This window comes from Peromyscus californicus, unplaced genomic scaffold, assembly GCF_007827085.1.
Source record: "Peromyscus californicus insignis strain IS unplaced genomic scaffold, ASM782708v3 Scaffold_11__1_contigs__length_118956290, whole genome shotgun sequence".
NCBI classification, from domain to species: domain Eukaryota; kingdom Metazoa; phylum Chordata; class Mammalia; order Rodentia; family Cricetidae; genus Peromyscus; species Peromyscus californicus.
In genome coordinates, this window is record NW_026294402.1 from 105578672 (window position 1) to 105722850 (window position 144179).

The 144179-nt window shown below is 43.9% G+C and overlaps 3 protein-coding genes across 7 annotated transcripts in view; 2 read left to right on the forward strand and 1 right to left on the reverse strand.

Moving 5' to 3' along the window:
- Epm2aip1 (EPM2A interacting protein 1) overlaps positions 1–11527 on the forward strand; it is a 16881-nt gene extending 5354 nt beyond the window's left edge. The window contains exons 2-5 of one of the 4 annotated variants that reach the window (XM_052722322.1): positions 2070–2470; positions 8341–8460; positions 9916–10005; positions 11275–11527. The gene's annotated coding sequence lies outside the window, so the exon portion shown is untranslated. Of the gene's footprint in view, positions 1–228; positions 1993–2069; positions 2471–8340; positions 8461–9915; positions 10006–11274 lie in introns of those variants that run through there. The other 3 variants (XM_052722343.1, XM_052722333.1, XM_052722312.1) reach the window with 3 other exon arrangements.
- Positions 11528–29753: 18226 nt separating this feature from the next.
- Trank1 (tetratricopeptide repeat and ankyrin repeat containing 1) lies at positions 29754–118057 on the forward strand. 2 transcript variants are annotated; one of them, XM_052722364.1, is made up of 22 exons: positions 29754–29972; positions 59939–60065; positions 63316–63466; positions 64277–64395; positions 68535–68618; positions 68846–68984; positions 70414–70545; positions 73333–73503; positions 83985–84239; positions 85723–85899; positions 86491–89367; positions 93143–93342; positions 93630–93767; positions 97987–98130; positions 99227–99383; positions 103587–103675; positions 106917–107020; positions 107123–107255; positions 110394–110539; positions 111753–114802; positions 115575–115673; positions 116610–118057. In XM_052722364.1, exons 1-22 carry the CDS (start codon positions 29878–29880, stop codon positions 116708–116710), a joined length of 8688 nt encoding a protein of 2895 aa, XP_052578324.1. In that variant the 5' UTR covers positions 29754–29877; the 3' UTR covers positions 116711–118057. The 2 variants fall into 2 exon arrangements, with proteins under 2 accessions (XP_052578324.1, XP_052578321.1); XM_052722361.1 differs by lacking the exon at positions 29754–29972 and adding an exon at positions 29994–30458.
- LOC128100331 (ribosome biogenesis protein NSA2 homolog) lies at positions 43781–44808 on the reverse strand. The gene has a single exon (XM_052722374.1). It carries the CDS (start codon positions 44704–44706, stop codon positions 43924–43926), a length of 783 nt encoding a protein of 260 aa, XP_052578334.1. The 5' UTR covers positions 44707–44808; the 3' UTR covers positions 43781–43923.
- Positions 118058–144179: the final 26122 nt, after the last annotated feature.

Sequence of the window (144179 nt, forward strand, 5' to 3'; positions counted from 1 at the left end):
ACGTCAAGAGTCAAACCTCGGTGTACTCACAGATCTACTCTGTAGTGTTAAATACATCCATAATATAGTCTTTTTTTTTTTTTTTTTGATTTCCAAAGGAACCTATATACAGAAGGAAAATATGGGTAATTGCTTAGATTGAACTGAGTTCAGTAATCTAAAAATTACCTTCAGTATTGGAGAAAGAAAATGCCACATAAGAGTTAACATCCATTTTTCTTTTTGTAGGCATCAACCCTAGGAGAAAATGTCATGCTATTTAGTAGTTACTTTCCTTTACAAATGATTTCTGGCTCTTCTGGAATTTCAAAGTAAGTAAACTTGTTTATGAGAAGGTTGTCTTAGCCCTTCTGGCTACTAGATCCTCAGCTCATTAATTTTCTTACATGTGGAATGCCCACACCATCTTCCCAAGGGGAAAAGCCCCAGATGAGGTCCAGTTAACATGCTTTTCGATTTGCTGTATTTCTTTGCTCTCTTGTTTCATGCCTCTGTGAACTTCATTTCTAAGTAACTGGGACTTTTCAGTCTTAAGTCAGAAAACCAGACCCCGAGTCTCTTTCATGAAGCCATTTTGCCCAATTTAAAAGATGAACTAGCGTCATTCTCTTAATTGAACTTACAGTTTTAGGAAGTCACATAAATTAATTCACTCTGAGGTCTTGGTAGTAGGAATGACAGTTATCCAGAGATTTGATCCTTGTTGTAAAACTAGGTTTTCATCAATCTTAGGGTTAGATTTTCTCATTTTTATCTCATATTTGAATAATTGCCTCATCCTACTCTGTAAGTACTTTATAATCTTTAATTTATGCTTGAAACTGACCAAGTACTGAGTTCATGTCCTATACATTTTGTCAAATGCAGCCAACAGCCACCACAAGATAATTTTTTCTTCTTTAATACAGGGTAGATGTTCTGTCTCCCAGTGCATCTCAAGGGGCACTTTTGCCTCTCCATAATATAAACTGCCCCTTTGTAATTCTTCTTTTTCTATCTTCCAGTTGCAATCTTCCTGAATGCCTCCCAACTAATCACTAAGCAACATGTTTAGTATTTTAGTTCTGCATCAGGATTGGTAAGGTTGTTATGAGGTGAATAACTGCAGTTTAATATCTCCACAAGTTTCTGTAGCAAGCTGTCTAGGACTTCGTGTAGGTGAGGGGCTTGCAGACTACAGCCTGCAGGCCAAGGCTGTCCTGGTTCATCCTCTGAAGGAAGTGTGGGGGTATAGCCATGTCTGTCTAGGAACTGTCATGGCTGCCTCCCTCTGCAGTTGCAGAATTGAGTAGTTCTGACACAGTGTGTGTGCAACACAAGCTAAAATACGTTATGGAAAAGTTGACTAATTCCTGCTTAAAATGCCCCTAGCTTGGGGCTCAGTAGCTACTCACTAGGAGTTGGCTGCTCACTTTGGAGAATGAGAAGAGAAAGTGTGGCAGATAACAGAGGCTCCAAAGCCACAGCCACACCAGAGTTCAAGAAGTGTAATCCCTCCATACAGCTGGAGGAAAACGAACTATCTGGAAGATAACACTACTGATTATTGTGGTTCTGTTCCCCTAGTTAACATCATTTTAAGTATGTCTGTTTTCATTGAGATAAAAGTTTACAAATATTAAGTGTCCACCTCAGTGGATTTTTATATTCACCTGTAAATGCACCACCAGATCAAGGTAGAAAATAGTTCTGTTATTCCAGTAGGTGCCCTTTGCCTTTTGCACAGACAGATAGTTGCTGGTCTGACCTTCCTTGCCTGTCAGTTTTGCCTGTTTGAAAACTATACCAAGTGTAATTATATACACTGTTTTGTATCTTCTGTTCTTTCTGTGTCTGCTCTAGTAATCCATGTTGTGGATTGTAACAGTTCATTTTTCACCTCTGTGTCATAGTCGGTTCATTGTACCAGTTTATCCATTCAGTGTTGAATATTTGGATTGTTTCCAGTTTGTGGTCAGTATAAATAAAATTGCTATTAAAGCCTTGTGTCTATCTTTTAGTGAACGTGTGTTACTTCTACTGTGGGTGTATTCCTTGGCAGATAACCTTGCTTCTGTTACTTTTTACAGGTTATTTTCTACAAAGCAGAGTGATCCTTACTTTCAAATCTATCAGATAACGCCACTTTTCTACTCAGAAACCTCTAATGGCTTGGTATCACAGAATGGAAGCTGAAGTCAGACAGTTCCTACATGATCTGTAGCCACACGTACCTTCTCCTTGCTGTCTCTTCTCTTCTAACATTTTGTCTTTACTCCCCTCTCCCCCTCCTTACTCTACTCTGGACTGAAGGCTGTGCTTATGAATTGGAGAGGGAGGTCAGTGTTTTGTAGTCTGAGTAGCTGTTTGTTGTTTTGCGGGTTTGAGCTTGCCGTTGGTTTTGTTTTTAGGCTGAGGATGGAATCCAGGGCCTTAAGCATGTGAAGCATATGCTCTTCCAGGACACGAATTCCACTGGCTTTGACAGAAGGTATAACACTGCCTTATGATGTGTTAAGTATTCCACTGAGCACTGTGCCTAACTCTTAAAAGGTATTTAGATACTAAAACACAAAACCAGATTTCAGAAATGTGTTATGATTAGAGTTTGTCAATGTAATGATGTTACTGTTAATAGTTCATGTCCCTGGGGGCTAAGTGGGTCCTCGGAGCTAGGGTCGAGGAGTTAGGAAGGCAGTGGGATAAAGAAGTATTTGTATTAAGTCTAAAATAGCACAGCTGTAAGGGACTTCTTTAGGTGTGCCATTGATGGTACGTTCTTAGTGGTTATAAAATAAGAGTTTAGATCCTGGGGCTGGACAAGGCCCAGCAGGAAAGAGCTCCTACTGCTCCTTCAGAGGACCATAGTTTGGTTCCTGGGTCCCAGCAAACACGTCAGGTGTTTCACATGTACCTGGAACTCAGCTCCAAGAGATCTGATGTTCTCTTCTGTCCTCCATGGTCATCATACACGTAACATGTACATTTTAAAAAAGGATTTTTAAGCTACACATCTTTTTATAACTATTGTACAATTGAAGTGTTAGAAACTTGACATATTTAAAGAATTAAATTTAGATTTGACCAACATCAGGCCATGAGACCATGAAAAAGTAAGAAACATTCTTAAAAGTTTACTTAGTGTCAGCTAATAAGGGGAAAATAAGGACGTGTTGAAAGGCAACGTCACAGTTCAGACTTACAACTAATTACCATTGACTGGGGTCTTAAGTAACGTTTGTTGTAGCTCTGAAAACTCAAAAGTTCAAGAAGGTCTTCAGATCCACTCTGGTGACAAGCTTCTGCTGAGTTATGAGCTATCTTGTGTCCTCATAGAGTGGAGAGCCTTTCCTTGTCTGTACCAACCACGTTCTCACAACATACCTCCAACTCTTGCAGTACTGTCACATTTCAGCATAAGAGTTTAGTGGGTTGGGGGCTGGTAAAGTGTGTAGATGCTTACACATTAAAAAGAAAAAAAGGCAGGTGGTGGTGGCACACACTTTTATTTATTTATTTATTTATTTTTGGTTTTTCGAGACAGGGTTTCTCTGTGTAGCTTTGCGCCTTTCCTGGGACTCACTTGGTAGCCCAGGCTGGCCTCGAACTCACAGAGATCCGCCTGGCTCTGCCTCCCGAGTGCTGGAATTAAAGGCGTGCGCCACCACCGCCTGGCGGCACACACTTTTAATACCAGCACTTGGGAACCAGAGGCAGGTAGACCTCTAAGTTTGAAATCAGCCTGGTCTACAGAATGAGTTCCAGGACAGCCAAGGCCATGCAGAAACTCTGTCTCGAAAAACCAAAATAATATAATAAATAATAAATATAAAAACTACCCTTTGTGTGATAAACTATGGTGAGGGTTATTTTCTGGCCCAAACACTGTGGCCTTTCTCTGCTGCTCCTTTAAGGTGAGTGTGTAACTCTTGTCCCCTCCCCTGAACATGAGCAGGAGGACTGGCCATCTTTCATCCAGCCTAGACAGCCCATAGAATACTTCCAAAACACCGTTCTTAGTGGCAGTTTGAATAGCTAGCTCTTCATCCCTGCTCTTAGTTACTACAGAGGAGGCACACCCTTCTCTGCCTGCTACCCAGAGTATTAATTGTTACAGTTTGAGGGTGAGCACCTGAGAGTCATCTCTTGGGCACCTTTGGAAAGAGATTTTTCTTTTTTAAAATGAATTAAGGGACTGGAGGGATGATTTAGGGATTAAGAGGACTGGATTTGCTTCCCCACCCCCATATTGGGCAGCTCACAACCTTCTGTAACTATAGCTCCTGGGGATCCAGTGTCGTCATCTGGCCTCTGAGGGTACACAAATACACATGTGGCAGACACCCCCCCCACACACAAATACACATGTGGCAGACACCCCCCCACACACAAATACACATGTGGCAGACACTGCACACACACACATACACACACACACACACACAAACACACGTGGCAGACAACTTCCCCACACACAAATACACATGTGGCAGACACCAAAGAGAGAGAATCAAAATCTTTTTAAAAATGAATCAAGATTATACCAAGTAGGATAGATGCTGTTTTTAAAAATGAGGGCTGGGGAGATGGCTCAGTGAGTAAAAGCCTAGATGGGTACGATTGAGTTTGGATCCCCAGTGTACGTGTAAAGCTGTTCACGAACGCTGAGGTATAAGATTTATTAACTGGCTGCTGTTCATGTCTCATGAGCATGTTTGTCACAAACGGGAACGAGCAGATCACTGCTGACCAGTGCGACCTTCAGCCAGTGTCACGGGAAACGCCTTACGCTTCCTACGGCTTGACAGCATCACACAGGAGGGAGAGCGAGATTGGAAAGGTTGCCTGGTGAACAGCAGGTCTTAGTGTTACCTTTGGTATCAGATCTGGTTTCCCTGGCAACTGAGGTCCACTTAATGAGTAGCTCCAGGCAGCAGACACGAACTTATCCATAGCAACAGCACATAAGGAAGTCCTTAGCAAATAGTATTTCATTTTGGTCTGTGTAAACAAGTCTCTGGGTGAATTTTTTTTTAGAAAATATCAGAGTGCTGAAAGAGATAATAAAAGGCCTGGGTGTCCTTATGCCTGCTTCAATGTGCCCTAATAAAAACCACTCAGTATTTTCTTACATTAACATTTTTTTGGCTTCACATGTATATCTGTATATTGTGAATTATGTTTTAAATTAAAAAAATAGGTTTGGTTGTGTTTTTTAACATTTACTAGGGTTATTTACTGTGTGTGGATGCACATGTAGGGAGGGTCAGAGGACAACTTGTGGAAGTCGTTTCTCTTCTTCCATCATGTGGGTGCCAGCGATCAAACTCAGTTTGTTAGGCTCAGCAGCAAGCGCCTTTAGCCCCTAAGCCATCTGGCCAGCCTGCCGAGTCTTAGTTTATCAGTCCTATGCCCAGTTGCCTGTTCTGATCATTCAGTATCCATCTCTTCCTTCTTCTTACAGACTCGTTTTCGTAGTCATGTCATTGAGTTTTCTTCCTATTAGTCACTTTACAGATTTAGATTTTATTCTGAAATGACTTAATTTTTTATTCTATCAATTTTCATCAGTGTGTCTTGGGTTTCCTCATATCCTTGCCTCCTCCATCTCTCCTTCCACATCTGCTTTTTAGTTTCTGTGAACTCTGATTTAAATTATTTATTTATTCTTGTGGATATGGGTATTTTGCCTACAGATAAGTCTGGGCACCCTGTGTGTCTGGTGCTCACAGAGGCCAAGAGAGGGCATCAGATCCCCTGGAACTGTGGTTACAGATAGTTACGAGCCACCATGTTGGTGCTGGGAATAAAATCTGGGTCCTTTGGAAGAGCAGCCAGTGTTTTTTAACTGCTGAGCCATCTCTTCAGCCCTTTCTTTTTGTTTTCTAACTTTATTTTTTGAAACAAGTTCTCACAATGTAACTTTGACTGGCCTGAAACTTGATATGTAGAGCAGGCTAGCCTTGAACTCACAACATTCCACCTGCCTCTACCTCCTGAGGGGTAGGTAGAGGTATTCACCACCACACCGACATGGCTCTCCTGTATTCCTAATGCCTTGGCTCTGGACTGCTCAGGGTGCAGTGCAGAGAACTGAAAAGCGTGGCTTGTGGGGTGGGTCAGTGGGTAAGGGTGCTTGCTGCAAAGGCTGAAGACCCGAGTTCAATCCCTGGGACCCACACAGTGGAAGAAGAGAATGGACTTTGACAAATTGTTCTCTGACCTCCACATGTCACATACCTGCCCCTACACATGAAATAAAGAACTACAAAGAGTTATCTAAATAAATCCACAACTACTGGAAAATGGTTTTTATTTCCCCGTGCTACCACCACAGCTCAGATCCAGCCACAAATACTGCACGCTGGCATTCCAGTTTCTTTCCCATGATTAACAGGGCTGGTTCTGCTACCTCTTTGATGTTTAGTTAATGGATTCTGTTGTGTGCTATTTTGTTTGTGTTCTGACAAATAAAGCTTGCCTGGAGAGCAGAGGGTGGAGCTAGCCACTAGTTAGCCATAGAGGCTGGGTGGTGGAGGCTCACACCTTTAATCCCAGCACAGTCAGGAGGTGGAGGCGGAAATATAAGGCGAGTGGAGACAGGATCCCGGCCTGCTTTTGGTCTGAGGATACAGAGAGGTAAGAAGTGACTGTGGCTACTTCTTTGCTTCTCTGATCTTTCAGCTTTACCCCGATATCCGATTCCTGGTTTTTATTGATAAGATTAATTAGGATCACATTTCAGGGTTCACTAATTTTGGTTTCAAGCCATACTTATTGTCAGCACACTATCTCTGCATCTTAAGTTTCATCTCCTTTGCTTGGTAGCAGGCCACTCTTGTGTAAACTAGAGATGGTCCTGCCACTGCTTCCTGAGAGCTGGAATTGAAGGCATGCCCCACCACACTCAGCCTACATTTTAAAGTTATATTGATTTGTTTGTGTGTGGGGGCACATTTGTGTCATGGTATGTGGTATGTCATGGCAGGAGGTCAGAGAACAACCTCCCCGGAGTCAGTTCTCTCCTTCTACCACATGACTTCTGGGGATCCAGCTGCGGTCCTCCAACTTTGGCAACAAGCACCTGTAGCTGCAGAGTCATCTTGCTAGCCCTTAATTTTTTGTTTAATTTTTTTTCCTTTGGCCATCTCTGTCTCCTTAGAAGTTATTTTGTTAATGGTCCTTTGTCATTCACATACATGCTTTTCACAAATTTTGGGGTCTCTTTAATTGGTCTGATAGTGAGGAAGGTTGACTGAGATGGTGCTGTACGTGAGAGGCTAATTGACTGGGCTTAATCGGCAGAGATGGGGAAGGAACTAAATGTCATAAAGAGAAACTTGGCTCTAGGTTCCTGAAATCTTTCTAGCAGGTATATTGTCCCTAGGACAGGACAACTTCCTGCACCATCTCCGAACCTTCCCGCAGGTCTCCATTCAAGCTAATTTGATTTGGCTTCTCTGTTATAGAAAGCCAAAAGCACTCTCAATGGAATTGGTTAGGTAACCCCGCCCCGCCCTGCCCCCCCTTCTTTCCATATTGTTATCAGGGCCAGCAATTCCACATGGCTAATGGCCCATGGAGAACACGAAGGAGTCTACTTCTTTTGACTTGTTTGCTCATTCACAATAGTGACGGGCTGAGAGTGAGTGAGAGAATTACAGGTAACATATTTTCACTCTCATCTTTTTTTTTTAATGGGACAATGCCTGGGTGGTGGTGCACACCTTTAATCCCAGCACTCAGGAAGCAGATAACCCCAGCAATCAGGAGGCCAGGGTCAGGAGTATCTCTGTGAGTTTGAGGCCAGCCTGGTCTACAGAGCAAGTTTCAGGACAGCCAAGGCTGCACAAAGACTCGAAAAACCGAAAAAAAGAAAAAAGACAATGTTTTGGGAGGGCTAAGATTTTTTTTTAATAGATGTCATTTTCATATAAATCCAAGATGTGGAGACATTTAGGTTAAGCAACTGTCATGTACAAGGTCCTGGGATGTGTGTGTGTGTGTGTGTGTGTGTGTGTGTGTGTGTGTGTGTGTGTGGTGTGTTCTTGAATGAGGCTTGCCAGACATGGCGATTTATAAAGTAGTAAGTGTGATGGCTAGCTTTATATCAAGCTTGTGTTATCTGAAAGGAGAGAACCTCAATTGAGAAAAATGCCTCTGCTGTAGGGCATTTTCTTAAGTAGTGATGGATAGGGGAGGGCCCAGACCACTGTGGGTGGTGCCATCCCTGGGCAGGTGGTCCTGGGTTCTATAAGAAAGCAGGCTGAACACAGGTTCCTGCTCTGCATAAGTTCCTGTTCTGACTTCTTTGGTGATGAACTGTGATGTGGAAGCTGAAATAAACCCTTTCCTCCCCAGGCTGCTTTGGTCGTGGTGTTTCAGCGCAGCAATAGTAACCCTAACTTGGACAGTAAGGAAGAAACAGACAACGAACAAGCAGAAGAGAGGGATCCTGGTTGGCTGAAATGAGTGCTAGAGGTCTTTCGCTTGATCACGGCTCATGTAAAAAGAACTCTGGATAATACTTAAATGACATCACAGGTCTACGCCTGTTGGGAGTTTAAGCCTTTTGCGCCCTCTGGTGGTAAAGCTGTCCACCGGTTCCATGCAGTACGCGTTCCCGCCGCACAGGGGCGGCAGACTACACACCGGCCCTCTGGGCCTCAGGAGCTCCTGAAACACCTGGTGAACACAAAACTTTCTTAGACGAGGCAGCCCGGGATAACATATTGCAAAGCACCAGCAGCATGTTCTTATTCTCATCTCCCCACGCTCCAGTCACCCCTACAGCAGGGCACGCGTGCATACACACCCCCCTTCCCCACTGCTCTTTGCACCACTGCCTTTCACTTGCAAGCCCACCTTCAGCCCACCCACTCTCCCAGAGCTACCTCAGGCTTTCTGTCCTTGGACACTTGACACCATTAGTCCTCACTTCCCCCAGGAGAATCAGTTTCTCAGTTTAATGTAAGTTCCTTTCATGTAGTATTCCCGCTGAATATTATTTTGCCCCACTCTTGATTCCCAGGGTGATGATGCTTGTTGTCATGCATACTAACTTAAAATTACAGCTAGCAGTTTTGTGATATTCATCTCATTACTAATGCACACTATTTTTTATTCATCCTTCGAGCATTGTGCCAGCTAAGTGCCAGGGATCTGGGAACACAAATAACCTGAGGGTTTGGGGAGCTACCTTGCACATCACCGTCTTAAAGCAACCTGCCAAAGGTTGCCAGTACAACAGTGTGAACAAGAAGTAGCAGAAATGGAGAGGCTGGCCAGGACATTGAGATTTACCGTGGAGACAGGGACACTGGGAATTTGCAAGGCTGAAGAGGATAGGAAGGCCTTACAAGTTTGCAGAAGCATCAGCACAGGGGCCGAAGAGATGACTCAGCGGTGAAGAGCACTGGCTGCTTTTGCAGAGGACCTGGGTTCAATTCCCATAACCTACATGGCAACTCAGCATCTGTATCTCCAGTAGTAGGGGATCTAAGGCCCTCTTCTGACCCCATGAACATGCACGTGGTACATATACATTCATGTAGGCAAAGCATTCATGCCACATAAAAATAAATACATCTGAAAGATAAATAACAGTACCCCCCCCCCCCCATTCCTCTAGCTGCAGAGGGGAAACAGTGAGATCAGGACAGACTAAATGGAGGGAATCCCCAACGTTGTCTCAGCTTACCCAGTAGGTCTGGTGTAGGTGTTTAGTTTTATTAATGGTAATCAACTCGTTGACCTACCTGACTGGTCTGTGGCTAGCTCTCACTTGGTGGACACTGCATCAACATTTTGAATTAGTTTAATGGGAATTTCTGGACAATACGATGTTTTCTAGAACTCTATCAAAAAACATCAAAAGCTTTGTTTGTTTGTTTCCATCAAGCCTACAATTGCTCCATTTTTTTTTTTTTTTTGTAGACTTCACCCCTCCCTGGGATGTTCTACTCACTTAGGAAACTCGCCTGACTGCTGTGGGCACTTGGATCTCTGACTTAGGTGTTGACACAGGTGAGGACTCCAGTTACAGGAATTGGCTGATCTGTAAGAAACTAGAGGCTGAGGGCATGGCTCAGTTGGTAAAGTGCCTACCACAGGAGGATGAGGGCCTGTTAGGGTCACCACTGCGGTGATAAAACACTGACCAAAGCAGCTAAGCTTAGGAAGAAAGGCTCTGTTTGGCTTACTCACTGAGTAAGAAACTGCTGTACAGGCTCACCCACAGCCCAATCTTATGGAGGCGTTTTCTTAACTGAGGTTCCCTCCTCTCAGATGACTTTAGCTTGTGTCAAGTTAACAGAAAGCTATTTAGCATAGGACCTAGTTCCAGATTCCCAGCACTCACATTAAAGCTGGGCGAGTGGTCCACGTCTATAACCCAGTGCAGAGGATGGGGATAGGATGCAGTGATTACAGATTCCAGAAACTCACAGGCCAGCTAGCCTACCAAATTGGTGATCTCAAGGTTTGGTGAGAGACTCTGTCTCAACAAATAAGGTGGAAAAGTGATTAAAGAAGACACCTGATATAGAACATCTGGCTTCTATATGTGCATGTGCAACACACACACACACACACACACACACACACACACACACACACACACCCTACAGGTCTTCCTGATGGTGTGGATGGGAAAGGAAGGTCAGGAATCTGGAGCTGATGCAGCTGCTGAGGGCCAGTGAGATAGAACACACCTGGAGGACACACTAGAGAAGTAAGGCTGCTGAGTGATGCACAAACGTGTCCAGGGCATCCTCCTTGGGCATTAATCCTGGCCCGTGAGAGTGGACACAGGGCCCTCTGTAAGGCAAGCATGCAATGGTGATCCAGACTCAGAAACCATAGCTGTACCCTGTGTCATCCTGTCCCCACTCCTGCCTCATAGACTGAAAAATGAGGGTGTGCTGACACTCCAGCTCCAGTTCAAGTTCTATCCACAGCTCCCAAGGCCCTTAGACACCCTTTGAGCCAATGGTATCACATTGATGCCTTGTCTGTTTTCAGGAGGACAGACTTGAGATCCCAAGGTGGGCAAACTCTTACAGGAATCTTAGAGTCATGAAAAAACAAAAACAAACAAACAAACGAAAAACAACTATGAGGTTCTTAGTACACAGATAATGGTCTAGAGTGGTTCTCAACCTTCCTAACACTGGGACCCTTTAATATAGTTTCCTCATGCTGTGGTGACCCCCAACCTTAAAATTATTTTGCTGCTACTTCATAACCGTAATCTTGCTATTGTTATGAATCATAATGTAAATATCTGATCTGCAGGTTAAGAACCGCTGGTCTAGAAGGAGAGTGGAGACTTCGACTCTGGGTGCCATAGCCCCATGGCCCAGTGGATGCCTCACCTTCCAGGAGGAGGCATAGTCAGAAGAGAGTCAGAGTCCTGGAATCGCACATGTCCAGGGCCAGAGAGGAGGTGTTGGCAGACACAGGAACACAAGCGAGTGACTGCAATCCAGGGTGTCGGACTTAATTTGCTAGGTCTGCTGCACTGAAAGAATAAAAACCCATGGCTTCACGGAGCAGAAACTTATTTCCTCACGACTCTAGAGGCTAGGAAGTCAAAAACAAGATGCCGGTCAGTTTAGTGCCTCACAGGGGCTCTGTCCCGAGCCTTGGTGCTAGCTCCTGCTAAGGCTCTTAGTCTGATGCTTCTGTCTTCACATAGCATTCTCCTCACATGTCTGTGTCTTCAGACAGGCCATATTAAATTAGGACCCTACACTCCTACGGCGGGATTCATCCTATTTTTTTTTTCTGTAGTAACAACACAATTGTAAATGCATAACAATATACTTGATAATGGACCATACATATACGATGTTGGTCCCTGAAGATTATGGAGTGGCTGGTGAGACGGCTCAGCGGATAGAGGGGCTTGCTGCCGAGGCTGACCACCTGAATTGCCTTCCTGGAACCTCCATGGTGAAAGGAGAGCACTGCCTCCCACAAGCTGTCCTCTGACCTCCACACAGGAACTGTGGTGCATGTGCACCCATGCACCTCCACAAGCACAACATAAATACATGTAAAATTACACAGGGTTGCTAAGAAACCCAAAACCAAAAAAATTATAATGGAACTGAAAATTCTAATCCGTGACATTACCCATAATGCAATGGTGTGGCTTAGTAGATTAAAGGGCTGGCCACCGGCCTGATGGCCTGAGTTCAGTCTCTGGAACCCACGCGGTGGAGCTCCCTTGCCCTCCACAGGTGTGACACAGCACACAAGCACACTAAAGAAATCAGTAAAGAGACGGCTGGGTGTGGTGGTGTGTATCTTTAATCCAGGAACTGGGGAGGCAGAAGGCAGAGGCAGGCAGATTTCTAGGAGTTCTAAGGCCAGCCTGGTATACATAGCATGTTTCAGGCCAACCAGGGCTACATAGTGAGACCTTGTCTAAAAAAACCCAAAAACCAGTCAAACCAACCAAACAACCAAACAACCAAACAAGCAAACATAACACAACTGTAAAAGCATATGATGTCATACGTTTGCTCAATGCTGGTGTAAACAGTTCTGCTCTGTCTGTAGTGTGAAAGTATAGTGCTCACAATTTTCTACAGTACACGATGCTTGATAATGATAAGTGAATCTGTGGCAGCTCATCTACACTTTTCAACACTAATTTAGAATATAATTCTACTTTTTAGAACAGGTTGTAGCTGAGTGTGGATGGTACACACCTTCAATCCCAGCACTCAGGAGGCAGAGGCAGGAGGGTCTCTGTGAGTTCAAGGCCAACCTGGTCTACAGAGTGAGTTCCAGGACAGCCAGGGCTACATAGTAAGATCCTGTGTCAAAACAAACAAACAAACAAACAAAGACAAAAAAGCAAACAAAAAAAGAAGTCATTACTGTGAAACAGCATGCCATATTATCCTGGCCGTGGCCTCATACATCTTGTGTTTTTGGCATCTCTTGCTTATATTATCATATAGACATACCATATATGTACATACACACATTGTAATCATATATGCCATATATATACACACATGTGTCATATTTTAGGTATGTAGTAGGCTGTACCATCTAGGCCTTTGTAAGTATTCACTATGATGTTTAAACACAATGGGAATTGCCAAATAGCACATTTTTTTGTAATCTGTCCCCAACATTGGGTAACTCATTGCTATGTTTCCAAACACGGTCATATTCTGAGGTGCTGGGATAAGGACTTAACAATTCTTCACTGAAGGACATACTTGAACCTGATAGGGGACAGGAAGGACAGATAGGGACGCTATCATGTTCTTATTACAAGGATACATTTGTAGTCCGTATAGTAGAAGGAATCATCAGGAACACAGTTAATCATTTGTTTCTGAGTTAACACCCCCAACCCCTCAGTCCAGATGTCCCTAGAGGAGGACAAGGTTGATACCAGCAGAAATGAACTTGATTCAGAGTTTCTGGGTGTGCCCGAATCCCAAACATCCAAAGAACAAGGAGTGATTATAAAAGAGCTACAGACATCATAAATCCCCAAAAGCGACGGAACACCTAACAGAGGCTGACTGCCTTTGTGTGCCCCGACCCGTAGAATCTGCTCATTGGCCATAAGACAGGTCTCTAGGACATCAGTCTGCTGTCTTTTCTGATTGCTGCTGTCTGAGTAATGCACAGGTTCAAGACTCAGTTCCTGGGCTGGAGAGATGGGCTCAGTGGTTAAGGGTGCATATTGTTGTCAGAGGGGTCCACTTCAATTCCTAGTGTAAGCGCTGGGTGTGGCTCCCAACCATGTGGAACTCCAGCTTCAGGGATCCAACACCTCTGGCCTCCAGAACACTCTCATGCACACGCGCGCGTGCACGCACACACACACACACACACACACACACACACACACACACACAGAGAAGAGAGAGAGAGAATAAATCTTTAAATTATTTTTTATTTTTTGTTTCTGTTTTTCAATACAGGGTTTCTCTGTGTAGCCCTGGCTGTTCTGAGAACTCACTCTATAGACCAGGCTGGTCTCGAACTCAGAGAGGTCCTCCTATCTCTGCCTCCTGAGTGCTGGGATTAAAGGTATGTACCACCACTGCCCAGCTATAAATCTTTAAATTAAAAAATGAGAAAAGGCTGGAGAGAGGGCTCCACTGTCAAGATCACTTACTGTTCTTGCAGAGGATCCGGGTCTGGTTCCCAGTATTCACAGGGTAATTTATAGCCATCTGTAAATCCAGTTCCAGGGGATCCAACACCCTTTTCTGGCCTACACAGGCAGCAGGCATGCATGTGGTGCACTTACATACATATAGGCAAAACACTCATACACATAAAAGTAAATAAATAAAAGTAAATAAATCTTTAAACACTATGTTAAAAAAAAAAAGAATAGTTGGCCAGGCGGTGGTGGCGCACGCCTTTAATCCCAGCACTCGGGAGGCAGAGCCAGGCGGATCTCTGTGAGTTCAAGGCCAGCCTGGGCTACCAAGTGAGTTCCAGGAAAGGCGCAAAGCTACACAGAGAAACCCTGTCTCGAAAAAAAAAAAAAAAAAAAAAAAGAATAGTTGAGTCTTGCCTCTGTTTATTGGTTTCTGTGACAGGTAACATGAACTAAATTTCAGTTTCATAGTCTTTCTTTCTTTCTCTTTTTTGAGACATTGTCTTGCTCTGTAGCACTGGCTAGCCTAGAACTTACTCTACAGACCAGGCTGCCCTTGAACTCACAGAGATACACCTTCCTCTACCTCCAAAACGCTGGGATTAAAGGTGTGCACCACCAGCTAGTTTCATATTCTTGACAACTGCTCTGGATAGCTCCGGGTTCCTTCAGTAAGTTAACGATGTGATCAGGAGAATCCAAAGGCTGTCTAACACTCCACTGGCCTTCCGGGTCCCTTCAGTAAGTTAACGATGTGATCAGGAGATTCCAAAGGCTGTCTAACACTCCAGTGGTCTTCCGGGTCCCTTCAGTAAGTTAACGATGTGATCAGGAGAATCCAAAGGCTGTCTAACACTCCAGTGGCCTTCCGGGTCCCTTCAGTAAGTTAACGATGTGATCAGGAGAATCCAAAGGCTGTCTAACACTCCACTGGCCTTCCGTGGGGGAGAAACTCCCAAGCAGCCACCACCGGGTGATTCCCCTTGGGGGGCTTTCCATCCCCCTGCTTCAGCACTTCACAAACTGTATAATCTCTGCTCTTTAAGGCTGGGTTCCTGGGTCAAGGCTTGCCTGGCCTCTGATTTAAAGGCACTTTCTTTTTTTTTTAATTTTTTTAAAATTTATTTATTTATTATGTATTCAGTATTCTGCCTGCATGTGTCCCTGCAGGCCAGAAGAGGGCACCAGATCTCGTTATAGGTGGTTGTGAGCCACCATGTGGTTGCTGGCAATTGAACTTAGGACCTCTAGGAGAGCAGTCAGTGCTCTTAACCGCTAAGCCATCTCTCCAGCCCTAAAGGCACTGCTTTCTGCTTCCCATGTCATGACCTCTTTGCCCTCTGAGTTAAAGGATGTGTCTGCTCTTTGCTGTCTGCTTTATTTCAGAGCTCTGTCTTCAGAATGGGTGACACAGCCCCTCTTCCCAGTGACAGCCTCACGAAGCATGGTCTGTCAGAATGGCGGATTATGCTTGCAACCCCATGAAAAAGAAGCAGTTGTTGGTGTGCGCTCTTTTTATGTCTCTTTCTCTGTCTGTCTGTCTGTGTCTCTACAGTCTAGTTCTCAGGGGAGCAAATGGCTTTCATGTCCCAACTGCAACTACAGAGTTAACATATAAAGATTTCTGGCTATCTGTATATTTTTTCTCTCCTCTGCTTTCTTGCTCATACAGTTATTTGCTGACCAAGTCATTGAAAGCCTTGTTGTCCTGGCCAGCTCTTGCTGGACCATATAATGTAATTCTCAGACTTTTGTGACACAGAGAAAAAAATATATGAAAAAAAATCTTTAAAAACCAACCCCATCCTTTAATCCTAGCACTCAGGAGGCAGAGGCAGGCAGATCTCTGTGAGTTCGAGGCCTGCCTGAGCTACAGAGCGAGATCCAGGAAAGGTGCAAAGCTACACAGAGAAACCTTGTCTCGAAAAATCAAGCCAAACCAAACCAAACCAACCAACCAAACAAACAAAAAACCCAAAAAACCAAAAAACAAAACAACAAAAAAAAACCCTCCAACCCCATATATATGTGTGTATAGATGACTTATATGCAGCTCTTCTGTTTAGTAATGCTAATTGTACTGGGTCGTTCATTTGTATTCATGCTTTTTTTTTTTTTTTTGGTTTTTTTTCGAGACAGGGTTTCTCTGTGTAGCTTTGCGCCTTTCCTGGAACTCGCTTTGGAGACCAGGCTGGCCTCGAACTCACAGAGATCCGCCTGGCTCTGCCTCCCGAGTGCTGGGATTAAAGGCGTGCGCCACCACCGCCCGGCCTTGTATTCATGCTTTTAATGTTACAGAAGTTTTAAAAAATACAGTATTGAGGAAATATGTTACCATGCCGTTGCCTTCCAAACCAGAGTGGCTAACCTTCCCCAGGCCTCTGTTAACATGCTACTAATAGTATTACAACCATTCTCTCTAAGCAAAAACAAATAAACATACCCTGAACCTGCACTCCAAGCAATCCGTCTTAATAGACACGAGGCACCAGAGACTCCACCTCAGGGAGACTTCCATGTCCATCTGGAGAGGACTACTTCCTTTTGACATGAATTTGTTCCTGTTAGTTATGTTCTGTGTTCTCCCTCTAGAGCTGCATGGGTGCTGTTTGCTGACATTCCGCAGAGGTACAGCTTCTGACAGAGAAAGGTGTGCAATGCTATCTATCTATCTATCTATCTATCTATCTATCTATCTATCTATCTTTCTATTTATCTGGAGATGTTGGAACATGACTTACAGGACACAAAAATGAAAAATAAAATAGATTCTGGTTATGTCTGACCTAAGATCCATTCCTTCTATACTGTTTAGCTGCTTAAAACTGGCCATAATTCCTTGGCATTAGTTATTCATAGCCCCCACCTACATACACACACACACACACACACACACACACACACACACACACACACACACAATGTGGAATCAAATGAGACCAGCTAGGACAGATCTCATCCTGGCCCTGGCAATGAGGGATAATTAGGATCAAACACCAGATGGTTAATTGGCAATATCACCAAAGAACGTTGTTTGGAGGCATATTGTCAGGCTTGGAGTAAACCCCTCTGGATATGACCAAGCCTGCCTGTAATCCCAGCACGTGGGACGCTACAGCGAGAGGATCATGTACTTGAGGCCAGCCTGGTCTTTGTAACAAGACTCTGTCTCACAGTCAGCAACAAGAATGGAGTCATTTGTGCCAGCCCTTCCAGAAGTCACTAAAGCAGAGCGGTTTACCTGGCTCTTGGCTAACGTTACTAACCTTGGTTCGTACTTTCATGCTGTTTATGATGTTTGTTTCTAACACACGACATAATTTGGGTATTTTCTGACGTGCTCTGATGTGCATATCTATGTGCAGGATGATTCCCTCAGTGGTAAAATGTCATGATGACAATCCACCAGGTGCCTGGTGACAGGATCTCACCCTTCACAGGACATACATCGTTTAAGAATATAGTGCAGAGCCGGGCGGTGGTGGCGCACGCCTTTAATCCCAGCACTCGGGAGGCAGAGGCAGGCGGATCTCTGTGAGTTCGAGGCCAGCCTGGGCTACAGCGCGAGATCCAGGAAAGGCGCAAAGCTACACAGAGAAACCCTGTCTCGAAAAACAAAACAAAACAAAACAAAAAAAGAATATAGTGCAGAATGAAAGGGGTCAGGAACACACTCATATTTCTGCATTATAAAGACACATTTGTACTCCACATTGTGAAACATTATCAGCAAGGACACAGTGTCATTGACTAGCCTAGCTCAGCACGTACAGTCTGTTAACGGTTTGTTTGTTCTGAGTTAACCTCCTTCTGAGGTTAGATGTCCCTGGAAGAGTACAAGGGAGATACCGAGGGAACTAACTTGATTCAATGTTTCAAGATGTGCCAGAGTCCAAACATCCACAGGATAAGTGAAGAATGCAATGGATGATGAGATAAACACAGATATCCATGGCTCAAAAACATGGCTGACCACTGGACCACAGGGGCAAACTGAAGTCCAGAATGATTGGCTGCCTTTGTAGCCCCCCATTCTCGTGGTATCATTTGCTGGCTGGAAAAGCAATGTAGGACAGGGTATGAAGTCACTCTCTTCTCAGATTTCCAGCTCTCTGGATAAAGTGCAGTTTTAAGATTCAATTCCAGGACTAGGAAGATGGCTCCTTCGGTAAAGTCCTTGTTGCACAAACACGAGGTGTTGAGTTCAGATTCCTCGCATCCACACACAAAAGCTGGTACGGGGGTGTGCCTGAAATCCCAGTACTGAGGAGGCAGAAGCAGGAGGATTCCTGGGGTTTTCTGCCAACCTTTCTGAATAGGTGAATTCCAGATTTACAGAGAGACCCTGTCTCAAAAATAAGAGTAAGAGAAGGTAACACTTAATACCAAATTCTGGTCTCCGTATGTCCATATGCATTCAATTCTGTCTCTGCTTATTGGCTTCTGTAGGTGACTGACAGTATGAACCGAATTCTGGTTTCAAGCCTACAGCAGGGTCTGTATTAGGTCACAAGGGAGGGAGATTCACAGGCATACCGTTCCACCCAGGCCTTCTCCAGACTGGAAACAAAGGAGGTTTCCCCAGAGTAACCTGGTCCTCACCGACTCATGCTAACAGCCGAGAGTCCACTGGCCATCTCCACCACCCTGCTCCTTTTCCAGACACCAGCCTCAACTCCGTGGGCTCTTCCTCTGCCTGGGGGCTTCAGCTCAGCTAACTCTGACTGCAATGGCCCCTGTAGCTGTCCTCTCTCTTTGTTTTTCTTTCTGCTTCCCTGGCTCTTTATTCTAATGCCCTGTTCAGATCCCTGAGAGGTGGTTTGGTTCAGCAAATCTCTACAGACTCTGCTGGGACAGCTTGCAGCTTAGTGTGACTCAGGGAAGGAACTGGCTAGTCTGTATGTCGGCCGCCCTGAGGTAAGTGTCTGCCCATCCTAGCATATGTAGTTGTGTCCAGGCTTGGCTTCTCACGACACAAATCAAACCTAGTTATCTTGGAAGACACACCTCCATGTAGTTTATTGGCAGGTAGCTAATGAAAGGATAATCTTTCCTAATCTTGGCACCACTGACATTTTTGAGCTGGGTAATTGCTGGCTGTGGGAGACTGACCTGAGTCAGGATGTTTAACAGCCACACTGGCCTCTTCCAAAGCAGGTACTGGTAGCAGCCATCTACTCTCCTGCAAAACCAAGGCAATAAACCGTGTCTCCAGGCTTTGCCAAATGTCCACTGTTGTAAGGACATGGGAGGCCTGGACTTTATCCCATTCTAGCGCATGTAGTAAGTAGCAGGAGAGGGGGGAATGACAGGTACTGGTCTCTGTCAGGGATGGCTCAAAGGCTTGCTATGCTTTGGACGTGAGGTGTAGAGTCTATCACTGAGAGATGATTGGATGAGAAGGCGTTTGGCCTCATCATTGAATTCATCTGTTGATGGGTGCATTATCTGGTGGTATTATTGGGAGGTGGGCTGGTTGAATCAAGCGGACCACTAGCGCGTGCTCTAGGACGATGTACCCTGTCTCAGGAGCCTTCTTGGCTAACTCTCAGCTTCCTGGCTTCCATGAGGGGAACAACTTGTCCTCCCTGCCCTTCGGTGTTGATGTTTTGCCTCGCTCTTTCCTGGAAACAGAGGAGGCAGCTGAATGCAGCCGGAGACACCTTCAACGTGAGAGTGAGACTAAACCTTTGTCCTGTAAGTTATTCCTCTCAGGTGGCAAAAAAGTCAGACTGAAACAGAGGGGAAGTTCTACTATAGGCAGTGGTTGGATAGACGTATCCATGGGTTTGGTGCAGGTAACCGTAATTACTTAACATGAGGAACTTGGGACAGTAATATCCTCTCTGCGTGTCATGTGTGGGTGTTTCCTGCAATCGTCGATTCATTGGTTATTCCGTGTACGCGTTTGAGAACATGGAATTCTCAGTGTGGTTATAGATACATTTCTAAAAAGCCAGTCCCGAAGTGTTGAGAACCAGCTGCCAAGGGAGAACGGTGTGGAGACTGGTGACCGAAGCCGATGGAGGCTTTAATGAGCACAGGGCAGCAAGACAGGAAGGTCTGGGCACCCTGAAAGGGAGGAAGGGCCAGCTTAGGCGGCAGGAGCCTGTGGCCAACAAGAACGTACTGTTACCACGGGGCTGGAGAGATGACTCCGTGGTTAAGAGTACTGGCAGCTCTACTAGAGGACTTGGGTTCAATTCCCAGAACCCACATTATGGCTCACAACTACCATTAAATTCCAGTTTCGCAGGATCCAGTGACCTCTTCTGGCCTCCACAGCCAATCAGACATGCATGTTGTGCACAGACATACATGCAGGCAAAACATTCATATTCATGTAATAAAGTAAATGAATCTTTTTTAAAAAGAATATATATATATATATATATATATATATATATATATATATATATATATATATATATATACCCTGTTTACAAGTTGGACACCAGTTAAGTTATGGTCTATGCATCAGTGGCCAGCACCACATGCTTGGCTGGCTATCTTAAATGACATTCCTGCTTTACAGAGTTTGGGATGTGTTACAGGACACCTGGAAGGCAAGATGGCTGTAGTCATGTTAAGCTGGAGTCCTACAGTGTGTGTGAGGCACATATAGTTATGTGCCTTGAGGCTGGATTAAGTAATCTCCCTTTCTTTTCCTGTGCCATCGAGGTAGGTGAGTCCCACCACTGGCACAGTTAGAATTTTCGGAATGTTACACATGATGAGAAACAGCTCTACTGAAGTCGAAACAAAAAACAAAATTTTGTGCTCAATTCAGCAGCACAAATACTAAAACTAGGATGGAAACCAGAATTCATATTAGTGGTTTTTGTTTTTACTGTTGCACAGACCCATCCATCTCTAGGCGTATGAAATATACAATGCCCACGACAATCTCCTGTAAAATTGTTCACTAGTGTCAGAATCCAGGGCAGTCTGAGTTCAGAGTGCAAGAAACACAGCTAAGGCCATTCCTGATCCCAGCTCTGACCAACTGGCTACAGTGAATTACTCAACCTTCCATTTCTCTAGTTTTCTTTCTTTCTTTCTTTCTTTCTTTCTTTCTTTCTTTCTTTCTTTCTTTCTTTCTTTTTCTTTCTTTCTTTCTTTTTTTTTTTTTTTTTGATTTTTCAAGACAGGATTTTTCTGCATAGCCCTGGCTGTCCTGGAACTTAACCTGTATGTAGACCAGGCTGGCCTCAAACTTACAGAGATCCACCTGCCTCTGCCTCCCGAGTGCTGGGATTAAAGGCATGCACCACCACCACCCAGCTTAGTTTTCTTTTCTATAAAGTGAAGCTAATTTGTACCCTTGGTTGAGGGTTGGTATGAAAACAACTTGGATTATCATAGGGACTTAAAATATCATAATGATGACATGAATGTGAGTAAAAATTAAATCACTTCCTCCTTACATGGCATCATGAAAGCTCTTCATTTTAAACGCAGTCAGCTGACTTTATGTATGTACATTCCTGCATCGCCTAACAGCAGGGCATATTCTAAGAAATACATTATTGGGTAATTTTGACATTGTGCCAACATCACAGAATGGGTTTATATCCACCTAGGTGGTACAGGTCAGCTGCTTCACATGGTCTCTTGACATGTTCAAGAGACACACTTGTCGTGAGATGTGTGAGGTGCTGCCTTTACCACAGAGCATGCTTTTCTATAGTAAACAGTTTCTTTCTTTGAGAAAGGAGAATGTTATGAAATATGATAGAATATGTAAATATACCACACTCTAATAACATTTATTAAACATCAAGTTTTATATATATGTATACAAAATACATAACCATATTGCTGTACTTTGACTTGATTGACAGTATGGGTTTGTTTACATAATTATCACCAACATGTGAACAATGACTAACTCCACAAGAGATATGTTGTCACTGGGTAATTAGAACTTTGTGGCACCATTATAAACGGATGGAACCATTACTGCATTGCAGAGTGCCATTGACTGAAATCACTCCATGGTGTCTGACAAGGCATACTCCATGATCCCGATCATGTACTTAAGTTGTTTTCCTTTTACTTGATGAGCTACCTGGGAATGTAGGTTCGGGTCTGTGTTCTTTGCTTGGAATAGTAGCCGTCATGGCATAGCTCAATAATTACTTGTTTTCATTGTTTCTTGTAGCTAGAGTTTTCCATGTTATTTTTTGTGTGTTTCTGTGGTGGTGGGGTACATGGGTGTGGGTTACATATGTGTATGTGTTTGTGTGTGTATGTGTGTTCAAGGGAATGCATGAATGTATGTGCCCCTGGAGACCAGAGGTTGACATTGGTGTCTTCCTCTTTCTCTCTCCACCTTATTTTTTGAGACAGCGACTCTCACCGAACCTGGAGCTCACCAATTTGGGTAGGCTGGGTGGCCAGTGAGTTCCAGTGACCTGCCTATCTCTGCTTCCTCAGCACTGGGATTTATAAGTGTACCTAGCCACATGCAACTGGGGATTCAAACTCAGGTCATCATATCTTACCAACTGAGCTATCTCCAAAGACTCCAAATACATGTCTTCCAGCCTGTTTAGTCTGTCTGTGATGAACAATAAGAGCAATGCCTGAGCACAGCCAGAGAGGAATAACAGCATCTCTTCTGTGGTTTAGAGAATTTTCCTCGGACATAATTCACATGCTCTGCTCTGCCTCTGCTCAGTGCGAGCAGAGCCCTTTACCTAACAGGACCCTCTGTTCTTGAGAAGAAGTGGACAACCGTCTGTCCTTCAGAGTTCTGTCCCTGTCCTCCCAGTCAAACACCTTCTCCAATCCTCGATAAAACTCCTGCAGTGTGATAGCTAGAGCTACCTCCATCTTGTCAGCTTTCCAGTAAGGTTTCATGCCTCCCAGGGGTGTAAGTAACACAGACAGTGGCCCTGATGAGTCAACCCTCTGCAATCTGAGGCCGAAAGAGAGATGTGTGATGTCATAGTGCAGAAGCTTAGCTGTGCTCAGGCGTAGGTGTTTGTGGTGGGCAGGAGCGACAGGATGATGTGATGGATGTAGCACATTTCAGCAAAGGCAGATCTTCCAAACACTGAAAAAGAAATAGGAACACAATAGTGGAGTGAATATGTATGTTTGCACTTTTCCCTCTTCATGCCCCACTGGAACTATACAAAGGCTGTGTGTGTGTGTGTGTGTGTGTGTGTGTGTGTGTGTGTGTGTGTGTGTACATTTCATGCATATGTGAGTGCACAAGAATGGGTGCGGAGACCAGAGGTCAACCTTGGATATGGCCTCCTCAGGAGCGTCTCATCCTGCTTTTTGAGTCACAGAGTCTTACTAGGACCTGGGGCTCATGATGAGGCCAGGCTGGATGGCCAGTCAGCCTCAGGAGTCCACCTGTCTGAATTATAAATGTGTGCCACCATGCTGGGCTTTTTATGTAGGTGCCGGGGCTTTTATGTAGGTCCTCATGCTTGTGGAGCAAGGGCTTTATCAACTCAGATATCTCCCGGCACCCATTTTTTTTTTTTTTTTTTTGAGACAGGGTCTCAGAGAGCCAGGCTGATCTCAAACTCACTTAAATCCTTTATCTTCCTGCCTCTGCCTCCTAAATGCTGCAATTGCAGGTGTGCACCAACCCTCCTGGTTAGAACTTTTTTCATGTGTGGGGGCATGCATGTGTTTGTGTGCATGTGCAAGCGTGTTTGCATGTTCATGTGGAGAACAGATGTTTGATGTCTCCTCAGTTGCTCTGCACCTTGTACATTGAAGTAGTCCCTCACTGAGTCTGGAACTCATGGATTAAACTAGTCTCGAAAGCAGGGATTATAGGTAGGCTACCACATTTGCTCAGCATCCATGTGGATGCTGGGGATCTGCACTCCAGTCCTTACTCTTGCACAGTGAGTGTGTCTCCCCTGACCCCCCAGCTATTTTTTTCAGCCCCACGTAAAAGAATGAGTAAAGAATACCCAGAGAGGGAGACCAGCAGAGATGGTAATAGCAACGAAGTCTTGGGGGTTCGGAAGCCACTACAGGAATGGAAATGTCAACTGGTCAGCAGACAGTGGGAGGCTTGAAGGTTAGGGCTAACTCATTTACACAGTGGAATCAGGCTGAAGAATTGCTGGCACCAGATATTTCTGATGGCCAATTACCTTTAATCCACTATTAAAAAACCACAAATGTATCTCTTCTTTTGTGTTCACACACGTGTGTGTGTGGTGAGTGTGCATGTGGAGGTCTTGGGTGTTGGAATGCTTTTCTTCATGTATTAGGTCAGTGAGCCTCAGGTCTCTATCTGCCTCTCCCCAGCACTGGGATTCTAAGTGTGCACAGCCAAACTGGGCCTTTTAAACATGGGTTCTGGGGACTGAACCCAGATCTTGTGCTCACACAGCAAGCACTCTGCAGACAGAAAGCTTTCATTAGTAGTTTCATTATGGAAAAATTAACAGAAGTATCAAGAAATGAACAGTGATGTTTCACGACCCTCAGCAGAATGTCTGAAACCACAGGTATTACTGAAACACACGGGCACAGATTTAATGTGTTTTCCATCTCAGCTCCTGCACTTGTTTATCATACATGGTGGGCGGCTGTAACACTAGTGGTTTGAGATGTGACAATAACAATGGCATAAATTCTTTTCCTTCTTCACAACTGCAACCACGGAAAATCATCCTGCCAATCTTAACAACTCTGACATCTCTCTCTCTCTCTCTCTCTCTCTCTCTCTCTCTCTCTCTCTCTCTTGTCTTAGGTGAAGAATTTATATACCTTTTCATTTAAAGGGAGTGTTTTATGGCTTTGCTTTGACATATCGCAATCACTGGCATCGCTTTCCTTGTGCCTTGGGGCTGTGATAAAGGTAATAAGGGCTACTTGAGTCCAAGCACTGAGGGCCTTGAGTATCTGTCTGATAACCAAGAAGGATACTAAGTGCCTGAAGGACGGACGGGTAGTGAGTACAATGTGGACAAAGAGATGATTCATGCTCCAGGCTGGATGGAACAGAACGGACCAAGATTTCATCATGCTGAACGGTGCCCAATTTAAAACTCACCAAGTTTAGCTCAGGAATTTTCCATCTAACATTTTTGTGGTTGGTTGTAGGTGACTGAATTAGTAGAAAGCTAAATAGTGGATAAGGAGAAGGTGTCTATTAGATTATGAACACCCACAGCCCTATTGTTACTCAGCTTCAAAACTTATCTATAGATCCTGTTTCATCTATTCTGATTAAGTGTTTTAATTTAAACATTTGCTCACGAGGTGGAGCACATGTGGTTATCAGAGGACAACTTTCTGAGTTGGTTCTCTCATTCCACCATGTGGGTTGGGGACAGAATTCATGTTGTCTGGTTTGTGAGCAGGTGCCTTCAGCTGCTGAACCACTTAAGTTACTGGCCCACTTAAGGATTTTAAATCAAATACTCAACACAGTATAATTACCATTTCATTGCTTTTAAGAAAAAGGCATATTTCTGGCAGAAAAAACTTGTTTAAAATATCACCAGAGGCAGGAGAGGTGGTGGTTCAGTGGTTACGGGCACACTTGTTAAGAGGCTCACAACCAGGCGTGACTCCAGCTCTAGGGGGATCTAATGCATCCAGCCTCCATGGGTACCTGAACACACACACACACACACACACACACACACACACACGCACGCACGCACGCACGCACGCACGCACGCACACACACACACACACACACACACACACACACAGAGAGAGAGAGAGGACTTAAAAATAATGAAAAATAGTTATTAAATTTTAATTAAAAAACACCATAATGCTATTACTATATATAACCCAACTAACAATAATTCCTCAATATATAGAAAGAAACTCACCCTGTGTTCAGTGTCCTTGACTGTCTTTAAATCTATTTTTACAATTAGTTTGTAAGAATCAGGACTCAAGGTTAATGTGAAGCATTTTATTGATATGTACGTCATTTAACTCTCTTATATTCATTAGTTACCCCTTCATCCTCTGTCTTTCTTTTCTTGCCAAATCTGTCTCCCTCTTTCCTTGTGGGAATCAGTTCCCTCCTTTACCAGGGATTGAACTCAGGTCATCAGGTTTGGCTGCAAGCACCTTTACCCATTAGCCATCTCACTGGCCTCTTGGTTGGTTATTCTTTTAACATGAGAGAGAGAGAGAGAGAGAGAGAGAGAGAGAGAGAGAGAGAGAGAGAGGGAGGGAGGGAGGGAGGGAGGGAGGGAGGGAGGGAGGGAGGGAGGGAGGGAGGGAGGGAGAAATAAAAAGCATGGGTCCCTATTCTTTTATGTTTCATAGACTTTTTAGCAGTGTGATAGACCCTTGCTGAGGATAATATTGTTCAACATATAAAATAAAATGTTGAGGTTACAGAAGTAATTACTGAGTTATAATCCTCAAAGCACTAAAAAAATTTTGTAATGTAACAATTGCCTTCTTTTAGATTTCATTTTATTTTTGAATTGAGGTCTATTTGACCAGGCTAGTCTTCACCCTGTCAGCTCACATGATCCTCATGCCTCAGCCTCTCAGGAGCTTGTGTTTATCAGTACTTTAAGGAACAGGAGACTGTCATGCTGTTATGACACCTATTTGACAAACAGTTAAGTTCGCTTATCTCTGTTGGTTTCCAATGTTTAGAGATACTTCTAGAACTCAAATATAATTTTTAATCATGTTAAAGGCTTGCATGGATCCAAAGTTCAAAGTCTATTGCTTGCCTTGTTCCTTGCTGCTCCACTGCTCTTTAAAAGTTCTGTCATTGTCATTTAAATATACGTATGTAAATATACACACACATATATATTTAAATATAAATACCCAGATCTTTATCTTGCTCCGAAAGTAGCATACTGGGGCTGCTGAGATGGCTTAGTGGTTAAGAGTGTGTACTGCTCTTGTAGAGGACCAGAGTTTGGCTCCAAGCACCCATGTTGGTCAGCTTACAACCCATCTATCTGCTTGTAACTCCAGCTCCAGGGGATCTGATGCTCTCTTCTGGCTTCTGTGAGCACTTACACTCAAGTCCCCAGAGTGCACATACCCACCCCCAACACACATAATTAAAAATACATTAACAAATGATACCATTCAAAAGCAGCACATTGTACACAGTTCTACATAGATTTTTGCCACTTAATATTTCCTGACTGCCAACCTATAGAGTTGCATGGAGATGCCTTGCATTCCTGAGTATAGCTTCATAGCTCCCCAAGGTACAAACATAGCACAGTTTATTCTCTCTGTTCTCTACCAATGGACATCCTTCTCCCTAGTCTTCATCATAGGCAACAGATGTGGGTACAGAGGCCATCAGAAGCAAGCAATGAAAGAAAGCATGTGTGGTGATATATTGTGCACCCCAATAAAACTTATCTGGGAATCAGAGGACACAGCCAGCCGCTAGATTAGACACAGAGGCCAGACAGAGATGGCACACACCCTTAATCCTAGCACTCAGGAGACAGAGATCTGGATCCGTCTGGATCTCTGTGAGTTCAAGACGACACTGGGAACAGAGCCAGGCGTGGTGGCGCACACCTTTAATCCCAACACTTGAGATCTCATGCCTTTGCTTGGGAAGCACACACGCCCTTAAGCTCAGGAAGTAAGACGGCAGGGCAGAAAAAAAGTATATAAGTATATAAGGCGTGAGGAAACAGGAACTCACTGTCTTGAGGCTGAGGATTTTATAGAGGTAAGAATGTGGCTGGCTTGTTCTGTTTCTCTGATCCTTCAGCTTTCACCCCAATATCTGGCTCTGGGTTTTTCTATTATTAAGACGGTTTAGCAATTCGTGTTATAAAGCATGTCCATATAAAGGAGTTCCTGAGGAATAGAGTACACAGGAGAAGAAAGAATGGCCATTAGTTTGTAGAGGGAGATAAGGAAAAGCTATGCAATCATGAAAAGAAAATGGCATACCAACAAAGTAATGCTCACAGTATAAACAGTTCTTGGAAAAAAAGTTTGATATAAAAATCGTCATTGAGATGAATTGGAAAATAAAGTCGAGGACACTGCTTATATGCTACAGTATTACCAGCAGTGGGGAGACAGAGACAGGCAGTTCTTTGTGAGTTCAAGGCCAGCCTGGTCTACAGAGTGAGTGCTAGGCTAGCCAAGGCTATACAGTGAGACCCTGTCTTGAAAAAACAAGCAAACAAACCGAGAAGAAAAACAACAAAAATGTCATCCAGGACAATGGTGATTTGAAAATGCAGGTACAGAGTCACAGGTGCAGTTCTGGAAGTCCAATATCGGAGTGATAGGGCCATCCAAGAAGAGAAACTATTGAAAATGGAGAAGAAATAATCAACAAGTTAATTCAGGAGCTTGAATGCTAAGAATGAAATAATACCCCCAGTAGCCAGTGGTATGGACAAATGAGCCCAAATCTCTGCAAAGCACTGTGTAACGTCAAAACACTCAAGAGGAAAAGAAACAATAAGAGGTCAGTAATAGAATGCTTTCAGCATTTTCAGTAATTCTGGAAGCTAGAAGTCACTGGAGTAAAATGATTTACTAGTCAGAATTTTATACCCAGACAAACTAGAATACCAAGGATGAAGGTTTTTCGATAAGCACTCTCAAAATATTTACCAGACAGGGTTGGCATATAAAACTGGGAAGAAAAATCCCAACAAGTAGTAATCAAGCACCGCAGTTAAATAAGCATCAACTAAAAGACTTAAAGGTGACTGCTTCAGGGGTGAGTTAGGTAGGAAGGCCACATACATTTTTATCTCACTTTGATAAAAATTAAAAAAAAAATTAAAAAGCAAGATCTTCTTATGTGACGAGTTTGAAGAGTGGAACAAAAAATACTAGAGGGGAAAGTGTGACAGGAGTTAGAGAAGCTATGGAAATGGATGCAGAAGCACAGAGGCACATTTTAACCTTGTACTGGCTCAGCAATCTCTTACTCTGATGTAGGAAACCCACGGGGCTTTTTGGAAATGGAGATTATGAGACTGAATAAAGTGTGTGTGTGTGTGTGTGTGTGTGTGTGTGTACCAAAACAAGTTAGAGCTAGGAAGGACTTATAACATCTCTTTAAAATGAAAGGACTAGCAATATCTGGAAACAGCAAGCTTCTCAAAAATTTTACTTCATGCTATAATCACCGGGAGGGCTCTAACAATTGGACTCTCGAGATATACCATACCAGTTAAACTGGATAAAAGGCAGGCACCAGTATCTTAAAAATGCCACGGAATTTGGGGATTACTGGAGTACAGTGTTTGTGTAAGGGATGTGCCTGGGACCATCGGCTGAAAATGAGGATTCTAATGGTCCAACTCTAGGCGATGGGGTGCCGCGGAAGGAGTGTAAGGAGGGAAGGAATGATGCCACAGTTTGGGGGCCTTGAACTGGGAGAAGACTAGAAGGAGGCGGCGGCAAGTTAGGACTGCCTGCTTCTGACCCTCCTCTTGACGTGTGCTGGGAAGGACCGAGGTGTTCCGGGCCCCTCCGCCTCCCCCGGGCTCCTGTCTTCCGCCCCTCGAGGCGCCCCGGGAGCTGGCCCAGGAGACCCATGAGCCACCAGGCGGCAGCGTGCCACCGCCGCGCCCTCTGATTGGGCCGGGGGCCCCCTGGAGGGTGGGAACGTGCCGCGGGTCCCCTCAGTCTCCAGGACCACCCGGTGGGGGGCGAGTGCGCATCCTGGTTCCCGAGAGCTTCGGAGCCACCTCACCGCGCCGCCACGACCGACTTCGCGGCCCTCCTGCCAGGCGCCTGGACGGCTCCCGCCCGCGTGACAGGAATTCGGCATGGCCGAGGCGACGAGCGTCGCGCCGCAGCTCGGGGCTTCGCTGCCCCGTCCGCTCCCGACCTCCGGGGCCGGCGCGGGCGCGTCGGGCGCGCGGTGAGTGCGACGTCGGCGTCTGAGGGGACGACGCGGGAGGCCCGAGGGAAGCGCGCCGCCGCGTGCGTGCGGAGCGATGGCTTCCATGACCGCGGGCCGCCGCTGGCCTCCGAGGAGACGCAGCTCGCGACGGGGCCCCACGCCGCGGCCCCGCACTTCTGGCCCGAAGCTCACGACCCCGGAGGCCGGGCCTCCACGCCGCGGACCTCTCCCGCGCGCTGGTGCGGGACGAGACACGCTCCTCGGAGCAAAGGCGACACCGTCCCCTCCCGCCGCGCGGCGACACGTGACGGCCCTCGGGCCCCCGCAGCCGCGTGGGAGCGCGGACTCGGCCTGCGCTGCGCTCCCCCCGCCGGTCCCGCACGAACCGCGGGAAGCAGCCTCCCGCCTGGCCCCGGGCCCGGAACGCGGGGCCTCCGTGTCACCTGCGCGCGTCCCGAGGCGGCGGCGACGACCCCCGGCCATGTGGGACCCGCGCATGGCGAGGTGCGTAGCTGGTGTGTGTGTGTGTGTGTGTGTGGGGGGGGTCGGCTGGGGCTTTGCGGGCCGCAGGTCCCTGAGGGCCCCCGCGGGGTCGTCCGCCCCCGGACCGCGGCCTGGCGCGGGGAGGGCGTCCTCGCGCTCGCGCTCGCGCGGCGACCCGGGCCCGGGGCGGTGCGGCCCCGCGGAGCTTTCCCGGCGGGGACACCCCCCCCCCGGGGGGGGGGGCCTCCGTGCCACACTGCGGGCGGACGCGCCTCGCGCTCCGGCCGGGCTCGAGGTGCGCGGAGCCGCGCGGGGATCGGCGGGGGAGCGCGGGGAGCGCGGGGCGCGGGCTGCCCCCTGACCGGGAGGAGGCCTCTGTCCTCCATCCCTGCGGCCTCCGCGGCCCACCCGAGTCGCGGGCCGGTTTGCGCAGAAGCGCGGGCTCAGCCTGCGGCTGGCCCAGGCTTGGCCTGGCTCCTCCTCGGCCTCTGGCCGCACTCTTGCCCTCGGGGCCTCTGCGCTCACTTGGAACCCGCCCGCAGCCGTGGACTCCTTGGCCCGCTGCCTGTGCTCCCTGCTGGGGGCGTTTCTCAGAGGCAGGCCAGCTCGGGTGCTGCTGCTTCCAGACAGTTCTTAGGGAGATGTGTAACTTGAAAAACAGTCAGTAAAAAGATGTAAGAAGGAAGAGAGGGCTGTGAGATCTGCAGGCTGGGACCTGCTTCCTCAGCTCAGTTGTCACTGTCCCAATCACTGCTTCTTTAGCTGGAGAGGGTGAGCAAAAGAGGCCAGGCGCCCCGCACGCCAGTATTTATCTCCAGCTGCCCAGTGTTGAGCTTTTCCCGTGCCAGGCATCGTTTTGATTCTGAGGAAAGGCTATTACCCTGTTGGCCCGGTCTTTTGTTGAATAGCCTGTTTGGTGCTTTCTAGAAAGTACCTTGTAGAGGGATCAGAAATTTGTTTTAATTGTTTTTCTATCAGGCTTTTTTTTTTTTTTTAAAGACAGACCTACTGTTTTGTAGGATTGCAGGATGAATTCCTTTTTTGTGTCTTTTAAAAAATTGTACAAAAATCTGTACAAAAATAATGAGTTTCATGATGACATGAGTATTACCACTGTACTCTACCCCTACTTGGCTCCCCCTTGATTGTCTCTGCTCCCCTCAAATTGCCCCCGTTGTTTCACATCATTCATATATATATATTTAGATTCTCCATATGAGGAAATATACAAGCCTTGTCTTTTTTTTCATTTAACATACAATAGTTTATTTCAGTATTTCGTGAATTTTTTAGTGTACACAGTGGGTTTAAGAATTTTCATACATATGTCATTGTGTTTTGCTTATATTCACTTCCCACCAGTCACCTTCCACTTGCTAAAATAGTCCCTTTCTGCGCTCTCTCTCTCTCTCTCTCTCTCTCTGTCTCTCTCTCTGTGTGTGTGTGTGTGTGTGTGTGTGTGTGTGTGTGTGTGTGTGTTTTAAATTTAGATTGTACATGTGAGAGAAAACAAGATTTGCCTTTCTGAGTCTGGCTAATTTTGTTTTACTTGATGATCCCAAGTTCAATTCGTTTTCATGCGAATGACGTCATTGGATTCTGCATGGATGAGTAAAACTCAATGGTGTATGTGTACCATTTTCTTTATCCACATCTCTTGATGAGTGTCTAGGCTGGTTCTGTTATCTTGGGCATTGTGAATACTGCAGAAATAAGCATGAATGTGCAAGTATCTGTGGTTTGCTGACTTCAGTTCCGTCGGGTAGATACCATTGAGTATCCGGGTAATATGGTAACTCTCTTTTTAGTCTTCTGAGAAGCTTCCATGTAGATTTCTGCAATGGCTACACACTACCAGTTTACACTCACACCAGTGTGTTAAGGGTTCCTCTAACCCCACGCACATCCTTACCAGTTTTTGCTGTCAAGAATTTTCCTGATGATACACATCCTGACTGGAGTGAAATGGAATATCAATGTTGTTTTAACTTGCATTTTCCTGATGGTTAAGCATGTTGAATGCATTCAATATATTTATTGGCCCCTTCTGTAGTTCTTCCGGTTTCAGGGCTTCTGATGCCCTCTTCTGGCCTCCTTGGGCACTGGCCATACAGCAGTGCACATTCGTGTATGTATGTATGTAGACAAAACACTGATACACAAAAAATGAAAATAATTAAGTTTTCAATTTTGGAGTTCTTTACTGATTTCTAGATATTAATTCCTTATCATATTTGTGTATTTGATGAAGATTTCCTCCCGTTTTTTTCACTCTGCTGTTTCCTTTGCTGTGCAGATGCATTTTAATTTCAGGCAGTCCTATTTGTCAATTAATGCAATTATTTTCTCAGTTATTGGCGCTCTTTTCAGAAAGTTCCTGCCTTTCAGAGTGTCAAGGCTTATATTAACCTGTTAGTGATCTAGTTTCATGTGTCTACATGTGAATATATAGTTTTCCCAGCACCATTTGTGGAACCTTTGTTTCCAATGTACATTTTGACATGTACATTGCCAAAATTGGGTGGCTGTAACTGTGTATGTTGATTTATGAGCCCCCCATTCTAATCAGTTGGTCTGTTTTTGTTACATTGGTTCTGTAATGTAATTTGAGCTCAGGTATTATGATAATACTTAATCATTGTGTTCATTCTACTAACGATTGCTCTGACTATCCAGGGTCTTTTGTGCTTCTATATAAACCTTTGAATTTTTTAAAATTTTTGTCAAGTATGTTAGGATTTTGATGGGGATTGCATTGACTCTGTAGATTGCTTTCAGTAATATAGCAACATTCACTCCTCTTCTGTGATCCTGGGCGATCTTTCCATCTTCTAGTATTTTCTTCAGTGCTTCAAAATTTTCATTATAAAGGTCTTTACCTCCTTGGTTAGGTTTCTTCTTAGGTATTTTATTTTTTATTTTTGAAGCATTGCGAATGGGTTCCCCCTTTCTGGTATCTTTTTTTGTGAGTTCACTATTGTTATGTATAAAAGCTACTGAGTTTTGAGTGTTGGTTTTGTGTTCTACTTTGCTGAATTTATTAGTTATCAGTTTTTCAAGTATAAGATGATGTTGTTTATAAATAGGAATACTATGATTCTTCCTTTCCCATTTGTAACTTTTTTCTTTCTTTTTTTCATATCACTCTAGTTAAGACTTTGAGTACCATGTTGAATGAGAGCAGAAAGAATGGATATCCCTTTCACATTTCAGATTTTAGAGAAATTATTGTCAACATCCCCTCACTTAGTATAATGTTATAGTAGCTTTTAATATATGTTCTGTCTATTCTTATTCCTTAGGGCTTTTTATCATAAATGGATATTGAACTTTATCTGAAGTGTTTTCTGCATTGGTTGAGACCATCGTATGTTTCTGGTCTTAGGTTTATTTATGTGCTGTATTACACTTACTGGTTTGTGTATGTTGAACTATCCTTGCATTTCTGGGATGAAACCAACACGGTAATTTTCTTAAAGTTTTGATCCAGTTTGCAAACATTTTATTGAGAAAGTACGCATCTATGTTTGTCATGAATTTGGTCCATAGTTTTCTTTGTGTCTTTATCTAGTTTTGGAATTCAAGTAATTCCAGCTTCATAGAATGAGTTTGGGAGTGTTCCTTCCCTTCCCATTTTATGGAGCAGTTTGAGGAGCATTGGTATATTAGCCTTTTAAAGGTTTGTGAAAATTCAGTAGTAAATATGTCCAGTCTTGGATTTTTCTTTGTTGGGGGACTCTTTATTACTTTTTGAATCTCACTGATTGCTATGGATATTTTACAGTTGCTTATAGTATCTTAATTTTTATCTTGATAAGTCATCTGTATATCTCCAGGAATTTATCCATTTCATGTACATTTTCAAGTCTTTTGGAGTTGAAAAATTTAAAGCCTTTCCTAATGATCCTTTGGATTTCATTGGTATCTCCTATAATATGTCCCTTTCATCTCTAATTTTATTATTTTGAGTTCTTATCTCTCTTATGTCTGTTGGTATTTGTCTCATGAAATTGGAAGGCCAGTGTTTGGGACTCACTCTATTTACAATTATTCTGTCATCTTGATGAATTGTTTCCTCTTTATGTCTTCTTTATCAAATTTTGTCTTGCAGTCTACTTTATGTGATATCAGAATATTCACACTAGCTTGCTTGTGGCTTCCATTGACTCGGTATATTGAATGTGCTGTGAGTTCTTGGACACTGTGGTCATGCTTATGTATTTTTCCCTTCTCTTTCTATCTGAATACTGCATTACCCAGACCTTGTCTTCCGTCCCTGATATTCTTCCATCTGTCTCCACTAGTCTGTTGGTGACTCTTTCTACCTAAAACAAAATTGGCTGAAATTTAATTTTTAACATCTCCTTTTTTTAGACTTAGTTTTATTTATTTTAATCTTATGTCTATGACTGTTTTTTCTGCATGTATGTATCATATGTGTGCCTGATGCCAATGAAGGTCAGAAGAGGACATCAGATCCCCTTGAACACGGATGGTTATGATCCACTGTGTAGGTGCTGGGAATAGAACTTGGGCCCTCTGCAAGAATCGCAAGTGTTCCTAACCACGGAGCCATATCCAGACCCACATTTTTAATATTTCTATTTTTTCTCAAAAATCTCAATTTCATTGCTAGGTTCTCCCTGCTTGTTGCTTTCTCTCCCATGGTACTGATTTTCTCACGTATGAACTGGGTCTGTCCTGTAGGTAGAACTGCCAATCTTGTGGCATCAGTGTTGCGTGGCTCCCTTTTCAGATAAACCCTTTGTTCTGTTTTCTGTAGGGCACCATGCAGCTGGAGCCCTGTGAGGCCTGTCTCCTTCTACTGTGTTGCTCTCTGTATATCCACACCTGTCAGATGTCTTATCTCTACCTTTGTGATTTCCGATGCTTTTCTCCCATCTTTGGAGTGTGATACTTTCTGTGTTAACCCAGATTCTCATGTACCATGTCATGTGAGTCAGTTTCTAATCTTCCACCTTATCTTCAGGTTTCCAGGTTGGGTTCTTGAGTCTAGGTATATTTTGTAGTTGTTTAAATCCTCTAGAAGAGATAGAGATGGGGGTGAATATATGTGACATGCCCACTCAGAACTGGATCTCACTACCACAGGCCTATGGGATTCTAAGTCTATTTTTTTAAACCAAGGCCTATTGCACAGAGCCATTTCCACAAACCTACATGCTTAGATGAGCCTGAAATAGAACCAAGAACTTCAGTATAGTAATTTTTTTTACAATGATACTTATATTTGACTTTTTAGATGACCTTTTTCAAAAGCTAGTCATAATTCACTAACAGGATCACAATCGTTGTATAATAAAGGCATTGATAACTAGTTATGGGTGCATCTGGATTAAACACCTGTTCTCTTAACTTCCCAACCCACAACAAACAGGCTTTATTCCTGTGGAATTCTTAAACTTCTTTTTGCTGGTTGCTCCTCATTTCCTGTGGTTACTATCAAAGACCATTTCTATGGTCTATGCTCTCTTGTTATTTTATCTTTGCTCCTTGGGATGAAATTCCTCTTAGCTGTGAAAATAGAGCCTGCGGGTGTTCTATTTGAGGGCAGTAGAGAGATTCTGAGGACACTTAAGAACTGAAGTGGAGCTTGAAGGTTGGCTTCTGGCACTGGTTATTATTTTTTTCTCTTTTCCCAATGTTTATTTGATAATTTTGAAATGTGCATTTGAACATAATTTTCTAATACAATGCTGTACTATGTGTAATGAGCTATATCATACATAAAACTTATTTTTATAGCATATATGTGTATATGCATTTTTATACAATATATGTTTAAATTATTTTTATTTTTTCTACTGGCCATTGTTTTTAGTAAAAGTGAGGAACAAGATCCCCTTTGCTTTTTCAGATGGGGAAGTGGAGCTGAAAAGCCAGTGCTTAGCTGGGTGGTGGTGGTGCACACCTTTAATCCCAGCACTCGGGAGGCAGGGCCAGGCAGATCTCTGAGTTCCAGGCCAGCCTGGTCTACAGAGCGAGATCCAGGAAAGGCACCAGAACTACACAGTGAAACCCTGTCTCGAAAAACAAAACAACAACAACAACAAAAAAAAAGGCCAGTGCTGTAGCCTCAGAAAGACCACTTTTCCAACAGGTTTCCTTAAGAGTGCAGAATATTACAAGAAATCTTTACATGCAAGAATGGCAAACGCGCGCGCGCGCGCGCGCGCGCGCACACACACACACACACACACACACACACACACACACACCCACCACACAGCAAAGATAATACTTTTAAGTTACAACCAGAGATCAGCAGTGGAGGCAGAGCTGGGAAAAGTGTTGGAAAAAAAAAAAGAGCATTGCATTAGATAAACAGCTACTTCTGTAATTGAGAAATGAAAGGGTAAATGACCTTTACCTATGATATCCTGGGCCCAGTTTGCTTGAATTAGCTCCATCCTTTGCCTAAATGTTGCCTACTCTGCACTCACCATAGCATGCTTAACTAAACTCCATGAACCTGGTAAGCTGGTGGTACTGTGTGTCTTCTGTGCTCAAGGCAATTCTGAGTTTATCAGTTTCAGCCTTTGAAGGTCAAGTACCACTTATGTAGACTCTTGATTTGCTCAGCACTGGGTCTTCTTGTCCTTGAGGGCAGTACTGAAAATGGCAGGATTTCTAGCCTGAGAAACAAGGAGGATAGCTGGGAGGAAACAAGACTAAGGATGCACAATACAGCAAACACGGGATTCATTGATAAGAATGTTCAGCAGCTTGTATATAATCAGGGGTGAGCAAGGGTAGGTTCCTTCTTCATGGTCCAGGGTGCTTCCAGGGCCCTCTCCTTTGTAACTGGCCTATACCACTCATCACATAAGCAAAAACCAGGAATCAAATTTTTATACATAAAGGTATATATATATATATATGTTACATATAAAGGTATATATATGTATATATACACTATGCATAAAGGTATATATAATATATATAAATAAATATATATTTATATAGATAGATAATGTGAGTATGTGTGTAGTACACATGTACCATAGCATGTGAGTGACGGTCAGAGAATAACTCCCTGGAGTTAGTTTTCTCTTTTCACCATGTGGGTGGGTCTTGAGGATTAAACTCAGGTGTCAGGCTTGGTGGCAAGTGTCTTTACCCATTGAGCCCATCTCACTGACCCCAGGAAGTGATCTTTAAATTGCACTTTGTTCAGAAAGCCAGCAGTCTGAGAAAACAGTGGGTCACCATCCCAAAGATTTGTCTTCCACCTCATCTTTAGCCAGATTATTGTGAGAAGGGAAACAAAGGCTTCCAATCACACCAAAGTTTAGTTGTACCCCTCTGATCGGGCCTTTGGCCATGTTTCTGTGGCTTTGTGTTCCCTCATTATCCGTTCTCTATATTGGGGGAGGATTTGCATGAATGACATCTAGATTAAAAGTTAATTCAGAACAAACCATTAGCAGTGTGTGCATGTGTGTGTGCTGGGCTACATGTGGTTTCTTTCCCACAGAATGTAGTGCAAACATGGTATTATAATACACTGTGAAGTGAGCCTGTAACTTTGGTCAGCCTTGGACCAGATCCTTCTCTGTCCATCAGGGCCCACCCTACCTGGGGGGCACACACATTGCTAATTTAAGACTTAGCACGCTGATCAGTACTAAGTGTGTCTTCTGAATTTTCTCTCTGATATATCATTTTTACTTGTTTTAAACTTATGTTTGACTTTTTTTGTTTTGAGTCAATTTTGGTCCTCAGAGATACCTGATGACTCTGGTTTGAGGGTATAAATTAATAAGCTTTGCTAATGGGGAGAGAACACATTTCATGCTGGGTAGATCTTTGAGAATAGATGAGTGGAGATGTTAGTAAGCACTCACGTTGTAGCTCAGTCCTCCCAGGAAGAAAAATTGGAAGTCGGTTTTAAGCTGTATCTAGATAGAGGAAGAGGAATTCAGGTAGGCAGGATGAGAGGCATTAGGAAGGAGAGAGGAAGATTCTAGATTATAAGGCCAGCTGTTTATTAAGGGTATTAGTCAACATATTATTGGTCAATGTGTTATTGATGTTTATACCAGAAACATCAATAATAATAGTTTATCCTATACCAGCCTGAGTATAAACTATGGGCTCTGGAAATCAGCATTGTGTGTTTGTGGGAGTGTGGATAAACATACCATGTAGTCTGGCCCATGCCCACTTTCTTGTTTGTCTTGAAATAGGTATGGATGCACATTTTTTGTTTCTTTGGGTTGATTTTTTGAGGTTTTGCATTCAACTTTGAAATTCATCCTTTATGTTTTTCTAGTCACTGTCACTCTTTGTATTCCTTGTCTTGCTGAGGGATCATGAGCACAGATTTTGGTTTCAGACTTGAGCTTGTACCTTTCTTTCAAGGAGGCTCCTTGCTATGTAAGCCTGTTTCCTGATCTGTCAAATTGGAATAACTATATGTCTCCTATATTAACCTTTTTCATTCATATTTCCTGGAAAATGGCTGAGAATGGTTTAGCACAGATTTGTTGGGTAGGAAGTATGCAGCACATTTTTCCTCTTGTTCTGCAGCTGCTTTGGATTACTCTCATAAAAGTAGTGAGCAGGAAAAAAAAATGCCAGCCTGGGGCACATTCAGAGGCTTTGTGGGCTGTAGCAGTTGGATTCCAACCATCATTAAGAGATGAAGTCCAATCATTATTAAGCCTTTTCTGTGATTCAGTGGATATATTTAGCAAGGTGGCACATTCACTTCCTAAAGCAACAGGAACGAGTTACCACAAACGGAGGGACGGAACAGAAGCTTAACCTCTCACAGTCCAGGAACACTCTCCCCATTGCTAGATCTCCTTCATGAAGACCGCTCCTTTGATTATTTTATTTTATTTTTAATTATGTATGTGTGTGTGTATGTGCACATTAGTGCAGTGCCTGTGGAAATCGGAAGAGTGTCAGATCTCTTGGAGCTGGACTTGAAGGCAGTTGTGAACTTCCCAATATGGGTGATGGGAAATGGACTCAGAGCCTTTGGAAGAGCAGTATGAACACTTAACCATGGATCAGTCTCTCCAGCCCCATTTTATTATTTCTTAAATGTCCTTGTACACACACACACACACACACACACACACACACACACACACCCCCTTAAAGTTCTCTCACTTGTTCTCCAAGTTGCCAAGTTGCTCTACAAATTGCCCTCCAATTTGCTTTATTCACTTTAATGGCATATTTTGACAGTTTTTACACTTTATATAGATGTACCTCTTATTTTAAATATCTTAGTATTGTTCTGCTCTAAGATGTCCCACATTTTACATAAATTTATCTGTTTAATTTTGCATTTGAATGGTTTTTGCTTTTACAGGGACTCATACAGTGAATAAAGCATATTTGAAGAACAAATTCCTAACAACTGAAAGCTATGCTCCAGGTTTGAACATTGAATGTTTCTGTTGCCCGATGCTTTGTCTGGCCACCAGTGTAGGTGAGAATGACTGCCATACTCTTGCTGACCTTCGTGCTGTCTGCGACTTCCTGGTCCCTTGATGGACTCATGTCTGTCACTTTCCTTAGGGTTTCTGCTTTTAGTATCATTAGAGTCCCCTTCTCAAATGTGAGGAAAGACATTTTTTTTTTTCTTCACTAAAATGATTTTGAATTTTGGTAATTTAGAAATCTGTAAAATATAAAATGGTTATGAAGATAAAGCTCCTTCCTCTACTCTTTTCCCTGTCTCCAGTAAGGTTAAGTAATTTTACTTCTGATGGGTCCTTCGAGATATTAAAAGTATTTGAATTAATCAGTTAATACTGTGTTATGTGTCCATGGAGCCTGGAGTGGACATTGGGTGTCTTCCTTGATCACTGTCTTGTTGAACCTGTCGCTCACTATTCAGCTGGACTTTCTTTTTTTTTAAATTTATTTTATTAAATTTTCTATTCCTTTTACATACCAACCACAGATCCCCCTCTCCTCCCTCTTCCCACCCCCCAGCCTTCTCCCCCTAACCTACACCCTCATTCCCACCTCCTCCAAGGCAAGGTCTCCCATTGGGAGTCAGCAGAGCCTGGTACATTCAGTTGAGGCAGGTCCAAGCCCCTCCTCCCTGCACCAAGACTGCACAAGGTGTCCCACCATAGGCACTGGGCTCCAAAAAGCCGGCTCATGCACCAGGGATGGATCCTGATTCCACTGCCTGGGGGCCTCCTAAACAGTTCAAGCTTAACAACTGTCTTGCCTATCCAGAGGTCCTAGACCAGTACCAGGGGGGCTCCTTAGCTATTGGTCCACAGTTCAGGCATTTCCACTAGTTTGGCTGGCCATCTCTGTATGTTTTCCTGTCATGATCTCAGTGTCCCTTGCTCATAGAATCCCTCCTCTCTCTTATCGATTGGATTCCTGGAGCTCGGCCTGGCATCCAGCCATAGATCTCTGCATCTGCTTCCATCAGTCACTGGATGGAAGTTAGGGTATTCACCTATCTGATCCAGAGTAGGCCAGTTCAGGCACCCTCTTGACTATTGCCAGTAGTTTAAGGTGGGGTAATCCTTGTGGATTCCTGGGAACTTCCCTAGCACTCTGTTTCTCCCTATTCCCATGATGTCTTCATTTATCATGGTATCTCTTTCCTTGCTCTCCCACTCTGTCCCTGTTCCAGCTCAAAATTCACGGTCCCCTATGATCGCATCCCCCATCCCTTGTCCTCTATTACCCATCCCCCATCCCTTGTCCTCTATTACCCCACACCCCACCCCTAGTTTGCTCATGTAGATCTCATCTATTTCTCCTTTGCTGGGTGATCCATGCATCCCTCCTAGGGTCCTCCTTGCTGGCTAGTCTCTCTAGAGCTGTGGGTTGCAGTCTGGTTATTCTTTGCTTTACATCTAGTATCCACTTATGAGTGAGTACATACCATGTTTGTCCTTCTGAGTCTGGGTTACCTCACTCAGAATGATATTTTCTAGTTCCATCCATTTGCCTGCAAATTTCATGATATCATTGTTTTTTACTGCTGAGTAAAACTCCATTGTGTAAATGTACCTTATTTTCCTTATCCATTCTTTGGTTGAGGGGCATCTAGGTTGTTTCCAGGTTCTGGCTATTACAAATAATTCAGCTGGACTTTCTAACCAGTGAGCTCCAGGGATCTGCCTGTCTCCAGCTCCCAATGCTAGGGTTTTGGACACTGGTGCTGTTTCCAGCTCTTTTATGGAGGTGTTGGAATCTGAACTTAATTTGTCATGCTTGTGTTGCAAGCACTCTACTGACTGAGCCAGAATTTATGTATATATAAACAAATGCATATTTATATTCTTAGTCAACAATTGTCTACTTATTATTTATGTATTATTTATTTTATCAGAAAATGGAGCATAATACACACAGTATTCTGCACCTGCTTTCTTCAAATATATTTTGAAAATGGTTCCATATCAGCACATAGAGATCATCTAAAGTATTTTTGTAAAAAATATTGTATAGTATATTTTTTGTGAGGGTGCTCTGATGGCTAATGTTATTTGTCAACTTGACAGAATCTGGGAGATGGGAGATGGGCTTCTGGGCATGCCTGTGGTGGATTATCTTGTTGCTTTAATTGAGGGTGGAAGACCTGTCCACTGTGGGTGGCACTATTCCCCAGGTGAGATCCTGGACTGTGTTAATGGGGAAAGGGAACTGAACAGCAGCATGCATTCATCCCCATCTATTTCCTTATTGTGCCATGTGACCAGTGTGATCAGCTGCCTCAAGTTCCTGGTGCCTTGAGTTCCCTGCCATGATGGACTATATAATGTGAGCTGTGAGCTAAAAGAAACCAGTTCTCCTGTAGGTGGCTTTTGTCAGGGACTGCTCTTTAGTTTGTTAAACAAGCTCCTGGTTGGGTGTTGAGGTAGGTAGGTCCCAGATTGAAGCTGTCTGTATGCACCATCTAGATATGAACAGATTTCTCCCTAGAACATGGAAGATGATCTAAAATTTGTGCTTATGTATTCTCAATGCTTCATTGAAGATGGGACAACTGATGTAGTAAAAGGCACTGACTGAATGACCTTAGGCAGATATGTACACCTGTGTGGTCTAGACAGCTTACTCAGTTACTTGGTTGGCAGGATCTATTTGTTCCTTGTGGCCATCGACCTAAACTTCCATGCTCTATCACCTAGGAGCCTATTTCTTTACTCTATTAAAAACATTATGAGTATGAGTGTTGGTCTGTAGGCATGTCCATGTTTAGAGCTATGGAGTCCAAAACAGGGCACCAGGTTTCCCTGGAATCTGGAGTTACAGATGGTTGTGAGATACCATGTGGGTTCCGGGAACTGAATGTGGGTCCTCTGCAAGAGCAGACAGTGCTCTTAACCACTGAGCCGTCTCTCCAGCCCCTGGGAACCTATTTCCTGTGATCCTTATCTTCAAGGCCTGTAGTAGGAGCAGCCTTTCAGGCTTGAAGCTGTGGATCTTTCTTGTCTTCTGGTATCTCTACTACTGCAGCTACGGAGTTCCCTGCTTTTATAGATCTTGTGACTAGACAAGGCTCATCCACATATGCAGGGGAATATTCCTGTCTTAAGGTACACAAAAATAAATCTGTAAAGTTTCTTTGGCTGTGTGATGTATTCACAGGTGCTGGTCTGGTGACTAGGGTGTGGATAGCTTTGAAGCATCCATTATTTGGCCTACTACAGAGTATGAAGGGGAAATTTCTTTTCCAGGTTCTACCAAGTCATGAGTCATTCCTTTCAGTTTATTTAAAAGCTACCTTTATTCACAGGGAATTATTTGATGTCATATATTTATTTCTGGATATTCTGTGCTGTTCCATTCACATGCTTATTATTTTATATGTTAGCACCACTTCAAACAATGTAGGTAAGTTTCTACAAAATACATTAAAAATGCTAAAGAATATTTTACCTTAATATTTTTCTTATTAAAAATACCTTGGCTACTCTGGCTTATTTAATCTCTTAGATGAACTTGAGATATATTTCATTAATTTCTTTATACATCTTTGTAAAAGTTAAAAGATCAAATTGGGGCTGGTGAGATGACTCAGCAGGTAAGGGCAGTGTCAGGCTCTTGACCTGACTGTGATCCTTGGAAGCACATGCTGAAAGGAGAGAACCAACTCTTACAAGTTGTCCTCTGACTTCCATGCATGTGCCAAAGCACAGCCCCCATAGATAAATAAATGTAATTAAATTTTAAATCAAATTTTGTTGAAGTATAATCATTAATAAAGGAAGATCTGACATTTTATAGTCATGAATTTCCCCAGACAGAAATGCAGGGTATTTGTAAAAGTTGAGACTGTGATAGGTGAGTAAAATTTATTTTTTTATTTTTTTTTTTAACTGTAAAACTGAGCAGTTTTTATTTTTCTTCCCAATGTAATAAATACCCCTTCATGACTGCAGAGGGTGGACAGCTTGGTAGGAGTCCCAAAAACCACAGTGACGGTGTTTTGCTAAAGGTGGGTAGTCTTCAGTAGAAATCACTATCAAACCAGCAAGACTGCATTTATGCACCCATCGTTTTCAGGATTGTTGGTAACCTGGGCATACTTTCCCCAAATAACCTTGCCTCCTTGTGTCACAAGGCCAAGCTCGCTCACGTTCACTTCAATAACTGTACCTTTGGTGATCACACCCAGAGTTGTATATAATGGGGATGATGGATTCTTTTTCACACCAAGTATTGGCAGGCAAAATGTAGCTTTCAGCTCAGGATGTGTGACATGGGCTTTTTTGAAATGCAGGCCCATTGGCCTAATGAATCTTTCATATTTAGGAGGTTTTCTTGTAAAACCATCACCAACAAAGCAGACTTTAGTAACCATCCTCTTCCATGCCTTCTTTTTTCTTTTTCCTGTTCGAATAACTTTCAATACTTCTGTTTCTCCTTGGGCACGAACTTTGGGTAGAGGGACTTCCCATTTTCCCGCCTTCTCTTTCCGTTTCTGCTTAATCATGTTGGAAAGTACTTTTGTTCTAGACTGCCCCTCTCTGTCCAGCAGATAGGCAGGTACTGCTCCCTGTGGAGTCTTTTCATCATCCTTTTGTTTGGTGTTTCTCTTTTCATGCATCTTAATAGTCTTTTTCATTTGTATTTTCTCGGCATGGCCCTGTTTGTGGTAGAGCTTAGCCTTCAGTCCAATCATTTTTTTTGCCTTCTTTGAACGTTCATGGGCCTCCCGACTTTCTTTCTTTCTCTTTTTCTCATGGTAATCCAAACGATATCCATAGCGTTTACGGTGTAATTCAATATATTCGTTTTGTGGCATGATGACAGCCGCGGAGCAGCCGTCCGCGACCTCCCGGGTGACAAAAACCTTCTGGGTCTCGCTGGTGCACGAGCCCACTTGGCGCAAGGCGGAACAGGAAAGGGCAACCCTCGAGTAAAATTTATTTTACTTTTCCTATAAATCAGTCTTGCAAAATTAAGGGTGTTCATAGATATTTAATAAAGATTCTCTTTAAAAGTTCCTATAGGAATTACATGTATATGTTTACTAAATTTAGTATATTGTTATTCTAGTTTTCTTTCAAAATTTCTTTCCTCAGGTTGGACAGATACAAGTTATTTTAGTCCTGTGTTAATTTCAGCTTGTAAATGCCAAGTCATACAGCAGTGTCAAGTTAATTAACCTCCCTAGGAGTCCTGCTTTTGCTTTTCTCACAGGGTGAGCTGTTCCATTTGTAATCTGAAATTTAATGAAAAACATATTTTGAAGTACTGCTTAGCCAAGGGACAAGAGTGAGTCAGTCTGAGTTGAGTCAAGTCCTAGTCTGAGTGTCAGGGGACATTTATGATCTAAAAATTGACTGTATTGAAAATCTGCACAGCAACAAGCTAAGTCTGGAACAAACCAGTAAAATGTTAGGCCTTTCCCCATCCTGCTCTCAAACAACAAATAAACAAACAAATAAATTATCTGATGAAATCATGTCAGAACATTTCCTTCATGTTTGCTTTGCGTTGTCAGCAGTGGTTTTTTTGGATTGTACTTTGGTTTTGCTAGTCATTGCTTATCTTTGGATTTGGGTAGAAAAGACACTTAGTAGTTTGGAGAAGCAACACATTTCTAGTTGCCATGCTCTAGGTACAGAGAGGGCATGCTCTAGGAGATGTGGGTTAAGTTTGCTTAGCACAACCGAATACCCCCACATTTTAGTCTAAACTGTGCTTCAAGGAGTTGTTCCAAGAGAACTTAGCCCATGATCACAGGTATTACTTGTTCTACATTAAGGGATGGTCAGAATGGAAAGAAGTGTGATGCTCAAGATGGCAACAGGATAGTTCAGAGAGCACAGAAATATCCAGCCCTGGATATTCATACATTGGTTGTACAGGGGGTGGAGACTAAATTTTCCACTTAGTAAAATAATATTTTGACATTTCACCTGGGTGACAGTTCTACCCAGAACTGTACTCCCCAGTAGGACTTTTTGCTATGGTGGAAATAGTTTAGAACCACTCTTTTAAAAGAACAGTAGTAGCTACTGGCCACATTGGAGATGTGGTTCGAGTGATTGGAGAATGGGAACTTTATGCTGGAGAGATGGCCCAGATATTAAGAGTGCTTGTTGCTCTAGCAGAGGACCTGGGTTGAATTCCTAGCATCCACACCACAGCTCATATCCACTTATAATTCCAGTTCTAGGGAATCTGATACGTTTTTCTGATCTTGGTCACCAGGCTCATATGTGCATGCAGTCAAACACTCATCACATATAAAAATACATATTAAAAGATAATGGGTGCTTTAATTGTATTTTATCCAATTTGAAGTGTTAGTATCTATATTTGGCTAGTGGTACCATATTGGACAAGCTATTCTTAGAACAGCATAGTAGCTAGATAGAATGGCAGTAGCCAGAGCAAAGCTACTGTGCTGTTAACTCTTAAGAAATAGGTAGGCGCCGGGCGGTGGTGGCGCACGCCTTTAATCCCAGCACTTGGGAGGCAGAGCCAGGCGGATCTCTGTGAGTTCGAGGCCAGCCTGGGCTACCAAGTGAGTTCCAGGAAAGGCGCAAAGCTACACAGAGAAACCCTGTCTCGAAAAACCAAAAAAAAAAAAAAAGAAATAGGTAGGCAATAAGGACACTGGCTCATTTGGAGACACCTTGCTGTTGGAAACCCTACAGCTCCTGTCAATCTTCTCTTTGAATAGCTACCATTACAGAGCCAGATACTGACCTCCTCCTTCCCTCTACTCCCCTTTCTCTCTCACCAGTGGGACTCAGGAGGTCTACTTGAGGGGCTTGGGAAAAGTTTTACTCACTTACAAGCATTGAGTGGTGACAGGAGCCAGGTAGCTCTTCTCTTCCCCCTCTTCTTGCCTTTACGATAATGCCTAGAGTTTCTTCATCCTCGAAAGGACAAGCCTGATGGCATACACAAAGCCAGATGATGTCACAGAAAGATGAGGAGGTGTGCTCTTCCTGTCTAGCTTCTGTTTTTGTGAGAAAATTACCCCTCTTGGTTCAAACACTGTCATATATTCTGAGAACCAAAAGCATTCCTAACTGGTGCACGCTCATAAATATAAGTCCAGAACTTCTACATTCCTCAGATTAATGTCTCCCACCAACTGTCCTGTGATTCTCTGGGCTCTGTCCTCTTCCTTCAAGGTTTGGCTTTCTGCTTAGTGCAGAAGGACATTTAGGGCCACATGTCTACACATCTCAAGGTACTTAGGTTCATAGCCTTCTTTCCATATTGCCCGAAGTAGCAGATAGCTGCTCTCTGGAAACTTAGAAAAGTGATTTTTAAAAAAGATCCTGGTGCCGAGCTGGGAAGATGACTTTGTGAAGTAGTTCTCAACCTGTGGGTCGCAACTCCTGGACCAACTGACTGTTTCACAGGGGTTGCATATCAGATATCCTGCATATCAGATATTTATATTATGATACATAATAGTAGCAAAATTACAGTTATGAAGTAGCAATAATTTTATGATTGGGGGTCACTACAACATGAGGAGTTGCATTAAAGGGTCACAGCATTAGGAAGACTGAGAGGTTGAGATTGAGAGGTAGCCTTAGGAGATGCAATGCTTGTATTCGGAAGGTTTCTCTGATCCTGCCCAGCCTGCCCCCTCCACCGCCCTCCCCCCAGCAGTTCAGACAAATCTCTCTCACTTGCAGTCCCACAGCTACTTGGACCCAAGTAAACGCATGGATGCTTATATTATTTACAAACTATATGGTCTATGGCAGGTTTCTTGCTAGCTAGCTCTTATAATTTAACCCATTTCTATTTATCTATAAGTTGCCACGTGGCCGTGGCTTACTGGTACTTTCATATCTTGCTTCTTCTGGCGGTGCTGACATCTCCTCACTCCACCTTTCCTCTTCCTAGTATTCTCCTAGTCTGCTTACCCCCCTATACTTCCTGCCTGGCTACTGGCCAATCATCGTTTTATTAAACCAGTGTACAAGAGCTTTATCCCACAGCCAATGCTTGCACTGTAGGCATTAGACCTGGGGCCCATCCCCAGAACCTATGTAAAAAATCCAGACCCAGTGCTACATCTTGTAATCCTAGCCCTTAAAGAGGCAGAGATGAATGGATCCATGCAGCTTGCTGGCCAGCCAGTCTAGCTAAATTTGTAAGACCCAGGCCACTAAGAGATCATGTCTTAAAAAAAAATAAACAAGGTGGACAGTGTCTAAGGAACAACACCCATGATTTTCCCTTGACACACACATGCATGGATACCCACTCCTGTGCATATGAACATGCATACCCCCCCACAAGAAAAAGTATCCCCTACTGTCTCAGAGTCCTTCAAAAAGTATCTCTTTAGTCCTTCAGAAAAATCTACACTCAGTACTGAACCAGTCTCTGGCATGGAGATACAGTTTGCTCATCAAACCCTTGGCAACTAGAGTCGAGCCAGCTTCTCTTAATGCCAAGGGAATTGGCACTGGAAGTGGATAACAGAAGCAAAATTGGGCTCAGTTAAGCAGGAGTAGCTACTTTAAAGGGCATGAGAATGGCTCATTTCAGCCAGATGGAGAGCGTGTCAGCTTCCCAAGTTCCAAACATCATTGTTGTTAAGTGTCAACTGTCACATTTCTGCCATAAAAGTTTAATCTATTTTTAGTTTTTAATTACAAAACTATACACTGGCACCATGCTATCTATCAAAACATAATGTAATGAGATCTCCTAAGTCACTTACTAGTAATAGGTGTCTTTAGAAAATTTATTTCCTGAGCTGCTTATGGCTTGTATGAATAACAGGTGTCAAGTCCCTGTCCAGACCCCACTTCTCTCTCAGCTGTCTAGTAGTGATACTGTTTGCTGACAAAATTAATTAACACAGGTCTGATAGACTGTTAGCTAGTAATTAGTTATTAAAAACAACACAACCAAAGGCATGTTATTATTTAAAAATCTAACAACAGCAACACAAACCCAACATGGCCCTATGATTGGGTCAGTTAGGAACTTCAAACGGTGAGATTCCTATAGCCAATATACTCAGGAAAAGACTCACAGTATCAGTCATTAGGAAAATACTGTTTAAAACCACAAGATACCACCTTAGGTTAAATTAAAAAGACTGATAATACTTAGCATCAAAAAAGTGTTGTTGATTGATTTATGTTTCTAATATTCTCCTGTTGAGAGCATAGACTGAACTAACTTGAAAACAGGTAGTATTTACTGAAACTAAACAATTCATTCTCCCCCCAAGACCCAGTGATTCTATTCCCTGGAATGCACTCACAAATGCAGACTTATCTATTGAAAGACACGTATAAAAACAGTTATAAAAACTTCATAATTATCTAATAATTGTTGATAGTATTATCTGGTGATAATATACACTTACTAATAACACAGCATATAATGTGCTCATTTTCTTGATTACTGGAGGTACATGTTGGGTGCTGTAAGCCTAGCATGTGATGCCTGCTACAGGATAGGTTTTAGCTGCAGTCATGTCAGTGGGGCAGGACCCCAGCATGGCTCAGAAACAATTAGTGTCTTCCTGCCCTTTCTTTCCTGAGGTGCATGTCATTCAGCACTATCAGAGATGGGGAGGCTTACTATCCTGTCAGCTTCTGGGTATCTTGGCATAGCTTAGTGTACATGAGGAAATAAATACTTTTTAAGTAGAAATACAAGTCAAGAAAATACTCTTTTACACTGTACTAGTGTTTTCTCTGAACCTCTGTTTTATTATTTTTATTTAAAAAAACAAAAACTAAATGCAAAACAGATGGGGTATGGCGGCCCATTCTATAATCCCAGCATTCAGAAGATGGAGGCTAGTGGCATCCACAGTTGAAGGACCTAAGTTAGAAAGCAAGACCCTGTCTCAGAATACCAAGGGCTGGAGCTGCAAGCTCAGTCAGTGGTAGAGTGCTTAACCGGTTCAGTGACCTGATTTGATCACTAGCACTGCCAAACACACACACACACACACACACACACACACACACACACACACACACACACACACGTGCACAAGAGCCACGTAGTTTACCATCTTACCTTTTGATTTTGAGACAGGATCTCAGTCATTTCATCTTGTCCAGCTGATCTAGGGAGTGTTTTCACTTATAAAATAACCTCCACGTCCCTAACAACTCTCCCTTTCTCTTTTTCCCCACTCCAGGCAACCTCTCTCTCTCTCTTTTTTTTTTTTTTTTTTGGTTTCTCGAGACAGGGTTTCTCTGTGTAGCTTTGCGCCTTTCCTGGAACTCGCTTTGTAGACCAGGCTGGCCTCGAACTCACAGAGATCTGCCTGGCTCTGCCTCCCAAGTGCTGGGATTAAAGGCATGCACCACCACCGCCTGGCTTTGCTTTTTGTGTCTATGAATTTGACTACAGTGGTACCCCAGAGAAGTAGAATTATACATTGTATGTCTCTTTGTATCTGGCTTATTTCATCAACATATTGCCTTAAAGGTTCATCCATGGTATAGACTGTGTCAGAATTTCTTTTTTAAAGGCTGACATTACATTGCACATATCTTACACAGTTGTTCATCTGTTTATCAGTAGATTAAAAAGTTGTTTACTTTAAAAAAGATTTATTTTTTTATTTTATGTATACGAGTGTTTTGTCTGCATGTATGTCTGTACACTGTGTGTTCAGTGCCTGTGGAGAACAGGAGAGGGCATTGGATCTCCTGGAATTACAATTACAGCTGGTGGTAGCTAGAGTTTTCCTGTCTGGCCCACAGTCAGGACAAATCTGTCACCCGCCAGTCCCACAGCCGCTCAGACCCAACCAAGTAAACACAGAGACTTATATTGCTTACAAACTGTATGGCCGTGGCAGGCTTCTTGCTAACTGTTCCTATATCTTAAATTAATCCATTTCTATAAATCTATACCTTGCCACGTGGCTTGTGGCTTACTGGCATCTTCACATGCTGCTTGTCATGGCGGGGGCTGGCAGTATCTCCCTCTGCCTTCCTGTTTTCTCTGTTCTCCTCTCTGTTAGTCCTGCCTATACTTCCTGCCTGGCCACTGGCCAATCAGTGTTTTATTTATTGACCAATCAGAGCAATTTGACATACAGACCATCCCACAGCAGATGGTTGTGTTGTGAGCCATCATGTGAGTGCTAGGCATTAAACTCAAGTCGTCTGGAAGAGCAAACAGTGCTCTTAACCATTGAGGCATCTCTGTAGCCTCTCTAGCACATTTTCTTTATCCATTCATCTCTTGGTCGTTACTTAGGCAGATTCTGTGACATGACTATTTTGAACTGTCATGGTAAACACAGTATGCAGGTTTCTCTATTGTAAGCTGACCTTACTGAGTATCAACTTTCAGTTAAATTAAATTGACCATAGAGATTAAAAAAAAACTAACCTTCAAAAATATCTCATTATTGGGGGGCTGGAGAGATGACTTAGTGGTTAAGAGCACTGGCTGCTCTACCAGAGGACCTGAGTTTAATTCCTAGCACCCACATAGCAGCTCACAACCATCTGTAACTCCAGTTCCAGGGGATCTGATAATTTCTTCTGACCTCTGTGGGCCCTATGCACACATAGTATATGGCATAAATGCAGACAAAGCACTCATCTACATAAAAACAAGAAATTAAAAAACGCCCCAACAAATAAGCAACCCTTGTCAGGCTTTAAATGAGATGGACAGCAAATATTTTTAGCCTTTTCCTCTCCTGAGAATCATCAAGGTTTTCATTATGAAAGTTTCTTAAGTGAGACTGGGAATTTTATGTCTTAAGATTGGAGAGAAATTGTATGCTTTTACCAAGAAGTTTTGGGAAACATGCGTGCAGATTAAATAAAAACTAGTAAAATGTTTCTTCTTTTTGTCTTTTAGAGCAGGACAGTATCATTTTTAGTGCCCTGATATATTAATCTATTTCTATTTTTTATTTTTAAAGTATCCACAGGCATTCTTGCCTCTGCCCAAGTGTCCGGTGTCCTGACTTGTCGGTGGTTTATGTAGAGGACTAGAGGTATGCATAGCCATGCAGTTACAGTCAGGGTGTGAACACACCCTTCACTAACCAGTCATTGGTTTGGCTCTTCTCTCTTGCTGCCAGGTGGTGTGATATTGTCAGAAGTGTGTGCAGTTTCTTTCACAGAGGCAAGTTCCCTATCTGGCTGGCACCAGGCTTCAGCCTTTTCCTTCTCCTAGGGAGAGACTCCTTGGGGAAATTCTAATTTCTTGGAGACCATTGTTTCAGTAGTCTTATAACCAAAGGAAGGGACTTGTGTAACTCTTTAGAATATCATCATCCCTGCCAGGCCTCTTATATTCTGAGATCAATAGACAGATTTCATATAGTTTTTAGAGGATAGTTTGTAAGACAGATTCAGTCACTTTTAATTCTCTTCACATCTTGTGCTATAGCGTGAGTGATAGTGAGGGTCTGAGCTTTCTAACCAGTTGTATTGCATTTTTCCATAATGTGGAGTGATTTGTAGCCAAGATGAAAATTAATTTTTTTCTCTTTGCCAGATTTGGATTTCATTGGCTTGTCTTTGAAATGTATTAAATAATTTGCTGACTTCTTTTTGGATATATAGCTCTGTTTCAGCTCTGGAGAAAAAAGTGAACAAAAGTTGATGTAGTGCTCTAAATATTAACCAAAGTTTTAAACCAAAGGCATATCCAAGCAGATGGCTCAAACTCCAAGCCACACACAAAACCAAAACAGACAAGAAACTGGGTTTCTACAACTGGAGCAGGAGTGCAGCCTCTGCTAGCTGAAACGTGCTTGCAACACAGAGTTTGGTCCAGCCATATTCTGGGGCTCTAGCCCTTCAACGGCCTGTATGCAAAGGCCAGGTAACCCGTGTTTCTCCTTAGAGGTGACAGGTCAGAAAGAGCTGCTAAGAGCAAATTAGCTTGGTGGCGGTGGCGGCGGCGGCGGTGGCGGCGGTGGCGGCGCAAACCTTTAATCCCAGCACCCTAGAGGCAGTGACAGGCAGATTTCTGGGAGTTCAAGGCCAGCCTGGTCTACAGAGTGAGTTCCAGAACAGCCAGAGCTATACAGAAATCCTCTTAAAACAACAAACCCAAACCCAAACCCAAACCCAAACCCAAACCAAACCAAACCAAAAGATGAGCAAATCAGAAGCTGTCAGTGGAAGAGGAAAGTGTTAGAATGGGTGTGCCGAATTTAGGAGTCCTATGAACAGTTCAGAACAATTTTAACCTTTTTTCTTCTGGACTAAGAGGAATTTACTAAGAAAGGAATGTAGGATGATTTTTAGAAGTACAACTGAAAGATACAAGATTTGACTAAGAAGAGCTGAAGGGCTTCCCTTTCTTTCTCCACCTCTCCTTCCCCCTTTATCCTTAAATTCATATGGCAGGGCATAGCAGAGCTTCAAACATTTGGCCATGCTGGCCAAAGTTCATTGAGAGCTTTTCAGTAGCATGAAACATTTTTGTGTTGGGACAGGCATAATGAAATGCAAAGAGAATTGTAGGTCAGGGTATAGGAATCAAAACCAAAGCTAAACAGGTTAATCGTCATAAACAGGCTGTCAGCAGGCAGTGAAGTTATAGCTGGGTCAGAGAACCAGAGGTGTTCTTGAAGTTGTAGAAGCTGTGGCAGCTACCATCCCAAACTTACTCTCAGAGACAGACTAGGAGAGTCTAGGTAAGGACCATTGGTGCCACAGGTGTTGCCACAGGTGGTTAAAGTTAGGTGCAAATGTCTTTGCCCACACATGGGAACAGGAGATACCTTGAACTACAGAGCCACTAATCTGTGACACCTGGCAAGTGATTCTGAGCTGAGGGTTTCCCAGCACTAACCAGGCTAACAAAAGTCAGGGCATAGACATTCCTTCTGGAGTGGAGTCTCTTATTTAAGACAATCTCCTGAGAGCAGAATTCTGCTTAATATCTTTGGGATCCTGAATTCCCAGCTTTTTGGCTGGTTGAGAAGACATAGGCTAACACTTCTGTCTTTATGGCAGAGAATTGAGACTAGGTAGTTTTCAGTCACAAAGCCAAACTTGTATGGCATAAGACCAGGTGAGAAGGTAGCCTCATCCAGTTTTCATTGCTGTTGTTTCAGGGATCCACAATAAAGTTCTGTTTAAATAGACACTGGCTTGATGGGAACCACAGCTCCCAGTCTGCATGGATAGCTGCAATAGGCTAGTTCAGACATACCCTATGTTCTTTCCTATGGATTCACTCTGTGACAAATAAGACACAAAGACAAAAGAATTCAAAGACTGTCTCAGAGGAAAAAGATCAAATCAGATTCACACTTCTCACAGCCAAAATATTGCTTTTGTCTAAAGAACTAGTTGACAAAATGTTTAAAAATGATTTAGTTATTTTTATGTGTATGGGTGTTTTGCTTTTATGTATGTCTGCACATACTGTGTGTGCAGTGCCAGAGGAGGTCAGAAGAAGGTGTTAGATCCTTTGAGACTGGAATTACAGAGAGTTGTGAGCTGCCATGTGGGCATTGGCTCTTAATCCTGAGCCATCTTTCCAGCCCCACAAAATTTTGTATTATCAATTTATTATTATTATTTTCTTAATAAGGAGCCAAAGAGTCCTATCATCCTGACCTTGGAGGTCAGTCCCATAGCAGAGATTCAGGAAGTTGCCTAGTAAGAAACCTTTTGAGAAATTTTTGTCTGAGATTGCAGTCTCTGCTGTAGTCAGCCTCTTTCCTTTTGACGTGATACATGGAGGTAATGTAGAATGTGGCACGGAACTGTCTTCAGCATTTGCCCATGCAGCACCTATCTGGAGCTCTCTGTAGGTTTCTGTGAAAGCATTCTGAAATGACAAATGTCATTGTACTTCTAAATATCTGAGAAACTTTTGTGTTAGGATTCAGCTAAACTCTTTTTTTTTTTTTTTTGAGACAGGGTTTCTCTGTAGCTTTGGAGCCCGTCCTGGACTAGCTCTGTAGACCAGGCTGGCCTCGAACTCACAGAGATCCACCTGCCTCTGCCTCCCGAGTGCTGGGATTAAAGGCATGCGCCACCACCGCCCGGCTCAGCTAAACTCTTACACTCTCATTTTGATAACATTTATGGTCTGATTATCAAGGTCATGCATTGTAAAGTGTTGAAAATTCAGGAAAAACTATGAGGAAAACCCAAACCCTACTTAAGTCTCAGTGGTGTGGCTGCTGCCATTTTGTCATATTTTCAATACATTATCTACTGAAAATTTCATTTAGGATTGTATGACTTTGTGTAGCCCATATTTTTCCTAACTAACTTACTCTGTCATTAAATGTCTGTTTCATGATTTTTAAAATAGATGATGTATCGTGTTCTATTGCATGGATAATCTATAATTGACTTAAATCTGTTATTAATGATGAAACATTTAGGATTATTTCCAATTTTCACTATGGTAAACATCCATGAGGCTATTTCCTCTGTAAACAAATTTGAATTAAATTCCTCAAATTTGAAATAATTTTTGTCTCATTGTGTAATAAAGACTTGGCCTCAAACTCATTATCCTGCATTAGCATCTAGAATGCTGGCATTATAACAAACCACCACAGCTGCCTGGTTGGACTTTTCTAGCAATAGAAAGGTATTTTTAAAGGACAAGTATTAGCCCTTTATCATTTGTGGGGATTTTCATGTTCTAGCTCTCTGGTAACAGCTGGTTTGATAAATATTTGTTGGGCAAATGGCTGGCAGTATTTGGAAGAGAAACATACCGCTTTGTTACCATTTAAATCAGTTCTTGACATTTTCTCACATCCCCTTAGTAATTTCTTAATAAATGCAAATCATGTAATTTGGAGATCACAGAATAAGTGTGGGTGGAGTTTTGTGTTCTGACTTGTATTGGAGTCATGGGCTTCATTTTCATAAAGTTCTACCTAAGGAATGCAGAAAGGTTCAGAAATGTCCTTCCCAGCCAGCTCATGTGTGTCTAAACTAAGCCATCATCATATCTGCTTAGTTCTGGTCCTTCCTCCAACTCCTTGACAAGACTTGAAATGGTAAAAGCAATGAGAATTATTACAGAACCAAGAACTTATTTGGCCAACAAGACACTCAACAGACTTTATGACCCCATAGGTTCATGGCATACATGGATGCTGGTATTGTCATTATTTAATACTCTCCCCACCACTTTGCCTTCATTACTACCATACTGGAAGGGGTACCTCTTTTGAACCCCTCCCTACTTTTTCCCCTGTATCCTTGGTAGTCGCTTCTTAAGGCTTTCTCAGGCTTCTCTGCTCCTGCCTTTGTTCAACATATTTAGAGTCCCCACCATGTAGCCAGGGCTATCAGACCCTTTTCCCCAACCTTTGAGACAAAGGTGAGGTGGTCATTTGTACCCTTTCCATGTCTGACATTCAAATGGTTCTAGCAGTTATTTAAGTGCCTTGGATGCTAGGTCACAGAGCTGTAACAGAAGAGGCTACGGCTGGAAAGAGGAAGGACTTTTTGGAGGGTATAAGCAACTTCTGGGTCAAATGTTCCCAGGCTTGTGTTAGAGTTTTAAGAAGGAAGGAGCTGGAGAAGCGGTGGCATATTACCTAACCATGTACAGATGAGGTCTCCAGAGCCACAGTGCATTTCTGTGTCAGTGTGTTATAAGCAAAAGAAGGACTGTCAACTGAATTTTACTTGTCCTAACATGCATAGGATCTAGGTCAGAAACTTGGAATTGATCAGATCTGGGGTAAAAAAATGAACAGTGTCACCTGCAGATCCGTAGGCAAGTGACTTGAACCTCCTTGAGCTTGTTTTCACACATGAACAGTGAGAACTAGATCTCCTCATGGGCTGTGGTGACAAGTAAATGTGACTGTCTTAGTGCTCAGCACCTTCTAGGGTTGTATTGTCCTGTGTTTGGAAGCAGCTCCTAGCAGGCCATTGAGTAAATGGAATCTTCTTGCCACGAGGAAACTGAGAAAGAAAAGGTCTTCTCAGACATCATATCATGCCTTGGCAGGAGATGTGGGTAGGGTGTGCCTTCTCAAGGTGGGTGGGGTTAGAATGAATTGCTTCTGTGGACTCCACAAAACAGGCTTGAAGGTGACTGTACTCCACATGGGCCTGGTAGCAAGCAGGGTGGCCAGCCTTCCACTTTCTACAGGGTGGACCTAGTTGTTTATGTTCATCTATTGAAAGAATCTGGCACCCAGGTTCTTAAACATATGATGAAGCCATCCAGATTCTTTGGCAGTTATACAGTGTGGGTGAGTGTTCAGTTTTTCTAGCCTTTGTTTCCTTTTGACTAAAGAAGGGCTTTGTTGTTAATGGTTTCTCCACGTGCCTTGTCACCTAGTTTCTGGTTCCTTGATCATAGCACTTCCCATTTGTCCACTGTTCCTCGTTAGTACAGGAGGTCAAGAGATGCTGTTAGGACAGGGAAACGGAGTCTGCTAGGAAACCCAACAGAACTTCTTCCCTCCCGTGGGATACGGGTTATAGTTTTGGGGTGACTGGTCCCCCAAGCTTCTTCATTGTCATCGCTTTTGTCTTGTCGGTTTTCTCTGCATTTCCCCCTGGCCACAGGGCCACACTACAGGCTCTAAGGCTCACTGGGCCTTCCTCACTCTTCAGCTTTAGGAAACCTGTTCTCAAACATAGTAATACTATGTGACAGGCTTAGAAATGACCAAGAATGCCAGAGAGTCTTTATTTCTATAGGCTATAACTGTCAATATAGTCTGGATTAGAACTCAAAACTGAGAAAATAGTTATTGATGTATAAAATATTGGAGGACTATCTAGGTGAAGGAAGGAACCTAGCCAGGGTAGGCTGTGGATACAGGGAGGGCAGTGAGAAGCAGGAGAACAAAGAACAGCGGCACACACATGAACAGTAGGATGAAACCTATAGCTTGCTAAGCTCATCTGAAATAGTAATTACAAAAGTTCATTTCACATAGAAATAAAAATTAAAATAGCAACAATAGATGCATAGAGATATGTTTTTATGAATAATATATTTCTCAAAAGAAACAGTATAATAAGAAATTTGCTTTTGTAAATCTTGCCTGCTTCTGTATCTAGTTTGTTATGATGCCATTTCTGGAAAGTTCTCTGTATGCATGAAAAAGCACATGGTGCCTCAGCATTATTGTTCTATTAGTTTCCTGTTGCTGCAGGGACAAATTACCACACACTTACTGGCTTAAGACTATAGATTTGTTTTCTTATGGTTCTGGAGGCCAGAAGTCTGGGGTTAGCAGGGTTTCTGCTTTGCTGGTGGGGGCGGGGAGGGAGCACAGAGAGGAGCTCTGAGAGGAAGCACTGTGTCTCTCCTACAGGTGGGTGCCACCTGTGTAGTCGGGGCTCTCTCATCCAAAGCCGCTTCGGTTTTGCGAGAGATTTCCCATGTTTGTCTTTTATTCCTTTCTTCTTTGCTTATTATCTGCTGCTCCCCCACTGCCTCCTGTGTGTCTCTGGGGTTACAGCCCTTCACTTGGAAGGGCAGTTGGGAGTTAATGAAGGCAGACATGCAGAAGGTTGAGAATGGAGACAGTAACAGAGATAATTTTTGCAGTGTTTTATTTTTGTCCACAATATGTAGATAATTCTTTTGCATAGTGACTTGTTATTTTTACACTTATAAAATGAAAAGGAAGTCCTGGAGTGATATATTGTGTACCCTAATAACCTTTGCCTGAAGATCAGAGGACAGAACAAGCCACTAGATTAAACATAGAGGCCAGACAGTGGTGGCGCACACCTTTATTTATTTATTTATTTATTTATTTATTTATTTATTTATTTATTTATTTTGGTTTCTCGAGACAGGGTTTCTCTGTGTAGCTTTGCGCCTTTTCCTGGAACTCACTTGGTAGCCCAGGCTGGCCTCAAACTCACAGAGATCCGCCTGACTCTGCCTCCCGAGTGCTGGGATTAAAGGCGTGCGCCACCACCGCCCGGCTGGCGCACACCTTTAATCCCAGCACTTGAGATCTCATGCCTTTGCTTGAGAAGTCACATGCCTTTAATCTTAGCACTAAAAAGGAAGTGATATGGTGGACAGAGAAAGGTATATAAGGCGTGAGGAGACAGGAACTAAAGCCTTTTAGGCAGAGGAAGCTCTTTCCACTGAAGCCCTTTCAGGCTGAGGAGCTGGTGAAGTAAGAGGTGGTGGCTGTGGCCTGCTTTGCTTCTTTGATCTTTCAGCTTTCACCCCAATATCAGGCTCTGGATTTTTTATTAGAAGACCTTTAGCAATTCGTGTTACAAAGTTCAGATTTGTCTTCTCCCTCTGAGTGCCTAACATCCCAGTGGCACTTGGGCCCCCCTGACACTGGTGCATTTGGAACCTTCTTTGTTCTTCCAGCCTGCTTCCAGCATTAACCTTGCTGCTCTGTATGCCCTGGGTGCAGGCATGGTGGCCCTTGCTCTCTGACCCCCCGCCCCCAGTGCTTCAGAGGGCTCCTCTTTGGCTGTCTTCCAACTATGTCCCTCCTTACAAGCAGGAGTTAGGAGCTTGTGCCTCATTCACCCAAAACCCTTGTCTTCCTTTTAATCCACATAATGGGTACAAGTACTCTGGAATTCCCTGCCCATAGAGGCTGCCTTCAAGCCTGCAGAGGCCACTTGTCTATAGCCTATTCTCAGGGTTGGCAATGGAGATTTTGTAATCATGTGTTCTGTGAGGTTCTTCCTATGATATAGTGTGCATTGCCACATCTGCACTCTTTAAAGTCTTGGTAGGAATGCCTTCCCATCCCCATCTATATGGCATCATCATTTTTATATTTTTACCAACGTTCTCTACAAATAAAGACATTTGTAGACATCAGTCTGGGGATGGAATTAAGATATTGAAAGCATTTATAATTCAAAGTATGAACAAAGTATTTTGGAGCAGGGAAACACAGGTTTGTACATTGTAAATGCTCCAGCCTTTTTAGGGGCTACAAAAGACAGATATTATATGCATTACAGGTATTTCCAGCTAAAACCCTCTGCCTGGTTTTAGCCAGCAGCCAGCTCCAGAGTGGTGGCCTTTGAGGACTGTGCCCTAATTTTGCAGAATGATGGCTTTGCTGATTTCTGGTTTGTTCTTGCTCACAGGGCTCCCCCTCGGGAATTGGCTGTGATATTGTGCAACAAATCCAATGCATTTTACAGCCTTGGGAAATGGAACGAGGCTTTTCTTACTGCCAAGGAGTGTCTCCAATGGGACCCTACCTATGTGAAGGTATGGTAGCAGTGACAGCTTCCCTCCTCTTACTTTGCTTGTTTTTCTTCCTTCTTGTCAAAGTGGATGTTCTAGGAATGCTTCTCCTTGAATGCACTTGCTCTTCAGACAGAGGTCCATGGGATGGGGGAGCCTTGCCTCAAGAGGAGTAGGTACAGGGATGGTGAGTGTTGAGACATGCTGCCTGGGAGAGTGGAACCCTACTCCCTGGTAGATGGAGTTCAGTGAGAGGCTGGAGAGCTCCTTAGACCTGATGGAGTTAGACGAAGATGCTTGAGCCTCATTATAGCAAAGCTCCACTTCAGATGGCAGGTCAGTAGAAAGCAGACCCTTTGAGGGGATCAGGTAAGTTTGAGAGGCTAGTGAGACCCTTTAAGGCTATAACAAAGGTCAGTAGGTGGTGGTGGTGGTGGTGGTGTGTGCATTTCTTTCTTTTTTTTTTTTTTTAGACAGGATCTTACTATGCAGCCCTGGCTAGCCTGGAACTCACTATAGAGACCAGATTAGCCTTGAATTCAAAGAGATCTGCCTGTCTCTGCCTCCTGGGTGCTGAGATTAAAGGCATGCACCACTATGCCCAGTCTGGTAAGCACTAATTTGAGGCTTTTCCAGTTGAAATGTCCCAAGTGCTGACCCTGTAATGCAATTTCAAGACACACAAAAGGAAGGAGAGACATAATGTCAGACCCTGAGTAATTCATACCCAGACTGAAGAGAAGAATAGCCTGGAAGTAAAATATGAGGCTTTAAGTTAAACAGTAGTCTGTAGCTATCTGAGGCAACAGACTATGAAGTGTTAAATTAGTGGTCTGAGTAGTTGAGAAAGGCTCCTCCATAAACTGGGAATAGCACCAAACATTAGCCTTTCTGTGACATGCTGTGATGTGCACGAGAGATTCTAGCTATAAACTCAGGTTCCTCAACTGTAAAATGAGATGATGCCTAGAGCAGCAAGAATTAAGGAGATACTAAACAAAATAGTTGTCAACAGAACACAATGGGAAGATGTGGGGAGCTTGGAGCCACAAATGACTCAAGTATTAAGAGAGAGGCTTGAATATTTTGCATTATAAGTAGGCATTTACCCATAGTACATGCTAGGAAAGCACTCCTCTACTGAGCTACATCCCCAGTGTGGGGAATGGATACTTTAGAAGTTATTGAGCTTGAAAATGGAAGCACATTTCTGAGAATGCTTCTCAGAGGCATGTTAGGGTGGGGAGTAGTTGGGCCTGGCATGCATTCCCACAGTTCTGGCTGTGACCTGAGAAAGTTCTGAATGATATTCCCAGATTAGTTTTATCTGTTGCTGTGTTTTTAATGGGGATTCCCTAGAAGATTCTAATGAAGGAGACAAGATGGAAAGTTGATGCTATTTTTAACAAGAGTGAAAAGACAAGGGACCCTAGGTGTAGGGGCTGCAACCTGTGAGGGAAACAGATGGAAAGTAAGGGCTGTTTTCGGAAGCAGGTTTGTGAGCAGACACCTCAGGGCTGATGGTTGGTGTGTAGGGAGAGGGATACCCCAGGAAGGCTTTACTCGGCCTCTTTTGAATCACAAATGCCTACATCTTAAAATAATCTTTATGTCAAAGCAACATGTTTGGGGATAGAATATTTCCATTCTCTGCACCCCTACAGAATAAAAAATGAAGTTTTAGATCTGAGGAAACAAATAAATGGAAACTTCTGTGCTAGCTCACATGGTTGGGGAAAAAAAATCAAAACCCAAAAAAAACCCAACACAGTACAGATATAGTTTTCCCTTTGTTTCAAGTTGTTACCCGAGCTCTTTAGACATTCAAAGAAAAGTTAATTCAGATCAATAAATACTGAGAGATCCAAGGTTAAGTGGAATTTCTAAATGCTTGCTTTTGCATGAACCCAGGTTGTGAACGCTTTCTGTTAATTCTGACAGTAGTCTTGGTGGGTCCTTGCCACTGCAGGTGACAGGACGGGGGAGGCAGTGTCCTTTCACTCTTATGTGGAGCCTTGCACTTGTGTGTTTGCAAAATCAGACCATTCTCCCTCCATGTAGTTTTGGAGCCTGTCCTGGATCTCGCTCTGTAGCCTGGGCTGGCCTCGAACTCACAGAGATCCACCTACCTCTGCCTCTGAGTGCTTGGATTAAAGGTGTGCACCACTGCAGCCTGGCCCATTCTCCCTCTTAAATGTTATATAAATATATATATTTGCGTGCGCGTGCGCACGCGCGTTTGTGTGTGTGTGTGTGTGTGTGTGTGTGTGTGTGTGTGTGTGTAGTCAGAGGACAACTTGAAGTTGGTTTTGCCTGTCCATGTGGGTCTTGGACTTGAATTCAGGTCATCGGGCCTGTCAGTAAGTAACTTCACTCACTGAGCCATGTTTTTGGACTCTTCCCACTTTTAGTTGTGATTTTCTTCTTTTTTACAGAAAAAAATGTTTTTGCCTCTTGTTCCTATTGCTCATAATACAGAGCTGAGTAACTCTCAGTGCTTTCATTGCAGTTTTTTCTTGCACACAGTGAAAATTGTGTTTACTTTGAGTAAAAGGAACAGCTTCACAACTTCTGTGTTTACACAGAAGTCTCACTCTTTCCTGAACACCAACCACAGGACACTTTTCATTCTCCTGCCCAGACTGTGATCAGCAGTGTGAACAATAAGCCATACTCATGCCTGGAAGCAGCCTGCTTTCTTCCCTCTCTGTCGCGTTTGATATTACAGAGGTGATAGAGTTGGGCACGGTCACATATTTTCCTAACAGCTAAGGTGTATCAGAAAGACACAACACAGAGTACAGTGTGGGAAGCCTGTGCCTGCTGCTTCTCAGAAGTCCTTCTTGGGCCTGGGGGATGACTCGGGGGTGGGGGAGGTACTTGCTGTGCAGGCATGAGGACCTCAGTTTGGAACGCAGTACCCACATACCTGTAACCTCAGCACTAGTTGGAGAGGGAGACAGGTGGATCCTGGGGGCTGGCTGGCCAGCTGGTCAGTCTCACAGAAATGGTCAGTGAGAGCTCTTGTTAAAAAAATAAGGTGGAGAGCAATAGGGGAAGACACCTGAAGTTGACCTCTGGTTTCCACACAAAGGCCCCCCCCCCCCCCCCCCACACACACACACAGACAGAGAGTGAGTGTGAGAGAGAGGGGAGAGCTTCTTTGCACACAGTGAGGCTTCTGGAGTTGATATCCCCACACTGCAGTGTTGTTTTCTTTCCAGCAGCAGGTCAGAGGCTGTAGGAACACCAGCTTTACTTTGTCCTTTTCCAGGGTTACTACCGAGCTGGTTACTCCTTGCTGCACTTGCTCCAGCCTTACGAAGCTGCTCGAATGTTTTTTGAGGGTCTTCGACTTTTGCAGAGAAGCCAAGACCAAGTGCAGGTTCCTGATTTCCTTGTTGGGATCTTCACAACTATGAGCAGTAAGTCAGACTGGGAGAAAGTATTTTCAGTTTTTGTTACTTACCCAGAATGCCTCATGGGAAAATGACTCCCAAGTGTTCATTTGGGGCTAATATATTCAGTTGGAAAGAAACTGGTCTTACCCGAAAGCATTTTGGAAGCTTCAGTGACTTGTGCCTTTGTAAAAACAGGGAAGTCTGATTACACTAATGACTTAAAACTTTTGGAGTCTTGTTTTATAGCCTGAAGTGTGCTTTGTTGCTGGTTAGAGATTTCCTGCTTATACTATTTGTGTTACATGATTTTGTTCTTTCCCATGACTTTCAAGTATTTTTCTCTGATTTGCTAAAAGTTATTTTTTTAAATAATGTTATTAATCTTCTTTCTTAAGTTTTCAGACTGTAGCAAGCCTTCTTGTGCTGCGCCATTTCATTGACCCCTTGTTTGTTATGAAAATAACCTAGAGGGCCGATGGAGGGTCCTGTGACAGCTCACAATGTGTGTTTGGCATCACAGCTATAGCACTCCTTGCCCAAGGATCAGAGGCCTTACTACTCCTTCCAGGAGGGCTCAGAGAGACCTTATGTATTACATCCCTTGCCAGAGATGATGCAGTCTACTGCCCTAGTTATAGTATCCATGGCCCTGGCTAAACTTAAAATGTTTGTCACCCCATTCAGTCATAATGGACTTTACATTTTGAAATGAGTTTTCCTCCTGAGATCTTTTACTTACATTTGACTTTATGTGGTCTTCATTGGGGAAGCATTTCCTCAAGGCTCTAGACTTCCCTCACTTGAAAGTTTCTGAACTATGCAATTTTCTTTCAGGTGACTCCATTGTTTTGCAGAGTTTCTTGCCCTGCTTTGATCATATTTTCACTGCTGGATTTTCAACCGAAGTGTGGCAATCTGTAATAGAGAAGTTGGCAAAGAAAGGATTATGGCACGTGAGTACAGGAGGCTCCCTTACTAGGAAAACACACTCTATTAAATACAATCTTCTCTTGATACCAAGGGAATGTAATGTATTATGTGTTTATCTTGATATCAGAATAACTTCTTTTTTTTTTTTTCTTTTTTTTTTTTTTTATGTATTTATTTATTATGTATACAATTTCCTGTCTGCATGTATTCCTGCAGGCCAGGAGAGGGTGCCAGATCTCATTACAGATGGTTGTGAGCCACCATGTGGTTGCTGGGAATTGAACTCAGGACCTCTGGCAGAGCAGTCAGTGCTCTTAACCTCTGAGCCATCTCTCCAGCCCCCAGAATAACTTCTTAAAAACATTTATTTATTCTCTATGTGGATGTATATAGATGTAACTGTCTTATTAAATAAGAAACACAGAGCCAAATGCAGAGTTAAAAGCCCAAGAGGTCAGAGCAGTAGCTGAGAGCTGAGACTTAAAACCTCCTTCTTACCCTTCCTGCCGCTGCTGTCCTTCTCCTCAGCAAGAGACCTACTTCTTGTGTATCTGTCTTTTTATTGACTTTCTCTTCTGCCTTCTCATTGGTTGTAAACCCAACCACATGACCTCCTCGTCACTGCCTGTCTATACAGGTCTCCAGGTCTCTATGGTTGGTATTGAGATTAAAGGCGTGTGTCTCCATGCTGGCTGTATCCTCGAAAACACAGAGATCTGCCTGTCCTGTGATTAAAGGTGTATGCCACCACCACCTGGCTTCTGCTCTAGCTTGCTACCAGCTCTGACCCCCAGGCAACTTTATTTATTAACATACAAATAAAATCACATTTCAGTACAAATAAAATATTACCATAGATGTGCCTCTGTTATGTATATTGTATGTGGTGTGCACTTCTTTGTGTGTGCATATGTGCATGCAGATGTGTGTGCACATGTGTGTGCTTGTGTGTGGAGGCATGAGGTTGATGTTGAGTGTCTTCCTCGATCACTCTCTACCTTATTTGTTGAACAGGATCTGTCACTGAACCTAGAGCTCATTATTCAGCTAGGCTGGTTGGCCAGTGAGATTCAGGGATTGACTTGTCTTCTCTTGCTTCCACTGGAGTTATAGATGTCTGTTTCTGTGCCTGGCTTTTTAAGTGGATGCCAGGAACCTGAACTCAGATTCCTGTACTTACATAACATGCACTTTTCCAAGGGAGCCATTCTCACAACTCAAGGTTTCTGTGTAGTTTTAAGAAATTGCTGATTGGTGAATAACAGCTAAAAGAGGCTGGGGGTATCCTTGGCCTTAGTCCTCCATTTACTACTTGGACTAATAATTTCTCCTTTGAATCGCAGATTTTCATTTGTAAGTTGCAGCATACAAAATCACTTTACTTATTTTTCTTAGGGTTTGGCTGAGAATTTAAAAAGAATGGTTAAGAGCACCTAGTAATAATAGTCTGTTACTGTGTGTTGAAGTCTTACAATGTGATAAGCACTGGGCTAACAAGTTTTTTTCTTTCTAAATGTGTGTAGCTAAAGAGTTTTCTCTCCGGGTCCCGCGAAGCCACGGCAGTCCGACAGCCCACTTATAAAATAAACACACAGACGCTTATATTATTTAAACTGTTTGGCCTAATGGCTCAGGCTTCTTGTTAACTGTTCTTATATCTTAAATTAACCCATTTCTATTAATCTATACTTTGCCATGTGGCTCGTGGCTTACTGGTACCTTACATCTTCCTTGTCATGGTGGCGGCTGGCAGTGTCTCTCTCTCTGCCTTCCTGTTGTCTCAATTCTCCTCTGTTAGTCCCGTCTATACTTCCTGCCCGGCTACTGGCCAATCAGTGTTTTTATTATTAACCAATCAGAGCAACGTGGTGGCAAGAGTTTCCACCTAAAGACTGAGAAAAAAGATTCTAAAACGGAGCTAAAAACAGCTTCCTAATTGTCTCTCTCAAATGAGCGGAAGCTGCCGGTTTGAGCTACTGGCGGGTTCCTAGTGTGCGCACTCGACCTGCCTATGGCGGGAATGAGGCTTCTGCAAGTGGCACATTAAGCTGTGTGGTGGATTTAGCCTTTACTAGTACAAAACAAAAAAAGAGGTTTTTGGGCTACATGCTGCTTGGATAAAAGCATAGACCCATGATAGCTCCCAGAGCTAGCAGTAAACCACCGCCATGATGGGAAGCTGAGGTGGGCGGAGCCAGCAGCCACAGCTGCTGCAGTTTAAAGCAATAGATTCACAATAAGACAGATTCAGCTGTAATAGTTTACAATGTGTGTAAAATATATGTAGGCTTGAAAGAGACAAAAAAGGTGATATATACAGTTATATAAACAAATACATAGTTTTAAAAAATAAAGTCTTTAAAGAGACAGTAAAATTAATATAAAAAATAAGCCATGTAAAGATGAATATTACACAGAGAATCTGGATTGTGTTGTCTTTGGGATTTTTAACTGCAGAAAAACAATTGATCATAAAAGCTGTTGAGTTATGTCAAAATGTATATTTTAAAGGTACCTTGACTTCAAAATTTGGATATAAGGATATGTTGCTTTGGAAAGGAGACTCTGCTTTTGTTCCCACAGAAAGCCAGAGGCTATGGATTTGTTCCAGATTAAGATACATCAGGTTTGACCAGCCAAGATCCCCTGAAAGGTCTCTGATGACACCATGGCCCAGATGATCCAACATCCAGAACGATTTGAAGGCAACTGGCTCAGACAATGCAGCCTCATGGACTATTCCATAATCCTAAAATTTTCTTTGTGTCCCCATAAGATACAGCGCCCCCCTCCAGCAGGAAGTAGTAAGAGAAGCTACGCCCAAATTCCCAAATTATATGTAATTTTACTTTGTTAAGGTTAAAACCTTCCTTTTTGAAAAAAAAAGGGGGGGGGGAAGTGCTGTGGGATGGTCTGTATGTCAAGTGTGTTGCTGATTGGTCAATAAATAAATCACTGATTGGCCAGTGGCCAGGCAGGAAGTATAGGCGGGATAAGGAAGAGAATAAAGCTGGGAAGTGGAAGGCTGAGTCAGAGAGACACTGCCAGCCTCCACGATGACAAACAGCATGTGAAGATGCCGGTAAGCCACGAGCCACGTGGCAAGGTATAGATTTATAGAAATGGATTAATTTAAGCTGTAAGAAAAGTTAGCAAGAAACCTGCCACGGCCATACAGTTTGTAACCAATATAAGTCTCTGTTTACTTGGTCAGGTCTGGCAGGTGTGAGAGATTTGTCCTGACTGTGGGCCAGGCAGGAAAACTCTAGCTACAACATTTGACATACAGAACATCCCACAGCAAATGTGTATGATTTTTTTTTGCCTGCATGTATGTATGTGTACTACATGCTTACCTGGTGCCCCAAAGAAAACATCAGGTCCCCTGGAACTGGAGTTACAAATGGTTATGAGCTGTCATGTGGATGCTGAGAATTGAACTCTGGTCCTCTGGAAGAAAAGCCAGTGTTCTTAACCACTGAGCTATCTAACTGCTGAGCTAAGGAGATTTATAATAATCTGACATTATCATCCTACACAATCAATGGAGGACTCAGGAATCCAGCCCAAGGAGGCAGGCCCAGCATCCTGGCTGTGTGATGTCTAGGTAGTTTTCAAGTACTGGAGACTGAGGTATCTTGTAAAAGCCAGGTCAGCAGTCATGACTATCAGAGCCCTGAATGCATTATGTAGGACTGAGCATGGACAGTGGGCCTGTGAAAGGTGAGCATTGACTGTACATCAAACTGAAAGGATCTAGAAGCAAAATATGGCCTTAGTCTCAGTTTCTATGCTCCTAGTCCACTGGCAGGGATGTGTATGAGGGCCGTATCTCTAGGCATGATCTTACAGAGCCTGGAATTTTAGGATGACATCAGACTGCCCTCATCCCCTGCCAAGATGCTTGATATTAGAGAGTCTTGTCTTTAGCAGGTTGTAAGGGACTGTGGAAAGAGCTTTGCCTATAGTCAGCCTGGCAGGTGGCTAGACAGAGAGGCTTTGGTCATCATGGCTCAGGCTGACAAACTTTGCAGGTAGCTTAAAAAGTAGATGAAACTTGTTTTTTGTTTGTTGTTGTTGGGCCATACAATAACCTTTCTGCTCTAATAAGCTGTGGAGAAGATTACTATGCCAACGTTTTCTTGTTCTTCCTTACAAGCAGTCATTTCTACTGTTGTCATCAAAGAAAGAACGACTGCCACGCGATATCTATGTCTCTGAGCTGTCACTGAAAAGCCTCTTTGAGGTAAGGGGAGTGATTCTGGAAATGTGCCTTTATAGGAGGCCATGTCACTTGTGTTTAGGACTTTCCCAGTATCTGCTTCATTGTAGATGTGTTATTTATGCAGCTCTCAGGCTGAGAATAGTTCATTCATGTTTTACTGATTCAAAAATGTATGGTTGGGGGAGCTTAAGTTTTGTATTGATGTAGTAACTTCTATGACTCTGCTTGTGTGTGTTGTTTCTTTCCAGAAGTATGTCTTCATTGGGCTTTATGAGAAAATGGAACAAGTGCCCAAGTTGGTTCAGTGGCTCATTTCCATTGGTGCAAATGTTGAAACCATAGGACCCTACCCTCTCCATGCCCTCATGCGGCTCTGCATCCAAGCAAGTGAGTGTTCTCTCCTTCACACACCTACCTAGCTGCTTGACAGCTCAGAACCTGAGGGCTCTGCCCAGAGTTGAGCCGCTTGAAAGCAGACTGTCCAAACAATTCTGGTTTTCAGCAAGAATTTATCTTTCAGCATCTTTATCTCTCCTGGCACCTAGTAGTTACCAGGGATCCAGCTTGCAAAGATCTTGTGTTTTTAGAGTCTAGACAGAAGGGTAGATAGGGATTGGAACAGCTAACTGTAAAAACAGAGGTAGCTTGTATGGTTCTGTCCCTCAGCATGTTTTTCTGTGTAGCCTAGAGGGTCTACTACTGTGTTTTGGGACTGTAGCTGGAGGATCCTTGAGAGGAACATGAACTAATACTGATACAGTTGTTCTCTCTCTCTCTCTCTCTTCTCTCTCGTTCTTTTCTTCCCCCTTCCCCCTCTTTTAGGATAGAAAGAAGGACCTTTTCACATGCTGGGCAAGCTGTCTGCTACTAAGCTACTCTCACTCTCACACCCATTTAATTTTGAGACTCTGTTTTGCTAGTTACTCTCTGGCTTTGAATTCACTGTGTAACGCAGGCAGGCCTTAGATTTCTGTTCCTCTTGTCTTGGCTTCCAGAGTAGCTGGGACTACAGGCATGTACCACTAGACCTAACAGACCTTCCATCTTCATAAAATAGACTCTTTAAAGCTTGATCATTTGTTTTACAAAATTAAGTATTTGAGTCTGTCATTATACACATACACTTGTACCAACACTTCAGATAGAAACTTGTGTTTTCTTGACGGGGTAAGTTTGACATCTTCCTGGACCAGAAGGAGCCAAGAGAGCTCTGTTTGCTCTTCTAGTCTGTGTCATCTTCCTGGAGGGGGTGGGGTAGCCAGATGTTGTGGCTTTATTCTTCCATCTTTTATTTGTGTTCCATCATTATCCATTTTATACACTCAGGATTTTGTACATGATGCAATTCTTCCTCTTATACAGGGATTGATAGACAAACATGTAAAAGTAAAGCCTGACTAAAAGCAGTCTAATCCTGGACCCCACTTTCAAATGAGGAGACTTGTGAAGATTAGAAATTTGCCTGTGTCCTGAAGGTCAAGACCCCGTCCCGTCTCCTCTTTACAATAGGGGAACCAGATGTAGCTTAGGCCACATCCTTGTTTAGCTCCTTCCCCTGCCCTACCCTGCTTGGTTCATCCCTTTTCTCCTGAGTTTCTCCCCCGCCCCCCAGTAAGTTAAATGGGTAAGAATCCCTGTCAGCCTTCTAGAGGACCTGATCTGAGATTATCATGAAATGCCTGCCTCTCCTCACACCTTTTGTTGGAGAGTCAAAGTGTGTGCTAGAGTTCCCATTTTGATCCCTTAGGGGACATACAGTTGATTTTCTTTGTTGATTTTATGTAGAAAATAATATTTGCAACTTATCTCTGTCCAGAGGAAAGTCAGCTTTTCAGGTGGATAATGGAGCATAAGCCTGAGTGGAAAGGCCTCATCAACTACACAGACGATGCTGGCTGCACTGTCCTGCATGTTGCTGCTGCCCACTTCCCAGGATACTCCATCAAGCGTGAGTAGAGATACTCTGCTGGAAGGTGTGTTGTGGGTCCAGTGACTGCAGACATTAGAAAACCCACACATGGCAGGCTCAGAGGACCAAACTTTCCCTTGAATTAAATATGATTGAGAAAACAGGCTGTAAGCATGAAGGAGATGGGTGAGAGGAGAATCACTGGGCTCCTGTGCTCTTTCAGGTGGCTTCTGTGAGGTGAAATGATGCAAGAACATAGGCTTCTGGCCACACCCCACACCCCGCCCCATACTCCCTTACTATATGCTACAGAGTGCTTTATTTTATGCCAGAGATAGAATGTGAACCAGGCAACCGACATGGTCTTTATGGTCCTTAGAACCTAACATGGGACTTCCATCCTGTCATGCACACAGTGCTGTACAGGCCGCATGTAAGAGAGACTGGCACAGCTGAAGAGAGGCTGGTTATTGTGACATGGAAAGCCTTGTTAGACTCTGAAGGAGGAAAGCTGTGCACTCCCGTGGAGCTCTTTGATGACTCACTTTCCCCAAACTCTCAGACCCATCATTATTTGTTATCTCTTGGTTATATAAGAAAACATTCTTTTTTTTCTTTTTTTTTTTTTTTTGGTTTTTCGAGACAGGGTTTCTCTGTGTAGCTTTGCGCCTTTCCTGGGACTCACGTGGTAGCCCAGGCTGGCCTCGAACTCACAGAGATCCGCCTGGCTCTGCCTCCCGAGTGCTGGGATTAAAGGTGTGCGCCACCACCGCCCGGCTCTTTTTTTTTTTCATCGTGTGTGGTGGCACATACATTTAATCCTAGCACTGGAGAGACAGAGGCAGGTGGATCTCTTTAGTTTGAGGCCAGTCTGCTCTGCATAGTGAGATCCTGCCTCAAACACAGAACATTTTTTTTTCTACAATGGTAATGAAGTCTTAGTGTCAGTGGAATGAAGGTGACAGGAATGTTGGCGCTTATGCATGGTGGTGTTGTCATCTGGAGCAGATTTGGTGTTCGAGGCTGAGCTGTGATCTTCTGATGGCAAGCAACATTGGAAACAGGGATTTCTTTCTTTAAAAAAACACTGTTGTGTGTGTGTGAGTGTGCATGTGTGTAAGTAGAAGACAGCTTTTGGGAATTGATGTTCTTTCTTCCTCCATATGGGTTCTAGGAGTTGAACTAAGGTTGTTAGCCTTAGTGGCAAGTGCCTTTACCTGCTGAATCATCTTGCCAGCTCGTGCAATGCCATTGAAAACAAGCACCAGTTAGTTTTCATTGACCATTTGCTACCCTGCAGACGGGAAGATTTTACCTCCTTTGTTTATAATTGCTTTAGTTTCCTGTGCCGTGTAACAACATACCAACAGTGTGGTGGCTTGCAGTGCCATTCCCTCCCTTTGTTTGATGCTCACAGTTCTGTGGGCCCGTAGTCTGGCCTGATACAACTGGGTCTTTTGCTGATTTTCCAGAAAGGCTGAATTCAAGGTGTTGGCTTTGGCTGTGTTCTCATCTGGAATTACAGGTCTGCATTCAGGATAGTTGGTGGGCAGAATCTAAGATGCTGGGCTAAGGTCTCAGTTTTCTTTTTTGAATATCTGCCTGAAGTTGCTCTATAGGCTACCCGCAGTCACTCTGTGGCATCCTCTACCTTCAAAACCAGCTGGGGAGAAGTTCCTGTGCATCAAGGCCCTCTCATCTTCGAATCTTTGATAATTGGTTTTCCTCTCTGTTCTCCAGAACTTTGGCATCTGACTCTCATAACTAGGTCATGCCCAACTGGATAATCTGTCATAAGGTTAGCTGATTTTGGATTTGCAGAGTTTCATTGCTGAGTACCTAGATTAATATATGATTGGGTGTACATACACCATGGGTCTGGAATTTTAGGGCTTAGTATTGTGCCTACCACAGTAAGATCTCAGTGGGTAGGAAGTATAAGTTTTTAATTTTTGTATAGTGAAAGAAGCAGCTGTGAGTACAGAGGTGGGAGAAGACAGCACAGCGAGCAGCCTTACACTTGGCATAGAGATGCTTGTCCGACAGTAAGCTTTAGTAAATATTACACAGGGGAGTTGAAGGGTAGCATTGATTTAATTCTCTGTACCTGCCTAAGTCCTGTGCACCCCAGGGACATACCTGTTTCAATCTGAAAATAATCAAACCTGTGATCACTGAGACACCTTGATGCGTGTCAGATAGGTCCATCAGAGCTCAAGTGGAGCTATACCTGGAAGGTGGGGACTAGAGAGTGGTAACAATGACAACAACAAAAAGCCCTGATGCCAAAGAAATTGCTACTTCTTTCTTCTGTCACTAGACAGGCTTGTGTGTGTTTGTGTGTGTGTGTGTGTGTGTGTGTGTGTGTGTGTGTGTGTGTGTGTGTGTATGTGTATTATATATAATTTATTACATATAATGTTACATATAATAAATAATGTAATATATAATTATATTTATATATTATACAAATAATTTATTTAAATTCTGCTTCTTCTCTGGGGGATAAAGAAATCTGAAGTCACAGCTTGCTCTTATCCTTACAGCTGTAACTGTTGCCTAGGAACCAGATTTCCCCTCTCTTTTCTTGTTGCCAAGGAGAGGGGAGAAAGGTAGAGAGGAGTGCACTTCTGAACCTCTTAAAAGCTATTGTCCTTCCCACTCCACACCAGGATTCTTGCTTTGGGGAAGTTGGGTGGACTGCCTAAGGCTGTCAGTTTAGGCTCCTTAAACAAGAGGATCCCCCAATCCCTTGAGCACTCATGGGGACATCTCCTTACGGAAGGATCCATGAGCCTCCCCTCTTCTCATTTTGGCCTGCCCCAGGACAAACAGAAGATGTGCAGATGCTACTGAGCTTTGGAGCAGACCCTACTCTGCTAGATCGACACTCTCGGTCTGCTGTGGATGTTCTGAAGAGGAACAAGAATTTCAGAGCTATTGAGAAAATCAACAGTCACCTGGAAAAGCTGGCTTCGAGTTCTAAGGGCCTGTCAGGTACAGCACCAGTGAGTTTACTTTTTGTGGGGAGGTGTTGGGGAACTGGTTCTGTCATAGTAGATGCAAATTGATTTATTTTTTCTTCATATGTAGGTGGAAGTGAGACCTTTCCCCTCCAATGTTCAGAAAATGTGTTTGTAAAAACAGAATGAGATAACTCTTAGAGAGCATCTACAATGTCCTTGGAACATTTCCAGGTCTACATTTCAAGAGTATGGGTGACACTCCCCCCTCCCCCACACACAAAGTATTCACATGGAACAAGGGAGAAAAAACATATAGAATAGGAGACAACCAGAATTAAGCCTACTTTTCAGCAACGGTCACTGCCGACAATTCAGAACACACTTGCATCTCTATTTCTTGACTGTTGGTTTGGAGAGACTGCTGTATAAGACAGAGTGGAGGGTTGTTCTATTTCTACTGCCGGGCTAGTGTATTGGCGCGATTTGTACCACTTACCTTCTGTCCTGAACTCTTAAGTTTTCCCTGCTTCATCTGTGGGTTGATTCTAAAATTGGAAACCAGTAGGTGGCATTTTCATGGTAGTGTGATTGTGTAAAATATTACTCTTCCTGCCATAAGTGGCATGGCTGGGCCCGTAGAAATGAATCACCAACTGTCTTGAAACGGTTGCTCTTTCAGTGTGACCCTCTTTAAGCAGTGCTGTTTAATACCTCCTGAACTCATCTATGACTTTTATACTTTCTGTTACCTATAGATTTCTTTCTAGATTTGCAAGAATACCTACTCAAGTTAAGTTTTTCATTGAGGAGGCGTGGATGATAAAATTATGGAATTTTTGAAACTCCATATATTCATCACATTGCTTGATAATTTGGATATAGTTGATCTATTTATTGACAGCAGTTTGCCTTTCCCTGTCCCCTCTTGTTAGCACTTTTGTCATTAGGCTGTGTTTCACCATCAGTAACCTGCCATCATTTAGTGGCAGCCTTTTCTGGTATATTTGTGAATCTATAGTTTTTTTAGGTTTATACAATATTATATAAAATTGTGTGACAACTTGAAAAAAATTATTTAATTTCCTTTTAACCCCTATTGCCACTGATCAGAAGTCTGATGTTAGTCATTTCATTTCTTTTTCTAGAATATTCTTGGCCTTAAGTTCTGAAATTTCCCTTGGATATATCAGGATGGAGCTCTTTACTTATTCTTTTGTGGAACTTGCTGGTTCCTTTTAATCTGTTTTTTCTTAGCTAAGGGAAAATATCTCCTATCATTTTTATTCCCCTCCAATATTTTCTACTACTATTAAGTCATTGGGGAAATATCTTGGGTTTGTATCTCTCCATTTTTCCCTCACATATATATACTTAATTTGGTCTTCAGCTTTTCCTTGTGTAATTCCCATTGTTTACTGCTACATTTTAAAATTTGGAAAACCATGGTTTTAATTTCTAAGAACTCTTTCTTGTCTTATTTTTTTGTAAAACCTTTTATTTTATGTGTATGAGTGTTTTGCATGCATGGATGTCATTGCACCATGGTGTGCCTGCTGCCCTCAAAGGCCAGAAGAGGGTGTCAGATCCCCTGAAACTGGATTACAGACAGTTGTGAGCTGCCATGTGGTGCTGGGGATCAAACCTGGGTCCTCCAGCAGAGCAGCCAGTGCTCTCAACCGCTCAGCCCTCTCCAGCCTGTTCTTCCTGCAGTGCTGACGGTGTGCTGACTGTGGTTTCCATTTGCCTCGTCTTCTCGGGTTGCATTAAGAGTGTCACTGTGGCTCCATACAGTTAAAGAGTGCCCTCCCCACCCAAGTATTCTATTACTCCCGAGACTTTGGGGACCCCCTTCCCTGCTTCTCTTTGGCACCGTTGCTTTCCTTTAACTAGCTCCTGATTTTTCTGTCATTTATATTTGTAAATGAAAGGCGAGATTGATAATACATATGAAATGGCTAGTGCTTGTATCCTGCAGCTATTCCATTTCCTCAGAAAGACTCACTCCCTTGAATGGGTAAATGAAGGCAGCTGTTGGGAGTGGGTTGCTGGGGGTGGGAGATAGTCTTATGTCATCTCAGGATTATTGGAATTGCCAGGGTTTGGTAAGATGTTGTTGTTTTGGTTTTTGAGAAAGGATTTCTGTATGTAGCCCTGGCTGTCCTGGAACTTGATCTGTAGACCAGGCTGGCCTTGAACTCACAGAAATCCACCTGCCTCTGCCTCCTGAATGCTGGGATTAAAGATGTGCACCACCACCACCAAGCAGGATATTTTTAAAGAAGATTTTTTATTATTTTTGTTTTATGGCTCTGAGTGTTTTGCCTACATGTGTGTAAGTACACCATATATGTGTAGTGTCCCCAGAGTCTAGAAGAGGGTGTCAGATCCCCTTGAACTGGAGTTACAGGTGGCTGTGAGCTGACTTGTTGGTGCTGAGACTCAAACCTGGGTCCTCCTGAAGAACAATAAGTGTTCTTAACTCCTGAGCCAGCTTTTCAGTGCCTGTAAGACAAATGTCTTATTTTGGGGAGACTGAAGCTGATTTTCATTTAACACCCTCTAGCATCTTTACACTCTTTTCATTTTTATTAATCTAAACTCTCTTCTGTTGTTTCCATGAGGCCATGATAATGAGGGGAGGGAAGCTTGTTTGCGGAGTCTCAACTCTCCCCTGCCCCATGGATGTTCAGAATTCAGACTGTGGTATACCAGGTTTTGTTTTTAAATGTAGTCATCTTTTATAAGAAATGAAGATTTCCCACCATAGAGTAGCGTAATTAGCCAGCCATTGTGATGTGCTTTCTGATAACTTGTTTATATAATCCCAGTTTCAGAATGGCCTTCACAATTTTAGAAATCTAAAGTAACCAAAGAGGTTACTTTGCCTATGAATTTAGAAGGTTTAAGATAAAAACGACAACAACAAAAACAACAACAACAACAACAACAACAAACTCAGGAACTTTAGTTAATAGGTAGGAAGTGGCTGACATGTTTACAAAATTATTATTATTTCTCACCTTTATTCTTAGAATAGCTTGAATATTTTTTAATGGAGCCTTTTAATATCCTCTAACCCTAAAGACATCTCATCTGACACAGGCTTTAATTAATTAACTTATTGTGATGCTGGAGTTGGAAGCCAGGGACTTGTCCTTGCTAAGCAGGTGCTCCACGTCCGAGCCACAGCCTAACCTTGAGACAGCCTTCCTCCTCCTGTTCTTTGACATTAACTAAGTAGTCTGGTTTTCGAACCAAGAGAAGAAGCTCAGTGGACTCTATGCTGGTCTTCATTGGGCGCATCAGAGTTATGTTGTACTTGCTGGCAGAAAAAGCACACACAAGAGGAACGAATGGGCAGTGTTCCAGGATTGCTTGTTCGCTTCCCAGGTAGTCTAGTTGACAGTGGTTACAGCTCAGTCCAAAGCCCCAGCTCTCACTGGCCCCAGCTCTCACTGGCTCCAGCTCTCACTGGCCCCAGCTCTCACTGGCCCCAGCTCTCACTGGCCCCAGCTCTCACTGGCCCCAGTTCTCACTGGCCCCAGCTCTCACTGGCCCCAGCTCTCACTGGCTCCAGCTCTCACTGGCCCCAGCTCTCACTGGCTCCAGCTCTCACTGGCCCCAGCTCTCACTGGCCCCAGCTCTCACTGGGTCCAGTTCTCACTGGCTTCAGCTTACATTGGCAGATATTGATCATGCAGAGATGTTCAGAACATTGATCATGAAAATATTCCTTGCTATGCTGAAGGAATAGTGAAAGACAATTGTGAAATGCAGAATTAAAAGTGAACAACAACAACAACAGGATACAACGGAACAAGAAAAGGAAGTCAGTGGCAGGAAGGGACTGTAAGTTGAATTCTATATTATCAAAGTGTTCCTAGATAGAGCCTAAAAGGCTATCCTTGAATGTAATTCTGAGTGGGATCATGTTTCACATGGTCCCTTTGAATGTATATAGCTGCATGGAGTTGTATACAGTTATTTTGTTTTTAAGATTTTTCCTGATGTACAATTTTAAAAACTAAGGTGACAGTGGGATATTTTTCTAGATCAGCTCCATGCAATGTATGTACCATCTGAGGAGATGGAAGTGTTCTGCGTCCCTTTAGTCTGACATAACAGCTACTAGTGTCATATGGCTATTAATGTATCCGAGAACTGAAAATTTGCTTTGATTTAGTTAGATTTTATGTAAGTAAGTTACGGGTCACTGTATCTGACTACTTTCAGATTTTAGCCTTTCCTCGCGAAGCCCTTCCTCTTTCTGTTCAAGCAGAAGTTGAGAAGATGGAAGAACCAAAGGAAGAGAGTGTTGGGGCACAGACATGAAGATGAATCTAACTTTAGTTGTGTAGGCCCTACCTCCTCATTCTTATTATTTGCAAGGACAAATAAAAGTCCTAATTTGTGGAGGATCCACCCTTAGGTTGCTAGTATCTTCATCTTAATCACTCTGATCTGATGAGTTTTGGTTTTTACACATGTGGTCCTGAGCTCAGCACTGTTGGGACAAATTTTTTCTTTCCCACCTGGATGAATGAACAAGCTTACAGAATAGGATTAAAGGTACTTTCTCCATTTACTCTTTCCAAAAGTCGTGTACCCCATTTACTGGTAGTGATACTAATCTTGTTGAATAGGGCAGCCTTTGGCATCAAATGAGAAACAAATGATTTGCCAAATATTGTTCTCAAGACCAGAGATTTCTCAATGTGTGCATGCAGATTGTGATTTGGAAGGTTCAGAAGGGACCCTAGATTCTGCATTTCTCACCAGTCACCATTTTGAGCAATTTTAATCTTGGTCAGTCAAGATTATAAAATTGTCTTTGACAGCTCTTGGTGGCCACCACCAGATGGCACCATGTCCACTTGCTTTGGTTGCTGTTGCTAGGCCTTTTCTTAGGACCAGGAGTAAGATGGAACCTTTGTCTGCTGCTGCCTGTGTTCTCCTCCCTGCCTCCTGAGGCTTTGCCTAGTGAGCTTGGATCCAGGCTCTGGAAGAGCTGGATGTTTTCTGCTAAGCTCTGTCAACACTGGGAGGGAGGTTTCTTCTTTTCAGTAGTTCAGGCTGGGACGTTGACCTAGGATGTCAGTTATATTTTCTTCCTTTTTGTAAGCCAGTATTTTAAAGAAAATGCATGAAATATAGGAAAGAAAATACTAATTTTCTACAGATTTACCTACCCGGAAGACTTAAAATATCTGTGAATTGATCATTTAATCTTTTTTTTTTTTAAGACTTATTTTTTTATTATGTATACAGTGTTCTGTGTTTGCCTGCAGGCCAGAAGAGGGCACCAGATCTCATTACAGATGGTTATGAGCCACCATGTGGTTGCTGGGAATTGAACTCAGGACCCCTGGAAGAGCAGCCAGTGCTCTTAACCACTGAGCCATCTCTCCAGCCCTTAATCTTTTGTTTTAAGCATAGTTATGTATTTTTATATTTCTTTTATAAAATGGAATTGATATGTTAGCTTGATGATTGAATTATATGTGATAAAACTTACTAGTTTTATCTTTTATACCTTGAGTGATAGTATTTGGGTAAAACAGAAGTCTCTTTTTGAAATGATTTATTTCTATTTTTGATGACTTCTGAGCTCTGTTGCAACTTCAGAAGCTCCCTTTAATTTTGACTTAAAATATTTTATAAAATTGGAGTTTTGTGTAACAATGACAATCTATTGTTAATTATACTTTGGAATATTTTTATTCTGTCTTGCTATGTTTCAGTTAATAGTCATCTTTTTTAAAAAAAACTGTGATTATGGGACACAAGCAACTTTGTTTTCTGATGTTTCTTTTGTCTCTTATTAAGCTTGTGGACATTTTGAAAAAAGGAACAGAAAACTTAGATAATAAAAAAGCACCTGAAGCCTTCATCCAGGGACACCATTTGTCACATTTAGAATGCTGCTTCTAAGCATTTTGTGTTGTTTATAACATTTTATGAACCCTCCCCCAGTGCTGGAGGTTTTCCAGTCTTCAACTGTCTTCTTAACTAATTTGTGTCATGCAGTCATGTGTTTATTATACAGCGTTATCTCTTTGTTCCTGTTCATTTTAATGTGACTTTTATGTTAAACTAATTTTCTTGGGAGAAGAATGATCTTTCAGGAAGACATTTAAACATGTGGTACAGGGGGACAGTACAAGCTCCCATCAGCCTGGTAGGAATGAAGTCTCCTCTTACAAAGGCCGTTCTTCCCTTCTTTCCTGTGATTTCAGTGTAGTCCTAGGTCTTTTAGGATGCAGGGAAGAGGCAAAGTCCAGGAGTCCAAGTCAGTCTCTGTACCACTATGCATAGTTTCTGTCTCAGTGACAAGTGGTTGCCGTGTCCTCCCTGTAGTATGTGAGGTGGTGGCTCCTCCTGCGACTTCACAGCTCAGGTTCTTGGATTATAAGTCTATGGGTATTTACCACAGACATTGGTGTAGCTATATTTCTGGTGTTTGACTTTAGAAGGCACATCAAATAATGTTGTGACTCTTCCTGGACCTCCTCAGATCTCTTTTACGGTTCTCTGTGCCCCTGACATTGGAGTGCCTTTACTTTGACTTGGGGCGTATGGAGGCTGTTTTGCTAATGTTCCTTCAGGTTTTTGTAAGTGCTGGCAATAAAAGCTGGTGCTGTAATAATTTTTTATATGCCTGTCTTGGTTAGAGTTTCTATTGCCGTGAAGAGACACCATGACTACAGCAGCTCTTATAAAGGAAAAAACATTTAATTGGGGTGACTTATATTTCTGAGGTTTAGTCTGTTATCATCATGCTGTGATATGGTGGCAGACAGACATGGGGAAGTAGCTGAGTGTCCTACATCTTGGATTTGCAGGCAATGGGGAAGTGGTCTGAGACAGTGGGCCTGGCTTAAGCATATATGAGCCCTCAGAGCTCCACAGTGACACACTTCCTCCAACAAGGCCATATCTACTCTAACAGAGCCACACCTCTCATTAGGGCCGCTCCCTTTGGGAGCCATTTTCTTTCATAGCCATAGTCATTTCTCTTTTCTGTAGATACTGGCTGAGGTGAATGTGTAGGCTATTGTAGAATTGAATGCTGTTTTATTTATTTTCTTTCTGAGAAAATCAGGAAACTATCCTAAAAGAACTTTCGATGATCCACCTTAGATAATTATGGAAGATTTTAGCTCTTAAGTAGCTAAAGTTTAGCATTTTAAAAATTGAGGGCTGGGGGTGGCACATGCCATTATCCCTAGCATTCAGGAGGCAAAGGCAGGCAGATCTCTGTGAGTTTGAAGCCAGCCTGGTCTACATGATGAGTTACAGACCAGCCAGGGATACACAGTGAGACAAAAAAAAAAAAAAAAAAAAAAAAAAAAAAAAACTCAAAAAAAAAGTTGGGGCGGGGGAGGGGGCTAGAGATGTAGCTCAGTGGTAGGATGCTTCCCTAACAAGTACAGGACCTTGAGTTCAATCCCTAGTACTAGAAAGATTGGCTTTGTAAGGGGATGTGTCAGTTTTACAGAGAATTCAAGAAAGGATGCCTGGAGAAACCCCAAATGCTTTTCAGGGTATGTAGCATATCACAGTGGTTACGGCTGAAGCTGAGCCCTGGAATCTTGGCTCCACCATTTGCCAGATATGTGACTTGGACTGATTGATCAGTTGTCTATGGTGCTGTTATCCTGCCTCTTTTTTTTCCTCAGCTAAGAGCCAACTGCACAATGTATAGTAAACAGTTCATCATCCTTTACTAAAATGCTCATGCCCAATAGCTGTTAGAGTGAGATTAGGTAAATTGGATTATATAAAAGGTCAGCCTAGTTTTATATAATAATGGGTCAAGGATAAAAGGCACACCCCAGACTCTAGGATGGGACCACCTCCTTTGAGATTAGATGTAGACATTTTGGGCAAATTGCATTTAGGAAGCCTTTGAGCTTGGAATTCATGACACCTGAACTGCCCTCATGAAAACTTACTCAAGGTTGTGAAAGTAAAAATTCAATTACTGAAGTCTGGCAAAAATCTTCCCAAAGGCTCTGTGTTGTATGGTATGTGGCCTCAGGCCTCCTGGCTTTGCTGAGGAGTATATGTTCCTGTGCTCACCCCCCCAAATTGGCTTAAATTGTTTTTTAAAATATTTTTTTGACTTATATGTTAGAAATCCCACAATTGGCTTCATTGTCACCTGGACCCATGTCTTTCATCTTCAGCTCAGTCTGTCCTCTGGCCAGCTTTCATCTTCAACTTTCAGTGGGATTATTCCAGGTCTCTAACCTCTGACTTGTCCAGCATGTTTGGATTTGTGGACTCATCTCTCTCTCACAACACTTGAATATCCCCACTTTTGATCACAGCAGCTGAACCTGTGATGGGGGATAGTCTTGGTTAGCTGAGACCTAACTCCTTCACTCTCGGTAGGGAGTGTGCTGCTACCGGAGGACGTGAGCAGCTTCTGAAGGTCAGAACTGCAGAAATCTGTTTAAAAGTTTGCCTTTAAACTTTGTTCTGACCCTTGTTAAAGTAAGATGACAGACTAGCCTATATTTAATTTCTCTTGTATTAGAATGAATATTCATTTCAAAGATCTAGAAAAAGATGGGAAGCAAAAGCCAGTAAGAGCAAATCAAGTTTCTTTTATTTGGTTAATCTTTGATTTCTCCCATCTGCTCTAGTTGGAGAAAGAGGAATCATGGGAACCTTTTTTGGAGTGGTTTATCCTTATCCTACTTTTTCAGTGATAGGATTGTCAGACCAAGTGCAGAAAGCCCAGTAAATTTGAATTTCAGATAAACAATTTTTCAGTGTAAATATATCCCTAGTATTATATGAGCTCTACTAAAAAAATTGTTTGTTCACTTGAAATTCAAATTTAGCCAAGAGCAATGACACATACCTGTAATCAATACCAGCTGCTTAGGAGTCTGAGGCAGGGGGATTTGAGTTCAAGGCCAGTCTGGGCTACATAGTATATTCAAAGTTAGCCTATATAACTCAGTGAGACCCTATCTCAATATATATATGTAAAACATCCCAGACACAGTTTCCCCTCCCTCCTCTCCTCAATTTTTTAAAAAACATGGTCAGGAATATAGCTCAGTGGTAGTGCCCACCTATATGTACAATGCTCTGGGTTCCACCCCCAGACCCACAAAAGAAGGGGGGTTGAGGGAGGAAGGAAGGGAAAGACAGGAAAAGGAAAAGAAGGAATGAATGAAAATGAATCGAAATTCCTTATTTTTTGTAATTTTAAAATCATATTTCTTCATTGGTTGGGGTTTGCATGTGGAGGTCAGAGGACAACTTGTGGGAGTCCTTCCTTCTACCATGTGGGTTCTGGAGATCAAACTCACATCATAAAGTCTGGCAGCAAATGCCTTTCCCTACCGAACCAACTTCCTAGGACCATCTATACAGTAAATTTACACAGTAAATTCAGCAGTCTCCTTACTGAGGGACCTATTTAAATTTTTTTTCTAATCTTAAGACTCATCAACATCATGAAAGGGGATATCCTTGGTTTATCTCTAGATATCAGAGATCAGATAGAAATACTTATGTGTCTGTCTGACTGACAGGTAGGGCAGAGGCAGGACCCGCCCAGCTGGTCTCTCCCTGGGGTTGAGCGGGATGATGAGTGTCTGAACGACCCAGACCTCCCCATTCCACTGGAGAGAAACACACTGGGCTGGGAGTCTGGTCGAAGCAGGAACTCGCTTTATTGTATCAGGAGTGAACTTACATAGTGACTGCCGAGATTGAGTGAGGATAGCGGGCCAATGAGATGATGCCATCTCAGCAGTTACTAGGTAGAGGCCGATTCTAGGTCAGGTAGTGCTAAGTCACTCGTATGCGGAAGTCATGTCCCAGGACAGGTCGCCAAACTCGAGCTAGGCTCAGGAAGTTACACTGGGCCTCACGCTGGGGCCTTGTAGGGCCCAATACTTATGTACCATGACCCAGTTAGAAACTAAAGACTAATACGTCCTCTGGCTCATCTCTAACACCTTTTGGATTTTTCAGCTCTTCTTTCATATTTCCCTGTAATTCAATGTTTCTGAGTAGAGTATCCTCCCAATGTTATGAAAAAGTGAAGACAGACCTTTCCTAACTCAAGTATTTGCCCCGAACCAAACATTCTGTCTTCAAACACATCTTAACTCTGGACTCTGGGCTAGGCTCTATCTTTTCCACTGGGCGTTTTCAATCTTGGTCACAGTGCTTAAAAGTTGATTTATAGCCGGGCGGTGGTGGCGCACGCCTTTAATCCCAGCACTCGGGAGGCAGAGCCAGGCGGATCTCTGTGAGTTCGAGGCCAGCCTGGTCTACAGCGCGAGATCCAGGAAAGGCGCAAAGCTACACAGAGAAACCCTGTCTCGAAAAAACCAAAAAAAAAAAAAAAAAAAAAAAAAAAAAAAAAAAAAAAAGTTGATTTATAAACCATTTTAATTATGTGTGTATGTTGGGTTTTAGTTGGGTGAGGAAGAGAAATCATATGAACAATTTTGGAATATAGTTTATTCTTATTTTTGAAAGAAATTCCTGCTGGCCTGGTTTGTGACGTTAACCGAGATTGTGCCAACACCTTCATCAAGTTCTTACTGGAGAGACAAAAGTGGCCTGAAGTACTTCTGCTGCTCACCCGCAAAGTCAGTGGGCAGTCACATCTCAGAAACTGCCTCATGAAAGACTGTGACCTCTCAGACCTGGACATCTGTACTGTCATTCCCCATCTCAGCTCCTGGGACCAGAGGAAGACCCAGCTTCTGAGCCGCCTGATTGACAGTGGAGGTGAGTGTGCCTGGGCATAATGGGCCAGAGGCTCTGTGAGTTGTCTGGACAGCGTCTCAACTATAGCCTATCTGTCCCTTTCTGTGGAGAAACGAGCACATTTGCATCCTCTTCCCCCAGTATCTCCTTGTTGGAAACAGTGAGGCGTTAAAGAACATTTAACCCCTAAGTGAGTGGCCTTGAGGAATGAATGCTGCGTTCTTTTGAACGCCTGTTAGTCCTTTCCTATTTTTCTCTTATGTGGGAAGCACCATGTATGTGGAGGGTCCTTGGCTTTGGCTTAGTCACAGTGGTCAATTCCACCTGGCTTTTGGCTAAACATTTTCTGCCTTGCATATCATGTGGCCCTTTGTCCACTCTTGTGGCATTCTTTTCTAATCAGTAGACTGGGATTTTATGGTGCTTGTTTATAGAGAAACAGCCAAGTAGTTCATGGGCGGAAACATTGGATGCTCCAGTAAGAGCAGTGGTTGGCTGTGTGTCTAGAATGTGCAGGACATTGTGCTAGATTGGATTAAAAAAAATAATTCAGAAATACCAGCCTCTTCCTCCTCAAATTCCCTACATCACTATTCTTGCCCTGCTAGATGTGTGGCCTTGAGCAGGCTGTCAGGCCCTTATCTGTTTATAAAATGGGAATAACAACAGTCTGTATTTCTTAGAGTTGCTTTGCACATTAAATGAACTTGTATGTGCAGGCTCTTGAAGAGTACCTTGGCTGTGTGGTTTTGCCCTCTGAGTTGTAACCCTTCATAAAGAGTAGTAACACATTGATCCTCATCTTTTACAGTGCTGCACACAGCACAGAGCCTCTAGGTATTGGCTCCGCTCACAGGGAGATGGAATGCCGTTTACAAGTTATTTCTTCAAGCCTCTTCCTTGTGTGTGCTGCTATCTCAGAAAGTACTGCTGTGACAGAATTCCTGTTTTATTCTTTGATTCAGCCAACACTCACAGAGCCTCTCCAGCATCAGGTGCTAGTACAGCAGGGCTGCAGATTTACAGGGATGGGCTGCCTCCGGGTGGAGGTTATGGAGGCTGCAGTGCAAAGGGAGTGTGGACTGAGCTCAAAAGAAGGTGAGGTGATGAGTGGAGTGGAGGCGTGTCAGGGAGGGGAGAAGCAAAGTGTTAGGAAGCGTACTCAGGTCCTGACTCCTGACTGTCAGGCAGATGCTGTTAGAAAGCATTAAGGTTTCTATTGTTCCAGTACCCTGTCCTCACTCTATGATAGGAACTGTGGTAAGACTAAAGGAGGGACACGAGAGATGGGAGGGGTATGGCCAGAAAACAGCACCCTTGAAGGAGCAGGGTTTTCTCTTGAGTGCCCAGGAAGCCTTACTGCTCAGAAAGGGTGTGTGTGGTGGGGGAATGTCTTGGAAGTCAGATCAGCAACTTCCCCCTCTTATTGAGCCAGGTTCTGCCTCCTTCCAGGGTCATGATGCTCTCTTTTCTGCCTCTTTCTCTCATTCTCCTCCCCTCCCAGCACTGCCTGAGGGTCTCCAAGACAGCCAGGACAGGCCACTCCTCATGTGCCTGAGACACGAGGACTTCGACTTGGCTTTTATTCTCTTGACCAAGGGTGCAGACCCCCGTAGTGTTTCTCTCATGGAAGGTGACACTCCTTTGCATGCAGCGCTCCACATCTTCCTGGACATCAATGGTGAGCCTCTTTCTTAAGTAGTCTGTTTCTGGAGACAGAAGCTGGATATTAGAAATGATGCTTCGCTCTCTTATCTGGGGAAAAACCACCTGAAAAAGGCCTGTTTCCTGACCAGGTCTGAAGAAATGATCGTTGTATATCATGGTGAATGATCAGATTATAGTGGCAGTGGGGCTTAAATTCTAAAGTTGGCTGTATATAGCTTACAAATACTTTCCATATATTTTCATAATTTTTAAAGAATCCTGACTTATAGGATCTTGCTGTAATATCATCAGGTAATTTTAGGAGGTACCACTGATAGCCGGGCTGGCAGTTATTTGTTGACAGGGGCTATCTTGTACATGGCCTCTGCTTACTGGTTGCCAGTATACTTTCCTGATTGTGATAACCAAACTGCCTCCACATTGCCAGATTTCCCATGGGTAAGTTACATTGGTTGAGAACATTGGGTCATTTCATGAGTATTACGTCTTTTGAGAAGGTCAGTGTTATATGATGCCTCAAACCGGCACTGCTTTCATGCCCACAGTCTGCTGTCCCCTGAGAAGAATGGCTTTGCACTCACAGGATTCTGTTTGTGTCTTTCAGCTGACATTGGCTTTAACTTCCTCAGCCACCTGTTGGACTTATTTTTGTCCAACCCTTCCGAATTTTATTACCTTAATCCTAACGTTCAAGATAGCAATGGAAACACATTGATGCACCTCCTTTTCCAGAAGGGCATGTTGAAGCGCACGAAGAAGCTGATAGATCTGCTGGTGAAGTTTGACATCAATTTCAACCTGAAGAACAAAGAGGGCAAAGGCGTAAGGCACCGTATTAAGAAAAACGATGCTCTGCTTTTGGCCTGGAACAAAGCTGTGACAGAGAGCCGCCGGAAGAACCGGCAAGACCCTGCTGCCCACCTGGGGAGGCTCTCCAGGTCTTCTGCCCCTGGCCATATGTCTCAGCTCAAGTCCCAAACTTCCTTCAGGTCTCTGCCATGTGGTGCCACTGACAAAACCCTTTCCTCTGGAGTCACAGAGATTCTCCCTGATGTTCAGGTAACCAGGCATGAGCCTGAAGCCATCAGGACACGTTCCCTGAGAGACCGCCTTGTACAGGACATCACAGTTCTGATCCAGCAGGTTGAGTTAGATATGTCTCTACCAGAGGACTATCCCCAGCGAGGCTCTTTCAAGGTAGCAGCTGGCACAGAAGGAAAGAAAGACAAAGTCCAGGGAGCCCAGAGTGGAGGGAGCTCTGGCTGTAGTAGAAACAACCCTGTCGTCTCTGAGGCTGGAGATGGGCATGCTCAGGCAGGCCCAGGGGCCTCACAGCTTGTTCCTGTAGGTAACAGATTGGGAGTGGCCAGTGATAATCAGGAAAATTGGACCATGCAGGAGATTGAGGCCTGTCTGCAGGACTTTGATAACATGACCTGGGAGATCGAGTGCACTTCAGAAATGCTAAAGAAGCTGTCCAGTAAGGTTATGACCAAAGTTATAAAGAAGAAAATAATCCTTGCCATCCAGCAGTTGGGGAATGGTGAATGGACCCAGGGCCTGCAGAAGAGGCTGAAACACTCAAAAGGAAACATCCAACTCTTTGAAGCAAAGCTGGACAAAGGCGCCAGGATGTTGTGGGAGCTTGCCATTGACTTCTCTGCTCGGTGCAGTGAGAACTCTGAGAAAATTATGGGTACAGATCGGAACACCTGCTCTCTGGAAAAATCAGGGCGGGTCTATACAGAGATCATCCGCATCTGGGACATTGTCTTAGATCACTGCAAGCTGTCAGATTCCATCATGGCCATCTGCAGTGCTTATACCCGGGGCTTGTCCTGTGTCCTTCGGAAAAAGCTGAAGGGTATCAACAAAGGGCAGGTATCAGCTAACATGAAAATCCAAAAGAGAATACCCCGATGCTATGTGGAAGACACAGAGGCTGAGAAGAGCATAGAGCAGGTAGATCCTGAGTACTTTCCCCCAGCCAGTGCTGTGGAGACAGAGTATAACATCATGAAGTTCCATAGCTTCAGCACCAACATGGCCTTAAACATCCTCAATGACATGACAGCAACGGTGGAGTATCCATTCAGAGTGGGTGAGCTTGAGTACGCTGTGATTGACCTCAACCCTAGGCCTCTAGAGCCCATCATCCTCATTGGGCGGAGTGGCACCGGGAAAACAACCTGTTGCTTGTACAGGCTTTGGAAGAAATTCCACGTTTACTGGGAGAAAGCTGAGCAGGCAGGAAGCCCATTGCTGTCCAAACAGATCTTGCCAAAGAGAAGATTGGAAGTAGAGCCTGGAAAAGAAGGTTCAGGTCGGGAAGAAGAAGATGAGGAGGAAGAGGAGGGTTCCATCAAAGTGGAGACAGTGGATAATATAGATGAGGAGCAAGAGAGTGAAGGCTGTGCTGGGGGAGCCACAGTAGAGCCAGCAGGGGACAGCCAAATAGCAGAAGGGTGTGTGCCAGAACACCCACACCAGCTGGAACATCTGCATCAGATCTTTGTGACCAAGAACCACGTTCTGTGTCAGGAGGTGCAAAGGAATTTCATTGAGCTCACCAAGTCTACCAAGGCCACCAGTCACTACAAACCCCTGGATCCCAGTGTCCACAAACTCCAGGACCTGAGGGACGAGAACTTCCCGCTGTTTGTCACTTCCAAACAGCTGCTCCTCCTGCTTGATGCTTCTCTGCCCAAACCATTTTTTCTGAGAAATGAAGATGGAAGCTTAAAAAGAACCATTGTAGGATGGTCCACACAGGAAGAGTTTAGCATCCCCAGCTGGGAAGAGGATGATGAAGAGGTTGAGGCTGATGGGAACTATAGTGAGGAGGAGAAAGCTACAGAAACACATGCAGGTGATAGTGATCCCCGAGTATATGTGACATTTGAGGTGTTCACCAATGAGATATGGCCCAAAATGATCAAAGGGAGAAGTTCCTACAACCCGGCACTGATTTGGAAAGAAATAAAATCATTTCTGAAGGGCTCTTTTGAGGCTCTTAGTTGTCCTCATGGGAGACTGACTGAGGAAGCCTATAAGAAGTTAGGAAGGAAACGATCCCCCAATTTCAAAGAAGACAGGAGTGAGATCTACAACCTCTTCTGCTTGTATCAGCAGATCAGGTCCCAGAAAGGATACTTTGATGAAGAAGATGTCCTGTACAACCTGTCCTGGAGGCTGTCAAAGCTCAGGGTACTCCCCTGGTCTATCCACGAGCTCTATGGTGATGAGATTCAGGATTTCACCCAAGCAGAGCTGGCATTGCTGATGAAATGCATCAATGACCCCAATGCCATGTTCCTCACTGGAGACACTGCCCAAAGCATCATGAAGGGTGTGGCCTTCCGCTTCAGTGATCTGCTCTCTCTGTTCCACTATGCCAGCAGAAACACGGTAGATAAGCAGTGTGCTGTCCGAAAGCCCAAGAGGATTCACCAGCTGTACCAGAATTACAGATCTCACTCAGGTACCTCAGGCCATGGCTCATCTGCTGGGGAGGGCCTGGAGCATTGGCCTTGGGCTGTGTCTGTATCAGAAGTAAGAGCTAGTGGTTTGAAGTTTGCTAGTAAATATGTTCATGAGTAAGAGAGCTTAGGAATTTTGCCTCCACTTGTCTGTAAATGGATCACTGAAAATGGGGTTTGATAGAAATGACCATGTATTCCAGGGAGTTTTTGTGATGCAGACATTTCAGGACAACATTTAAAGTACTCTGGAAACCTTTGCTAACTAGCACTCCTTTGTAGTGCCACCAGTCATCTGGCCAGGGTGCATCTGCTCTAACCTGGTAGAGATTGTTGATGACAAGGAGCAATTCTTCATATGCTGGTCTTTAACAGCTTTTGTATCTCTCAGAATTTTACAGTCGTAGGAAGTGACAGCAGGCAGGCAGGAGCAACAGCAGGTGGCATTGTTGACGGGCACAGAAGTTGTGCAGGCACCAGGGAGTAGAACCTTTAACTCTACAAATGCTACAGCTCTTGTGTAGGCCTGGAAGTCAGAATTTCTTTTTTTTTTTTTTAATTTGAAATTAAAAAAAATTAAAATACAGGTACATCACTTTACCCCTCATTATATTCCCCCCAAAGCCTCCCATCTACCCCCTCCTTCTCAAATTCATGGCTTCCTATTCTTTAATTATTATTGTTTTACACACACACACACACACACACACACACACACACACACACACACACACACACAAAACCTACTCAGTCTGTTCAATGTTGTTTGTAGGGGACTTATCCTCAGGGAAGACCAATTAATTATCCCTCTCTCCGAAGTACAGCAGTAGTGGTAGGGCCCACTTTCCCGCTTCCACATTAGCATGTTTGTGGGTGTTAGCATTGTTCAGAGAACAAGGCTGAAAATCAGGATTTCTTTACCCTTGGCTACATTTGGTGTTGCACCTTCCAGGTGGGTTTAAGTACCAGGACTCTTCAGCTCTTGACAGTGGCCACTGGTTTAACTCTCAAGCCTGGGGGTCTCTGAAACCATCCAATTGTTTGAAGCCTTCCAGGCACCTGGGCCTACAGTGTCTCTTTGGCTCCTTAATGGACCTTCTCCTTCTGCAGCCTTAGTTCTCTTCTCCTTCTGTTTTCTCCATCCCACCTCCCTGTCCTGTCTGCTCTGCTGAACTCAGTGCTTCTTCATCAGCCAGCTGCATGTCAACTGCTCAGCTGCGGCCACCTCTACGATCATGGCCTTTCTCCTGCCGCTGTCTTCACGACACTCTGCTGCCTCAGCTGACTGACTGCTTCTTTCTTGATGTTACCAGTTCAGTGGACTCAAAGTAGAGGAGAAAAGATCATTCACTTCTAGAAGCCTTGTATTGTGTCTAATATTGTGACACTGAGGGAGGGAGGCAGCTCAGGAGGAGGTCTCTCAGCTACCTGAACCAAACGGCCTGCTTATACAGCAGAACAGGGATTCTTGTACCAATCACAGCACACCTTGAATGTGAACAGTGGTTGTCTCTTTAATACCATTCCCAGCTACCCTTCTGCTAAGTCACTAGGGGAATTACTCTTCCTCTGGTGTAGGTAGAAATTGTTGCAGGGCCATCTAGAGTTCATTGAGCCTAGTGATAGCAAAGTTTCCTAGAAACGGAAAAAGTCCTGACTGAGGCTGTGCCTTCAGGAGCTGGGTTAGTCAGCTGCCACCATTTTATAGTTTTCTCAAGGCATTCATGGAATTCCAAATGGCTGGCGCTGGCACAAGGGTAAGTCCACTGGCTGTTTGACTGACAGTCCTTTTGCTCAAGATGGCCAGGGCAGCAAGGGAGAATCCAACAGCTGTCAATTAGGGCATCAAAGTGCCCTACCTCCCAACTTCCTTGCTTGTTTATAAGACATTAAAGAACTTATTAATTCTGAATGTGGTGGTGCACACTTTTAATTCCAGGACTCTGCAGGCAGAGGCAGGCAAATCTTTGAGTTCAAGGCCAGCCTGGTTTACGTAGTGAGATCCTGTCTCAACAACAAAACCCAAAAAGGACTTAATAACTCTAATGATGAACTTCGTATTTTAACAATACTTAACACTTGTCCAGTGCCATCAAGAAAAGGCAAGTCTACTTTATCTATCCCAGAAATACCTGCTTAGAGTAAGTAATATTTGGTTAATAATTCATCAGCCCTTAAAACAGCTTTTCTCTCAAACAAGCAAATTGGGAAATAATATACACTTGAACACTTTTTTTCCTTTTGCATTTTCCATGTATCTGCATGTTGTGTGTGTGTGTGTGTGTGTGTGTGTGTGTGTGTGTGTGTGTGTGTCCATGTGTCCATGTGTGTCCATAAGTGTATTGGTACACACATGTGGGTATGCAGATAGGTGTACATGCATGTGTGTATAGAGGCCCAAGGCTGAAGTTAGAAGTCACCTTTGATCCTTCTCTAACTTATTTATTGAGGCAGCCATCCCTCATTGCTCTCTTCTTTTTACTCCCTGGCAACAGCTCATCTTTGTTTCCATGGAGTTGCCTATTATGGATGTCTCATGTGAGTAGAAGGATACAGTATGTGTCTATTTTGTATGGTTTATGTTACTTAATATTTCAAGGTTTACCCGTTATATCCAAGCATAGCATAGTATGTGTATTTTCCTTTTATGGTTGGCCTGTATTCCTTATATATGGTGATAGCAAAAATTACTTACCTAGTTTCCTGGATGATATTTAAGTGAATTCCATTGTTCACCATGGTACTTTTGTGCCCTGTTTAGGCCCCCGTTAGTGCAAATCTTTGGCCCTTGCTAGATCTTAACGAAAGGGAATCACAGTTGGCAACAGATTTTCTTAGGAACAGCAGTTACTAATTATGTTCATGATTGCTCTATATTGGAAATTTGTAATAATTAAAGAATTAAATAATACATTTTCTTCTTACTATTTGATAATAGTTGTGATAACACATGGAATTTCATGGTGTTCTGCATGTAATTACATTGTAATCTATCTAGTGTTAGGCAAATGACATATGGCTTCTAAGGGAACTAGAGAGACCCAGAAAGATAGGTATTCAGTCTAACTTAAGATCCCATCACTTAGAGGAGTTCAGTTATTTCTAAGGTGATAGAGTCCATTAGTAATATCCCCATCGTTTCGTCTGCCCCATTGGGTGCTTGTACAGATTCCATGGAGTGATTTTCATGAGGTTGACTGTTGTCTCTCAGACTTTAGTCAGTATTGCTTCAGAGTATAGATAAGAAATGAGACCTGGTGGAAAAAAGCTTTTTGCAAAGTATATTCTTTGGCTCTGATAATTTTTCTTTGTACGGTACTATTTCAGCAGTAAACGGATGATAGAGGCTTTGGTTGTCTTCAGCTAACAATTACTGATGCTGTTACCATGATAATATTGCTTCCAGTGCTATGGGGACCAATGAGAGGAGACAGGGTTCTTACTATATTCTTACCATATTCATATGGACATTCCAGTATCTGTAGTTGTAGAGACTTGTCTTCCTTGAATTCTTTAGGCAGTGATCTTCCAATTGTCATCAGAAGTGGCGATCAGTACAGCAGCACATTTCTGCCTTCGTCCACTACACCCAGAGTGAGATGGGCTGGGACCACATTGTTACCCAAGTGGGAACTAAATATAAGCTTGGAATGAAGTATTCTGCCTGGGTCAGTGATGTATACTGCCTCATTTGTGAAAAGGAAAACCAAACAAATAACCAAAAAAACCTCAGCCATACTGTGTAGTGTCTGACAGATACTTTCTCCTTCATCCTAGGAATCCTCAATCTTGCATCTGGAGTGGTGGACTTACTTCAGTTCTACTTCCCAGAATCCTTTGATCGCCTTCCAAGAGATTCTGGACTTTTTGATGGTCCCAAACCAACTCTCTTGGACTCTTGCAGTGTAAGCGACTTGGCAATTTTGCTGCGAGGGAACAAAAGAAAAACCCAGCCCATTGAATTTGGTGCCCACCAGGTAAGCTTGTTGGGATTGTATGTTCTGAAATAAGTCAGTTTGAAGTTTCAGTCATGAAGAAGAAACAGCAGCTGAATTATTGCGCAAGAATCCAGTAGCTCTTGATCCAGAATGGGTGAGTGCTTGAGAAAGGCCATTGACTGGGACTATCTTTCCAGTCCTTGCTGACCATGTCCATCCTGGCCATTTCTCTCTAAAACCATTACTCATTTCCTAGGGAAACAGATGGCACTTTCCTTTATTTGTCTTTATAGAATCTCATATTGTTTGGGTTTATTTTACTTTAGGTGATTCTTGTCGCCAATGAAACGGCAAAGGAGAAAATTCCAGAAGAGCTGGGTTTAGCACTTGTGCTAACTGTTTATGAGGCAAAAGGATTGGAATTTGATGATGTCCTCCTTTACAACTTTTTTACTGATTCTGAGGTATGTCACATAGAATTCTCTCCACACAGTCCAGGTCTGTGCCTGAGCGGAACTTCTGCTCTGCGGAAGACAGTTTGGAGCTAAGATTGAGAGTTTGTCACAGGTGCCTGTGTGTGTTGTAGAGCATCTTGTATTTAGTGTGGGGGTTTGTGAGTTAATGAGGGGGTTGAGAATAGCTGTGGGCTGTTCCACAGTGTGTCATGGGCTACTTTTCCCTCTACACATCCCTGGCTCTCTTGTATTTGTGTCTTCTGAATGGCCAGAACTCAGGGGCCAGTTTTCTTTAGCTGCTGTTATCATTGGCTCCCAGGGATGCATGCCTAAGTTGGAGCAAGTTCTAAGGAGAGCCATACATGAAGGCAAGGTTAGGGATGTCCACTCTATGAGGACAGAACTGGGCAAAAGCAGCTGATAGAAAAACAGCTCCAGGAAGACAGTGAGGCTTGGTTCCAGTCTGCTGGATCAGGTAATGTGGGTGACACAAACGCCACCCTGTCTCTAGCTCCCTTTGGCATGCTTCACTATCACAGCTTCACACATGTAGACCACAGTAGCCAGAGTCCCTGGATTGACCCAGTGACTTCTCTGTCAGCCACTGCCTTAATGTAGTTCCTGGGTCCTTGCCATGTGTTGTGTTTTGTTTTTTAAGTCTCCAAATTACTGTTGGAGAACCACTAAGTCAAGACCATTGCCTATGGCGTCTAGCCACTGGCTTCCTTTCACTAACATTGTCTTTTGGTGGGGACTCAGGATGGCTGCTATGGGTCTTCTTTGTGCTATAGCTGGCTGTGTTCTGGTCCCTGTTGCAGACTTTCTGTTACATACTTGGAGAGGCTATTTTACACCTAAATCAGAGCACCTTTAGCTGTGATTCCTTAAAATCTATTTCTGATCTGACCCTTGAAATAGAATCTTTCCTTAAATTTTTCTGATCATTCTTAAATGTCATATTTGATTTAACAGTATTTATGTCTGGTACTGCAACAGGTGCTTCACAGTTTATAAAGACCTTTTTGAATGCAGTGTCTCATCCCGCCAATGCTCTGAGGTCCTAAGTATTTTTATGACCTTTGTTCGGTAGGTAATGCCAAAGGTTATTGGGTTAAGTAAGTTGTCCAAAGTTATAATATTCATAGCAGAATCTGAAGAAAACCCAAATGCTTTGAGCTCCAAATACTTTTTGTTTGTCCTCCCTTCCTTTTCACATGTGAATTGGCTTCTAGAACCTTCCACAATGAATAGCTCTATCATGCCATTTCTTATGTCCACCCCTTCCTGGGAGGCTTGTTAAGAAAAGCAGATGCATGCTCATTAACCCTGCTACCATTGTTCATCTCTGAGGTCTAACTTTTTTTTCCTAATAACACATCCACTGGTCATGGTTGGACTGAGGCTCTCCTGAAAGAGAAAGGGGTAAGAATTTGTTATTCCTGTCCTTTATTAAGTGCCATTTGTATGCACATGCCAGTGATAAAGTCAAAGGTCAAAGATTTAAGGATCTATATGGGGGAGCTTTGCTTTACAAAAAAAGTTACTCTTTTCACCTGCTCTTGGGAATGGCACAGGCTTCTCTCTGTCCTCCTGCTGCCGACTGAGAATTCTGTGAAATTCAGAAATACAAAAGCAACAAACACCTAAACTGAATCTTTTGGTAGCATTTGCTTTATTCTGTGTACATAATGAGACCTCTAGTGAGATTTTGATATAGTGCTTCCTGGTGTAATGCAATTGTGCATTCCCTGGTGCAAAGTATGCCCCCAATTTATCCTTTACAATCTCTAGACCAGAAAAATGCTACAGGGAGAGGAAATGCATTAAAAAAAAAGAGGTGAGGGAAGGCAAATCAAACCTCCCCCACTCCATGGTCTGAAATTCAGGTTTCTTTCGAGGTGGCTGGATGAAAGTTGCTGAACAGTGATCAATATTTGACATGGGGGACAGTGGAGATCGTCTGTCTTTGTCTCTCTTAGTGTCCCAGGCAGGCATTGCTTTGGAACATCTGGCATTTGGGCCTGGGTGGGGGTTTGGGCCTGGATGTGCATGGACATGGGTGGACACTGTCTGTAGTTCTTCTCTGTAGACTGATTTTGCTGATCAACCACACAATCCCAGGTTGTCTTCGGAGTGGGGAGGCAACAAGGGGTGGTCGTGCCAGACCCTCACCTTAGGGGAGAAGTTACTCTCTCAGACAGCCCTACACTATCCTCCTTGGGAATTTAGAACGGTGATTGCTATATACACTATTTTTGAGGGCATTCTTTGTTTCACACTCATATGTGAGAGGGATGGGGGGGGACCTTGAGCCACAAATTTTATGGGAGACTTGCTAGTGGAATCCAGGCCTTTTCCTTGGAAGAAGCAGCTCTTTTCATTGTCCCAAGTGCTGCAGGCCTGTTATCTTTGCTATGAACACACATACACCTTCCTGTCTCCATCTTGAAAATAAAAAAGGTTTGCTTCCTAAAATAGGTAGCCACAAACCATCTGAGCAGGTTTGCTTCTCTCCCAGCAGTTGAACATATATGGCGCTTCCCTGGCCCCTTTGGCAGTCATTTTGCCTCTTTGCCTGCCAGGAGGGTCCTCTTGAATGCCAGCATTTTTACCTGCTTTCCTTGACTCTGCTTGCTAAGTAGCTTTGCAAAGAGGATGTCATGAGTATGTCCTAAAGAGTTTTTCTAAACCTTTCAGCTATTCAAATGACTTCACCTATGCTTGACTTCATTTTTTGAAGTATAGTAATGAATCACATAATTGATTTTAATAGTAAAACAACCAGCTCTGTTTAGTAGACAGTGTTTTAGGCATTTAACTTAGTTTAATCATGTAGTTAAACAGAATAACCTAAAGCAAGCATCTATCAGCTCTATCTACTCTGTGCTTTGGGCATCCTTGAACATCACAAAGGTGTCCAGTTGGCACCGCTTTACAAAAATGAAAGGCTGGGAGAATAAAGTGGCTGCATTTAGAGGACACAGAGAATTGTGGAATTTGAGACTCCTTGGAATTTTGCATTTTAAGTACCACATGTACTGGGCAATTCAGCCTTGCTGGGGTCAGAAACCAATTCTGAAGCCTGCTGATCAATTCCAATCTACTGGCTACTTCTCATATCTTCATATTAAAAATGGATTTTTTGGTTTTGAATGGTTAGAAAAAACTCAAAGAATAATATCTCATGGCACATGGAAATTATGTGAAACTCAGTTTAGCATTGACCAATATCTTTATTGGAATATAGCATGTCCATTCATTCACATGTTGTCTGTGGTTACTTAAGCACTGTGGCAGGTTGACCAATGAAAGACCATGTAACATGCAAGTATGGCCCTTTGCAGTGGTTCTCAACCTTCCTAATGCTGTGACCCTTTAATACAGTTCCTCGTGTTGTACTGACCCCCAACCATAAAATTTCATTATTTCATAACTGTAATTTTGCTACTGTTATGAATCATAATGTAAATATCTGTTTTTAGATGGTCTTAGGCAACCCCTGTGAAAAGGTCATTTGACCTTCCAAGGGTTTCACAACCTACAGGTTGAGAACCACTTCTTTAGAGGAAAACTTACCATCCCCTAGTCATATAACCACCTTAGCTTTGGGGGTTTGGGTAAAAGAAAGAATGAATTAAAAACAAGTACTATGCCCTCAACATTATCTCCTTCTCTTTACAAACAAATTGAGTTGTTCTGTTATCCACTATTTTAAGAACATTGTGTCCAAGGTCAGATAGTAAGTGGAAAAATTAGTTATTAATATGCCTTGTCTACCTTATGTCATGTCACATGCAGCATCTGCTTTTTCTCCATTCATTGGTTGATTAATTTAGATAATTCTGCCACCTGTGTCTAAATGTTGTTCCTATGCGGTATTTCTTAACCACATTGTGAGAAGGAGTAAGGCTCCCTCTGTCCTTACTACTTGCTGATATTCTTTGAATTGCTGTAACACCCTGGGCCCTTAGCATTCTTGCCCGTGGAGGGTTCCTCTGTCTGGCTTCTCAGTCATTTACCCAAGTGTTGGTGTATTTTCATGGTGGCTTCTCTGACTCCTGCCTGTGCAGCCTCAGTTCCTCCCATCTATTCTGAGGCCATGGGATGTATCCCCATACGGCTTGTGTTGAAGGCTCCACACCTGTGGTTGGGGCTCAGTTTTCTAAGAAGCTTGGGAGGCACTTTATAAGCAAATGCTGTTGTTCTTCAACTTGTTGTTGTTGTTCAGGCTTACAAGGAATGGAAGATCATTTCCTCATTCATACCGTCATCTGACTCCAGAGAAGAAAACTGGCCATTGGTTGAAGTTCCCCTGGAGAAATCAAGCTCCTCTCAGGCTCGGTCCCTTATGGTGAACCCAGAAATGTACAAGGTGAATATCTGCAATTTATCCACACACTGATTTAATATGGAACCTGCAAATAAGACTTGGAGAGAAGATGAGCTGAAAAATGGAGCCTTACACCGGACTATCCTTCTGTTACATTGACAGTGGGATGGGAAAGGAAAGGCGGTCTTGTCTGCCCCCTCCCTCTCATTGACAGTGGGATGGGGAAGGAAAGGCGGTCTTGTCTGCCCCCTCCCTCTCATTGACAGTGGGGTGGGGAAGGAAAGGCGGTCTTGTCTGCCCCCTCCCTCTCTACAGATCACTGGACCTGATGGAGGTAGAAGGGCCTTCCATCTCCTCCGGAACTAAACTTTATTCAGAGAAGTTGATAAAATCACAGAATGTGTCTGAAGTAGTTAAGTAACAATGATAGTTGCCATACAAGGCATGACTGTCTTAATTTTAAAAAGCAAGTCACACACACACACACACACACACACACACACACACACACACACACACACACCTTAAAGAAAAAGCAAGTCACAGCATTTGTGAGGTCCTGGTATCCTTCTCAAAGGTTTGCAATAATTCTTTAAAACTTAATTTTTATAAAAGGTTTATTTTTATTACTTATGTATGTGTGTTTGGGTTCCTGGGGAAGCTGGTAGAGGATGTTGGATTCACTGGAGCTGGAGTTACTGTCATCCATGAGTTACCGGCTGGGAACTTACATGACAGGGAATGGAATTCAGTTCTCTGCAAGAGCAGCTAGTGATGTTAACTGCAGAACAAACTTTGTAGTCTCTAAAACTTTTCTTTCTTTCTTTTTTTTTTTTTTTGTGGGCCAATGAGATGGCTCAGTGGGCAAAATGCTTGCCAGGCAAACCTGACTACCTGAGTTCAATTCCTAGAACCTACATATAAGGAGAAGGAGAGAACTTACTCCACAAAGTTGTCTTGTGACTTGTACACATGTGCTCACAATGCCCATATCCTATACATACAGATAATAAATAAAATTAAATTAAAAATTGGCATAGTTTTTTATATTTTTCTAAGATCAGAGTAAGCTCCTTAAACCATATTCACATTGTCACTTGGACACAAGACTCATCATCTGTGTCCTAAATCTTATTAGCTTCTCAATGGAGAGCTGAAACAGCTGTACACTGCCATCACACGGGCTCGGGTCAACCTTTGGATCTTTGATGAAAACCTAGAGAAACGGGCTCCTGCTTTCAAATATTTCATTAGGAGAGATTTTGTCCAAGTTGTAAAGACAGATGAAAATAAAGGTAAGATCTCATTAAATTATAGGTAAGATCTCATAAAAATATTCTTACTGTCAGAGGAGAGATGTGTCTCTCTACTGTTCTGATTGTCATGTAGAAAGGGCAGTTTTTGTTGTTTTATAATGCTGAAGATTAAACCCAGGCCCTTATGCATGTGAGGCTGAATGCTCTACCACTGATCTATGCTTCTGGTCTGGGATGTAGAGTTCTGTTTTGGTTAATAGCACCTTCTCCATGATTTTCTCAGAAAAAGCATTTTAACTTTTTTTTTTTTTTTTTTTTTTTTTTTTTTTTTTTGGTTTTTCGAGACAGGGTTTCTCTGTGTAGCTTTGGCTATCCTGGAACTCACTCTGTAGTCCAGGCTGGCCTCGAACTCACAGAGATCCGCCTGCCTCTGCCTCCCGAGTGCTGGGATTAAAGGCGTGCGCCACCACCGCCCGGCTGCATTTTAACTTTTTTATGTTAAGGTGTCCGGGAAAGAGTGTCTGTTGCATATTTGGGGACACTTTGCTACTTTAGGGAAGTTCTGTTATTTGTCCTTTAAAAGTGAGTGTTTTGGATAAGGGCTGCAGGAACTAGGTCACAGTGTTATAATACAAGTTACTATAAGCTTGTGGGCAGCTTGATTGAAATTGCCTATCAAAATGAAGATCACATAGTCCTATTTGTAATAATAAGAAAATGAAAGTAGTTCAAATATCCAGCATGGAAAAGGCTAAAATATCATGCAATTATTAAAAAGACTAAGATGGATTTCTACTTATTGATATGGAAAGATGTTCAAGATGTGATACATAAAAACAAGCAAAATACAAACAGTATAATATGATCCAATTTTAAAGAACTTTATATTAATACAAATGTAAGAACTGTATGTACATTAGCATATAGCAGAATAGAACATTTGCATGTACATATGTATATAAATATGCATATGAAATCTGTCTGTGTGCCTATAACTGTCAAACCAAACTCATTTTGCACACTGGTACATTAAGGATTAGGTTATTGAGTGTCTTGTTACTGTTCTATTGCTATGAAGAAAGATGCTATGACCAAGGGAACTCTTAGAAAGCTTTGAATTAGGGGCTTGCTTACAGTTTCAGAGGAGTAGTTGGTGATCATTATGGTAGGAAGAAGACAGGCATAGTGTGGAGTAGTAGCTGAGAGCTTTACATCCTGATCTATAAGTAGCAGGCAGCAGGCAGAGAGAGACACTGGACCTGGCATGGGCTTTTGAAAACTTCAAGGCCCATCCCCATACCTCTTCCAACAAGGCCACACCTCCCAATCCTTCCCAAACAGTTCCACTAACTGGGGATCAAGCATTTAAACATATGTGCCAATAGGGGTCATTCTCATTCAAACCATCACAGTGAGATTGATTGGACTGTCTGACTCTCTGGCTTCTGAATGTCACAGCACAAGGACCAAGAATTCAGATGGCAAGGGAGTCATCATTTGTATCTATTCAACTCCTGGTTATGAGTAACAGAAGGCCCCATGGTGAGTGGGTCTGGATAAAGAAAATGCATAAATACACATTTGCACAGCTGCTACTTCTGAAGCAGATGTTACAATGCTTCCCTTTGTATAGACCTTGTGGATATGTGTTTGTTGAGTAGATGTGGACATCATTTCCTTCTCCTTTAGATACTCTGCAGTATTAGAAGGGTTTAAAAACGATCATATATTATTATTATTGTAATTTACAAAGATTAGCTAATTAAAAAATGAAGTTCTCTGAGTAAGAGAACCATGAAGAAGAACAACCTTCCCTCTATGGAGAAGAAAACTGCCTTTTTTCTTGAGAACTAGTCAATGAGTTGGTTCCTCTAGACTATGGTTAGTTTCTCGAAGGGTTATCTACTTATCAGAGCTTACCTACTGTAGAGAGGCTTGCTGCTTGCCTGGCTATTTCTGGTTATTGCTCATAGCTCAAATGGGGACCAGGATCCAATGTTCTTTTCCTAGAGTCCAACTGTTGTGCTATGTGAGAAAAGTTGAAGGCTTAAAATTAAAAATTCATGTTTTCAAGGACCTTGCCATCTGAGTAGTCACATGACCTTGTTTAGGCCCAACTTCCTCTTCATGGACCCTTTTCCCTCCTCACTAAAAAGAAAAGGAGTGGGTTGGCCTAGTATATAATTTTCAATTTGTCTTTTTTTTTTCCTGTTTTGGTTTTTCAAGACAGGGTTTCTCTGTGTAGCCCTGGATGTCTTGGAATGAGATCAGGCTGGCCTTGAACTCAGAGATCTGCCTGCCTCTGCCTCCTGAGTGCTGGGATTAAAGGCGGGTGTCACCACTGCCCTGCTCACTCATACTCCTTTTAATCACCAAATATGCTTTAATACCCACTGGAAGAGATGATTAAGATGAGTAGTTTTTACTTGCAAAGTTAAAATGTTCAAGAATGACAGTTCCTTCTGTATCTTGGTAGCAGTAGGAGCACAAGAGCAAGGGCAGGCTTAACCACAAGCTGTAGTTGAACACAGGAAACTCTCCTAGGCCGTCTGTCTCTCCAGTCCAGGGAATGTGAGATGAGTGTGGTGATGATACACTTTGGGCTGCTTTAGCACACTCACCTGTAGGATGGGGTTTGGCTGTGGGAATATACTCCCACCTGGAACATGGAGTCCACACTCAAGGTTGCAGTCATTCATTGCTGCACTGTGCTTCAGAAGACTCTGGAAGGAAAGCAGGGAGGGAGCAGGCTGTGAAGCTCTGTCTGGGTTTTGCTCATTCTGAACACGGTTGCCTTGCTTCTCTAGTTGCTACTCATTAGTCTAGGCATCTCTGGTCCCTTGAGCTTTGATCTGGCTTGCTGACATTGTCTTGGTGTTCGCTGTATCTCTGGTCCTTCATGAGCTGTGCATTGCTGCTTGTTGCTGGTGACATACTGAGGGCCATGGGTGGGAGGACTGGTATAGTTACAGGGAGCCTGGTGTGGAACAGAAAGGGCAGACTGTAGATGGTTACAGTAGTGTGTGCCCACCAACAGCAGTGTATTAGATTGTCTACTGTGATGAGGACTACGTCTGCAGTTGGAAGCACAAAAAATGGGTTTTGTTTAGCTTAGAATTTTTCAACTTCACAATGCTATAGAATTGATACACTTCAGTAGAAACCATATTTTGAATTTTCACCTTTTCCTCAGCTGATAATAAGTGGGTACAGTTAGCAACCACAGCGTGCTGGATTGTTAAGCCATGACGTCTGGTAGGTTAGTTAGTTGTTTTTAAAGCTCTTTTGAATTATGATATTTCCAGTTTACTGTGGGGTTTATTGAGATGCAACTCCATCAGAAGCTGAATAGCATGTATTTTGTAAACTCCTGTTACCTTGTTCCTTGTTGAATTCTGGGAGCTTGCTAAGAACTAGTTGGCTTTTTATTTCCAATGAGGAATTAATAATTGCTATGTGTCTTCTAGTTCACAGCTACAGACAAGGAAAGTAGACCAGAATTTAAAAAGCAAATTATGTCTGTTTCTCACTTCCACCTCCTCCTTCTGAAACCTACACCAACCTGTCTTGGTGCTAAAATACATCTTGATGAAGTCTAGAAGGTCAACACAGTGCATTTGCCTGCAATACAGAAACAAAATTGATTTTCTCCCATTTCTAGTAGCTAGAAGTCCAAGATCAAGGAGTAGGCTGGGTTAGTTTCTTCTGAGGCCTCTCTTGGGCTTCCAGATGAAGAACACCTTCTCACTGTGTCCTCACATGATCTTTCCTTTATGTGGTGCAACTGTGGCATGTGTGTGTGTGTGTGTGTGTGTGTGTGTGTGTGTGTGTGGTGTATGTATCCTGATCTCTTACAAGGACACCGTGAGACTGGATTAAGGCCCACCCTAAAAACTTCATTGTATAGCTCTTGTCTACAAATAAAGCCCTATTTTGAAGTAGTAGAGATTAAGAATTCAACAAATGAGCCGGGCGGTGGTGGCGCACGCCTTTAATCCCAGCACTCGGGAGGCAGAGCCAGGCGGATCTCTGTGAGTTCAAGGCCAGCCTGGTCTCCAAAGCGAGTTCCAGGAAAGGCTCAAAGCTACACAGAGAAACCCTGTCTCGAAAAACCAAAAAAAAAAAAAAAAAAAAAGAATTCAACAAATGAATTGGGGGGGGGGGTATAGTTTAGGCCCCAAACAGATATAAGTTGATGGTTACGGCTTAGAGAAACAAACTGACTTTCCACTTTCATTTTAGACTTTGACGATAGCATGTTTGTTAAGACCTCGACTCCTGGTGAGTGGATCACACAAGGAGACTATTATGCCAAGCACCAGTGCTGGAAGGTAAGGAGCTGGGGCCAGAAGCCAAGGGTGAGGGATGCCTGTGACTGCTGGCTTTGGCAGACCTCATGGGAAGGTTTCCCACTGTCACACTGGTGACTACGACATAGTGAGGATGGCAGTGATTGTGCCACTTCTAAGTTTATCCTGACAGTAGAGCCCTCTGCCTGGTTCCCTCCCAGTCAGTGCAGACATGGCAGTCCTTCATTTCAGCAAAGTGCCAGAACATACTGATAGGTAGATAGAGTGTCATGGCCTGTCCCCTGTCAAGGAACCCTCCTATTTATTTTCATGATTGATTTTTGCAGTTCACCAAAACTTTTTATCTCTTCTCTTTGTCAGCTGCAGCTTGTTAGAGATGTTCCCCTCTGTAGCTGCACAATGGCTGCTTCAGCAGCCCTGGGCACCCCACTCAGCAGCATCCCACGAAGGAAGGAGGGCAGACACTTGCTTCTTTAGATCCAAAGTCCCCGGTGGACTTCCCCATACTTTTCCTGGTCAGTACTAGGTCATATGCACCTCTTCTCTGCAAAGTCATCTGGGAGTATAGTCCTGCCTGACAGCTTCAGCCCTGTAGGTAGACTAGATTTTTTTGATCTGGCAAGAAAGGAAGGAGAATGCTGTGGGTAGCAACAGTATCTACTACCACAGGCTGAACTCAGGAAACTCACACCTCCTGGAGCTGACTGCCTGGGCACCTGGGTGACCGGGTACCCATGACTCCAGGTGAAAGCAGCTGCGCTGGCTTTGGCAGATGGCATTCTTTCCTTCTGTACCACATGCATGGGGTCCAGCTTCTCAAGTGTCCCAGAAAGATGCCTGCAGTTTCCCTTCCATGTCTGAATAGACTGTGGGGCTCAGTGTGTTCCTCTAGTAACCCTTCTTATTGGAGTCTGTAGAGCTAGGCCCGAGTGAAGGAATTAGGCAGTGGTGAAGACCCCAGAGCTGCAGGTCAGAACTGATTAAAGCTGCCATGAGGTGTAGACAAGAGACAGAGCTCTTCAAGTTTCCTTAGCCTCAATTCCTAGAAGAGTTATGTTTGCTGTGGCAGGGGAAGTAGTTTACACGTACAGAAAAGAACTCCTGTCTGGGTTTCTCAGCCACCTGTTGCTGCATAACAAATACTCCTGCCCAAACTTAGTAACTTATCACAAGTCATTTGTGCTGCTCCCAGTTCTGTGGGCCAGCAGTTAAATAGCTAAATAGCTTCTGGAGTCACCTAGGGGAATCGTGTGTTGACACTTAGCTGCCATTCAGTTGTGGTGTTCTGTTTCTGGTGATTGGCTGGTTACTGGCTCTGGTAATGGGGAGTGGGTGTGGGGTCACTAGGATTCTTGGAAAACTTGTCTCTGATCCTCTAGCAGGTCACTTTGGGTTAGTACATATGATGCCAGGGTTCAAAGAAATATGGCAGTCCTGGAGGCCTGGTCTCAGAATTAACCCTATAGCACTTCTGCTGAATTCCCTTGGCTGGATAAGTCCCAGCCCACATTAAAGGACAGGGAGATAGACAGACTCATGAATGCTGGGGTAGAATCAGCAAAGGTGCATTCAAAGGAGTGTGGCAGAGGTCAGAGGTATGAGGGCTGTGGCCCCTTCTGATCTCTAGTGATGATGTGAAGAAAAAAACATGCTATTATAGATCTGGTATGTATGGAAAGTCATTTTCAAAATATGTACTATTTAGCTGTAGAAACTGATAGAGCTCCAAACTTTTATTCATTATTGATCCTTGTTATAATTGGTAAGAAGCACTGAACATTTGGCTATTGTTGTAAAATGTGGAGGGAGGTAGCAGGGAGGGAATGGCAAGGCAGGATGGGCAGCGGCAGGTGTGGGCACAAGACCGGAGAGTTATAATATGAACTCTTACCCTTCATTCCTTTCAGAACATCATTGATGTTGCCCATATGTGTTGTCCATGGGTTTCCAATTATTTATCCCTTTAAAAATACCTTTTGAATGTTTGAATCTAAAATTTTTTTAGGGGAGCCGGCACAGATGAGAATGTTATAAAAAGCCTTCTCCTCGCCTGACTTTATTTTGACCCCCGCTAAAGGACTTCAGGACTCAGGTGGCTTATTGAGTTTTTGGCTGCATGTCAATGAATGTGTCAGAACAACCATGCAAGATCATTCATCCAACAAATACTTGTTGAACTATGGGCCAGACATTCTATTTAGATCCTAAAAATATGATGGTGAGCAACCAGTGGTACATAGACAAGGGCACAGTTCAGTGGTTGCAGGTGTCACAGATGAGAGCCAGCTGTCCCCAGAGCCACCTGTCCTGGTCAGGGAAGCCTTCTTTGAGAAAGGGGGTCTTGAGCTGAGATTTGTAGACTAAATGAAATGAACTAGGCAGAGAAAGGAAGGGGGAGCATTTCAGCTAGAACAATGCATGCAAAGGCCCCACCTGGGAAGGAGGGTGGCACTGCTTCCAGGCCCATGGGGCTGGGATGATGGGAGCAAAGAGCATGAGTGGGAGAGGTTGTTGTGTCTGATTCACCAAAAAGCATCACTCAATGCCTCCCATACCAACATTGAGAGCTAATGCCAGTGCAGTGCGAGCCTACTGCTTCTGTAGCTCGTACTGTGAGACAATGCAAGACCTCCTGTATCAGAAGAGCAGCTTTCTGCTGGCCAGGATTTGGGTTATGCTTGGAGACCCTTTGACACTCCTTTGCACACATCATAGTCAGAGGTTTGTTCACACAGATCTGCATGCTCCAAGGATCTGGGCGTGCTCTGATGCCATCTCTATTGCATTTCTACTCCACCACGTCTACACTGGTGTCCACCAGCACACAGGCTGCCACTATAGTTAGCAACTATGTCAAAGCTCAGAAAAGCTGCTGGGTGACTTTGGGCTCATTGCTCGATGGCTCTGACTAAGGTTGCTACTATATACAGTGAGGAGGCATATGCCTTCTGCACGTGGCTGTTGGAAGATTAAACAAAGTTGGTGTTGTGGTGGCCTATAGATATATATGTTGTAGTCACCCTTTTTTCATGGCTACTGGCTATTTCCTAATGAAACCGTTGGGTTGTGTTAGCCGGTCCCACAACTGGGCTCTGTCTTTGGAGACTCTTCACTTTAAATCACCTGCACCTTCCTGCTCTTCCCTGTCAGATTGGGCTGGGCCAGACACAGGGCTCTGTTCATAGTAACATAATGCATGCATTAATTCTTGTTCTGTTACCTCCATTACCTTGCTGGGAATCAAACCTTTGACCCATTCCAGGTTGCAGCTAAGTGTTACCAGAAAGGAGATGCAGTTGAGAAGGAGAAGTTGGCTCTGGCCCACCACACTGCTCTGAATATGAAATCAAAGAAAGTCAGCCCCAAGTAAGTGTCCCAGGATTAGTTCAGATGCTCTCTGATGAGAGCAGCAGGTTGCATATACTAGCCATATTTCATTGACAATGCTGATTTTTCCCCTTCCCCCAGGGAGAAGGAGCTGCAGTATTTGGAACTGGCTAAGACTTACTTGGAGTGTAATGAGCCAAAGCTATCTCTTAAGTGTTTGAGTTACGCTAAGGAGTTCCAGCTCTCTGCCCAGTTATGTGAGAGGCTGGGAAAGGTATGGCTCCAACCCAAAGGTGCTCCTTGAAGAATGGGACTTCATCTGAGCAAATGGAGGGGTGGGCCCTCAGCCTCTGCTTGTGGCAGAAAGAGACTCCAATACTTGAAGGGAGGAGAAGCTGGCCCTGTTATCTGTGATCTTCCTTTCTCCACTTGCTCAACAGAGTGTGTGTCTTTGTGTTCATCCACATCTGTGTTAATATTCAAGGCCTGAAGTCACCCATCGGGAGGCTAAGTCACAGACCCAAACCAGATGGATGTTAGAATATTATTGCTTTCTCTTTCCATATGTTCAGTCTGGAGTCAGCTTGAGTGAATAGTCTGGTGTATACATGGAGACTTTTTTGTGTTCCCAATAATTACCTAGATCATTATGGTCTAATTCAGCATCCACATGCAGCTACTTGATATAAAGTTAATTAAAAGGAAGTAAAGTTAAAAGCTTGAACCTCAGTGTCACTACCCACAGTGTGAATTATCATCATCACAGAATGGAATCATTGCCCAAAACTCTGTTGGGCAGAACTTGTAGTCTGGAACACAGCTTCTCAGTGGTCAGCAAACTGGCAGTGGGCCACAAGTGGCTGCTTGTCTGTGGCAAGATTAAACAGGAGAAGAAAGTAAGCAGTTAGAAATTGTTCATAGGTGCATGCATTGATATGTGCCCAAGCGGTGGTCATTTCCTCAGCAGTTCCTTTGTTTCCTTTTCCATGTGTGTGTGTGTGTGTGTGTGTCTGCCCTGTGCCCAAAGTTGATGTCAGGAATCATCTTCCGTCTCTCTTTCACCTTACTCATTGAGGCAGGGTCAGTGAATCAAACACAGAACTCACTGATATGGCCAGTTTTGCTTGCTAGCTTGCTCTGGGATTCCATCTTTACTTTCCAAAGCCACTCTCCTCACCAGGCATTTAAGTGAGTTCTGGTGATCAGAACTCTCATCTTGGGGCTTATGTAGCAAGCACTGAGCTGTCTCCCCAGCCCAGCAATTCCTTGTCAGTGTATCAGTTGTGGTGGAGTAAGAATTTTAAAACAGTCTGCCAGTTGCAAAAACTGGGTTAGAAAGCATGGGACTGAACTGTTACATTTTCTACCCAGGTTTCCTACCCTCTATTTGGAACATGGGTTTCTGTGTCTGTGTGTCAGTGTGATAGTTTCTAGGATCCCTGGCACACCCTGGATATTGAAGTCAGAGTGGGGAATAGCAAATGAGACCTACTGAGAAGTTGGAGTTGTGGGCCCCAGGTCAGTGTCTAAGAAAGAGATCAGTCACTCCCAATGCTGCAGACCTGACTCCATGTTTGTTATGGGATGTGACTTGTATGGAAGTTGGGGTAGAATAGGGATACTACATTTTAGTGGGAACAGACATCCTACATTCTAGGAATTAAGATAGTTTCTAGGCTTTCCAGTTTCTTTAGTCTCTTCCCTTCAGTCTTTGGTGATACTATCTTGAACCGTATAAGGCTACAAGATGCAGGTATCGCCTATCACTTCCCCCCTTTGCCTCCCAGTGCCGGCCATGGGAAAGGAGCCAGGTGTCACTTGTCTTTTTAACCTTTCCTCAGCCTCACATGCTTGTATTGCTGAAGATTAGATAGTGGTGTTTCCTATACACATGGATTTTAAGCTTGTCCAAACTTGTCTTATTCTGTGCCTTGGCTTTCCCACCTTTTCTCTTGTGTTAAGCTGTGTCTCTGACCATGGTTAATGTTCCAGAGTGAGCGTTCTCTGTATCACTGCCCCATTTCTCCAGTGATGAAGGTTCAGGCTGCCCACTAGTGCCTGGTTGCCTCACACAACACTGTGGTGTAGCAGTCCCACTGGAGCCGTTTATGATGTGTTGCTCGAAGTGGCCTGCAGCCCTGGGGTCTTCAGTACTATTATCTCGTTTTACTAGGTACGGCCGCCTTGCTGTCCAGAATGGCCATGCCATGTTGTGTGTAAAGATTCTGTGCTCCGTATGTCTTTGGCCATGTTTAACAGATTCTAATTTTCGCAAGCCTCTAGATGTATCTCACTGTGGATTAGATTTCCATTCCTCTGTTACTGAGGCTGAGCAGCTTCATGTCAGCTGTTCACATTCTCCTGGTGTAAATGGTGGTTTATAGCCTTTGGTGTCTTTAAAATTCTGTTTTCAAAAAAGTCTTTACTTTGTAGCGACAGAAATTCTTTTTATGTTCTAGACCTGACAATTTTTATATGGTAGCTTCTAGTCAGATATGGCTACTTAAGATAATTAAAATTAAATAAAATTTAAATTTCAGTTTTTAGGATACAGTACCCCATATAACACTTAGTTAGTGGCCAGTAGATTGGATCCCACAATAGCGAGACAGGTTTGTTCTCATGGAGAGCTGTTGGACAGTGCTGCTCTCAGTGCTGACATTGGTTTTCTTCCCTGCCTCTTCTTCCTCTTCCTTTTTTTCCTCCTTTTCCAGTGCTGGAAATTGAACCTGGGCCTTACACACATCTTAAGCAAGTGCTCCATCACCGAACTGTATGCCAGCCCTTGAAACTGAAATTTTATTCTTAGCTTTATTTCATAAGATCTCTGTTGAACAGATTTGAAGTCATAAAATTCATTAACTTTTCTCCTAAGATTTGTATCTTTAGGTTTTGTTGGGAACATTTTTACTTACAGGTCACAGATATTCCCATACATTTTTCCTTAATAATTTTTGTATTTAAACCTTTAAACTTTTTTTTTTTTTTGGTGTCTATGGGTGTTTTGCCTGCATGTGTATATGTGTACTGCATGCATGCAGTGCCTGAGGAGGCCAGAAGAGGGCATTGGATCCCCTGGGACTGGAGGTAGAGCTGGTTGTGAGCTGCCATGTAGGTGCTGGGTTTTGAACCTGGGTCCTCTGCAAGACAAGCAAGTGCTCTTAACTGCTGATCCTTCTCTCCAGCCCCCATATTTAAATTGAATCCACCTGGACTCCATCTTTGTATATGATGTGACATTGGGACTTAACTTTCCCCCTTTATTTGAAAAGGAATTAGTTTTTATCTATACTATAGTGGTTTTAACTGGATTCTAAGAAATAGATATATAATTACTTTTATTATCCATGTGATAGTTTTTAAGCTTAAAAATTAGAATACTTTAAATAACAGTAAAATTTTACTGTTCTAGATAAGAGACGCTGCCTATTTCTATAAGCGAAGCCAGTGCTTCAAAGATGCTTTCCGATGCTTTGAGCAGATTCAGGAGTTTGACCTCGCACTCAGGATGTACTGCCAAGAGGAGCTATTTGAGGAAGCCGCTATTGCAGTGGAAAAGTAGGTGGCTTTATTCTTTTGCATCTTTCTGCCTTCTTCTCCCTTCTCTCAAGATGGCCTGCTGTGGAGTCACTCTGCTGCTTCTGAAGTGCCTGGCCATGTCAATGTCCCTCACAGGAGAGGACACTTCAGTGCAGTATTGGAGCTCCTTGAGAGTGGACTCTGCCTTTCAGCCTCATGCTGAGCTCTGACCCATCATCCCAGGAGAGGGCTAACGATGAAGGCTGTATCCCAGCGTGTTTGTAATAGGATCCACTGACTCCTGCCAGCAGAGGGCAAGGACCCTGAGAGCTTTATCAGTGTAACGTGATTCCAATCCCATGCAAGCTAGATAAAAAACAAAGATGTTGCCGGGCGGTGGTGGCGCACGCCTTTAATCCCAGCACTCGGGAGGCAGAGCCAGGCGGATCTCTGTGAGTTCGAGGCCAGCCTGGTCTCCAAAGCGAGTTCCAGGGGCGCAAAGCTACACAGAGAAACCCTGTCTCGAAAAACCAAAAAAAAAAAAAAAAAAAAAAAAAAAAAAAAAAAAAAAAAAAAAAAAAAACAAAGATGTTGCTGCCACAGCCGGTGTTTGCACACAGCCACCATTGTGTCCTTTTTCAGTATCACAGTCATGTTTACCAAAGCTCAATACCCAACATGGCTATTGTGTTTTGGTTTTCAGTACACATATATTTTGCCTGGACAATGAAACATTTCTAGAAATGTTTGAGTGCCAGACAGGTTTAGATCTTTTCTCTAATATCTGCTCATGGGAGCTTTATTTAAGTTGCTTTGTACTGCATTTTGGAAGGACCTTCCTATTTTGGTAATAACAAGTTGTCATGTATACACTCTGTTGTAGTTGTACTGTTTTGTCAGGACTGCCAGCCCACAAGCAAATACTGACATGGAGACTTATTATTAATTATAAAAGCTCAGCCTTACCTTAAGCTTGTTCCTAACTAGTTCTTACAACTTAAATTAACCCATATTTTTTAATCTACATCCTTCTGTGAGGCTTGTTACCTCATCTCTGTACTGCCTGCCCATCCTGCTTCCTCCGCATCTGGCTGGCGACTCCACCTTTCTTCTTCCCAGAGTTCTCTTTCTGCTCAGAGTCCTGCCTGTATTCTCCTGCCTAGCTATTGGCTGTTCAGCTTTTTATTACACCAATCACAGCAACATATACTCACACAGTGTACAAATATCCCACAACACTCTGTCTTTACAGATATGAAGAAATGGTAAAGAACAAGACCTTTCCCATTCCTAAGCTCTCCTATTCTGCCAGCCAGTTTTACTTGGAAGCTGCTGCAAAGTACCTGAGTGCAAATAAGAGTAAGGAAATGATGGCTGTTCTTTCCAAGCTTGATGTGGAAGATCAGCTGGTGTTCCTGAAGTCTCGGAAATGCCTAGCAGAAGCGGCAGAACTGCTCAACAAGGAGGGTCGGAGAGAAGAGGCTGCCCTATTGATGAAGCAACATGGGTGTCTCCTGGAGGCTGCCAGGCTCACTGCCAACAAGGACTTCCAGGCCTCATGCCTCCTGGGACTCGCCCGCCTCAATGTGGCCAGAGGTTCCGACATAGAGCATACAAAGGCTGTTCTGAGAGAAGCACTTGATCTTTGCTATCAAACCAGCCAGCTGTCCGGCATTGCGGAGGCCCAGTTCCTGCAGGGTGTCATCCTGAGGGACTTTCAGAAGCTTAGAGACGCCTTCATCAAGTTTGACATGCTCAACCACTCAGCAGGAGTGGTAGAAGCTCTCTATGAAGCAGCCAGCCAGTGTGAGTCTGAGCATCAGAAGGTTCTGGCCCTGGCTCCAGGTGGCTTGGAAGTCCTTCTCGACCTGGTCAGGGCCCTTAAAAATGTGACAAACAATGCTGAGAAGGAAATGGTCAAATCTTGCTTTGAGTTTTTTGGGATTTCTCAAGTGGATGCTAAATATTGCCAGATAGCCCAGAATGACCCTGGGCCCATATTAAGAATAATTTTTGACCTGGATTTGACCTTGAGTGAGAAGAAAACAAAAGATCACTTCTTAATAGTGACTGATCAAGTGAAGGTAGCCCTGAACAAGCACCTTTTGAGCAGACTGTGTCAGATCACACAGATCCTGCTTGGGAAGACCTACCCGGGGATCTGCATGAGATTTATTGTGGGTTTGAAATGTGAGGATGAACAGTGTGAAGATTTCCACAGGCCCCTCAGACGCTGTGAGGCCAAGTGCATGGTTCAGTCGAAAATGCACCTGGTGGCAATTAATGGGTTGCTTCTGGAAGCCAAGAAAGTATTCCCTAAGGTCTTAGCTGAAGAACTTGAAGAAATAGATTGTATTTTGTCTCCAGATACGTATGGCCTTTGCAAATCATTCCTAAACCTCCTCTTCCCTCGGCATTTCCATCAGAGAGTGCTGTCAGAAAACCCCATGGCCTGCAAAGAAATCCTCAAGCCAAATTACAAGTCCTTCCGCTCCTACCGGTTCGCCTTGAAAGAGTACATCCATGACCTGTTTCAAAAAGAAAGTGCGCACAGCCGCAGGGAGTCCACAGACCTGTGGCTGAGTGCCATGCAGGCTTTCCTTCTGTCCTCCGGCTACCCAGAGGACTTTGAGAAGCTGCTTCACCAGGAGGAAGACAGTTACAACCGGGAGCTGAAAGCGCTAGAGTCTGACCGAGAGGACAGAAGCAAGGGGAGAGGCAGCAGAGTGAGAGGCGTAGAAGGGAAATTCGGCATGTTGGTGCCCAACAAGGAAGACGAGAACGTGGAGAAGTCCTATCTGTGCTTCATCCGGCTGCTGGAGACTTCCCTGGACCAGCTCTATGTGTATAGGAATCCTGAAGACTACAAGAGGCTCTTCTTCCGCTTCATGAACGTCCTCATTAGGAGGTGCAAAGCGCCGCTGGTCCCCAGCATCACCAACACAGTGGTGCTGCTGGAGCTGCAGTTCGTACACTGTGGAGTGGTGCTGGCCCGCCTCTGGAAGAATGCTGTCTTGTGCCTCCCCAAGAGCTACATTGCACTCTTGCACTTCTGGGAGTTCCTGTTCAGCAAGAAGGACAGGGAATCTGGGGACGTGTTCTCCATCATCCAAGAGTACAAGCCGAAGGATGTGGCCAGAGCCATCCGGGACTTCCGGTTCCACCTCTCCTACCTCGTCAAGGTGATGTGTGGTTACGAGAATATGAACTTCAATGTTCTACTTGACGCCTTCAGTGAAATAGACTATGTGATCTCCGGGGAGGCAGAACGGACACTGGTGCTGTGCTTGGTGATGCTGGTGAATGCTGAGGAAGTCCTGCAGCCCTTCTGCAAACCACTTCTGTACCGCCGTTTCCGGGAGATCCAGACAAGGCTGCAGCTGATGAGCATGAACTGGCCAGACCAGGTGCCCAAGAGGCTGCTGAAGGTGGTACAGCGGGTGTTGATGGCAGTCAGTGTGAAGTCTGTGGCTGAGGCACTGCAGGACCTGCTCTTTGAGCGGGATGAAGAGTACCTGGTGGATTGCCACTGGCGGTGGGACAGTGTGCACACCAAAGGCACTGTGGTCCGTGGCCTCTGTCATGAAGAGGTCAGACTGAACCGCTTGCTCTGTATGGGCCCTGTGGACCAGTTTGCTGACCCAGAGTGGGATTTTGGTGAAGATGAGACACATGAATTAGATGAGTTGGCCCTGGAAGACCGAGATCATTTTCTGGCTGCCATCCTTTCCCAGAAGCAGCGGAAGGCCTTGATCCAGCGCAAGCTGCGCAGAGCCTGCCTGGTGGTGTCTCTGTGCATCAGCTGGAGAAGATGGATCCAGACAGAGCATAGCAGGGAGGAGGCTAGGGAGCTCAGGGCTGGGAATTTCAAAAGAGCTGATGTAGACAGGACCCAGTGTGACCTGTGTGGGGTGAAGTTCACCCGCAGCCCTGAAAGCTACTTCAGTCCTGGCAGAGCATTTGAGGGAGCATCAGAGGCTGTGATCATCTCCAGGGCTGAACTGGAAGGGAGAGAGTGTCGAGAGAGAATCAGTGAGTCATATGAGCAACACATTCGCTTGGAAGGCCACCGGAGGCAGCAGGCAGCCTACCAGAAATATCTAGAGTTTTTCCATGAAAAGGCGGACCCGGCCATCGAAGAAGGCAAAGTAGTGGTGCAGGACATCGAGCAGAGCATCTGGATCCGTGGCCACTTGGGCTCTAAGGAGCAGAGCCACATGCTGCAGAGAAAGGTGCAGGAGCACATCAGGAGAGTTTCAGATCTGGTGGAGGAGCTCTACAGACGGAAGGCATGGGCTGAAGGTGAGAGCTCATGGGGATTGTCCAGGCGCTAGTAGGCCTGCCAGATGCTCAGTTCCAGCTGACTTAGGGTGTAGGGGTGGAATGTTGGTATTAGCAGAGAGACAATAAAAGGCTGTTCTCAGATTCCAGCAAAGTCTCATTGTTGAGGCCATCCTCAGTTAAATATTTGTGATTAGTGTAAGCTGGTATGGTTTCTCTGGGTGCTTCAGATGAGAAAGTGGTTTGCTGTCTAATTCTATGGAGAAGATACAGGGAGAATGTTTAAAGTCGTGAGAAAACTCTTTGAGGGGTCTTTGTATTACTCATCCAATGATCTTTCCTTGAGCATCAACTAGATGCTGACCCCTAGGGTAGAAACTGAGTACATAGGTCTCTTCTTAGGATAGCCCCTGAGTTACACTCAGTGTGAGCCTTTCATAGTAAGTGTTCTCATCTGCTCTACAGTCAAGTTTCCCCTTTGCTTCTTTACTGTTTCTTAGCAGCACTGGAAATTAAGCATAAGCTTAACAAAATTACATTGAAAAAAGTTCTGTAGTTTAGACACTTTTCCCAGGTTAGGGCTTAATGACCGTTTGAGTACTGGTTTGCTGGAAAGGTTTGCTTTTGGCAATCCGCAGATGCACAGCTGTGGCACTGGGCTAGTGTTTAAGGCAGCCTGTCCTTGTGGTGGCAGAAGGCAGCTTTGGGATGTGGGGAAGTTGGCCTAGTGCTTGATGCTCTAATGCCTGAAGCCATCTCTTTACTCAGAGCCTCTGTGCTTTGGTTTCTGTAGCCGAGGAGGTAATGACTCGACAGGTCAAAATTCTGGCCCTGTCAGTCAAGAACGCACAGGAGTGGCTGAAGAAGACAGAGCTCCGCTTAAAAGATGAAGGTAAGGCCTGTTCTCCTAGGACAGGTGATACTTTGGATCCTGTGGCTTTTGGTACTCCTGGCTTCCAGGTGAGTGAGTGTCAGGTGGGTTTGCCAGTGATGTCAGGAATATTTGCCAAACTGTTAGTGATAGAATTTCTCCATCTGATGAAGGGCATTATTCTGGGCTTATAGTAGTTGCTTCTGAGTTATTATAGATGTTCAGTCATCATGCAGACTCACCCCAGCAACTCCTAAGGATAGGTGGTGGTGTAAAGCCATCCCTTGATAAGAGTGTTTGCCTGTGTCAGTCTACCATGTTAGCCAGTGGGGATCTATTGAATGTCTAGTATGTCGCAGCATGAGTATGGACCCAGAGGTTCCCATGGACACAGAGCAAATGGCTAGGGAAGTTGCAGAGGACTCCACTTTGTTTCTTAGCAGGAGTCACACTTTTCTTACCACGTTCTATGTGATACAGAATTTCTTCCTTCTTGCCTTTTCCAACTGCTGCCTCCTTTGAGCCACACCACATTTCTTTTTTCTCGGAGTGTTTTATCTAGCTTGGAGACCCTTCCAGATGCTACTGGCAAACCCCAGCCCCAGAGCTGAGGAAAACTTGGAGAAACTTGGTACAAAAGTCTTTGCTATGCTGTAGTCCCTTCTGGGTCCCATGACTTTGTGATTATTTCAAAAGAGATAATTGGCATGTCAGCTCAAGGAGCCAACCCTACGAAGATTTAGTTCTGGAGAAGGGTGTTTGCTTGGGCTCTGCTTGGGAAGCAACATCAGTACTCAATGAAAAGTTCTGTTCTCTCCCACCCTGGCAGAGAGTTTCATTTCTTTACTTTAAAACAATGATTCCAGAAACATCAGGTTTTACCCAGATGTTAAACTCCGTAGTAGAATAGGAAGTCGCCATTTTCACTTGGATTTTGCTTTTTTGCTTCCTAACTAGGTATTGTTCAGGAAGAGGAATATGAAAACGAAGTTGAAGACTTTGGCGAGCTCCGCCCTAGAAGGCGTTCCCGGAAATGTGGAAAACAGAGAAAATACTAACATATTTACACCCACTTATTGCTTCTTAAACCTTAGAGCATTCCATCCTGTTTTAGAATTCTAAATGCTGGGGCCAAAGAGAAGAAGAATGTGAATAGTGTTCAAAAGGGACAGCCACGTTTGCTCTTCATTGTTATTGCCCTTTTAGTGATGTGTAGGGTCAGACTGCTCCCTCAGACACAGGGACCTCCAGTTTTCCAAGTTGAGGTCTAACAGTAGCACTGCTCCCCCAGACACCATACATGTCCAGTTATTGGGGGACATAGTTGAAAGGAGTGCTGGGACTTCTCTGCCCAAAGCTCAGCCCCTCTGGCTCCTCTTCACTGTAGAAGGACGAGGCATTTAAGATTGGCACACCTCATCTTGGAGTGCCCCTGCTCCAGGCCAGGAAATCCCTCTGTGGATCCCTTATCTCTTGCCACACTGCTGTAAAACAGCAAGCAGAACCAAGACTATTTGTGCCCAGAGTTCATTTGGGCCCTTGCCATCAACCACCCCTGAGCCTAGGCTACCTCCTGGTTGTCTGAGTGGCTTCTGGGGTATATTTTTCTTTTCTCTCTGGTGACTTTTCTGGCGACCCAACTCCCCCCGCCCTTGTGATCATTCTCAGCTACTTGTGCAAGTCATGGTTAGGCTACCTCAGAATGTAGTCAAGCTTCTGCCAGCAACTCTCAGCCTTTGGACATCCTTTTCATTCGAGGAACATTTGAGGGTGTTTCCAGCCTGCTCCAAGGTGGTCTTGCCTTTGCCTTGTGTAGATGATATGAGAAGCGCCTTGTGTATACCTTGTACATCTATGTTTTTTGGTTCTCCCCACTATATATGACACCCATGCTCAGGTTGACAGCTCCAGTTTCTGCCCACTGGGCTCTTCAGGTGTGGAACAATGGACAGAAGAGGAACCAGCCTTCTAATGGTGCGTCTTTGGGATTTGGCTGTGGATCACTGCCATGTGGCCTGTAGGCCCTACCAGAGGGGTTGCATGAGGCCTGTGTTCCCCTCCACTCACTGCCAGCAACTCTCAGCCTGGTCTCATTTGGGAAGCCTTCCTTCCTTGGATGGTCACGGCCTGCTTTTTCGCCACTCCGCCCAGGTCCTGCTGTCCCTGGAGGCTTTGTCTCACCACAGAACCAGCTTTTCTTCCACGCTGCTGCTGCTTTCACTGCCCACTTGCCCTCCATCATCTTTCTAAAGATGTGTTTCCTTGAAATGTTGGTTTGGTAATTCTTTTAAGTTATGTTTCTTTCTCATTTTCCAGATTTTTTTTATAAACTTGCCAGAAAAAAATCTAATCAAATATTGCTGTCTTACCACATTTTTTTATATAAAGTTATAGCATCTCTCTTACCTGCTGTTGTCTTTTGGTTATTTACAATTCCCACTGAGAACAAATGTGTGACTGTTGGTGCTGGCTTCTTTGGGGCTGCCGGTTGATGATTTCCCATGAGTGCCTGCACTCAGCTGTGTCTGCTGAGATGAAGAAATTCAAGGTCAGAGAAACACAGCTGAGTACAGGCACTCAGGCTTAGGAGTGTTGCTGGGGGCTAGCCTTGTACAAATTCTTTTCAGTCTGTCTGCTTCTCTACAGTAGGATTTGGAGTGCATGGACTTCCCCTAGCAAGGATCATGGCCCTAGAAGGTAGGAGACCTGGAATAAGATTCCTTTCCTGCCCAGGAACTGAATAACCTGAGATGAGCCATATCTGCTCAACCCAGTGTTCAAGTGCCCCACCTTCCACAGAGCCTTATGACCTGGTGTAGGAGATCTGGTGCCATGAGAAAACAGTGGTGACAGAGAGGCATAGTGTGTGAGGGTGGCAGCAGCATTTGTCTACCCCAATTGGACCTCAGTTGACTCTTTGAGAAATTGGACTAAGATCCCTTCCTGCCTGGCAGAATAGGCCTATAAGCTGTGGGGTTTGGATACCCTCCGGTCTTGGTGCTGTGATGTCCATGTTCACTTACATGAGGTGGCAGGACATCTAAGCTGGAGCGTGCCAAGTGTTCCATCCTGGGATTTAGGATTAAGGGTCTCAGCACAGGGACAGATAATCCTACCTGTAGCATCTGGTATGTACCAAAAACCCTTCCCCAACAGTCCTTCTCCACAGCTTTTAAAGTCCCGAGAAGAGAATGGAAGTCAGCAGGAGGGTCAGGAATACCAACAGTGACCTGAGCTCAAGAGCCCAGTCCTGTGGCAGGAGCTTTGCTGTCCCAGGTGTGCCTGGAAAAACAGGATGTGGGCATTTATCAAGGTCCCAAGACCATTGTAGGATACAAAACAAAACACCACCCCCCCACATCCAAATCCAAACACTTGGAGGGCACAAGGATCCAGCATGAAACAGTAGTCATGATGATGATTTACTTCGCAAAGGCAACCCAAGAATATCCCATAACAGGAAAGGTAGGTGGAGCAAAGTTAGGGGTATCAGGTGCAAGAGTCTCTAAGGATGTACCCAACTCTTCAACAAGGACTGAAGGTGCCTTTTCCTAGCCAGCCTGCCTAAGTTTCCCAAGTGGAAGCTTATGGTTCAAAAGGAACCCCAGATTTGCTAGGCACTCTGGTCTACAGTGGCTGCTGCAAGAGCATAGTGCTGTGGGATGTTCTGTATGGCAAATGTGTTGCTGATTGGTCAATAAATAAAACAATGATTGGCCATTGGCTAGGCAGGAAGTGTAGGCGGGACAAGGAGGAGAATAAAGCTAGAAAGTAGAAGGCTGAGTCCTCGGAGAGACACTGCCAGCCGCCATGATGAGAAACAGCATGTGAAGATGCCGGTAAGCCATGAGCCATGTGGCAAGGTATAGATTAATAGAAATGGATTAATTTAAGCTGTAAGAACAGTTAGCAAGAAGCCTGCCACGGCCATACAGTTTGTAACCAATATAAGTCTCTGTGTTTACTTGGTCGGGTTTGAGCAGCTGTGGGACTGGCAGGTGAGACAGATTTGTCCTGACTGTGGGCCAGGCAGGAAATCTCTAGCAACAGCATAGCTCACAGCTCACTAGGTAACAGCTCATGGTATACTTGCTATCAATAGTGTGCAAAGAGAGAATGATTGCCCTCCTAGGTCCTGATTGTCACGAGGTTCCCCATTGGTGACTAGAGTACATCAGCTATCAGTTTCTCTAGTGTGACAAAGTAAGCTTTCCTGGACCACTGTAGTCGTTGTTGCATTGGCATATGGGCTAGGGCTGGTGAAAGGGATGATGATTGTGGGTGGGTAGGGTTTACACTCCTCCCTCACAGAAGTGACCTTCAGGCCAAACAGCTGGGTTATCCTATGGCCCAGGAAAATGACCCAAACCTTTACTCTCTCAAAATCTTAACAAAGCAACTTCTGCATTTTATGCAATCCTTATATGAAGCATTCAATTTATATTTTTAAACATTACTGGCTTTGACTGTGACTTCCTGTGTTTCTAGCTTATAGCACTAAGTCTCTCATAATCCTTGGGTTTAATGGCCTGATAATAGGCTACACACATGGATCTTGCTTGTGTGTGAAACGTCTCTTTTACTTAACTTGACTCAGATCACGTTCTGTGCCCCATTCCTCTTGTGGAAATTCAACACAAGTCCTTATTGAGAAGCCCCCTGCTTACTTGGAGTCTTTAAGGACTAGGCAGCTTCTGTAATGTAGGAGAAGTAAGAAATGCCCTCTTTAGTATGCCACATCTGCCTTGACACAAGGTCTGTCTGAGATGGCACAGTTTTGAGACAGTTGGTGACCATCTTCCTTTGGAGCTGAGCACATGTGAGACTGGGAGCTGTGGGAGCATTTGTGTTCCAGGCTCTGTAGCTGAACTATCATGTCCTGCCCTTGAGGTTTTCTCATGACCCACTGTATTGTTCTGAATATGAGCATAGGTCTGTACTGGTCACAGCACACCCTGACACCCTCTTGGTCCCTAAACTGAAGTCCTAGCTATTTTTCTGGAATGGGGAGAGAAGTTGAATAAGCACATATTGACAGATGAATAGAGTTGAGGGCCAAGTAGACTCCCAAGGATAGTCACTCTCCTTCATTCCATCTCTGTATGCGTGTACCACTCTACTCAGCTAAAGATGGAGTCTATTCCCCCTCATCTAGGATTTATTTTTAGCCAAGATGGCCGAGGCAGCAGTGTGCCAACTCCACTCTTTCCTGTTAAAGGCCTGACAGCTTTGGGGCAACTCAGCCACCAAATGAAGACTCAGTTTCTTGAGACACATGCTGTGATGGACCCAGGTTAGCATGAGGAGAGCCAGTGGAAGCCAAGGGGAGTCAGTCCCACATGCTTTCATGTGAATAAAGAGCTCTTTGTGTTTCAGTTGAGATGTCTGCTGAGCGTGACTAGGTCAGTGCTCTTGAATAGAGAAGAACCGTCTGCCTGAATGTATGCACCCCCATCCTCACCACCAGATCATAGAATTAGTCCCTTCTGGCTTAAAGCAGCCAGTTTGTTATACAGAAATAGGGAATTAAAGTGAGGGCCTGTTACATGTAAGATACTGTGAGGAATGTTATTCTTCCAACTCCAAACCTTACATCTCTCAAATTCAGAGTGACACCTGCTTTTTTATATGTAAAGAAAGGGGTGCCCAAGGCCAAGCAGGAGGGGTTGGCAGAACAGAGCTCCCAACTGGAGCCTATGTACTCGGCCTGCTGTTAGAAGGCAAAATTTCCCCCATATCTTCCTGGCCTGCTGGGGACTACAGTACCTTAGGCCCTAAGGCCCAGGACTGAAGGACCCAGAACACTCCCTTGGAGTCAAGTGTTCGCTGTCTTGGCTATTGGCAACTAGATGGCTATGCAGACAGAGACTTGGTTGTGGGGCATCTTTGACCAATGTCACCAGTCCTTTCCATTTAGTTCTGGAGATCTGGTTCTGGCAGCCAGTATAAGGCTTAACATTTGTGGAAGCTTGGGGAAGAGTTCAGATGGAGGCTGGATGTGGTAACGCATGTCTATAATCCCAGCACATGGGAGCCACAGGCAGGAGAATGGCCACAAGTTCAAGGCCAGCCTGTTCTAAATAGTAAGTTTCAGTCCAGTCAGAATTACATAGATCATGTCCCCAAAACCTTTTAAAAAGAAAAGAAAAGAATATAGATGAAGGCTTCCTACCCCTACCACTCTCTCCTTGTTCTACTTCATACTATATTATGAAAGACCTCACCTATGTGTGTGGATATTGCAGTCATGCATCCAAACCCATTGACTGGCTGTGCACTCTCTTCTCCAAACCGTGGCACTTACTGCCTCCTGTCCCCAACCTAGGACATCAGAGGGAAAGAGACTCAAAACTGTGTAGGCAGGGGCTCCTGGAAACTGGAATGTACATGGTGTCTTAGTGTTTCTATTGCTGTGACCAAAAGCAACTTGGCGGAGGAAAGTATTTATTTCATCTTAGAACTCTCAGGTCACACTCCATCACAGAGAGAAGGCAGGAACCTGAAGGCAGGAACTGAAGCAGAAGCCACAGTGGAGTGCTGCTTAGTGGCTTGCTCTTATGGCTTGTTCACCCTGTTTTCTTACACCATCTAGGATCTTCTCAGGGGTGGCATTGCCCATAGTGAGCTGAGCCCACCCACATGAGTCATTAATCAAGAAAATGTACTACAGACTTGCCTATTGTTCATTCTTATGGAGACATTTTCCTTTCAGTTGAGAGTTCTTCTTCCCAAATGACAAGCTATGTCAAGTAGACATAAAACTAGTCAGTACACTGGATGTATTCTTTTTGCAGATGTGGGGCGCAGTGCTGCATTAGTGTCCCCTCTTCTGGGTCATTTCTCCCCAGGCATAGTCTCCTTAGGGTTTTTGTGCCACGGGAGTCAGAATCCACAGGTTCTTCAGTCATGAAGTTGTCAAAAATTTTCTGTTCCCTCCTCTTCTCCCTAACCTCTCCACCTCTCAAAGTGAAAGACATCTTTCAAAGCTGTTCCCAGCAGGCTTATCTGGGCCTAGGCTACCTTAATGTGTGCCAGGATCCATATCTATAATTGTCACAGTTCTGTGTCCCCTGGGGTCACCCTCAAGTTCAGGATTTGGAGGGTGGATAAGTTAATGCAGCAGATACCTGTCACTGATACTAATTTTTTTCTAGGTGACTGAAACTGGTTTTAGCCTGATCTTGTCACTATAAATCTACCTCAGAGATTATGCCTCTGGAACAAAATGCCAGCTGGGTGGTGAGGTGCCATCTTCCCACTCAGCAGCCCCTATTCCTATCAGCACAGAGATTAAGAGTTCATTGATAACTTTGACTCCACACTGCAGGGAGAAACTAGGTCTTTGGCAATAGGACAGTGGGTCCTCCCTCCTGGCCACCCACTCACTCACTCTCCCTAGGAAAAGGTTCTTCTTAACTCAGGTGGAGGGAGAAGCTATCAGGCAGCAAGGCACCTAGGATGTGTGTGTGTGTGTGTGTGTGTGTGTGTGTGTGTGTGCACCTTTGTGCCAGCAAGTGTGTGGAGGACAATGACGGTTGCCTGTACTCACCATCCATCTTGTTTGAGACAGGGTCATTCTTGTCTGCTGCATTCTGTAGGCTATCTGGCCCTCAAGTTTCCAGGGATTCTCCTTTGCCTCCTGACTTTTCATAGGAGCCCTATGTGCTACTGCACCTACATTTTTCTGTGGGTTCTGGAGTTGAGAACTCAGGTCCTGACACAGTGCTTTACCTGCTGAGCCATCTCCCCAGCAATGCTGGGCATTCTTTTTTTTTTTTTTTTTTTTTTTTTTTTGGTTTTTTCGAGACAGGGTTTCTCTGTGTAGCTTTGCGCCTCTCCTGGAACTCACTTGGTAGCCCAGGCTGGCCTCGAACTCACAGAGATCCGCCTGGCTCTGCCTCCCGAGTGCTGGGATTAAAGGCGTGCGCCACCACCGCCCGGCTGCATTCTTTTTTTTTAATTAAGAAATTTTTTTATTCATTTTATATACCAATCACAGATTCCTCCTCTTCCCTCCTCTCGCCCCTCCAGCCTCCCCCCCTCCAACCCACTCCCATTACCTCCTACAAGAAGGTAAGGCCTCCCATGGGGAGTCAGCAGAGCCTGGTACATTCAGTAGAGGCAGGTCCAAGCCTCTCCCCCTGCCTCAAGACAGTGCGAGGTGTCCCACCATAGGTAGTGGGCTCCAAAAAGCCAACTCATGCACCAGGGATGGATCCTGATCCTACTGCCAGGGGGTCCCTTAAGCAGATCAGGCTACACAACTGTCTTGCTTATGCAGAAGGCCTAGTCCAGTCCCACGGAGGCTCCACAGCTGTTGGTCTAAAGTTCATGAGTTCCCACTAGTTTGGTTTGGTTGTCTCTGTAGGTTACCCCATCATGATTTTGATGCCCCTTGCTCACAGAATCCCTCTTCTCTCTCTTCGACTGGACTCCTGGAGCTTGACCTGGTGCTTGGCTGTGGATCTCTGCATCTGCTTCCATCAGTTACTGGATGAAGGATCTATGAGGACAGTTAGGGTATTCAATAATCTGATTACCAGAATAAGCCAGTTCAGGCACCCTCTCCACTATTGTTAGTAGTCTAAGCTGGAGTCATCCTTGTGGATTCCTGGGAACTTCTCAGCACCTGGTTTCTCCCTATCCCCATGAAGTCTCCCTCTATCAAGATATCTCTTTCCTTGTTCTCCCACTCCCTTGCTCCATCCAGCTCTACCATCCTGCTGGGCATTCTTTAGGTGAGCTGTTTAGAAGTGCATCTGGGTCCTGCAGGACTCCAACCTTGTTTAGAATTCTGCTCTCTGCTTGGGGCATGCACACTCATGACCTGAGTCTCTGTTGGGACCTTGGCTGCAGCAGAGGAGTGGGTTGCAGCCACTGCAGTATCTGGAGTGACACCTACAATGAAAATGTGGCTTTCTGTACTGTGTGTGAATCCAGACAACTCATTTCAACTCTCGAGTCCAGATGGGTATTGTAACATGGAAATAGTGACCCAGCTTCTAGTCTGGCTGTAAATGCCTTTTCCTCCTTGCCCACCTTCCATAGATGATCCAAGAATCTGAAATGGTTCCAAGTAGGGATTTGTGTCCAGAGCAGGGAGGGGTGGTCACAAGCAAGGACGAGCTCAAAGGACAAAGCTGGGTCAGCTTTTGTGTGCCCTTTGTTGAGAGGGGAACATTTGTAAGATGGCTTTGTTACCAAGGGCCCATCCTTGTTTTAGAGCCAGAGACTATTTTTAACTTAAGTTTTAGTGATTCTGCAGGCCAGCTGTTTCAGGAAGATATGTAGGTCAGTCTGTGATTTTTGGGAGTCATCATTTTTAAGGTTAGGGAGTGAGATGGGGGAAGAGAACACAAGTAATTCTGGAGTTCTGGAGGCGTCCATGGAGATCTCAACCCACCCTGCGGAAAGCCACCACCCAGATGCACCGTCTGGAGGATCTGCATGGGGCCTGGAGGAGGAATATTCTTTTGTTACACTTCGAGTGAAGTATGTTGGTTTCTATTCTTTTCCCCTTCGCTTGCCATCACCAAGCCATAATTGGGAGAAGACTGACCAGGCCCATGTTGGGAGGCTATGGGAGAAGGGCCCTCTTACCCACTGCACGGGAGTGAAAACTGTGACAGTATCTACTAAAATGAGCATGGATTTACTTTCAGATCCAGCACTCTTTTTTTTCTTTGCAAGAAACTAATTTTTTATGTATGTGTGTGTACAGGTACGTGTGTGTGTGTGTGTGTGTGTGTGTGTGTGTGTGTGTGTGTGTGGTTTCATCTTTACATATGTACATGTGTATATATGTGTTTGTGTATGTGTGTATGTTCAGTAGTGTTGAGTGCTTCACACAAGTGGGACCATGCAGCATCTGTCTGTGTGTGTCTGATTTATTTCACTTGGTTTTATGTCTTCATGGTTTATACACATTGTGACATGTGCCAGGATGCCCTCCCTTCTTCGGGTTATAGTTCTGTGACACGTAAGTACTTATCAGCTTCATTTTCAGGGATTCATGTCAGAGAAACATTCCTACAACTGATGAACAGATGCTTACTTCAAGGTCATCTTGGAGAATGCAAAATTTGAACCACCTTTTATAAGGCTACTGGGTGTTGGCAAAGATCAATCACTTACTGAAATTTAAGCTGAAATGTAACATACTTTTGTCAAAATAAGTAAAATCACAGTCCAGAATTGTTGATGGTGTTGACCTTGAGAATTCTGTAAGAGGTGGATTTTATAAAATAGTTTGTATTATATTTGTTGACATGGAGCAATGGAAATGTTTCTGGGAGTCAAACTGGAGAGAGGTTCAAGAAAGTAAATGCTTGTTGTTCAAAGAGATGGTCAGGAGAGAATTCATTGTGATGCTTACAAAGAGACCCTGGGGGTGTTAGCAAAGCCTTGGAAGAGGTTGTTATGTGTTCCATGGCATTGACAAACTAGTAGGAAAAGAGACTCTTGGGGACAACCTTGAGTTCCATACAGAACTGGATTCTCACCCAGTTGATCCAGTTGGCATGCATCTGCAGCCTCTGGTGAAGAAGAAGGAGCCTTACCGCTAAGGTTGTAACCCTTCTTCATCCCTGGATCCTCTTATGTCCTGCTCTGGGTAATCTTGACTCTCTCCTTTCTACCTTTCTGCCTGAGAGCATCCTTGCCCTTGAGTCTCACAGCTGCCAGTTCCTCCTCCTACCTCCCCTATGTTTCCTTCAGTAATAACTGCTCTTTATGAACTGAGCCCTTCATACTGGCTCACATAGTCTCTTCCCAGTGAATATTACAACAAATCCAAGAGGAATGTCACTACTGTATCCATTGTGCAGGTGGAGATGGGGGTTCAGAGAACTCTATGGAGCCTTGATGCTCAGCATTCCCTCTCTAGCCATACTCCATATAACTTGGGACAGCGTGGAAGCAGGATGGATGTGTTCTTGAAGTTTTAAGCATGCCTTTCTTCCATCGTCTACTCCACCATCTTCTTCCTTCCTACATTCTCCTTCGAGCAACGCCAGCAATTCTCTCTCTCTCTCTCTCTCTCTCTGTGTGTGTGTGTGTGTTAGTATGCACACACACACACACATACAGGTGTTTGATGGGTCCAGGAGAAGGTGTAGGATCCCTGGGAGCTGGAGTTACAGGTGATTGTGAGCCACCTGACATGGGAGTTGGGAACCAAACGTGAGTGTTCTGCAAGTACATGCTCTTAACCACCAAGGCACTTCTCAAGCTCCTCCTTTGGCTTTTTTCATGCTGTTCTTACAGGTGCTGATGTGAGTGGGAGGACCTGTTTTCTCATAGGCACTGCCCAGGAGTTCTGGTTACCTGCCCAGGTGCAGGCTGAGCCCTTTACAGAATCCATTTTCCTGTAGAAGAGCTCAGAGATGAGCCCAGTGATGGAATTCTGTCTTCTAATAGTCTTGTTGGCCCTGAAGAGAGACCCCAGAATAACAGCATTGGGCACCTCCAAGGAGTGGAAAGCATCACTCACATGATATGCTCCTGATTTTACAAGGGGGACTTAGAACTATAGGCAGCTATAGGTGGTGACTTTTCAGTTTAGTCAGAGCTGGGCGAAAAGACTTCCTGGAGCTACGTGGTGTAATGCCCTTGATCTGTTGTGCTGGCTTATCAGCACTGCTCTGAAGAACCCAGGTTAGCTAGTGCTGCCAGGGAGGCCTGGGCTTGCGACAGTTGCACTTCCCCAGAATCCTATTATTTCTACTATCAAGAGCTTTCCAAGGGGCTGGGAAAGTAGCTCAGTTGGCAGAGTGCTGGATTAGCATGTCTGAAGCCCTGGGTTTGCTCTCCAGTGCTGCATAAAACCAGATATGGTGGTGTACACTTGTAACCCCAGCACTTGGGAGGTAGAGGCAGTAGGATAAATTCAAGGCTATCCTCAGTTACACTATGTAAGATCGAAGGTGGCCTCTAATTAATTAGATTAATTATAGAGATTTCCAGTTGACATTTTAAAAGCAGTTTATTATTTTTATTTTATATGCATGCATGTCTTGTTGCATGCATGTTCATGAACCATATATATGGCTGGTACCCACAGAGGCCAGAAGAAGGTGTCAAACTCCTTGGGACTGGAGTTATAGATGGTAAAGCCGCCATGTGGCTGCTAGGAACTGAACCCAGGTCTTCTGGAAGAGCGGGCAGTGTTCTTAAACCATGAGGCATCCCCCAGCCACCCCCAAACCAACATGTAAACATTTTAAAGCAAAATAAATTCTTTTAGAATGAAAATAGATTCTAAAGATGCTAAAGCTCATAGGACACATGCACTGGAGGAGGCAGGACATGGCTCCTGGGCAAAGCTGTGAAGAAGACACAGTACTTGTATTCTGTGTGTGTGTGTGTGTGTGTGTGTGCGCGCGCGCGCGCGCGCGCGCATGTGCGCACACATGTGAGGGAGCTGGGGCATGCAGGAGGGGTGCATATAAGTGAATTTCTTGCCCATTCTGTTCCTTCTTTACATTATTTTCAAAGGTTCAAAAAATGCACAGGCTGCCTGAGGATGTCCAGATGGAATTAAATCCATTGAATATTAAATGAACCAGAGTCTGGGAATGTTTCTGAGAAGCAGTCTTGGCCAAGGAACGAACTCTGTTTCGTCTACCCTCGCCACTGGAGATATTTTAAAAAGTGAAGTGGGAGCATGCAATATGAAAGGATCTAAAAATCCTTTTGTCGTCTTTGTGCTGATGGGAGTAGGTGTACGTGGGAGGGTCATGCAGGGAGAGGGACATTCTGCTCAGTGTTGGATGGGATGCCTGTCCTTGGCATCAAGGGGAAGAATAGGGGGCTTACTGCTCCAACAGTTAGTTACCCTATCATATATAACCAATGCCCCTTTAAGCATGGGTTGGGATAAAGCAATTTCTCCCATGTTACCACCTGGCTACGGACTGCCCTAAGTTACTCCATATTGTGTAAAAGTTGGCTTTCAGGCTGTGCCTTGCCCTGAGAGACTCCATCTTACAAACAGCATTGACTCCAGTTTTGAATCTAAATGCTAGGATGACTGCACCTTGATGACCATGTAAATAGCACTGTCTGTCTGTCACCACCCACAAGGCATAGATAGATTAAATAACCTGTTCTGGAAGTAAAAAGGTGCTGCCCCATACATTGCCAAACTAAATTGACTCTATGCACATGGATATGTTAAAATAAGAAAAGTCAGGTCCAAGAAGAACAGGTACAACATGCTCACCTGGACCCATAAAAAGAGGACACACTGCAAGGAAATGGCCTTACCTACCTGTCACCTGACCACCACCACACACGGTGTGTGTGTGTGTGTGTGTGTGAGTGTGTGAGTGTGTGAGAGAGAGTGTGTGTATGTGAAGGAACTAAAAGGCAGAGAACTCTCAGCTGGTCCAGGGACTTCAGTTCAGCTTTGTGTTGCTGTTGATGCTGTTGGTCCTGTTCTATAGCTTGAACCAGCCCTTACACTTGGCTCAATTCTGGCCAAGCAGCCTGAATCTACAATTGGTCTTGGAGGAGTATTAGTGTATATAGGAAGTGGAAAATTAACTGAAGGTGAGACTCTGATGAAGTCCCCATGGGCACATTAAAATCATATCACCTGCTAAGAATCAAGAATTCCAACACAGATTCTGGAGAGATGGCTCAGTGGTTAAGAACATTTGTTGCTCTTTTGGAGGACTGAGGTTCAGTTCCCAGCACCCACATGGTGGCTCACAACTATCCATAACTCCAGTTCTAGGGGTTCTGATGCCCTCTTCTGGCCCCTGTGGGCAATGCACATGTGGTGCATAGACATGCGTGCAGGCAAAAAAACTTGTACAATTAAAATAAATATCCTTTTTACAAAGAAAGAGTCCCAACATAAGTTTAACAACACTTGCTGAAGCTCTTTCTTCTTTGCCAGCTATAAATTGTCTAAGTCTTTCACCTCTGTTGCCCTAAATAGACGTCTCCTAACTCCTCTGTGCAGCCATAGTTTTATCTCAGGTTACAATCCCACAAGGCTTGCTTATAATATTATTTGGAGAAACTAATCCACAGAGCAATTAAAAGAATTAATGCCTATTGTTAAAAACCATACTGCTCTGGATGTGATCAAGAACAGAACAGCTTCAGTAGATAGAACAAAAAATTCAGGAGAGACCATAAAACAAGTATTTTGACAAATTTAAACTGATCAGAGACCAAAACTGAAAATACAAGTGGCATTGAATTGTAGGTTTATTGAACACAGGCATGGATGTAAGAATAATTTCACCAAAATCTTGACATCCAGATTGGCCTCTTCAGGAGGTAAATATTCAACTTCTAGGAATTGGAACTTTTTTTCATGTAAAACAAAGTACAAGATGGACTGAGTATATAGGGACAGAAGGACAGATAGGAAAATTAAAGCCATATGTGGCTGACATAGCAGTGAATTTATGGGGACATGATTTGTTGCAGCAATGGAAAACACAGCTTAGCATTCCTCCAATCTCAGAAACAAACTGTAAAATAAAGAATACTTCTGAGAGAAATATTAAAAGGTATTATCAAGAATAGTCACTGACCACTCAGGTTGTGCATAAGCAGGGCACAACAGCTGTTGGTCTTCCAAAGGTACCAACAGCCCTACCTTTAAAATGGTTAACTGACAAACCTGTGTGGATGGAACAATGGCCTTTGACATGAGAAAAATTACAGGCACTAGAACAGCTGGTACAGGAGCAGCTAAATGCTCAATGTATTGAATCAACTAGTCCTTGGAATTCCATATTTGTTGTTAGAAGAAATCTGGAAAATGCTAACAGATTTGAAAGCTATTAATGTGATCCAGTTCTTTACAATTGGGGTTCCCTTGCCTTCTTTATTACCAAAGGGATGATCTATTATAGTGATTGATTTAAAAGACTTCTCTTTTTACTATATCTTTACAAGAATAGAATAGAGAAAAATTTATATTCATGGTGCCCATTATAATAATTTTCAACCTGTTAGAAGATCCCAGTGGAGGGTCTTGCCACCAGGAATGTTAAACAGCCCCATATTGGGTGCCAAATGCTGTTTTTCTGTCTGCTTAGTGGCTGCACCTGAAGCTACTGATATTTTAACTACCATCTGCACCTTGTGGCCTGCAGTCAGCACCCTGCTTCCCAGACTGCAGCCTGGTGGGATTTCTGTCCTGCCAGCACCAGCTTGGTCTGCCAAATGTTATTTTTATCTAAGTTGTTCTATTTACCAATAAAGACTTGGGAGTCAGATTTCGGGGTGAAAACCCGCTGGATCAGAGAAGCCAAGAAGCAACCGCTGACCTTTCTTTTTGGCTGGAGATTCATCAAGAAAGAGAGGCTCTCCAGAACACCATCCCAAATCAAAAAGACTGAGAATCTCGAAGTCCCTCCCTACTCCTTCCTGTGTCTCTCTATCTGTATTGTTGGGTCCTCCATGCTCTCTGTGGTTAATTATTGTAAACTTATTGCTGGCTCTGCCCCTTGATCCAAGGTTAATTTTATTAACACAGTCTCAGAGCTTCACAGTTCGATCAAATATCCCTCAACAGTTACTTATCAGACAGACAGAGGAGGAGATTCTCTCACACCATGTGGGAGTGTGAGATGTAACTTCAGAGCCACTAAGATGTCACAAATGGCTAATGCTGAGACACTGAAATGCAATTCTTCCTAATAAGTCCACATACACACTCTGGTGTGAATTATTCTTTCCCTAAGTGTCTTTATACTTTTAGTAAACTCTAATCCTGTTTTGTATTGGCTTGTCCTGAAATACTTTCCCATGCTATGGCCAAGGATCCAGTTTCCCCCTGGTTGAGGTTCCTAAAATACTAAGGGAACTCCAAAGCCTATTGTGACTACAGAGCACTGTCTGTCCTTCCATTCCTACCCCTACTAACATCTCCACTCACCTGCAGCATTATTTCCCTCCTTGAATGCTCCTCTCCTAGGCACCCAACTCCAAGAGGAATTTCCCAATCCTTTCTGTCCTGGGGATCATGCTTTGTGACATCAGCCTTAGAGTCCCCAGGCTTCTGTTGTAGGACTTTGGAGCTGAAGGTAGAATAGAGTTCTAGAGTACGGCTTGCTTATTCCTGCCCTGAACTATCCAACACAGCAGTGGTACTGATTGCGTGCAGCAACATAAATTGAAATTAAATCAAATGGACAACTCAGCTTCCCTGTTGCATTAACCACATTTTAAGTGCTCTGGAGACACTTGTATCTGGTGGTCACATGCCAGACAATGCAGGTACAGAATAGATAACATTCTCCTTACTGCTAGAGTCCTGAAGGCCAGCTCCTGGCTGTCTCACCCTACATTAAGCATACAGCTGGCACACAATAAGTGCCTAATGAATATTTGTTGAACTAAAATTTCAGAAGAAGTAAGAGATCCTGAGGCCAATTGTAAAATAAAGTCTCAGGGTCCTTGGACCTGCTGTGAAGACTTCCAAAGTGAAGTTACAGTTGTCCCTAAAGGGCAGAGGCAGGAGTGGAAGGGGGAAGGTCCTGGAGTAGAGCATCTGATGCTCATCATGTCCACAAGTTTGATGGAGAGCTGGGGATGAACAGTTGCTATTTGAGACACATTTTCTTGTCTAGATGAAACACATTTTCATTCACAGCTTCACACGGGATCAGGGCCAAGAGTGTGCACTTGAGTGAGTACATGGGAGACTGTCAAAATGTTTGAGGAAGGCTGTCTCATTTGCTCCTTATTCCCCTCTGCTCCTCTGCCCTGCCCATCCAGATGGCTGGATTTCTGGGGGACCAGGATACCCTGAGCTGAGCTGAGAGGGAAGCATATGAGTATTCTATTGAGATAATAAGACATGGCCAATGGGGGAAAGAGATGGGCTCCAGGCTTTTCCCCACCCAAGTCTGGGAAATCCTTAGCTATGTGTCAACCTGAGCTTCAAACAGAGGCAGCAAGAGCAAACTGGTTTCCTGGGAAATCCAGGCGGCAGGTCCTCTGCCGTGCGTGGGAGGTTCTAAGCTTTGTCAGGCTCAAATCAAGCAGCATATCACTTCCCCTTTCAAACTCTGCTGCCATCTGTATAAATGCTTCTTGGAATTAATATCACAAGAGGATTTTTAGGACTGCATGATATACCATTATGTATGCTGTGTACCACATTTTCCTTACATATTCATCACCTGGTGGATGAGAGTTGTTTCCATTTGTGTGTGTGTGTGTGTGTGTGTTATCATGGCTAGTGTTGCAGTGAACATGAGTGCACCAATGTCTGTGACATATTGATGTCATTTCCTGTGAGTATCTACCCAGAAGCAGGATTGCTAGATTATACAGCAGTTTGATTTTTAATTCTTTGAGGAACCTCCTTATTGTTCATCATGACACTGTCAAAGATTAGATTTTTCTGGACCACCCAAATGGCTTCTTTGCAAGGAATGTTTTACTTCTAATTCGTCTTTAACTGTAGGATATAAAAGTTATGAGCTTTGGTGGCTTCTGGACTCTGTCTTTTAGACCCATGTCTTAGTTTGGGTTTTTATTGCTGTGAAGACACACCTTGACCACCGCAACTCTTACAACGAAAACATTAATTGAGGTGGCGGCTTACTGTTTCAGAGGTTCATTATCATCATGATGGGGAGCATGGCAGCATGTAGGCAGACATGGTGCTGGAGCTGAGAGTCCTACATCTTGACTCAGAGGCAACAGGAAGTTGACTGACTGTCACACTGAAGGAAACTTGAGAAAAAGAGACTTCAAAACCTGCCCCCACAGTGAGCACTTCTTCCAACATGACCATACCTCCTGATAGTGCCACTCCCTTTGGGGGCCATTTTCTTTCAAACTACCACAACCCACTAAAAGGCCAGAATATAATTCATTCTACTAGCAGACCTTTGGCCTCAGAATTGGTTACCAGAAGAAAAACTTCTCTGGCCCTGGGTGCCCTTGTTTGCTCTAAGATCTTTCCAAATGTTTCCAAATGTTCTCTGTTCATTGGCTCCCTTCTGCTCTCACATGTTAACATAGGCAGCCAGGAGGGCTAGACTTGGTTCTCTACACAAGGACCCAAGACTGGTGACCACATGACATCAGAAGTAACAGTCTTGGGAGTTGGAGATATGTCTCAGTGGGTAAAGTGCTTGTCATGCTTGAGCTCAGTTCCTCACAGTCCATATTAAGTGGCATATGGTAGTATGTGCCTGTAATTCCAGTTTCCTATAGCAAGATAGGAGATGGAGATCAGAGAATCCCCAGAAGCTCAAGGACTGGCTAGCCTGGCATGTGCCATGGTGAACAAGAGACCCTGTCTCAAGCAAAGTCCTCTGACACCCTTGGCATGCCTGCACCATGCCCCCCTCCATACATACTAGAAAAAGCCAAAGTTCTCAGATATGAAGAGAAAGATTTGTTGACCTTGACCCAAACTCAGTCATTAAATTTACCCTGTATTGGACAGTGCAGGGCTCAGGACATGACTGATCACAGGTTGAAGCAGATTCTGAGTACTTTTTCCTACATTGTTCTCTACCCAAGCCAAGGAGAGGCACCTCAGATCACCAAGACTGAGCAGGCTGAGTTCCAAGCACTGAACTGGGCCATCAGTGGAGAAGTGGAATGACAAGATTAGTTTGCTGGCTCCATTGTGAGAGGGGCACGAATACAGGGACACAGTGGTCCTAGTCAGTGTTGACCATTGCTGCTCTTGACGTTGTTGAGATCAGAAGACATTTCAGTGGCTGGGCACTGAGGTCAGTCAGTAGTCTCTAGTATGCACAAAGCCCCTGATTTTATCAGCAGCACTGCTTACACTGGATGCTATCACATCATCTCAGCATTCAGGATGGGGAAGCCCACAGTTCAGAGAAGTACATGGTCATCCTTCGCTACATTGTGAGGCAAGCTTTGAAAAAAAAAGATGTTTTATTCTTATCTTCTGTGTTCTGGCATGAGCATCACTGATGCTGTCTCTTCCCATGTGCGTGTCTTTTCTCTCCTTTAAGATCCTAAAACTTAGCTAGATGGTTGGTGGCACATGCCTTTAATCCCAGCACTCGGGAGGCAGAAGCAGGCAGCCAGCCTGGTCTACACAGCAAGTTCCAGGACAGTCAGGGCTACACAGAGAAACACTGTCTCTAGAAAAACCAAACAAAAATAAAAATAAAAACAAACAAAAAACTTAACCAAACAAACAAACAAAAAAACCAAACACCAAAAATCCAAACCAAATTAAAAAAAAAACAAAAAAACAGGATCATCCTGGAAGAGAGCTCTCCTACTTGGTAAAAGTCAGTTTTGCCCACCTGGATTGGATGCTGTCTGTCAGGTTTGCCTATGGCATGGCTGTGTTGCCTAGCAACCTAGTTCAGATGGCAACAACAACAGTCTGCTGACTTGATAGAGGACTCCACCTCTGCTTGTCTCCCCTTGTGTGTCCTCTCCTTCACCTGGAGAGTGGCTATTGTAAGACCAGTCAGGAGAGAAACTCTTACTGGCCTCTCTGTCATGCTTTCAATTCCACTATTTTTGCTTATTATTTATTTAATGTGTGTGTGTGTGTGTGTGTGTGTGTGTGTGTGTGTGTGCGCGCGCGAGCGCACGCGCGCGCAGGTGGAGGCCAAAAATTGCCACCAGTTGTCCTCCTTACTTTTTTTTTTGAGAGAGGGTCTCTACTGAACCTGGACCTCACTGATTGGCTGGTCTGGCTGGCCAATGAGCTATAAGGACCTGATTCCCAGTGCCCAGGACTGGGGTTACAGATGCACATTGCTGCCCTGGGCTTTTTATGTGGACACTGTGGATCTGAATTCAGGTCTTCATGCTTATATGGCCAAGTCATCTCTCCAGCCTCTTCTTGATTAGTTGTTTGAGACAGGCCTCCCTATGCAGTTCTGGAGGGTCTCACTTTAGAGTCCAGGATGGCCTCAAACAATTCTCCTGCTTTTGGCCTCTTGAACCCTGGGATTACAGGCATGAGAAGCCATGCCAACCTTTGCTTTCTTCCTCACTGTCTGTTTTCTCCCACTGGAATGTAGCGAGACATTTGTCTTCATCTTCCCATCTTCAGCCATATGGTTTCTCTCCTTTATCAAATGTTGGAGGGAAAACTCGGAAGGACAGCTGCAAGCCTAGAGTTTGTGCTGGCTTCTGTGCAGTACTCCTCAGAAACGTTAAGCTTTACTGTTTTTAATTAAAAAAAAAAAGACTTATTTGTGTGTGTGTGTGTGTGTGTGTGTGTGTGTGTGTGTGTGTGTGTGCGTGTGTGCACGTGCACACTCATGTGTGCAAGTGCCAAGAGTGTTTGGGTGCCCATGGAGGTCAGAAGAGGACAAAAGAGTCCCTGGAGTTGGAGTTACAGGCTGTTGTGAGCTGTCTGACTTGGGTACTGGGAACTGAACTCACACCCTTTGTAAGAACAGTGCACTTTCTTAACTGCGGAGCCATTTATTTCTTCAGCCCTTTAACTTGTTACTTTCAGATGAGAGCCCATCATTTCTCATTGCTTGTTTCTTACTCAAAAATCCTGAGTTCTTCACTTTTTCCTTCTTCCACATCCCACACACCAAGTCCCTAGAGCATTTTTGGGAGCCTGTGCAGAGCAAATGGATCTGGAAAAGCCTGCCGAGATGTGCACATTTGGTAACGGCTATGTTTTGTTGCCATAGCAACTGTTTATGAGACAGTACAGATAAATCCCCAGAATATTGCTTTGTCACATTGGAAGATGGATTTTTAGCCCAACACCTATATGGCCTCCATGGGCAAGGCAAGGAAAAGTTGAATTTGCTTTATTGGGAGCTGAACAATGCCTAGTGGCTTCCAAAGCAAACATGGCAGAGACCAAATGGCTTATAGCAAACAAAATCATTTCAATATACAAATATTGTGAGAACATATTCAGTCTATAGCCCCTGGAGAGAGATCACTAAAGGAAGCATTATTGCTGTGGCCAAAAAAGAGTGATATGCCAGTCGATATTAGACTTTATTTAGCATTGACAGTCCCTTAGGTCAGGTAATGTGTGGAACACATTTAAAACTGTATTTATGAATATTTCATATCACATCCTTCCTGGTTCTTTGATTCTATTTGCATCTTGCCTCTTTGGGGGAGATCACCCTTTATCCAATTGAACACTAGCTCTGAGCACTTGTTTGTGCCCAGAAAATAGGCTGTGTTTCCAGTGCCCTATATCGGAGAAGAAAAGGTGTGGAGTGGTTTGGGAGTCAATGGGGAAACTGAGGTGGATTGTTCTTTTGGGTAGAAGGTTTCTTAGAAGAGTTATTGATACCATGTATATACAAATAGATTGCAGCCCTGACGGAGGGGCTCTCACGAGAGTTCAGGCCCACTAAGCGGAGTGGTGGAGATGGAAGGGGTGTCCTTCCTTATAGGTCTCAGAGGAAAAGGAATGTTTCATGAAGTCAAGGTGTCTTGGTTCCCTTAAAGATAGTGAGGGGAAGGGAGGGTGGGTCTAGAATGTGTGACTCTGAGGATATGGGGGAATTAGGAGGAGGAATACAACTAGCTGAGGTGGACCCATTATACAGATGAGGGAAGTGTCACTACCTGTAGCCCTCTGATGTCCTGGAGTCTGGCAAACTGAAGTCTAAAAACTTCACTGGGGACATGAGGATGACACTTGCCTAGTCCTGGTCTGGGCACTGGGTAGTCTGTTAGGAGGTTAGAGATTCATAGACAGGTTCTCCTTCACAGAAGAAAAAGAAGAAAAAAGAGGAAGCTGACAGTGGGTAGTCTGGTTTGTATTCTAACCCTGACTGTGCCTATCTGGTTCATTTGTAAAGCCTCTGCACATAGCATTGGCAGATAATATACTTGGATAGCTGGGTATGAGGACGTCCCTGTCAACTCAGTAGGAGGTTCAGAAGTTTAAGGCCAGCTTCAACTACACAGCAACTTTAAGGAATGGTATGGCCCATCGTGAGTGGCCCTGCTACGTCAACCAGCAATGAAGACAGGCATGCACACAGAAAGATCTCATGGAAGCAATTCCTCAAATGAGATGAACTCTTTTTCAGGTTCTGTATAGGTTTGTGTCAATTCAACAAAAACTAGGAAGGAACGCTACTGCAAACTAGCTTGTGGAGGTCAGCAGCACCACTGAACAGTGTGGGATGCACCGGTCAGCCATATCACAGGGATATTTGGGGTAGGGAGGTCGTTGAGTGGGTGCACAGGTCTGCTTCCACAATACGGATTATCTGAGGGGCCAGCAAGATGGCTGAGCATTAGGTAAAGGTGCTTGCTTCTAAGCTTAATGACCTGAGATCAATCTCTAGGACCCATGTGGTAGAGGGAGCGAATCAGCTTCACAAGTTGTCCTCTGATCTTCATATACATGACTGTGTCTGTACACACGCACACACACACACACACACACACGCACACACACGCACACACACACACACACACACACACACACACACACACACACATGAATGTAAAAAATTCAGCTGTAAAAACATACTTTTGGATGGTTTTGGTTTTGGATGGCAGGAGGAGGCCAAATAAAAAATTACTAAGTATGTGTGTATTAATTGCCTGTGAACATACCAGTGTTTTTTGACATTACTGTCCTTCTTAGATTGGGTTCCATGGGAAACTCATGTTGAGAAGGAGCTTAGCCTGCAGTGTGTCTATTAAATAGAACCCTTGGGATCAATACTGATGGAAGGGAGAGGAAGGATGCAGAAGTGGGCCAAAGAAAAGCTGAGCTGCAGAGCAGAACTAATAAAAGCCTTCAGTGACCTGCTGGGGAACTCCAGAGACCCAAAGATGCCTAATGGCTTCAGGTGAGAATGGCCAGGCTTGCCCAGCAAGTGAGTCAGTAAAGTGTGGGCTGTCCTGACAAGTCTGTGCAGCTGAGATGCCCTCTAGGGCTGACAGCTCAGGATTGGCCCCTGCTGGGTCCAGGACCAGAGCCTCTTTCTGCAGCCTGCCACAGTGAACATCGCATTTAGAATCTGGCAACATGAGGCAGCAGTTGGAAACATCAGAGTTTAGAGACTTTTAGAAGATAGCAAATATGGAAGAATGAAGAAATAGGAAAAATGGCCAAATGAGATAGGGAAGCACATCAATGGACATTCCCTGGGTAAGTCCAGATGCCTGCCAGATACAGCCCCTCCTGTGCGTCTCCATCAAGATCCTATTGTTCTGTGTTTTACACATCATTCACAACGGAAGCTGATATCTTCACCCCAGTGTGTGCACTGTGTGTGTGTGTGTCTGTGTGTGTGTATTCATGTGTGTGTGATGGGTGATGATACAGGTCTGCTCTGAGTGGGGCTGGATATGCAGGGTGGCTCAAATCAAGATGAAGGACATCCAATTTGGTTACACCAAAGGGTTCTGGAAGCACTCAGCTTGGAGGAAGAAGGTCTCTTTGCCTCTGGTCCCACATGCAGACTCCTAACTGTGAGGCGTCAAGATGAGTGGTCGGTAACTATCAGGACAAGGGAAGGAGAAGAACTAGTTTGCAGAACAGACACTATGTGCAGAAGACAGTGAACTTGCACTTTCTTCTTGCCTCTTTAGGTGAGCGCGACTATTTCTTTAACATACATTTTTATTGATTCTTTGGGAATTTCACATCATGTACCCCAATCCCACTCATTTCCCAGTCCTTCCATGTCCACCCTCCACCCTTGTAGCTTTCCCTTCAAAACAAAAAAGAAAAAAAATGAAAAGAAAATTATTGAAAAAAAAAACCCATCTCATTCCTCCATCTTGCCTGCCTCTCCATCACATATTCATTTGTTGTGGTGGTATGGGGAACTGCTGTTTGTCATGCAGTATACCCTTTTGCCCAAACAGTTTACTTGGAAATGTTCATTGCATGAGTTGTTGATCTGGTTCAAGGCCCCTGGCTTCTGTTACACCATCATTTCTGGACCCTCACCAAAACTCCTCTCTGATATCCTGCTGTTGCCCCGAGTCATGGAGATGTAATGGCTATGGTTCCACAGGACCAGTCCCTACATTAACTCCAGCAGGTCACAGATGGGGCAGATGTTGGGGTGGGCCAACTCAAAAGCCTGGGTGTTAGCTGAGTTGCTTAGCTCAGGCCTCCACCGGGACAACTCCCCCCTTCAGGTGAGGGGCAGAGCCAGCTCTCCTGAGCCCACACCATTGGGGTTAGCTCTTCTGTGCCACCACGCTCAACACAACCCTTGGACATCAACACAGTCCAGACCAAGGGCATCTGCATGGCGTTTAGTGGTAACAGGGGCCATGAACATCAACACAGACTCTGGCTGTGGTAGTGCCATAGACCCAGACATGATTCTTGGAGGCAGCAGAGGCCTAGATATCACATGGCCTCACGTGGCTGCTCAGGTCACTCACATCAGCCTGTTCTTCACTGCCATCTCATCTCCAGTTCTGCTGTTCTCCACAGCACATAAACAGCTTCCATTTCTCTTTCTCTCCCATTTCTCCACCCCATATTTGCACATCATAGTGGCACCTGGTGATCCTTGTGGTGCAGCAGCAGGTGGGCCTCAAACAGGGCTATTTTTGATCGGTAAAGGTGGATAGAGTACCAGTGAGAACTGACTGCATCCATTCACATATGTAAATGCAGGTGGCCATGTCAGAGAAACAGCAGGTGGCAATTGAAGTTCAAGGTGTCAGCCCACCAGGAAGAAACTCTCTGATGGGTTAATCTCAGTTAGGCAAGGCCTGAGACCACAGACCCTGGAATCTCTCTTGCTTCTGCTGTGCCTTCACATGTTTACTGCTATTTTTCTCTGGTATCTGGCATGGTGTGAATGAATGTGAGGAGACCCCCACTGCCTGTAATGTAGTGTGTTTATCTCATGGAAACATCCTTCTCTACTGGGCATTTTTATCTGTGGATTGTCATGAGGATGATTCCTCCCTAAGCTGTACTGTCTAATTGATAACAATAATTTTAGCTTATACAGAGTTTTGGTGAATAAAAATAAATACAAGGAAATGCTACACAGCCAGGGCCTATGAGTTTTACCTCAGGAGCTGCATAGGCCTTAACTCAAGCTAATGATTAAGAAAACAACTGAGTCCCCAGGAGCCAGGCTGGCTCTAATCCTCTGAATGCTGAAGGATGCAGTCACAGGTTTCGGTGTGCGTCATTAGCTGAAACAAAGCCTTAAATAACTTCAGGTTAGATCAGATGTTTTGATAATAGCTTTAAGATGAAAAACCCTAGAAAACAATCTAAAGTTCATAAGGACACATAGCTGAGGTCAAAAATACAAAGCAGCTCAATTTTTACTAACTGACGTACTTTCCTTGCTAAGGTTGGTTAATGATCAAAGGTGATGATTAATTCCTTATATTCATTTCTGCCCTCAATCTCCTGATATAAAAACTATTAATGAGTCGGTATGTACCCTAAAGATTTAAAATAGAGCTGACTGATTCTTTTTCATATATAAAAGTTTATGTTTGTGATTCCTTTAAGATTTCTTATAAGATTACCTTCCAAGATAAGTAATAAAGTAATTGGCTCCTTCTTTGTAACTGCAATATGCAGCCTGCCAATAAAAGGGTTGGCTGTGAAAAAATACTTTCTGCTTGCTTATGTTCTGTTAATCTATAACAAGTTGCTTGAATATGAATGTACGTGGATTCTTGGGATAATTTGTTTTTCACCTATAGTATGTAAAATGTTTAATCATGTAAGGGTATGGAAAATATGCTATTTTTTACTGCTTGTTTTATATTCATTGTAATCATTCACTTGAAAAATAGAATGTAACCACATTGTAATTTTTATGTTTCCTGAAAGATTTTGCTGGGATATATAAGCTGTAAAGGAAAGAACAGAGATAGAGTTAGAGTTAAAATGGGCTAGAAGGGCCGGGCGGTGGTGGCGCACGCCTTTAATCCCAGCACTCGGGAGGCAGAGCCAGGCGGATCTCTGTGAGTTCGAGGCCAGCCTGGGCTACCAGTCAGTCCCAGGAAAGGCGCAAAGCTACACAGAGAAACCCTGTCTCGAAAAACCAAAAAAAAAAAAAAAAAAAAAAAAAAAAAAAAAAAAAAAATGGGCTAGAAGGAAAACATCAAGAATGAGAGAGTTAGAAGGAACTAGAAGGAAAACATCAAGAATAAAGATAGAGTTAGAAGGAAAACATCCAGAATGAGAGGAGAAAATCACCAGGAAAATAAAGAATAGAGAATACAAAAGAAGAATAAAGAAAAGGTCTGAAGGAAACCATCAAGAGAGAGTGTGAGTATCTTTTCCCTAACCTCCCCTCCCCCAGATAGAAAAATCTAGTATAGGCCAGGCTGTGGTGGTGCATGCCTTTAATCTCAGTACTTGGGAGGCAGAGCCAAGTGGATCTTTGTGAGTTCGAGGCCAGCCTGGGCTACAGAGTGAGTTCCAGGAAAGGCGCAAAGCTACATAGAAAAACCCTGTCTTGGAAAAAAAAAGAGGGAGAATACTGTCTTTCACTTTCTAGTCTACCTTTTGACAAGAGGTGTGGGTGGTATTGAGGCAGTGAGAAAGGGGCCTCCATATTTAGGGGTGGTCATAACAATCAAGGAAAATCAATATCATCAGAATTGATATGTAAGATTAAATGTAGTGAAATAAAATCATTAATCAATATGGGGAAGAGGCATTAAGAAAAATCACTACTGCTTTCTCAGTCTCAGTACCAGCCTATCTTTCCAAAGTGATGTCTCCTGCCAGGATAATAGTTCAATTAATACTAAAGGTATATCCTTGTTATCCTCATTTGTGGGTGCCTATGCCATTGCTGCAGCTCTTGGTTAACCTTCTGCTTTCTGAGGTTGGATGCCTGAGCATGCAGACCAGTTCTGTCCCTCTGCTTCTCAGGGTCTGTGTCTCATCTTGCTGTTTGGGAACTTACAGAAACCATCTATAACACACAGAGCTGGCTTTCAGCCTATGTGAAGTTTCCCCTGGGGAGAGCCAGAGCTCCATGAGGACTCTTTGACCAGGTTTTAATTTGGAAACTGTTGTGTGATTCCATTCAGGAGCTATCTGCTCCCCTCTGCTGTCTCCTGGGGCTCCCCACTTCCACACACCCCTGTTGCTCATCTCCTTCCTGTAACTGTGCTCTAGAAAAGGATGAGTATTATCTCTCACGAGATGAAGACATTAAAAAAGTGTTTATTGAACCAGTGTTCCATGGAGGACTAAGCCCTGGGAATGGGGTTGCTGTGGATGCAAGGAGCACACAAGCAGAGGTTTCCATCTCTTGTTCACTGATGACACCAGAGGGCCTAGATCAGTGTAGGCTGAACTACATTTTTTTTTTTTCCGACGAGGCTTTAAGACTCAAGGTGGAGTGGCGTGTGAAGAGTTTGAGGCAGGGAAGAGAATTCCTTATAAAACCTACCTCAGCAAAGGTCCATAGGCAGGAACTGACAGGCTCTGCAGCTAAAGGCAGGTGGGTGGTCACAGTTGTCTCCCAAATGTTGAATTGACGTTGGCATCATTTACTGAGCCAGGGAACACTGGGGAAGGAACAGGTTGGATTTGGGATGCTTCTGTGGTATCTAGATAGGAGTTATGTGGGTGATAAGTTGATCAGTGGGTATCCAGCTTGGAGAAGGGATGGCATGCAGGGATAGGCACAGAAGGATCCCTGAAGAGTGTGAGCAAAAGGGAGACCCCTGGAGCAATGGTGCTTAAAGGGGAGGCAAGGAGGTGCATTCTTTGAAAGAGGAAAGAAGGACCAGAAAGGTGAGTACTATAAATGTAAAGGGTACGAGGCAGAACGAAGACAGGGAAGCGACAGTGACATGGAAAGAAAAGATGCCTTGCAGCTGAGGATTTGACCTGCTTTTCTGTTGAGAAAGGAACTTCAGATTGCATTGATAAAGCTCAATTGTCCATGGGGACCAAACGTGTTTTATAAAAGGATTCTTGTCAAAGACAATAAATAAATTCTCCATAGGGCCAAGTGACACATTTCTAAAGATACCGAAGTCAAGAGTGTCAAGGACTGTAAGTAGACTGGGCTTATTCAGGGCCAATGATGTGTAACCATTCCTAAATCAAAACAAAGCTGTAATGCATAAATCTACCTTCCAACTTGTTTGAGAAAAATTCTCTAGTCTTTAAACCTTGTAGTAAGTTACATTCTCGTGACAATGATACTTAGAAAGACAGATTTAATCACACACACATACATACATACATACATACACACACACACACACACACACACACACACACACACACACACACACAGAAACAAGACAGACAGAGAGGAGAGAGACATCAGTTGTAAAGACATCTAAGTGTAATTTGTCCATGCTAAGTTCACATCCATGCTGTGAAGTGTGATTTATTCTTTCCTGAAACACCTTGCTTTCCATTAAAAAAATTCCAACTCCATATCGGCTAACCTTGAAATTCTTTTCTTTTTTTCCTTTAATAATGTATGTGTAGGCATGTATGCTTGAGTGTACGTATGTGCACCATGTACATGCAGGTGCCTTCAGGAGTCAGGAGAGGGAATGGGGCTCTCCTGGAACTGGAGTTACAAGTGAAACATTGGACCTGGCTGGAAA

Bases quoted from the DNA above. Each gene is read 5' to 3' on its own strand.
- Trank1 (XM_052722361.1), top strand. From the start codon at position 30,049: ATGGCTTCCATGACCGCGGGCCGCCGCTGGCCTCCGAGGAGACGCAGC. The intron at 84,240-85,722 runs GTGAGTGTGCCT...CTCCCCTCCCAG, and splicing joins CCGCCTGATTGACAGTGGAG to CACTGCCTGAGGGTCTCCAA. The intron at 107,256-110,393 runs GTATGGCTCCAA...TTACTGTTCTAG, and splicing joins TATGTGAGAGGCTGGGAAAG to ATAAGAGACGCTGCCTATTT.
- LOC128100331 (XM_052722374.1), bottom strand. From the start codon at position 44,706: ATGCCACAAAACGAATATATTGAATTACACCGTAAACGCTATGGATAT.